This window comes from Trachurus japonicus, chromosome 3 (genome assembly GCF_045865225.1).
Source record: "Trachurus japonicus isolate A0001 chromosome 3, Traja_1.0".
Classification (NCBI taxonomy): Eukaryota; Metazoa; Chordata; class Actinopteri; order Carangiformes; family Carangidae; genus Trachurus; species Trachurus japonicus.
Genome location: NC_140909.1, coordinates 22,491,368 through 22,634,355, shown reverse-complemented (window position 1 = coordinate 22,634,355; position 142,988 = coordinate 22,491,368). Strand labels below are relative to the sequence as shown.

Sequence of the window (142,988 nt, the reverse complement as noted above, 5' to 3'; positions counted from 1 at the left end):
CGAGAAGTTTTTTTTACTTGAAGCAAGTAAAGAGTTGATATTCCTGTGTGTATGACACAAACGGTAACTCCGACTGCACCGCAACTTTGGGTCTCGCACAAGACTCCGGGAGACTTTGAATTAGATTGAGTTTTACAAACATGTAGGCTTGCCTTAAGTAGCCATCTGACGCTGTCTGTGGGAAAAAATTGCGGCTTTGAGAGATGTAAACAGCCTAAGCAGCGGAACTTGCATCCGCTCCAAGTACACAAGTACCGCAAAACAAGAGCAATTAAACTGAAAATCTTCAGATTCCTTCTTTCAGACCTAAAATGTTAGGAAAATACACCCCCGAGTTGAATTTGCCCGGAATTGTCCTTTAAGTCATTCCTAGCTGACGCTGGCATTACCATTTATTATCAGCATGCGTGGCTAGATTAGAGTATAGCACTCAGTGAATTTACTTATTTTCCTCCAGGTCCTGCTCACCAATATCCCAGTTGAAGTATTCAGGAGTTTCTTCGTTCCATCTCCAAGGACCCGACATCCTGTTCAAACCAATCCAACCTTGCAGCATGGGAAACCTGCTGTTTTCGTGTTCATTTCTGATGATGGCCAAGTCAGTGAATCGAGTTTTGCAGAATTGTTCAGCATGAGACCAGCGCTCCAACTGGTGGAAAAAATGGATAACCTTTGAAATGTTCAGGTCTGAAGCTGCCACACACGATGGAGCAAGATGGGCAAAGAAAATGAGATGGAAGAAGAGAAGACCAGGGATTCTTCTCTCCATGCTTTCTTCAGAAAGGCTTAAAGAGGAGTTATCGTAAGTACTCAAAAGGTAGTAGTGCTGCAATGGTAGGATAAGGTATAAAGTAAAGAAAGTAGTTAAGGTTTGTTATTTTATTTCAGGTAAGCAAGAGCCTTAACTGAACATGAACTTCATGAGTACCGGTATTTTATTCTTCTTATATATTATATTATATAATATATTAATATTAGCACAAGCAAAAGCAAAAGGGAAATGCTGGTAAGGTCAACAGATTAACAGAAAGATAAACAGCTATGTACCTTTATGTAACAATAAAGTCTGGTTAAGAATTTAAATCTAATGTGAATTTATTGTGAACCTGCCTTTGACTCACCGCAAGTGATGCTGCAACAACAGACCAGTATAATGGATTTTTGAAGGGCAGGGAAGCTCCTCATTCAAAGACAGGGCTGTTGGAGGGATGTACTGTGTGGTCACATTATATGGAAGCATGCTTCACCTATCAGAGCTCTGATACGCCTGATTGTGGTCTTAACCGACCAATCACAACACTCTGAATCTTTCACCTGGATGTCAACAAGACTGACATGCTAAGTCTTGAAACATGTTTATTCTCAAGTCAAATGTCTCCAGTGATGCAAAACAGAGTGAGAGCAGGATGTTCACAGTTCTCAGACTAAAATGCATTTACTTGATTTTACTTTTACATTTACTAAAGGATTTGCATTTTTTGTGTGTTTATTACAAGTGCAACAAGCAAAGAATGACATGTGTAAATTTGCTTGAGATGCTGAAAGTGGCATTTGTTTTCACAAAGGCCGCCACAGTCCTGATGATGAGTTTGCAATGCAAACGTATGCAGTCCTAATAATATTTGGGTTGGTCTGAATTTGTACAATCAAGAAATATTGCCAGATTTTGTTTTTAGGCACCACTGGGATTTGAACCCAGGATCTCCTGTTTACTAGACAGGCGCTTTGACCAACTAAGCCATGGTGCCTCCTGCTGACAGTGAATCTCTATGAAATATACAAAGAGATGGCAGTGCAGGTCGAAGCCTGTTGTAGTTGTCTCCTGTATTTACTGCTGTTTGTGATAGTAAACAATTAGCCCTTAAGAACACATGTAAAATTAAAATTAAACACATGTCAAGCTGCACTTTGAATGTGAGTAAAGGGCCCATATTATGCTGTTTTTCAACAACTTCACATAGGTCTAAGCGGTCCAACCACATTGTATCTGGAGTGTGTTGCCCCCAAATCAATATGCTGTTCTAAATCTTTGCAATCTAAAAGTAGCTCTCAAGAGCTCTGCTGAGAATGAGCCGTTTCTGTGTTTGCACCTTGAAATGCAAATAAGATGTATATGCAAACCACGTCCACTCCACACCTGTCACAGGGAGAGGGTGTTATGGCAAGCCATTTTAACATTTAAAAGCCAGACTGGATATGTGTTGCAGATATCTGTAATTCTACAAAATCTACAATCTACAATTTGATTCTGACTAGTCATAATTCCAGTTCAAGATATATTTAATTCACTTCAATTAAAGATATCTACATGTCCCTTTTCAGATCTCTTAAATTAGGTTTTGACTAGGCGGAATTATGTTGTAGATATCTGTAAATATGACTAGTCAAAATGACGTTTAAGATATCTCAAACTGGAAGTGCTACTAGTTGTACTTCAGTTACAGATATCCGTAATTCACATAGTGGATATCTGCAACTGAATTGTAGATATCTGTAATGACAAACCCCATACACATGAATGGCAAAAGTGACGTCATTTGTCCTAGGAAGAATGTAGTTGCGGATATCTGTTACATTGTCCCCCTCTGCTGGCCTGGCCGTAATCTCTCCTGTGCTCTTTTTCCATCCAGGTGTGTGATTGCTGCGGGGCGTATTTAAAGGCGGAGGTTCTGCGCGCTCTCTCTCTCCTCCCTCTCCGGTCCTGCGCTCCACCACTCGACCACGCTTCCTCTCGTGGGTCCGGGAGCGTGGTGCTCGCGGCTGGCTGGCAGACCTTTGGATTCGGTTTTTGTTTCTGTTCAGGGTTTAGGTTCCGGTTCTGTTGGGGATAGGGAAGAAGGCCGGTGCCTGGTCCGACGGCACTGTGTGGGTCCGCTGCCCCGTACGAAATCCGGCAACAAGTTTCTGCTGACAGTGATGTGTGCATCAACTCGTTTTCCCGAGGTGTTCCCTCTGCGGAAAATTACTGCTCCTGTGGTTGTGAGAGCGTTGACCAAGTTTTTTTCACTGTTTGGGTTGCCTAAAGTGGTGCAGACGGACCAGGGCTCTAACTTCATGTCTCGTCTGTTCGCGCAGGTCCTGAAGCAGCTCCAGATTAAACACTCGTGTTCCAGTGCGTACCACCCTGAGAGTCAAGGTGCTCTTGAACGCTTTCACCAGACGCTGAAAAGCATGCTGCGCACTTACTGTCTGGATTGTCAGAAAAGTGGGACGAGGGGGTGCATTTGCAGCTGTTTGCGATCAGGGAGGTGGTTCAGGAGTCCCTGGGTTTTTAGTCCGGCTGTGCTGGTGTTTGGGTCACGCGGTGCGTGGGCCGTTGAAGCGCTGTTACGAGAGAAGTGGCTGGATGAGAACACTGAGAAAAATCTGCTTGACTATGTGTGTGACTTTCGGACGAGACTGCGCCGGGCTTGTGAGATTGCCAGGGGGAACTTGGAGTCTGTCAAGCTAAAATGAAAGTGTTGTGATAAAAATGCAAAAAACAGAGTGTGTTTCGTCTGGTGACAGGGTCCTGGTGTTGTTGCCGCTTCCTGGATGTAGCCTGCAGGCTCGGTACAGTGGTCCCTACCTGATCAAAGAAAAGGTGGGTGACAGAGATTACATTGTTGCTAACTCCAGATCGGCGGCGCAAGCACCGCCTTTGTCACGTTAACATGCTGAAACTTTATTGTGAGAGAGAAGAGGTGCAGGTACCTGAGACTGACAGGTTCCGAGTCGCTGTCCGGTGCTGAAGCTGTGTCACCGCGCGTCAGAATGGTGACAGGCGCGACGGGTGGGGAGCTCTCCAGTGCTGAAACTGACAGCTCGTGTCAGTGGCGTTGACGGAGGGGAAGCTGTCAAACTCTGCGGTGCTGGCGGAGCTGCCTGCCCGATTGTCTCACCTCACAGAGACGCAGTGACGTTCTGATGTGGTTGCTTTGATAGGTTACGTATAGTGAGTTGTTCACTGATGTTCCTTCTCAGACTCACCTGATAGCTCACGACATTGACGTGGAGGGTTCCGTCCTATTAAACAGCATCAACGTACCGGGCCAGTCCTGAGAAGCGTGACGCGTCTGAAAAAGCAGGTGAGCTATATTGTTGCAGCACGTATGCTGAGCCTAATTGTAGTGCGTGGAGCTCTCCGTGTTTGCTTGTTGTTAAGGCAAATGTGATGATCGTTTCTGTACAGATTTCAGGAAAGTAAACAGTGTGACGAAGCCTGACTGTTACCCGCTTCCAACGCATGGAGGATTGCGTTGATCGTGTGGGGGGGCCAAACCGGTTCGTGACCAAGCTGGACCTTAGCATGAAGGGGTATTGGCAGGTGCGCTAACTGAGCGTGCTAACCAAAGAGATCTCTGCCTTTGTGACCCCTGATGACTTTCTCCAATACAGGGTTATGGCGTTTGGGATGCGGAAAGCGCCCTCCACGTTCCAGCGCTTGATGAACGTCACTTTGTCTGGTCTGTCGTGTTGTGAAAAGCGTATCTTGATGATCTGGTTGTGTGCTCGGAGTCGTGGGCTGAACATGTGGAACATTTGGAGAGTGTGTTTTCTCGTCTGAAAGGGGCTGGGTTGACCGTCAACCTGACGAAATGTGAGTTCGCCCGCAGGCGAAGGTCACATACTTGGGAAAAGTGGAGGGGGAGGACAGGTCCGTCCTGTCCATGCTAAGGTGGAGAGTATTTTTGAACTTTTCCGGCTCCAACTAACCGCACTGAGCTGCGCCGTTACCTGGCGATGGTGGGTATTACCGGGGGTTCTGTAAGAATTTTTAATCTGTTGCCTTTCCCCTAACTGATTTGTTGAGTCCCAAGGTCAGCTTTACGTGGAACGAGGCCTGCCAGACGGCGTTTCAAACACACTAAAAAGTCTACTTTCCAATGCTCCTGTCCTTTCACACTCGCGCTTCGACTGTCCTTTTAAGCTGGCTGTGGATGCCAATGTGACACCGGGGTGGGCGGCGTGCTCTTGCAGGAGGGTCCTGATTGGCGTGGACCATCCCGTCGTCGTTTTTTTTCGAAGAAGCTGCGGACGTCATCAAAGTGGTATTCAACCATCGAAAAAGAGACCCTGGCCCTCGTGTTGGCGCTCGAGCATTTCGAGGTCTATGTCGGTGCGACGTGCTGGCCACTTCGGTGTTCACGGATCACAATCCGCTTGTGTTTTTTTGAGTAGGATGCGCAACCAAGAATCGCCGCTTAATGTGCTGGAGTTTGCGCCTCCAAGCCTTCAATATTTTGATATCAAACATGTGCGAGGGTCGTGACAATGGTTGGCCGACGCGTTGTCACGCCAATGATGTTGATTAACTGAACCATGTAGCTAACCTTGTGTGCTTTATTATTATTGCTAATGTTGTCATCTTGGCCATGGTTCAGTGACTTATGGTGGGGGTTTACATTGTCCCCCTCTGCTGGCCTGGCCGTAAATCTCTCCTGTGCTCTTTTTCCATCCAGGTGTGTGATTGCTGCGGGGCGTATTTAAAGGCGGAGGTTCTGCGCGCTCTCTCTCTCCTCCCTCTCCGGTCCTGCGCTCCACCACTCGACCACGCTTCCTCTCGTGGGTCCGGGAGCGTGGTGCTCGCGGCTGGCTGGCAGACCTTTGGATCGGTTTCCCACACTTTTGTTTCTGTTCAGGGTTAGGTTCCGGTTCTGTTGGGGATAGGAAGAAGGCCGGTGCTGGTCCGACGGCCCTGTGTGGTTGGCTGCGGTGGCCGTCCTTTCCTTTTTCCTTTTGTTTCAGTTTGCCTGCCAGTCCAGCCGCCTCCGTTGCTCAGCTTGTTTTATCCCTCCTGCTTGTAACAATAAACCTTTTTACGTGCATTTGTGACTCCTGTCTCCACACTTATGTTGCCTCCCGTGTATGTACATAGTGGTCGTTTGGGGTCGTAACAATATCTGAATTGTTCTTTTATGACTAGGCAAAACTGAATTACAGATATCTTGAATGAAAACTCCAACTATTTAAAATGTAATTACAACTAGTCAGAAAGACATTGTTGATATCTACAATGTTAATTCCTAATAGTTAAACTTAGCTTTTAAATGTTAAATCCGCTTGCCATACTATTCGCCCGTTTGGAGAAACGATCTTGATAAGTGAAGCAATCAATTAAAGGAGTGGACAGACTTTTTTCACCTCCAGGCGTCATAGAAAGGCCACGGGAACACACATAACTGCTACAAAACCAGTATAAAGTGGACCTTGCATAATATGGGCCTCATATTGAACTGATTTTAATGGGACTTGTAACCAAAGGAGGTATGACGGATTTGAACCCAGGATCTCCTATTTACAAGACGGGTACTTTGACCAACTAAGCTACAGTGCCTACACATACAGCTGATCAAAATTGTATTTTGATGATCTTTATGGCAATCAATGTATTTGGAAACGTACATAATGGCGTACTGTAAAGTGGCGGTCACAGAAAGAAAGTAAGGAGAGACATACTGGTGAAACAGTCCTCTTTCCCATATTTAGAACAAACTGTTTTGATAGCAGAAATGAACGTGCAATTTAGTGTACACATTGTACAGTCTAACATTTGCTCACCACTGTATTTTTGAAAAGTAATTTAAATTGAAATGATTCATTACAGATTTACAGAAATTTAAAAATAACTGTAAAGAAAAAAAAAACATCTTTCTCACTATGATGATACAATAAGGAGTGAGTCACTCTGCTGACTTTCACCTGACTTTTAATGCTTTGGCAAATATACCTTTGCTATTGTCTTTGAAAGAAATGACAGATCCGTTTAATTTGAAATGTGGCTTTCACATTTATTACACAGTAATATCGCTTTATTTCAGCATCACTTTTTGAAAACACATACAAACTGATGATGGCAGACACACCCCAACAGCTACACAAAGTAGCTGCTATTCGTAGCAATTACTCAGGCATCTAATCTATTTGTTCATCACCTCCCAATATTAGTCCGGTCCATGCCAGGACACACTGATTGCCATTGTGCAACTCATCCCGCTCCACTTTCCCTCAGCTCTCTGGCGCAGGTTGCTAAATTCTTCGCTAAACCCAAATGTTCTGCTCTCCAAGTGAAGCCACAGTAGGTCTGGCCTGTGTGCACTGCAGCAGTTAGCTTGTTGTGAGTTTTTACGAGGTAATAGACACCATATTGTTTGGACTCAGGATCTCAATCCAGTAGCCATCGGGATCCTGAATGAACGCCAAGCCTTTCATCTTACCTGAGAAAAAAATGGGAGAAGGGAAGAATTGTAAATACTTTATGAAAAATACTACTATACTAATACTAATAATGCTATAAACCTATACAAACATTATTAACTTATATAAATGATATCCAGGTGTGCAGTCTGGTTGTAGTGCAGTTGTGAAATGACAACACATTACTGTTATAATGACTAAAGTTTCTCATCTTACCGTCATCTGGTTTCTTGACAAACGTGACTCCCTGCTCTTCAAACAATTTACAGGCTGCATAGACGTCAGGAACTGCGATTCCGATGTGTCCTGTCAAATGTCAGAGAGACCCAGACTGAATTCCCACACTACAGTTCCTCACCAGGAGTTTGCTCTAGTGAGCCAATAATCATAATCATAGAAGCATGCACATTCATTCTAACAGGGTGCAGTTGATCCTAAAATGAGTATTTCTTATATTGCTGCATAGCCAACATTGGTATTAATAGATGTTTGCTGACCAGTCTAGAAGGAACATTTGCCTGCCCTGCATCAAACCTCAGTCCTTCTTTACTCACTGAGAGCTGTCTAAGCAACCCCCTTGTTTTGCTTCTACTTTTGATCACTTCACTTCCACTGAAGTTAGCATGCAAAACAGCTACTGTCTCACAGTGTATTAAAACATCTTTTTTCAAACTTTTGCATGACCGTTTGAAAGAAAAAAACACACACTGTGAATGAGTACTGTGAATTCATTCTAAAAGTATCTCAGTCTGTGTACTGTGACTGTGCATTGTGCTTGCATGATAATGTGACAAAAAAAGATTTCATTTGAGAAGAAAATTACCCCGTGACACTTTTAAATTCAATTTTATTTGTGCCAACTCTCTCTACATCATTAAAAGTAAATTTACCAAAGCCGCGTGGATCAGAGTTTCCATTGTGATAAGACTGACTCTCATCAGACTCAGAGCCCCAGTTACTGAAAGACAAGGACAGGAGCAGGGATACAAGAGGTAGGAGAGTAAATTAAGAGAGAAACAGAAAAATAAATGAATATTTTTACATCATCCAGTTCTAGCATATAGACCCTTACTGTGTGAGCTCTATGGTAGCCCTTCTGGAAAAGGTCCAGGCCGTCTTCTCCTTCACATCTGCAGGAATCTCCTTCTTGTCCTCGTAGCCCAAGAAGAAGAGAGAGAAACGCATGGAGGGGAAGTCAAACTTCTGCAGGAGCCTGCAAGAATTTACACACCAGATAGAAAACCTCACTTTAGTTACCAAGTTGAGTCGATGAACAAGAAACTCAACAATACACACACACACATACGCACACTCATACTCACGTCATGCCAAGGATTCTGGTGTAGAAATCCAAGGATTTAACTGGATCTTTAACCCGCAGCATAGTCTGCTGCATCATAAAATCCTGACAAAACAGAAACAAAAGAGCAGAGCTTAACACTCTCACACAGAGTAGGGATGGGCCAACATTGTTTGTTTTTTAAAAACTGTTTGAATCTATACCAAGGAGAGATTTTGAGAATTTATTTCATCATACCTATCTCATTTATTTTATACAATATAACCTGGTTTTATCTGAACTTCAGTACACGTTCAACTTTTGACAGAAAATAAATATTTAAAGCAAAAACAACCTTCAGATATCTTAAAATATCACATATGAGTTACAGGGAACATCTAAGCTTGACAAAAATTTGATTTATATCTTGATATAGGCCTAGATCGTTATCTTCTGATATGAATGAAATGAAATGTGATAGGATTTTTTTCCCATACTGCCCAGTCCTAACTTCAAGTTAAACAACATGAATCACAAAGATCACAACATGTTATTGTTTAGAACAGCACATTATATTTTTCTTGTGTATACATTAAAAGGGCACTAAGAGAAACTAGTCTTGCCAATATGCTGCACCACAGTGTGTTAAATGAAAACTGTAGTGGTGAGTACGTAAGCATAGCTGCAGAACGGAGCCACAGCTGGTTAGCCACAGCTACAACGGGGAACTTTGAAACAAACCACAGCTTCCCATCTGCCAATAGGTCAAAATCTACACATTGTACAAGAACTATCACAACTCCCATTATGCCCCAGAAACACTGATCTCTCTCTTATGCAAATAACCTGTGACGGCATGTGCATAACTACTTTATGTGCAAAAACAGACTCTCCTATCACAATGGAAAACAGGATGTTATCACATGTTCACTGAGCGCAATTACACTGAACACTGGAGATGAAGTGATATACAGATGTTGAGCCTTTTAGTTCGATATGTCTAGACAAGTATTATTTTGCTGTGTGAGGAGGAACAACACTTGTGTTTGAAGGGCTGAAGATCACTCTTTGGCAGAGCTGACTGTTTGCTGAATTTTCCCGCAGAGGAAAAATGTGTGTGTTCTTGCACTTGCTCATGAAAAGGCTCTTCAGCCAAACCTCACTTCTGTGCAACCAAGCGTATATGATCACCGCAGTTGTTTGGGGCCACGGAGCAGCCAGTATTAGCATACCAAACAGATCAGGGCTGCAGGGATATGTTACATTTGCCTCTTGTTTCCAACGCAAAAACCTAAGTTTTACATGCCATGCCACTGATAATGATGATGGCTGGCATATCATTTGTATAGACCCATTTACTGTTTGTAAGTAATGACAGCGATTGCGAGCTGCGCGTACATTCTGGCAACTGAAGTATGGCAGAGAACAATAGCTTGTCAAGCTACGCTATAGGCTTTATCCTTCAAAGATCGAGAATGCTACCTCAATAAACTTAATTTATCAAATGGCAACTGGCTTTCAGATCCGTATACTATTTGTGAGTGGGAAGACGGCTTTAGCAAATGGTCGAACATTGTCCGGCTCGTGTATTAGCACACAAATCACTCTGTGGAGTGATCCAGTGAGGTGCTCGATCACCCACTGACCAGGCTGAGAAGCCACTGGAGGCAGGGCCGATCAGAACCGGGTACCGATTTGATTGGATCCAGGATCTCCTCTATCAATCGTCTGTAAATGAAGTGCGAGTAATATCACATTTATTTGTGCTCTGTCTGTGTTTTGAAGTTACTCTTAGGTCGCCTGGGTCGGAGGCTTTTTAATCTGAGGAAAAAAGAAACGAGGGGGAAAAAAGCTATTGACAGATATGAATCATCAGGTTATGCAAAGACCATAGACTGTAAAAAGAATGGACGTGGCGTCCGTGACGTCACCCATTGGTTTGGGGGAGTCTGTTTTGTGCCGCTACTACGAGGGTTTGAGCCGCGCCATGTTGGATTCTACTTGCCATATTTGGAGCGGTGCGGCCGTTGGCCGGCCGAGAACCCGCCCACTGGCCTCGTAGCAGCGGTCGCCGGACCTGTCACTCAACGGTTCTGCGCCCTAATTGGCCAGAACTTTAAACCTAATAACAGTAAAACGGTAGAGTTTTTAAAAAATTCACCCCCCTCAGAGTGTGTGCGGGGGTAGAAACTATCGGTTGAGACCAAAAAAATGAAATGTACCAGGCTGTAAATATGTTTTTTAAAGCTGTAAAATCGGCTATTTTAACATGGGGCTCAATTGGAGTTGCTCCCTTCTGGAGCCAGCCCCCAGCGACAGCCGAGGGGATTGCAGTTTTTTGAACGCGGAAGTGAGCTTCACTTCTCAGACCGACAACTGCCCCCTTGGCAAAGACGCAACCAGTGAGTTTAAGGTGCAACAACAACCCGACATTTTGATGCTGCTGACGGTATTCTTTAAAGCAGAAGTAAGCGATCCGGTCGTTTTGGCTAACTTCTTGTCAGCCGATGGAGTTAGCAGTCCCCGTCCTCGTCATGGATCTATTGGTCCTCGTCCCTACGTCACCACATTCACGTGCATCCCTTGGCTGCACACACAGCCCTTCATGCCGTTCTCTCTCCTCATTGGATAAAGGTTGTAGGATACAAGTAAAGTTTTCTCCTCGGCTTACAGCAGAGTGACTGATAGACCCGTGTTTCGGACCAAACACTCTATGTAAGTGATTGCCGTCGGAAGATATAACTATTTAAGACTTATATTAACACAAACATTCCGCTTACTTCTGCTTTAATGTTAAAAGCTTTTACTGCTTGCTCGCTCGTTTGAATGGCCGGGGCAAAATAGACTGTTACCAAACTGCGCGGGCAGCTTTTTGATGTCGTCGGCTGTAAACGGGTTTAACTACTTACAAGAATGTAACAGCATCACCTTTATCACATTATAGCTACACACGTTTGGAAGTTCTTCTCCCACCTCTGTGGGTCCACAGTATGGTTTGTGTTTTGATCCATGGAAAAAGATACAGATGCAGAGAAATGAAAGAATGAGAAATGATCTTGTGTGGCAAATGTTCAACTTGCATGTTGGACACCTAGAAGTTTGTAACAGGTCCCCTGGTTTTCACCCTGACCCTGACACTTTGTTGGCTGAAGTGTATGACAACCAAACTTCAAGTGTGTGTGTGTTTCGCAGCAGAGTGTTATCTCTGCAGCTAGCAACCGTTCTCCCTTCCCGTGTCCTTCCTCCAAACAGTGTCAAGTTTTTGTGGTGGGAGAAAAAAATAAGGAACGACCCACCCTTAGAAATTCATATTCTGCGGTGTGATGTATCCTTGTGCTTTTAACTGTCCCAGTTTTAACAACTTGTGTCAAAATTCATCACCACACATCCATGTGTCCATTCATGCACAGTAGAGGAACCCATTTGTGACTGCTGACTGTAGGAAACTTACTTAGCCGATGTACAGAAGAACGGCTAAAGAACTGAGAGGTTTCTATTAACAAAGTCTCACTATTCAAATGTTAGGGAAGTTGAACTTTGACCTTGCGTTTTGCCAGAATCTCCAGACCTCACACATGTGAGAGCACATTCCTCAAAGTCTTACAGGTGGACTTGAACAGACGTGAATGGCTGCCAAAGCAAATATTCAGTGCAGCTGCTACTATGCTATTCACTTTTGAACCTATTCAGTGTGCAGACGGTTTGACTGCCTCTGTAAACACAAACAGTCTATGTAATTGCATGCATCCTTGCAAGTTTTACTACTGCACATCTACAACTTAATATATCCTTGTTGTTTAAAGCATGGGGATAGACAACAGGCAGTACAGTAGGGAGGATGTTACACATAGTGTATGCTGTTATCAGTCAAGTGGACAGGTAAATTAAGCTCCAGCACCTTTCAGGCTTAAGTTACAACACAGCCCAGGCTAGCTATCTGCAGTCCCGCCTGCCTTTCACCATCCAGGGCGAGTCTGTCCTGGTCTGACCGCGCCTAAACGCCAACTTTCCTCACAGTCCGTGGCAGATCTCGCGTTACGCACAGACTTGTACACATGCTTTGATAAAAATACGTCTTGGCCTTGAACGCCCACTTTGGGAAGAGTTTCTCTCCACACGGGGGATGCAGCGGCTAAAGTTGGGCTGAGGGTAAGCTAGCTCACAGCCGCAGCTCCCGTTGATAGCCGAGATAAGCATGTCGCTCTGAACAATTACAAGCTCGTTTAACATAACCAAGTCACTTCGCACGGAGGGGCTGATGTACTTTTTTTCTTTTGGATGCGGAAACGTGTCATCGTCCGATAATGGATGCACCGCGTTTATCTGGTTAACCTGCCTGGAATTCAGTGGCCTGCCTGGTTGGCGGGGTTTGACAGCGGCCGTGAGAAGTAAAGTTCAACTCCGAGAAGCGCTAAAATCCACTTACTTTCGTTACCGGGTCTCCATCTTTACACGCTGCAGCCGCCGCCTCGTCTGACAGACCTTTGTCGCTCATTTTTGCCGACAGACCGACGTTTTGAAGCTGGACCCCGGCTCGGCTGGAGGAACTCACTGACAGACAGGGAGTGGGATTCCGCTGAGGGAGTTTTAACTAACACAACTTCCGGCCTTAACTTTCAAAATAAAAGCCGGACTGACGACGACCACGCATTGGGTTGCAGTGATTACAGGGGAGCCCAGGTGAATTTAGGTTCAACATTTGCTCTCCGTGCAATTACCGTACTTCAAATATCATATAAATAACCTAAGTGAAAAGCTAATACCAGTCACTCAATCATGGGTTACACTTTGTTAAAGTTTTATCATCCAGAGATGTAGGCCTACTGTATGTATGACAAACTGCTATACGACTTTAAGTGATTGTTAAAGGAAGGTATTCTGCCAACACCATCCACCCTTTACCCCCCCAAACAGCTCATTTGAGCATGTGTGCCCAACTCAAGCAATCATCCTATTTTGCATGCTGTTTGAATACTGGCCGGAGTTTTAAAATGCAACTGGATGACAATACCATGATCTTGAGAGACTGGCATGCAGAGTACGTCAACATTTCTGATTTTACCCCTGTCCTCCATGTAACTTGTGTAATTTGCCGAACAGGTCCAAGATTTTACACCACGTCTACACCTCAAGTTTTATTTTGAAAATATAACAGGATATTTCCGTTTTTATCTGTTGGGTATACTAGCCCAAGTATTATGTAACCACCAGGGAACCCTGCTGGTTAATGCATTACGTGGTTCACATTGCATATCTTGCTGCATACAGTTATGGTTTATTGGGTAAGTACACAATAAAATGCATGCAAATACAACAATCTTGCACTAATTCATAATTTAGTGAAAATTATAATGTTCAGTCCTATAATGCATTATTGCAGTTGATGGTAGTGTGCATAAAAGGTCTAACCTACTTTAGTCTACCACATTTTCATCGTAAGCCTTAAGTATATTTATGTATTCCACTACACAATCTTACAATACATTGGGGCAACACAGGTAATCAATGACGAGCTCCACAGGAGACATTACCTTGTGTAAAGAAAGGTTTTCTTTCTTTGTCTTTCATATTACCTTACAGGTCAAAAACACACAGAGCGCACTGACCATGGAAAGTTGTTTATTATAATAGACAATGTGTAGAGTTCTTCCAGAGGGCTACATTACTGGCTGTTAACCACTTGGTTCGTCACAGCTATACACCACTTGGCTTTGATGGATCTGAAGGATTTGCATTAAGCTGCGATGTGAACCATGAGCCACATACTGTAACCAGTCACACAAACAGGGGGACTGAAAAAGCTGAGAATAACACTCCCAACTCCAAGCCTGAGTACCTGTACAGTTCCTGAGACAGTTTGGCTACGAGAGACAGGACTGTTGGCAGACAGAGTACTTTCTCCCAGGGATTTTTCTTCTCCTCTGTACTTATTTTATTTTGCAAAAAAAAAAAAAATGCATATACCCACTCAATTCATGAATTTCAATATATATTAAATATATATAAAACAACCTAGATGTAGTAGTATAAATAATAAAGAGCTTTTCAATTACACCAATTACTTACTATTAACTAATTAGTTATACTTGGGACTCCACACATTACACACATGACACACAGGACTTGTTGACAAACTTGCCAGGTAGAAAAGATTTATTAAGTGTCTGCTCCTGTTTTGTTAGCTTCCATAGTTGTACAACCCCGTCCTGGACGGCGAGTGTTTTCTTACATTGTCTTTACAGAGTAGAAGAGTAAGGGCAATACAGTTATTTTCTTTCATAACGGAGTTCTCTGAGTAAACAACACCTCCCCCTGCTTTCTGATGTTTTATGACACAGTTAACAAATGTAAAAAAAAAAAAGAAAAGAAAAAAAAAACCCCCATCAATATTCTCGTTCAAAATCCCTCTGTCCAGTTACTTCCACATCCTACTTAACCTAGAGACCCATATGAGATCAAAATAATAGAATTTATTAGTAGGAAAGCCCTTTTCAGCTACAGTGTTCATCCCCTTTCAGATCAGAGCAGGTTTTTAGTAGCTGCGTCCAAACAGGGTGTAGTACTGTGCAGGCTCGTTACAGCTGACACACGCCTGACCGGGCTGAAGTTTCTTCAGGGGAGAGAAGGGGATGCACAGACTCTTAGCTCCCATAGATGGAGCTCCTGGCTCCAGGTCCTGGTCCCTGATGAGAGCAAGAGCACAGAATCATAAATGGCTGAAATCAATAATTATTATATGACATTCTGTATATTCTCTGAATAAGATACATCATGATAGCATTTCACATGCAACCCTGGTGGAAAATATTGATTAAAAGCATTTTAAAGTGCAGTCTCCCTGCAAATGTGCTGACAGATACACTGCATGAAAAAAGGCCTTTTGGTTTTGAGGTTTGACGTACTTGGCAGTGGTTTTCTTGATGGAATCCTCGCAATTAATTCCTCCACAGAATGGGATCTGGACAATCTATCAATCAAGACAAACATCGGTTATTGACTCTGAGCAATACGTCTGACTGTCTGTCCTTGTCAGAGTGTGGGGCGTGTTACTCACCTTGCCCTGGTCCAGCTCTTTCTGGAACTGCTCCATTGAGTCTGCTGCCACCATGTGAGTGTTCAGATCATTTGAAGCCCTGAAAAACACACGCATAACGTCAGTCCTCTTGTATGTTTATGTGCATGTAAGTGTCCTTTCATTTTGTCTGTGACATTTCATCTGTAACTAAATCTTTGTTTGTATACACAGTTTTAAACACAATGCTACCCCCAGCTGGCTGGCCACAGGATATTTACTCCCACCAAGCTACACCACCATCTGCAATACTGCATTAAGTTTAAAGCTGCATGCGTCAGGTTTTTTGTGCTTTAATGGCTGCTACATGCACAGCTCTCCTATAGAAGTGAAATGGCAGCCGACCTTCAGTGAGAGTGTGATTAACCACAGGCGACACAGCTCTAACTACATTTTTCCGTACTTAAATCTATAGGTAAAATCCTTCCAACAGCATGCTTAATTTGATAGTAGTTTGGTTTCCTGGCTGATCAATATTCATTAATAACCAAAGTCCTGTGTCAGCCAAGTATAGGTTAAGTCTGACCCTGGTGTGCAGTGCTGCATCTTACTTGTTGAACAGGCTCTTCTGGATGTCGTCCAACATGGCAACCAGCCTTGTCTCCACTTCTGCCTCTGGAACTGTCACCTTTGCGCCAGAGTCTCTCCTCACAGCGACGCATTGACGCTGCTGCATATCTTTAGGGCCTACTTCCAGACGGATAGGAACTCCCTGGATGATACACACAAACATACACAAGTGAGAGATTTAAAAGCAGCACTACTGTCTCAAGTGTTTATTGAGCAACCATTTGTACCAACAGGATCACCTCATATATTTTTTACTAGCTCTTTTTTCATGAGGCTTGAGGTTAAGCTCTGATTATCTAAACATACTTTGCATATTTTCACATACATCAAGTTCAACTCTTCTACTTTTACTCTCATGTTAGTAATGACCTTGAGCTCCCAGTGGTTGAACTTCCATCCTGGGGAGTAGTTGTCTCTGAGGTCACTCTTCACCCTGACGCCAGCCTCCTGCAGCCTCTTGAGGTATTTAGTGCACTGAGACAACAGAGCCTCCTTCTCCTCCTCTGGTAGGGAGGCAGTGATTCCACAGGGGATGATGACAATCTGGGCAAGAAGACAAGTTTTAACTACATTTACAATTGCTATATTTCCTTATGCATGAATCTGTGTACTTCGGCAGGGATTTATTTTGCATCTCCAAATTCAAATGGTATTATAAAATGAAAAAAAAGTGCACACAATAAAAATTGAGAGTCATCCATCCAGCATGTCAAGTGCGTCTCCATGTCTGAGAGTGACTTTACCTGCAGGCAGGCGACCTTGGGTGGCAGTACAAGTCCCATGTTGTCTCCGTGGACCATGGTGAGAACACCAATGGTTCTGGTTGTGATTCCCCAAGAGTTCTGGAAAGCCAGCTGCTTCTCGCCAGGCTTCTTTGGATCCTCAAACATGATCTCAAACATCCTGGAGAAGTTCTGGCCAAGATGATGGGAAGTAGCCCCCTGAGAAAGCACAAGGAAAAAGTTACAATGTCAAGATGGCTAATTGTCTTTCTTTAAATGCTATTTTTACCATGAAACATCAGCTCAGATCGTTAACTGTCTGAGGATTATATGTGAAAACAACATGAAACATTACAAATAATTATCTGTTTCACTGTTAATGATCAAAGTTGTATTCAATTCGATGTTAAATTTTTTACAAACTAAACATTTTTACTCTGCTGGCCTCAGTATTACTGGGAGGTGAACAAGGGAATGAATGCAGTAACCCTGTGTACCTGAATGGCTCGGCCGCTGGCAGAGATGAATGCCTCCACAGTGGTGGTGTAATCGCCTCCTGCAAACTTCTCCTTCTCGGTCTTCCTACCCTTCACCACAGGGATCGCCATCAGCTCTTCATAAACCCTGGAGTACAGATCCAGGATCTGAAGCACCTAAACACGCACATGAACACACAAGCCAAGCATACAGAGACCCACTGTTTAGTACAATTAAAATTAAAATCTTTACAATTACTTGAGTATGGTATGAACTTCATTTCATTTTAGAACAAATAATTAAAATCAGGGTTATGTACTGTAGGTCTGTTACCTCCTCAGCTGCTTCTTCTTTGGTGGCAAATGCTGTGTGTCCCTCCTGCCACAGGAACTCTCTTGTCCTCAGGAAGGGCTGTGGGTGTTTGAACTCCCATCTCTAAATGAAAGAGTGGGTTTGGAAGAAAAGAAAAGAGAGGTAAGACTTCAGTGCCCATTATTAAAATACAAAAGCAAGTAATGCAAGATGTGAACTTGGATGGTGTAAATGTAATTATAAAAAGACACTGACCACAACATTACACCATTGGTTGAGCTTGATTGGCAGGTCTCTGTGGGACTGGACCCATTTAGCATAGGCTGGGTACATCACTGGGATAAACAAGGACAGAGCCAAAGGTTCATACCAAACTCGACAAGGAGCAAAAACCGGATTTACTGTATCATTGAACACAACATCAATGTTTTACAACCAATCAAGAGACTGGGTATGTTCACTCTGTGTGTGTGTGTTGGTTGTTTTACAGAGTCTAAAGAGTCAACTTAAAATGAGTTCAGACCTGTCTCACTGGTGGGTCTGACAGCAATAGGTTCTGCCAGCTCTGTTTTTCCTGACCGGGTCACCCAGGCAACCTGACAAAAATGACAACATCACCATTAAAGAGGACCTACTACAGCCATTTTTATTGTTCCTAATTTTATATTTTGGTGTCAACTACAATAGATATACTGCCATCATTCAAAAGAAATTTTTTTTTCCTTCCATACACTTTTCAATTCACCCTCTGTCCAACACAACATTTTCTTTTCTTTTTTAATCTGTGGACATTTATGGAGTAAGAATTTAAAAATAATCCAGGAACAGAAAGTCTGAAGTTATGATCGAGGTATGGAGTCTCCACCGGCCTGCTGGCCAACAATGCTGGTAAATCTGACATAATTATCCTGACTTTAAAGGACTATCAAGATTATATTATTATATTATTGATTATATCATGTTCTGAATTAAATATTTTTTGTTTGAGTGAAAAGGTATTGTGTTATTAGTTTAATTGTTTTTGGTCATTTCAGTGCTGCAATAAGTTCTACAGTTTTATTTAGTTTCAAAGAGTTCCTGATTACCTCTGGAGCAAAGTCTTCAATGTGGGTCTTTTCCTTCTCGAGGGCGGCCTGAGAGACGAACATGGGGAAGTAGCAGTTCTCTACTCCCATCTTCTTAATCTCCCGGTCAAAGAACTCTTTAATGGCCTCCCAGATGGAGAAGGCCCAGGGCCGTAGCACATAGCAGCCGCTGACATCATAATACTCAATCATCTCTGATTTAGTGATGACCTGGAGGGGAACAGCAACATTACATTGTAAGGTTATTCATTCATTTATTTATTTATATCTGACAGATGCAAACAGGACTTTTATATTCAACTTCACCTGAGAGTACCAGTCAGCCAGGTTGTCCTCTTTCTTGGCCTCCAAGCCCAACCTGACAGGAAGACAACATGTTAGTGTGAAGCAAAGGTACGAAGTCATTTCCAAAACACTATTATGCAAAGTATAACTTACATAGGTTAAATTTATGTGATGTATTTGGGCATCTCATTTTTATTTTTAAGTCTGTCAGTTTTTCAGTGTTTAAGTTTTCTTAACTCAATGTGTTTTGTTATATCATTAGTGGAAGATTATTTTAAGTAAGATCCATCTGTCAAACTAAAGACGGACGTGATGAAGTGTTGCCCAGATATAATGAAAAACAGCAACAACACAAACACTGATATTTCAAGTCATGCCTGGTTGGTTAGTTTAACCTTCATGTAATGAGTGTCACTCCTGAATGCATTTAAACAACTGTCACACAACCATTCAAACGTAACCAGACATGCACAGCCAGCAAACTACTTGTAAGCTTCAAACTGACAAAACACTGGGACAGATGTGCTCTGTAAGGTCAAAATGATAATCCCTATTATTTTGATTCATAGTTTTGATCAGAGGAAAAGTCATTTTCTGTACTTTTTGCATCTTGGCTTAAAAAAACCTGATCACAAAAAAGTCCCTTCAGTAAATCTTCAAAATAAATGTTTGAAGAGCACTAATGTGCTAAACTGCACTGGATGGAACTAGCCATCCTAACAGCTCACGGTGACAAAGGTAACATGCAGGTATAATCTTTGCGTGCACATGCTGGTGGCACTAAAGGAAAAATCAAATGATCAACATAGTCATTAGTCATTTCTCCTCTGGACACCATTAATTCCTTAACAATCTATAGTATCCAACAATGCTCAAGACATTTTACTAAAAGCCAAAATGTCAGTAAACACCAGATTCAATATGAATCATCCTCCCGGGGCCAATAGTGCCTGTACAAAAGCTCAGCTCTCCCAATAGTTGCTGGGATGTGTTGGTGTGGACCAAAGTGCTGAGCCGACAGAGAGACAGCCCCGTAACTAAAGCCTTGCAGCTAGCATGGCTAGAAATCTGAATAGCAGATTTTGATTAGTCGTCACAAAGCCAACAATCACATTGTATCCTCAAGACTGACAGCAGACAACAGGCACTGGCCAAACAGATGACAACAACACCAATCATTTAGACTCACCAAATCTGATTACAAAAACCCTCTTCAGCCATTAGGCTATAGCGGGTAGCGAGTGTTGTGTTAAGAGATGATGCATCTTCAGCGTTCAAGTTACGAATCCAACTTTGTGCCTTTGTCTCCACAATGCTCCAGTATTTATTCAAAGGCCAAAATATTTGCCGCACAGCATCATAGTGTTAGAGTGAATTAAGTTTACTGGTAACAGTTCAGCACCTCTGTACAACACAATACAGCTTGCTGAAGAGGCATCTCATTAAACTATACAGTGCTCATCAGGACACCAGTCTAACAAGACAGTTGAGTATTAAGTCTTTTTATTGGCTCTGACATCCTGACAATGCTGCTCAATTTCAGCCATATCATCAGCCTGCTGGGCTTTGTGCAACACGTGGGAGAGAAACATTACCACAGTGAAGGTGTGAACACGTTTAGAAATCATTATGTAAGGTTGCATCTGCACTAACAGAAAGAGAAACAGAAAAAGTCGAAAAGCTAACTTCAGATGCAAAAAGGAGAATGCTTTTTTTCCTCACTATTTTTTACAGTGATGGTGACAGAGTTGAGTATAATAAGGATTACCATTTTACCAAAACATCTTTGAAATATGGCACTTGAGAAGTTACCACAATGAAAAAAAAACAAAAAAAAACAGATGAAACACCAGTTCACTTCACCTCTCTCCTTCCATTTCTTTCCAGTCTCTCACCGTGTTTGTTTCTTAGATCCTTGACCCTCTCCTGAGCCTCCTGCTCCTCCAGAGGACTCCTTGCCCTGACCGCCCTTGTCTCCTTTACCCTTCTTGCCACCTCCTGTTGCTCCCCCCTGCTTCTCAGACTTGTTCTCCTTCTCCTTGCGGTTTTTGTCCTCTCCTCCTGTAGCTCCAGCAGCAGCCACAGGTTTGTAGTCCTCGCCGGTGAGCGTCTTGTATTTGGTCTTCAGGTCCAGTAGACTCTTTACTGCTGCATCTACCTGATCCTGAAATGGAGGTACAGATGGTTTTCTACTTATCCACTACTATACTCTATTGCAACCTGTGATTGGTTACTTACCTTAGCGGCCTTCTCAGACTTTAACTTTCTCACCAGCTCCCCCTGTTGGGCCACCTGTGAGAACAGCTCCTTAGCCTGTGGAGAAGAGCTGGACTTGGACTGTGCAGGGGCAGCTGGAGTTTGGGCAGCTGGGGCTTGCATTCCTGGTTTGTAATCCTGCCCAGTCTTCTCTTTGTACTCTGTCTTTAGAGCCAATAGCTGCTTCACTGCAGCATCAATCTGATCCTGATAAACAGCCAGCAAGTAGACAGCCATTTACTCAAAGTGTCATCAAATAAATGGAGGACAATTCATCACAAAAGAGCCTCAAAGCAGGGGAAACACTATTTTCCTACCTTGGGGGCTTTCTCGGTCTTCAGTTTCCTGACCAACTCTCCCTGTTGAGCAACCTTCTCATAGAGGCCAGTGGCAGCACCACCAGCAGCAGCAGCAGGTGCAGGGCTGGGGCTTTTCTGGGGTGGTGCAGGGGCAGATGTCTTCTGAGCTGGGGCAGCTCCAGGCTTGTACTCCTGGCCTGTAACCTGTTTATACTCTGCTTTGAGCGCGAGCAGCTGTTTCACTGCTGCGTCAACCTGGTCCTGGAAAGACAAGGGGGACACTGTCACTCAGTTCATAGCAGTTTGTAACCACCTGGTAATTAAATATTGACAACATTAGGATACAGTAGACGGCCATGAAATGTGATTTGCAAAAATCAACATACTAATTAGGAAAATTTATTTAACCATATGACCAAGAATCTTCTCTTGTCAGGCTAAAATATATTACCTTTACAATCCAAGCAGAGAGAAACAGTACATCATTTATAATTGGGACAGTGAAACAAGATAATGTTGAAATCTAGAGGTCATCCTGATGTTATCTCACTGCACCCTTCAGCGCTATATAAATACAGACCATTTACCATTTCCCATTTGAGTGGTGGACTATTCTGTTACCAGGGTCTCACTCAAACAAGAATTGCATTGTTGACTGGTATTTTTCAGTGTAGGTAATGAGCCTCAAGTCATAAACTGCCTGACTATTACTCATGTATTCACAAATACAAATAGTACTTTAAGAAACACCGTTTTCTACTGTGTGCTATGCTTCATTTTGATACCTTGGGAGCTTTTTCAGACTTCAGTTTCCTCACGACCTCCCCCTGTTGTGCAACACTCTCATAAAGGCCAGAGGGAGAGGATGGGGAAGATTTGGTCACAGGGGAAGGACTAGGGGTCGCGGCGGTGGGCGGGGCCATCCCTGGTTTGTACTCCTGACCGGTCAGCTTTTTAAACTCAGCCTTTAGAGTGAGGAGTTGCTTCACTGCTGCATCAATCTGGTCCTGGTACCATCAACAAACCAGTTATTGATGCGGGTAGTTAAGGGTTAAGCCAGGCATGCAACTGGCATGCAGACGGTATGGGGACATGGGTGCTTTCCCAACAAACGCGTGAAGACACGAAGACTTTAACAAAAGGATGAATGACTTGGGACAGGAGCAATGACTGGACAAACGAATGCGGACACAAACGGGTGACTGTACAGATGGATGTGGACATTCAGATTGATTGGACAGATGTCTACATACCTTAGGTGCCTTCTCTGTCTTCAGTTTCCTGACCAGCTCACCCTGCTCGGCAACACGGGTGAATGGACAAGCGGTGGTGGCTGGTGCAGACGCAGGTGGTGCTACAGCAGTGGTGGGAGGTGCCATACCTGGCTTGTACTCTACACCTGTCTGTTCCTTAAACTGAGCCTGCAAAGTGAAAGTGATAACAGTATGATAAATCATTTCAATAAAAAGCAGAAAGCTTTACTTACAGAGTAATATCTTGTAGTTACAGCTGATGCACCTTTAGAGAAAGCAGCTGCTTTACTGCCTTGTCCACTTCTTCTTTAGGAGCTTTGGCAGTCTTCAGCTGGCGAACAGCTTCACCCTGAGCTACAATGCTAGAGAACACGTCACCAGCCGAGGCTGAGGCAGGTGCTGGAGCAGCTTTTGAGGCAGGTGCTGAAGCAGCCTTGGTAGGAGTGGCAGGCTAAAAAAAAGAGGGGAGGCAGATTTACAACTGCACAAGAGGCAGAAAATTGACACGTGCAAGTTATTCCCAAAGACAAGAACTACAGGTTCCTTGTAGTCAGTTGTGGTTGAAGACTCCAGCTTTACTGGTGTGTTTCAATAATGGCTCAACATTTAAGACTACAGCTTAGGTTAATAACCACTCCCATACCATAAAATGCAAAGACAAAGATCAAAGTGCACATATCTATGTAAGAGGTAGCATGAGGAAGAGGTTTCATGCAATTCCTGTAAATGGTCTGACTTGCAGATAAACCCACAGATAAAGAAGTTAACAAACATCTGAGTGGAGGTTTCTTCTAAAGCACTCACTGTGTTGCTGGCAGTCTGGCTCTTGCTTTTGTCCTTGGATCCAGCTGTGGGCATCTCCTTGGTGTGGCCGTCAGGAATGTAAAGCAGGACACAGGGGCTCTCCTTACAACTGTTTGGACTACAGATGTTCACCACAGTTAAGACACAAATTCAGAAAGAAACTGTGAAAACTGTGACAAAACTGAGTGTGTCAGGCGTATTTGATGGTTGGTTCAAACAAACGGGTCCTGCCCCTTACCTGACTGGTTCGTAGGGCTGGTCGCAGATGTAGAAGCCTCGTCTCTGAAGCTGGATGATGTCACCTTTCTTCAGGCTTTTCAGACAAGGATCTCCAAGCATCTTCTCCTCCAACTGAAAGAATGCGAGAGAAATGCATATTATAAATATATATATATATATATATATATATATATATATATATATATATATATATATATATAGCACTGAAATAGATGAGACCCACACTGAGACAAGGCTGACACTGCAGTACAGACCTTGCTGTTTTTATTGATGAACTCTTTGAAGTCGTCATCCTTGGTGATGACAGCTTTGGAGATCAGAGGCTGATAGTTGACACAGATGGTGGGCAGGAGTGGGGCGTTGTTTGTTTCGGCCAACCAGGTGATCTTCGTTGTCTTCTTGTAGTCCTTGTTGTCAAGGTTCAGACGGGCATCAATGGACACCACTTTACCATCAGCCCCTCTGAGCGATTACAGAAGGTAAGGACATGGATTAGAAGTCCTCGTCATTAATAGGACAGCACATGATCAATTTTACTAAAATGATTATACGCACTTGTTGATCTTGGAGATGATGAGGTTACCCCAGTTGATGAAAGTGACCACCTCACCCTCTGAGAAAGTCTCAGCGTCGGCTCCTTCGATCAGAACCCGAGGTCCATACCAAACCTCCTTCATCCCGACCTCTGTGTTCTGGGTGGGCACACAAGAACAACTGTGGCTGAGCTACATTATAAAAGCTTCTAAGAGCACAACAGTACATAAGCAAGTCATGTGCTTATACAGTGGGAAAGAGTTTTCAGACTTTTGTACGTCGTTGAAATGAGTAATGTCCTTTTAATACCACGAGATGCAATGACGTCATTGAGCGGCGCCTTTGTTTTGAGTTCAGTTGAGCAGCGTAAAACCATCAGGGATGGATGCAAAATGTATGTTTAGGCTCCCTTTTCTTTCTTTTTGTCCCAACTCAAGCTATGAAATAACATATAATTATGTATGGCATGTGAAGTTAATACTCGGAACTACTTTCGCTTTCTGGGATGTGGTTCTGGCTATGCATTGGCCTCAAAAACAACTCTGTCTCATAGTGATCCATTACTACACAGGAGGAATGGTTTCACCAGAGTTTTTAACTTATAAAGCATGTACATATAGGTAAAAAAAAAATTACAAATGCTAAAATAAGAAAATAAATTAACAGAAGGTGTTGGCAGAATGAAGTTATTTGGCTTAAAACAAGCAAAAAGACAAATATGGTTCTTTAAGATCAGTAAAAAGATTTTCACTAAGCACAAAAAAGCATGAAACCTCATACCTTAGGGTGTTTGGCCACCTCTTTCATTTCCTCTGAGGCCTCTGGGACAGAAACAGGAACCACATAGGAGGTGGACAGTGCTGTGTATCTTGGAGCAACTGGATCAATAACCTAACACACACGCACACACGCGCGCACACACACACAAACACACAGACACTAACAGGTCAGTAAAAAGAAGACTGATGCTTTATGACAAACACCACATACAAAATGCTGAGTGATGAAAGAACCAAGCAGAAAATGATGCAGCTTTATTGAAACACAAAAATACCCTGCCAACAAAGGAAGTCAGACTCACAATAAGAAAGACGAGTTGAGAAAGAAAAGCTAATTCCATGAGTGAATTGTGACAGGTGTGCAGGTCAAGGAAAAAAAAACTTTGTATTCAGCTGCTTATTCAGCCACTATTTTACCAGCCAGCTTGAGCATAATAGGAGCCTGAATTACAGCTGAATGATTCAGAACAGACTGAACATCATCTCAGCAGGGCAGACGTGGTTTAGATTAGACCAGAAGACCACAGAAAAAAAACAGAGGATGCTCCCAAAGGTTTTATAACATCAAATTCAAAATATCTGTGATTTTACAAATCATTATGAATTAGACCCGCCAGAGTGATCTGATCACATCAGTTCTTATCTGATCATCTGATTGAAATATATTGATTCTGAAACTGTCAGTAGGTTTTCTATGGATCTTGGGTGTGTTCACACGTTTAAGCCGACCAGTTGTGATTGTATCAACTGAAATGGATGTTCAATGACAGTTGAAGTCTAGACAGACAGGAACTGGGGAGTGGGGCAGGGATTGTGGAAAATCTTCGGCAGGGTCAGGAACCAATCACAACATTTCATCAAGGGCTCAATGTGGTTCACCGCCAGAGCACATCACGGAGAGAGATGCAAATGCCAGGTCTAACAAGGACCTTCGTCTGTTGTTATCTGTTGTACAGGAAGGTGACAGTTCTCTGTAAGGATCGGTACAGGCTGGCAATGCTGAATTTGTGTGAGCCTCTAGCTAAAGGGTCCTTGCAATGTTAGTGATTTAGGAAATAAAACATGAAGCACAACATAAATAAATGTTTAACATATCAAATCAATTTAGTCAATAACTGAAGAGTTAACTTCTCAGCCGCTCACTCAAAAAGCTGCAATGAACTCTGAAGATGAAGGGAAAAGATGGAGAGGGGAAACATTAGCAGGGGTGGATGTTTAACCAGGTACTTCTAGAGAATGTTTGACTTCATCTACGCTTCGTTTGCTACTGTTTGTTTAGAGATTTAAACCATCTTACTCACAATATTAACTCAAGCCCAAATCACACAGGGGACAATATACAATGTCACTGTAGGACCAAATCATTTTTATAAATAGTTTGGAGTTACCGTAGGCATCGGCTTCCTGTATTGTAAGCTTCCATGACATCCTGTAAGTAGCTTAATTCAAGGTTTCTGCAGTGCTAGCCAGATTAATATTAAAAGCCCTTTTTAGTATCACAATCCAACTCAGAATCTGTTGCAGTCCCAATGGTTAAATAAAGACAGAAAACAATTAACCCTTAAACAGCCAACGTGCACCAGGAGATACACCCACTTTAACATCCTGTAGGGGGTGTGCTGGGAGGTTTTCACTAATTAAGTTTGCATTTATCAAAAGTCTTGTCTGGTATTAGCATCTAGATGATATGATTTGGTTCAGGCTATCTTTCATCGTTTCGTCAGCCTGATCTGAAAACATCATGGCTGCCAGTGGTGGAGAACCTGCTTCCTTCCGTGGAACTAATCATATATTAGTCATACTTATTTTCAATAAAACAACAGTATAAATTCCTAAAATGAATTAGAACAGTTGTCTAAACATTCTCATGAAGAAAAAATGTTCCAACTGTGTTTGTGGTGTTACTTAGCAGCTTTTGAAATGTATGTATCCCATGAGATACGTTGCCAGATTAGGGGTAGAAATTTGGTCAATGTTCATTATTCAAAATGTTGTTTCAAACTGGAAGGCATGCTAATAATTACTGCAGTATCAGATATTATCATGCACAGCTTTGCCCATTACAACAGTATAACTGTATTTTACTTAAATAAATATATTTATTTTCAAGCAGGGCATCTCGGCTAGGTCATTTTATGGGAAAAGAAAGGATGTGGTCAACTGCTGTCACAGAACCAGTCACACACAACACAACAATAAATACAGACTATAAATAGCTAAAAATAAATAATAACTGGTGGTATGTATGTAGTTAGGGGTGTAACAAATAGTCAATTCACGATACTTTACGAAATACGACATAGGACTCACGATATGAAATAGTCACGGTATAATGTAAAGTGTGTGGGGGGGGGTACCCAATGAAGATCTGTGTGACAAATTTTTGTTGATGAAAAACAATTTGACTGCAAATGGACTTTATGCACAGTTCCATAAGCCAGCTCCTTTATTTCCTGTCTTACATTATTGGACCCACTAATTAATACAGGTGTGTCTGACCTCACAACAATGGTCAGACACACCTGTATTAATCAGTGGGTCCAATAATGTAAGACAGGAAATAAAGGAGCTGGCTTATTTCAGGAAGTAGTGGAACTGTGCATAAAGCCAATTGGACTGCAAAAGTTGGAGAGAGTGTTTTTATTCTTTCTTTGTGAAGCAAAACACTCCTGCACAGATTTATCAATCTCACTAGTTCGTTTTTATTATTTCCTATACATAGAAGTTTTGAAAGCTTTTGACTTGGGGCCTTTATACTTTTGGCTCAAAATGCACAACTCAAAATCATATCTCTTAGCTTATAACAATTATAACAATTCTGTTTTTAACAAGTAGATCCCTACCTTGCTGAGGCTGAAACTACAGCGAAAAAGACATTATCTAAGACACAAACATAAAACACCTGAGTCAGGCAGCCCACAAGACCCTGGTCTTTTTGTTTTTCAGTCTTTTCCTAACTATGTGCACAAAACAAGCAAGTATTTTGCCATCTTCTGCCATTCCCATGTGCAAAATGTTAGAATACAATGTTATTATGAGTTAATTTAAGATTAGTGCGAAATACAAACATAAAATTCTGTCTCTCTAAAGGTAAATGCAAAAATATAATTTTTTAATTTCTCCCTTATGCAGACTTAGAAACATACAAAAGTTTGTTGCCTGTCTTCACTATAAAACAGTGTTTCCACTAGGATTTTTTTTATGGAGTAGCAGCAGTGGCGTGTCACTTCTTTATGAGACTGCTTTCTAATGAGATTACAAAGTTGGATTGGAAAAAATTAATAAAATCAACTTTAAAAGGTCTATGTGTAATGTAAATGACCAAGGAATATAACAATGTATAACTTATCTTCATCAAAATGAGCATTAATATGTTTATCATTTGGGCTCTTTTTATACCTTAATAGGGCAACGTATCCCGGGAGATACAACTCATAAAATCCAAAATATTTAATATATATATATTTTGAATTTTGAAATATTTTTCTTAGGGCCTAAAGAGATGAGTGATAACATTAAATTATTTTTTGCAACTTATTTTCCACTCCTGCCTGTTTAAGGGTTAAAGCTGATAATTAGTTTTCAGATGTCAATTCTGACATCTATTCCTGACACAGGCTTAGGAGACCTTTAGGTTAGAGCCTCTATATGAAGTGGAGGATTTTCTTCTTTTAGAAAAAGTAAGAGGTAAAACTATCCCAGAAAGAGACAACACTATAGAAACAAAATATTCTAAAGACAGACTACCAAGTGATCACATCCTAGTTGAGCTGCCCACAACCTAACTAATATTAAAAGAAAAAACACTTCCTCAGACCATTTTGATGCCAATGAATTTCATGCCTTAACCTGTTGTGATGAAGTCAGATCCGTGTCATTATGACCTTATTAAGCAGAACTGACACTGACACCTCAGAAAGTTATTGAGGAGAATACATAGCGACGGAAGCAGAGAACTTGTTTAAATCTTTTTATGACGTTTCTCATTCTTGCGCCATGACGTAGGGAGAGCAGTTACTCAGGGACCTGATGCAAAGTTGTAGAGAATCTAATCCAAAATAACTACTTAATACTAGTGTGACAGTTAACTTAAAATAACTTAGATGCCCTGTCTCTACTATGACTGTGTTTTCTCTAATAATCTGTTTGGCTGGTAAAATAGCAGAGGCTTATTGAGTCAACCAGCCCGTTAAGAAAGCAGAGAGGGGGTGGGTGAATATGAGGAAGAAGAGGAGGACGAGGAGGTGGAGGAGTACCTTCAGACAGCTAATTGGCAGCTTGGAAACAGAAGAGTGAGATGCTGTTTAATGTCAGATATAAGGAGGGAGGAAGAGAGAGAGGATAAAGGTAGAGACACATTTACATAGAATGGACTGTTTACATAGTTTCCCCTCACCATTACACCTTCCTCTTTTTGTCTCCTACACTCCAAACTAGCCACAATCTCCTCTTTGGCCTTGTACTCCACAAAGCATACACATACATGTTTTTAAAGTTAAGTTAATCAGTGACTTCACGCTGAATCCATCAGTTAATACAGTTAATAAACTGTCATTTGGATGCAAATCAGAGCTACTATCCACAGTGAATAACTTTTAATTCTTCACATCTACAGCTACTGCTGCTGTTTAAATATCATCTAGTTGACGTAAAAGAATTTTGTGGGCATGAAACTGTCTGAAGAGGGCAGGGGGGAGCTGGTTAGTTGAACATGCATAAGAAATCCTTTGCAAAAACAGAAGCAGCTGTTAGTCCCTAAATATCAACCTCAAGCCAAACATGATCATAAGGATAATCCTAGGAATCTGTATTCAGCCTCACCTACTGAAAATTAAGTTAGACTAGTCCGTCATGATGAGTATAAAATCTTCCTTTCTAACTGAGGTCTGAATCTCACTCATCAACTTCACACCTTCTACCTGACTCGGGGATGAAGCAGCAAGTGCCAGCAGGGACAAAAACAACAACAAAAACGGAAAGCAGCGTAGAACGAGACAGGGATGAAAATGGGGGACAACAAAACATGAATACAAACAACTGTGGTGCATGACGTGAAGCAGCAGGTTTGGCTTTTGTGGGTTTCGGTGTTACTGGGGATAGTATGGACGGTAATGGTGGGGTAGCAAAGATCAGGGAAAGTGGTGGCAAATGAAAGTGTTAAACAGAATGAGAGGAGCAAAGCAGAAAGAAGCCATGCCAGCAGTGAACCCACAGGCAATTCTCTAATGCTGTCAATCACAGGCCTCCGCCTTTAGTAATTGTCATGCAACATATTGTAATCTTATCCATTTCTACTTTATGGTTGCATTTGACCTAGCTCTGTGGCGGCGAAAGTGAAACTAATAAATAAGAACACTGTAAACCATGCAAAAATAGGTCAGTAAATAATCAGTGATTAAGAGCATGGCCTGTCAAGTTGGTCCAATCACAAAGGTAGTAATATATCACATATTCTTTGTAGACCTAGTTAAATGAGCTTTGTCCTTTTGTCCCAGTACAGTTGTCCTGAAATGACAGTTTGTGTTCTTTGGCATGGGGCTGTATGAAGTACTTACCTGCATGGATAGTCAGACTCTAGATAAGATCCCCTGTCAAATAACCTGAACTTTCACTTTCACTCCCATCTTACTTAAATTTTCTATTTATTTTTGTATTTTGCAGCAGAGCCAAACAGGCTAATGAAAAACATTGTCAAATTCTGAACAAAGATCATTGGGGTCTAAAAATCGCAACTCGGTTGAAGATGACAAAGAGGAAATATTTACCTTTTTATTGAAGGCCCAGATCTTGTCCCACTCCATGTTCACCACTGACCTTGATCCTCCCTAAAAATAAGAGAGTGGATAAAAGAAAATTTGTCTTTGTCCTGGTTCGCTTAGAAAAAAATCTCCGTAACACGGCATTGTTTCAAGAAACATCTGCATACTATTACAGTTTTTCTCAGTCGCTTTGGTACATTTCTCAGATCAGAATTGACATTCTCAAAACTACTTGTTCAATCATCATTGTGTCACTTGTGCACATCAAAAAAGCAGTTTCCAATTCCTTTGAACAAGTTGCAAATGCTTTGGTTCATCCATGCAAATGGTTATGTACAATTCTCTACTGTTTCCTACATTATCAATTGCTCATGTCATGTTGATCAAAATGTATTATAATGAATCTCTGTAGTCTCACTCCCCACAACATTTAGTTCATTGCATAAGTCTATACATGCAAAATGGTTGAACAAGTTGTCATAATGTCAAGCATATTTCTATACTTTTCCTTTAGATACATTTTTTTGAAATAGCTCAAAGGTGCATCTCACGAACCATCAGATGGCAAGTACGGATACGTATATATAGTCGGAGCACAACACAATGTTCCAATGTCTGACAATGGAAGGACAAGTAATTGGACTTCAGCACTGCATGTACAGTTTTCCCTAAGGACAATGTCCTATGTTCACATTTTTACTTTTGTTTTCTTCTTTGTGCTGTCTTTTCCTTTCTGTATCACAATGACATGGTCTGTCAACAAATTACAGTACAAACAGTAAAAGCGTAAATGTGAATCTTGTCCAGTCTCTTGCAATCAATCTCCCACGTATATTTAAGTGTAACTTACAATTTACAATAGTTTTGATCAAAACCTTAGCCATAGTTTACATCAGAACATCCCTCCAGAGTACACTGTTATATTGACAACATGACTAAGCAATTTGACTGTCTTATCCGTACACAATGACAATGACATGTTCATTGACACAGATATTTACTTTTAAGAGATGAACTAAGGATTTTGAGCAAGAGACTGGTTTTTGTAGTAATCCATGGTGTTTTGCTATTTGTACGAATTGCCTTGAGAAATGCACTTACTGTTTTACAACTGTCGAAGATGATTGGAAAAATGTACCAAAGCGACTGAGAAAAACTGTAATGTCATTGAGCTGCACTTTTGCAGGTTTGGAACTTCAGGACTTGTTGTTCTGACAAAAGCACCAGGTAGAAATAAAAATCAAATGTTGCATGATTAAAAGGAAGAGTCAGTCTCTCCAATGTCTAACATTATCTCTAATATTTTATTTGGTCCATTTATCAAACTGAGCTCCCATATTTGTTTTTACAGAGGTTTCACCTACTCCTCATAAGCTATGACTGTGTACCTGAGCTGCAATGAATTGTTTCAGACCCTCCACAGTCATCCCTCTCCTCAGGACTCCTCTGACAGTGGGGAAACGAGGGTCATCCCTGGAGAATGAAGCAAGAAACAGTCAAAAGAGAACATGGGGAAAGAGAGACAGACAAAGAGAAAAGGAGGATGAGAAGGAACAGAGTTAGAATTGATCTAAACCTACCATCCATCGACGTATCCCTGATCGACAAACCATGTGAGCTTCCTCTTGGACAGCACTGTGTTATTGAGGTTGAGTCTGGCATACTCCCAGATGTAAGGTTTCCTGAGGCGCAGGGCGTTGATCACCCAGTAGAACTGCTCATCACGGTCGTGGTACTCGGTGGTTCTGAGAGCGTGGGTCACACCCTCCAAGCTATCCACAATGGGGCAGGCAAAGTCGTATGTTGGGTAGACTCTGGAAGAAAAGATGTTGACAGTTTAAATATTTAAATATCAAGCATCTTTTAAAGGTACAAATTACTAAGACAAATAAATTAAGTACCTGTAGCTGCCTCCAGTGCGGGGGTGGCTAGCGTTCTTGCAGCGATAAAATGTGGGGTCTCGCATACAGCCGTTGTTAGACTTCATGTCAATCTTGGCCCTCATGCAGCAGGTCTGACCGAACTCTGTTCCAGCTTTCATCTCTGACCACATCTTCATGTTCTCCTCCACCGCTGCAGAGAAGACAGACGTTGGGTATTTTAGATTCAGACAGTTCAGAAATTAGCATCTTGTTAGTTTGAAATACGCTGCAATAGGTTATCATGTCATGCATTGGTAGGCATACTGTTGTTTCTGCATTTTGATTCAGTGCGCTGCTCCCTCTCCTGCTTCATCTGCTCAGGAGGGGTGTTGTCGATGTAGGCCTTGCCCTCTGTAAGCAACTGTTCAGCAAATTTCATAATGGTGGGGAAATGGTCGCTGGTGTATGTGAACTGGTCTGGATGAATCTGAAGCATGGCGACATCTTCAAGGATCACCTGAGAAAAAGCAAAGAAATGGACAATGAGAACAAACTCATTTTTCCTGGTATTTTTCATCTGAACATCATATTTTTCAAATTCCAAGACTTTATGTCTCACCTTCTCAAAGTCCTCCTTTTCCTTCTCTGGGTTGGTGTCATCAAAGCGCATGATGAGCTTGCCTTTAAATGTGACCTGGTAGTGCTGGTTGAGCAGAGCAGCCTTGGCATGACCAATGTGCAGGTATCTAGGGAGACACAGAAATGTTCCTGTTAAGTAAAGGACCTTTTCCCTAATGCACGCTGAGGCATCTGATGATTGTTTGCCTTACCCACTGGCCTCAGGAGGGAACCGAACCACCACCTTGCCCATCTCGGCTCCTGGAAGTTCCACAAACTTTCCAACATCCTGCTTCTTCTCGTTAGACTGTCAAGTAGAGACGCAGTCAGTCAGGAATACAGGGAGAGTGCACTCAATCATCAGGTTTGTGTTGGTTTTATTAACGTAAACACGATCTGCATTTTATTAGGTCTACCTCAGATGGCTTCAGGGTTGATGACTTGCTAGTTTCAAACTTTCCTTCTCTCCAAATATAAAATGATTTTCTAGGGGCGTCGTTTAGCTCAGTGGGTAGAGCAGGTGCCCCATATACAGAGGCTACAGTCCTCTCTGCAGCAGGCCCTGTGTCGAATCCCGACTCGGGCAGCCGTTTGCTGCATGTCATTCCCCCTCTCTCTGCCTCCCCATTTCCTGTCTCTCTCAACTACACTATCAATTAAAGGGAAAAAAAACCCAAATAAAAAAAAAGATTAACTAAAACAACTTGTGAATGGCTAAGGTTACACTTACGTTGGATTTGGTCATTGGGGCTTTCTTGCTGGCATACTTGTTGCCCACAGCAGTGAAGGGGACCTGGGAGCTCAAGAAGGAGAACCAGCGGTTGGCGTGGGAGAAGGATTTCCCCTGGCCTGGCCAGCCCTCATGACCTGCAGAGAAACAATCACAAACTGCAGTGCTGCATTTTGCTCATGTAACTGCAGAAATTCTGCCCTGAAACAGACATTGTGAAACCGTCAGAGATCCAAGAGATCTGGTAAACGCTGGATACACACCTTTGAGGGCTGCCCAGACACAGAGATCGGCCAGGGTGACAGCATGTCCGACCAGGTAGGTTCGCAGAGAAAGAGCCAGATCCAGCTCACCCAATGCCTCCATCAAGCCTGGCTGGCCACACAGACGGCGAGCACTGAACTCCAGCCAGTGATCGACCTGCGGACACCAGACAGCATCTCAAATTAGAAATTAGAACCTCACACTATGTGTCTCAAATACACACAAACATACACACCTCGGTCTGCTCCATCATGTTGGCTCCATAGAGGCCAAGAGCAGGAGCCACGCGAGCTAAGTAGCGGCAGATGGAGTTAGCATCGTTGAACTGGATTGCACTGAGGAGGAGACAAAGAAAACAGAAGATAAAGTAAGAGTAATATATTCCACAAACTCCAACCCTACTATTTGATATGCTACATGCTGGAGCACTGGTAAAACGCTGGGTGAAATCAACTGTCTCACATACTCTGAGACATGAAGGCGGGTGTCTTTGCCTTCCGCCACTGACACCTGCACACTCTCCTTCACATGCTCTGCTGCCAGAAGCGCACCTGCAGGATAATGGAAAAAAAAGACAATGTTAGTGTGTTGTGTTTGAAGATAAACATGGATGAACGACCAAAGCCTGTTTCAGTCACCTTTGCAACAGCAACATCACATGCATTACATTTATGAAGATGATGCGCCTCATATCTAACAGGCTTTCTCAGTTCACAAAGACTATACCGTAAATTACATTTTGAGTCGAGAACCAGTTCAACCAGTTCTGGGATGATATAACATGTACTCTGCTGTGTTTCTTTTTACTGTGCCCAAACCACAATGTTTGAACCTCTTTAAACAGTACTCAGCATTTATATCTATGCCACAGTAGGTAACAAGACTATGGCTCGACAGTGGTATCAATCAGGGCTCTTTCCACACGGTCAATTATCTTTGGGTTTAAAATTTAATTCAGATTAGGGAACTAAAATTTTGACAGAAATTTTGAATGCAAAATAACTCTGTCTGACTGTCCTATGATGTAGATAGGCCAAGCAATCTAAATCAATGCTTGGCATTTTAGAGTCCAATTTCTTTAATCACTGAAGCATTTCCTGTTTCATCTCTCCTGACATCCTGTCTCTCTCTTGGCAGAGCAGAGCTACAGAGGTGGATTCTTCTCTGCGGGGAAAAGGTGTGGTGGGTTTGTGATCACCACGCCGGCTAGGGCTGTACAACATAAATCAGTACGCAAACAGACACACACACACAGAAACCGTCCCATCAAACGCCACGTTTCAAGATGCTTGCATCAGCCTGCTGAACTCACTGCCAACGCACAACGGCGCTGTTAAGTCACTGTCAAAGCTAGTCATTGCTAGTCATTATTTCAAGTCATCATGGTAGAAATACTTCTACACACTTTATGAAACATAATATAAAGACCTCTCCATATTATTAAATAATGTTCGACCAAGGGTACATTTCAGCAACACACAGCGTTGAGCATGTTTGAAGTTAACGCAGCTGAGCTAACCAAAGTAAGCTCATGTCAGCATGTCAACTACCCGGTACATTATTTATCCATTGTCGCTTCATTCATAAATACGTGCATTTTACATGCAATGACTCGACAGGGTATGTCACTTAGATGTGAAGCTTTAAGTGGACGGCCACTGTGTGAAGCAGCTGCCGCTAATAAACGAAAATTAGCACGAGCTGTTCACATGTTGTTGTTTTTCAATGTGCCACGGCGTCATGCTAGCTAGCAATAGCATGCTACACACACAGACACACACAGAATAAGCCGCGGCTACTGACATTATATAACCCACCCCTTTTTAACATATATGGACACACCACCATACCAGTTTAAATGCATATATGGGTCAAATTACAGTCGTAGCCATTTAACAATTGAAACTACTTGGCTACACCGTAAATTATGATAAAAACCCCAGTCTCTCGCCGTGAACTTTCATGAGAGCTAACTTAACATTTACATTCATTATGCATATCTTAAAAGGACCGAAACTTTTATTATTACTCGTTTGTTTTCATGTATTCCATTTTAATTAGAGCTTTAAAAGACTGCGCCATTGTCTTAACCTTAAACAGACATCTATCCAGCTCTGAAGATACGCCACATGCGCATTATATACAATAGTTATTTTTGACTTATTTGTTAGGGTGACACGTAGCAGCTACTAGCTTAGCCGGCTGACAGTGAGTGCATGCACTTGCACACTGACAGCACCGTCATCAGGGGAAAGAGGCTGCAACTCACCTAGAGGCAGGTTGCTTGTATTTATGGTGAGGTTTAACGCCATGTTGTGAAAGGTGGTGAAGCCTTCTCACTGTTAAAGCCACCCAGTTAAAGTCCACACAGGCAGGGGAAGCCTCTCAGTCCACGCCAACAGACCGCGGGTCGAAGAGACAGGGGAGAAAAATCTGATTTGGTTTTTCAATGACGGCTAAACAACAACGTGGAGGTGCAATACTGCCACCAAGTGCACGGGAGTGTAAATACACGAACGATAGGCTACAAAAACAAAAAAAACGACAGACAGACAGATAGATAGATAGACAGACAGACAGACAGACAGACAGATAGATAGATAGATAGATAGATAGATAGATAGATAGATAGATAGATAGATAGATAGATAGATAGATAGATAGATAGATAGATAGATTAAATTTTCTGAATGGTTCCAGATAAATAAGTTGACATTAAATGTAAAAAGAAATAATTTATTATATTTACGGGAAAAAAAAAAAAAAAGTAAATCCAGCGCTAATCACTATTGGGGATAATGATATAATTCAGGTTTCCTCCACCAAATTTTTAGGGGTATTAATTGATGAGAGGTTGTCATGGTCCGAACATATTAAACTTGTTACTGTAATAATAAAGTGTTGAAATCCATTGGTATCATCAGAAAAATTCGTGATTTCATATCTCAGAAAGTTTTAAAAATACTGTATTATAGCTTAATTCATCCACATCTCAGTTACGGTAATATTGTTTGGGCTAGCACTTATCCTTCTAATTTACAGAAATTATTAATCGCGCAAAAGAAATTTGTTAGATTAGCCACCTTCTCTAATTATTTGTCTCCATCTGCCCCTCTGTTTAAGAATCTTCAGATAATGTCAGTCTACGATATTAATATACTTCAATCATGTGTATTTATTTATAAATATATCCATCTTTCCCACTTGCTGCCCAAATCCTTTCATGAATTCTTTACATTTAACTCTCAGGTCCATTCTTATAACACAAGACAGACTGATAAACTTCATCCCCCTTTTTGCCGCACTACTCATACTCAGTTTTCTTTTGCTTACAGAGGCTCCATACTTTGGAATTCCCATCTTCATGTTGTTAAATTATCTTCATCCCTCAATACTTTTAAGTTAAGACTGAAAGCTTACCTGTTAAATCAAAGTTCCTAATAGTTTCTTTTCCAGTATATTTGTCATTGGATCATTATCTCTTTACACTCAGTTAAATACAATTATTTTATATTTATACATACCCATGTTTTTATTTTTCTGACTTCTTTGAGTGTGTGCTATAAAATGGCACTTGTATTGCTTCCTTTTTTGTTGTTATTTGTTGTTGATTTATCCTCTGAATGTGTATATTTCTTGGGGAGGTGCTTCTTATAAGCCCATGTAGGGTTTTTTAACCTCTCCTGCACTTACTATTCTTCTTTCATTTCTGTTTTTTGTAATTGTCGTTTTTTTATGGTGCAAATAAATACAAAAAAATAGATAGATAGATAGATAGATAGATAGATAGATAGATAGATAGATAGATAGATAGATAGATAGATAGATAGATAGATAGATAGATAGATAGATAGATAGATAGATAGATAGATAGATAGATAGAACATGTTTTTTGTCAAGAAAAGTAAAGTAGCCTAGGTAAAAAAAAGATTCTGCAGATAGCATCAGTGACTTTGCTTTGTTTTTCTTTTATTGAAGATGTTTTATAAGCATAATGGAGTCATACAGTATGGACTATTCTGTTTACCATTTTGTGTTTTAAAGGGGTGTAACCATTGGTATCATTTTTTTTAATTAGGCTACTGAAAAAAAATGATACCAATGGTCGCATTTGGCGTCAGCATCACAGTTAGCAGCCGTAGAGCATGTTGATCCTCATGATGTCCCAGTAGGACATGCCCTGCCTCTGGCCGATCTGGACGTTGGGGTCGGGGATGGGGGTGATGGAGTCATACCCGTTGACGGAGAAGGCTGTTCTCCCATAGTGCATGATGGAGGAGTAGTCGTAGGGAGTGTTGAGGTTGTTGGTGTTCTCCTTGTAGAAGTTGTAGGACATCTGTTGGTTGATGTTCTGCCAGTTGATCCTGACGTATTGGTCGCGGTCGCTCCTGGTCTGCTCGTGCTGGAAGCCCAGAGCGTGGTTGATCTCGTGCTGGATGATGCCGTGGTACAGGCAGCCCTGCCTGTTGAGAGAGAGTATCTGTCTGCCTCCCTCTTTGCCCAGAGCAGAGAAACATCCAGCTTTGCTCTCGATGCTGATGTAGTCGTACTCGTTCTGACGGGGGACGAAGCGGATGCAGGTCCTGCTGTGGTAGGACTTCATGGCAGAGTCGATCTTCTGCTTCTCCCAGCCGGTGAACTCCCTGCTGATGGTGAAGGGGATTGTCACATAGCCGTTGGAGGCCTTCCTCCACAGGCAGCTCTGGGACCAGCACACCATGGCGTTTCTGGTTCTGGGAGCTAGCAGGTCTCCTTCCAGCAGGATCTCATCGGTGCCATTGTTGGAAGTGAGGATCCTGGTGGTGATGTCGATGGTGTCATCTTCCTCTGCACTTCCTTCCTCCTGGAGAGGAAGAGCCTGAGAGAGGCCGAGCAGGAGCAGCAGCAGCAGGCTGGCAGAGGGAGTCATCTTCAGGGTCAGTCTGGCTGTGGAGCTTCTGAGGAGAGACTGTTTGAAGCTTGACGTTTGACTCAGTGCAGTCCAGGGTTTTATACTCTCCTCTGCAGGTGTGTCTGCAGGAGGATTATGGGCTGGGGTCCACACTGCTAGGCCTAAATAAACCTGTGAAGGGAGGACTCCACAGACAAACCTGCTGTTTCAACATGGTTTGGTCATAAGAGGAATCCACAGCTTAACTTTGTTGTTGAATTGTCATTATTAGCTACTTCAAGTTTTAAACAATGAAATCTGAGACGATCCATTTTCATTTTAAACTGTGGATTACATTTTTTCCCCTGATGATCTTGCCATGAAAAGATAGAAACAGATAAAACAGCCTGAACTAGACAACATCTGAAAAGTTGTTGTTTTTCCTATAGTACTGACACAAACCACAGTTCATCAAAATATCAAACCATAGTACCTATATATTTGATTAATTCTGTTGTATTAATCTCTTGCATTAGGAGTTGCATATCACTACCAGAAGTTTAGTAGTTTTGATACCTTATAGGTCATTGATAGAATAAACAATTTAGGGCCAAACACTGAACCCTGGGGTATGCGACAAGTAATGTCCAAACATGCTGAACAAACAATGATCACCCAACTTCACAAATTGTTTCATGTTGTTCAGATAAATCCTCACCCACCCAACACTTTACCCCTGATGCCATACCATTCCAGTTTATTGATTAATATGTTCTGGTTTATTGTGTCAAACACTTTTTTTTGTAGGTCTATGAATATTCCAACTGTATACTGTTTCTGGTCTACTGATTTCTTCAATGGATTCTATCAGTGCCATGATGTTTGTGTTTGTCTATTTGTTAAGTCGATTATTGAAGAGTTTTTCTAAAATTTTAGAGTAACGAGACGTCTGTAGTTTGTGAAGTGGTGTTTGTTCCCAGATTTATACAGAGGTATAACTTTTGCTATTTTCATTTTGTTTGGAAATGTACCAGTTTGAAATGATAAGTTACAGATGTATGCTAATGGTTTAACAATCCCCCCAATCACACTTTTCACAACAGACATATCAATGTCCTCACAGTCAGTACATTTCATGTTGATATATATAAACTGCTGTGAGGAACATTGAATTCAGATTTCTTTCAATTAAGTTGTTGTTCTGTTCCTCCAATGTTACTAGATCAGGGATTTTCTTTGCCAGGTCAGGTCCAACACTTACAAAGAATTCATATTCTTTGAGATATATATATATAAAAAAGTATTATATATTATATATCAAAACGTGCGGTTCGATCAGGATCGGTACTTTTCTCAACAGTTTACGTCGCGAAAAACTGCGCAAAATTTTGCATTGAAGTTAATGAGACGGGCGGGAAAAAAAAGAGCGAAAAAGAACAATCATTGGAGTTTTACAAACGTCTACTGCTCAGGCATACTTTCACTGAGAGACTTCATTTGAACTTTAAACAGTAGACACAAGTCTTGCGTATTGGTGTATTATTCCACGTTTGGATAGGTCATATAGTTTTTGATCAATCCCTGATCAATGACCATGATCATTTTTGGAGAAATTATGAGATTATAATGGGTGTGTATTGCACGGAATGTTCGTGTCAGAGTGTGTGACATCATCGGTTAGAGTGGGAGAGAGCCCAGAAAAATTCCAGAATTTTTCTCTTTCCACACTCCTCCCGGACACAATTTACACTCTACACACATGATTTTTTTCCAAATTTGTAGACAAACTTGTTCTGTGTCTGACAATGTGCTTAAAATATCTGAGAGATTTAAAGAATTTGAATTGTCCGCCTCTAAGTGCAGCCACGTCTGTCTCTGCTCCTCATTGACTCCAATACAAAGATTTTCTGAGAGTAGCAGAATGGACCCCGGTTTTAAAATCGCACGTTTCTGCAAAAATATTTACTGTAGAAGCACAAAATCGTACCAAATTCTTCAGGAAGTCCTTAACAGCGCTGATGGTTCTGGGTTTTTTCTGATAGGAGCTATCGTTTTGTCAGAGTAAGCCTAAATGTGAGACCAGTGCAGAGGCAGAAAATCGCTCCTTTTCTCGACGTTTCTGTCTGCCTCAGCCTTGGGGGCCCCTATCGTCATTGGCAATGGCCTCAAGTTGCCGTGGTAACCTCTGTGCCTCAGGCCAGAGCTGGTGCTCGTTAAATGTTTATAAACACACACAGCTAAATCAGACTGACACAGGATGCAGCTCATAACATGTGTCAAGTCAGTCACACACACACACACACACACACACACACACACACACACACACACACACACACACTATTATATTGATATAAAAATAAATAATGAGACAACATGAATGGTTTTGCTTTACGTTTATTGAAGATGTTGTAAACATGAAGGGTGTCATAATGTATTGCTTTACCATTTTTAAGAATGTGGTTAAAGAGGTTGTAACCATTGGTATCATTTTGGTAATTGCTGAATATTTTGTATTTGGCGTCAGCATCACAGTTAGCAGCCGTAGAGCATGTTGATCCTCATGATGTCCCAGTAGGACATGCCCTGCCTCTGGCCGATCTGGACGTTGGGGTCGGGGATGGGGGTGATGGAGTCATACCCGTTGACGGAGAAGGCTGTTCTCCCATAGTGCATGATGGAGGAGTAGTCGTAGGGAGTGTTGAGGTTGTTGGTGTTCTCCTTGTAGAAGTTGTAGGACATCTGTTGGTTGATGTTCTGCCAGTTGATCCTGACGTATTGGTCGCGGTCGCTCCTGGTCTGCTCGTGCTGGAAGCCCAGAGCGTGGTTGATCTCGTGCTGGATGATGCCATGGTACAGGCAGCCCTGCCTGTTGAGAGAGAGTATCTGTCTGCCTCCCTCTTTGCCCAGAGCAGAGAAACATCCAGCTTTGCTCTCGATGCTGATGTAGTCGTACTCGTTCTGGCGGGGGACGAAGCGGATGCAGGTCCTGCTGTGGTAGGACTTCATGGCAGAGTCGATCTTCTGCTTCTCCCAGCCGGTGAACTCCCTGCTGATGGTGAAGGGGATTGTCACATAGCCGTTGGAGGCCTTCCTCCACAGGCAGCTCTGGGACCAGCACACCATGGCGTTTCTGGTTCTGGGAGCTAGCAGGTCTCCTTCCAGCAGGATCTCATCGGTGCCATTGTTGGAAGTGAGGATCCTGGTGGTGATGTCGATGGTGTCATCTTCCTCTGCACTTCCTTCCTCCTGGAGAGGAAGAGCCTGAGAGAGGCCGAGCAGGAGCAGCAGCAGCAGGCTGGCAGAGGGAGTCATCTTCAGGGTCAGTCTGGCTGTGGAGCTTCTGAGGAGAGACTGTTTGAAGCTTGATGTTTGACTCAGTGCAGTCCAGGGTTTTATACTCTCCTCTGCAGGTGTGTCTGCAGGAGGATTATGGGCTGGGGTCCACACTGCTAGGCCTAAATAAACCTGTGAAGGGAGGACTCCACAGACAAACCTACTGTTTCAACATGGTTTATTATCTCTGACCATTAGATGGATTAAAAGCTGTACTTTGTTGTTGAATTGTCATTATTGATTGCCGTTAATACAAGTTTCAACCAATGAAACCTAGGCCTATAGGTTATCATATCTGCATGATCCATTTTCATTTTAAACTGTGGATTATAGGCTATCATATTTCCCCCCCTGCATTTCCATGAAAAGATAAAACAGCCTGAACAGATATAGACAACATCTGAAAATCTGCTGTTTTTCCCATAGTACTGACACAATGTAGGCTATCACAAACATCATACTTTCCCCTCATCAGTTGTACACTCAACAGCTCATAATGACAAAGGTAAAAATGAATTCTATGAATTTCTTAATATTTATCAAAAACGCAAAACTTAAACACCACATTGACATAAGTATTTAGATGCTTTGCTATCACACATTTTTTATAATTTATTTTTGATTATTCTGTGATTGTACAATATGCACCAAACAACAGAACAGACAGGTCGTCAACAGAAAAACAATAAACTTCATTTGTAGTTAACTTTCAAATATGGGTTAGCTGCCGTTATTATCCATATCACTTTTATTTTTGGTGTTTGTACTTGGCGGGTTTTATTGTTGTAACCTCCGTTGACACCGGAAGTGGCGTCACGCGCTTCCGGGTCGCGGGGGTATTTAGGGCCAGGACAATTAGTGCCAGGTGTGCTGGTCGAAGGCATACAGTTTTGACCGTGTCTTTATGTGCTTTCGTGTCCCATCCGCCAAGGAGGTATTGTGTATTTTGTTATAATAAATGTGTGTTTTAGCACAAACCCTCGCCTTGGGCACCTTTTGTTGTTAGCTGCACTAGCACGCGTCCGAACACTGGAGACCAGCAACCGTGCCCCTCTTATTCACCACTTTATTTTCCCATGATCCATTGCGTCACACCACCCCGGAAGTCGGTTGTTTACGTAGCAACAGCTAGCGGCTAACGTAGCAACCGGACATCCACAATTCACCACTTTATTTTCCCATGATCCATTGCGTCACACCACCCCGGAAGTCGGTTGTTTACGTAGCAACAGCTAGCGGCTAACGTAGCAACCGGACATCCACAATAGAGGCTGACATTTTATCGGGATTCCCGCGGGAGTCAATTTATTTTGAATCACGTGATCGGGACGTGACGGGAAAAAATGTAAACGGGAGTGAACGGGACCGGGAGTCAAAGCGCGACATTCAAAGAAGCACAAGCCAGGATGGTGCGCTCAAAACGGTCCAAAAATTTTAAGTGTGTGGACTGATGCACACTGCACACCCTCAGTGATCACTGTCCTGGCTCCGTAGAGGTGTACCTAAATCAACATACCGGTAGGGAAACGTTTTCCGCCAGTCAGACTGACTCAGAGGAGTCAGCTGATGCGGCGGCGGCGTAATCTCCACCTCGCATTAAACAGCTGATGCACACTGCACACCGCACACCCTCAGTGATCACTGTCGTGGCTACGTAGCGGTGTGTAACCTGTGTAAATCAACATACCGGTAGGCAATTAAACGTTTTCCGCCAGTCAGAGGAGTCAGCTGATGCGGCGGCGGCGTAATCTCCACCTCGCATTAAACAGGTGATGCAGACAAGCAAAAAATAAAGAAAGAAAAAGAGAGAGAGGGAGAGAGAAAGGACGAGGAGGGCGTTCATTATCACTAATTGAAATAAGTTAACAAAACAAGACGGTAGATGTGTTGACGCCACATCTACCGTCTTGTTTTGTCTGTCATTCAGCCTGCAGTGCGCTGAGGGAGAGAGAGGGGAGGGGGGGATCTATGATGACTGTGTTCATAGAAAAAATCGGGAACAGGACGGGATCGGGAGTGATTTATTCGGGATTTGAACGGGACAGGATTTTTTTTTTACTTTGTCACGGGACCGGGGCGGGATTGAAAAAACACTCCCGTGTCAGCCTCTAATCCACAACTGTTGCGATTGGCTTTATGGTCGTTACAGGCTCCATTCATAAAATCTTTAACTTTCCTTGAGTTGTTTGTGCATCCAACAACAGCACATGTCGTACCGGAGGACATTCTATGAACTTGTAATAATAATAAAAACACTTCTAAGACAGACTGCTAGGCTAGCTCCATTCTGCTTGAAGTGAGACAGAAGTGCGAAACCGACTTGTCGGTGAATTGAGTGTCATGGCGACGCCCAGCGGCGTTCTACGGAAAGTGGTGAATAGGGAAAAGAAGGGCACGTACAAAAGTCAAAACTGTCTTCACTGAAGAACAAACGCCGTTCGTGTTGCGAGGGATCAGGCCTGAGCCGCGCCACACCACCGAGCCAGGTCGCTGCCGTCACCGGAGCCATAGGGGCTGCAGGATGTCGGAGCCAGCGGAGCGAGTGGAGAGCTGGCCGTCAGCAGAGCTGCGGGAGCTGCCTGCCGTGGCCGTAGCCATAGGGGCTGCGGGTCACCGTCAACGGAGCTGCCGGAGCTGCCGGCTGCCACCGCAGCTATTGGGGCTGCGGATCTACACTCGCAGCGGGGCGGTGGAGCGGCGCGGCGGCAACAGAGCGGCTGCGGCGCGGAGCAGTGAAGCTGCGGGTCGTCCCCGCAGCCATAGGGGCTGCGGGTCGTCACCGCAGAGCAGTTGGAGCTGGAGCTGCCGGTCTGCACCGTGGCCATAGGGGCTGCTGGTCGTCGTCAGCGGAAGCTGCTGGAGCTGCCGGTCTGCCACCGGAGCCATTGGGGCTGCGGGTTGCCATCCCGCCACCACAGCTTTTGACTGAATATTATTACTGTTTGCTTGTTGTATGGCTCCTGTTATGTATGTATGTTTATAAATTGCCCTGGTTGCTCCCAGAAGCAATTTGGGGCCCGGTGTGTAGGAGCCATATTTGCGCTTTTATTTTTGGTGTTTGTACTTGGCGGGTTTTATTGTTGTAACCTCCGTTGACACCGGAAGTGGCGTCACGCGCTTCCGGGTCGCGGGGGTATTTAGGGCCAGGACAATTAGTGCCAGGTGTGCTGGTCGAAGGCATACAGTTTTGACCGTGTCTTTATGTGCTTTCGTGTCCCATCCGCCAAGGAGGTATTGTGTATTTTGTTATAATAAATGTGTGTTTTAGCACAAACCCTCGCCTTGGGCACCTTTGTTGTTAGCTGCACTAGCACGCGTCCGAACACTGGAGACCAGCAACCGTGCCCCTCTTATAGGGAAAAGAAGGGCACGTACAATATGTATCATATGCAGAGTTTACTGAAAATTTCACTTTTAAAGATTAAATTCCTACAAAAACACTGTGCTTTGCATCTACCTGTGTCTTAAAATTGTAAGATTATTTTCTCAAGAATTAGTCCTATTAGCTATGTCTTTGCACCTGGATCAGACTGGGATGGAGATATCATAATTTTGAGTTGTCTTTACATCAGTCTGTCCATCCTGCTCTCATGAGTGTGATTTCACAGTAACATCATGAGGGAATTTCTTGACATTTGGTGAAAACATTCACTTGGACTGTTGGGCAGTTTTTGTATTATTTTCTCATACTTTGTACAGTTGAACTCTCATCTTGAGAAATTATTTTTGTTGAGGATACTTTTCTCATTTTTATTTTTTCAAAGTATATTTTTGGGGCTTTTTTGCCTTTAATTGACAGTACAGTTGAGAAAGACAGGAAACTGGGAGGCAGAGAGAGGGGCAGTGACATGCAGTAAAGGGCCGCCTGATGCGGGATTTGAACTGGGGCCAACTGCAGCTAGGACTGTAGCCTCTGAATGTGGGGCGCCTGCTCCACCCACTACACCACACAATGTCCTAAACTTCCTGATTTTAACTTGTCAGTGTTACAAAAGCAAAAAGAGAGAGTGGACCATTACGAAATGTTTTTGTGTCAGTCTCTTGAAAGTGATTTTAGCAGAATTTTCTACTTCCAACATTTTGCAGATATTCATCAGTTTGCCATCCATCATATTGGTTATTATTGTGTGTGTAAACTTATATTGATAGAAAAAGAAAAGATGAGACAGCATCAGTGGTTTTTCTTTGCTTTTATTGAAGATTAGGAATGATGAGTGTCATGTGTTGCTTTACCATTTTAAGAATGTGTTTTAAAGGGGTGCAACTATTGGTATGATTTTTTTCAATTACTGAAAAAACAGTGTGAATATTTTGCATTTGGCGTCAGCATCACAGTTAGCAGCCGTAGAGCATGTTGATCCTCATGATGTCCCAGTGGGACATGCCCTGCCTCTGGCCGATCTGGATGTTGGGGTCGGGGATGGGGGTGATGGAGTCATACCCGTTGACGGAGAAGGCTGTTCTCCCATAGTGCATGATGGAGGAGTAGTCGTAGGGAGTGTTGAGGTTGTTGGTGTTCTCCTTGTAGAAGTTGTAGGACATCTGTTGGTTGATGTTCTGCCAGTTGATCCTGACGTATTGGTCGCGGTCGCTCCTGGTCTGCTCGTGCTGGAAGCCCAGAGCGTGGTTGATCTCGTGCTGGATGATGCCGTGGTACAGGCAGCCCTGCCTGTTGAGAGAGAGTATCTGTCTGCCTCCCTCTTTGCCCAGAGCAGAGAAACATCCAGCTTTGCTCTCGATGCTGATGTAGTCGTACTCGTTCTGACGGGGGACGAAGCGGATGCAGGTCCTGCTGTGGTAGGACTTCATGGCAGAGTCGATCTTCTGCTTCTCCCAGCCGGTGAACTCCCTGCTGATGGTGAAGGGGATTGTCACATAGCCGTTGGAGGCCTTCCTCCACAGGCAGCTCTGGGACCAGCACACCATGGCGTTTCTGGTTCTGGGAGCTAGCAGGTCTCCTTCCAGCAGGATCTCATCGGTGCCATTGTTGGAAGTGAGGATCCTGGTGGTGATGTCGATGGTGTCATCTTCCTCTGCACTTCCTTCCTCCTGGAGAGGAAGAGCCTGAGAGAGGCCGAGCAGGAGCAGCAGCAGCAGGCTGGCAGAGGGAGTCATCTTCAGGGTCAGTCTGGCTGTGGAGCTTCTGAGGAGAGACTGTTTGAAGCTTGACGTTTGACTCAGTGCAGTCCAGGGTTTTATACTCTCCTCTGCAGGTGTGTCTGGTGTGTCAGGTGGATTATGGGCTGGGGTCCACACTGCTAGGCCTAAATAAACCTGTGAAGGGAGGACTCCACAGACAAACCTACTGTTTCAACATGGTTTATTATCTTTTGCCATTAGATGGATTTAAAGCTGTACTTTGTTGTTGAATTGTCATTATTGATTGCCGTTAATACAAGTTTCAACCAATTAAACCTATAACTAGGTTATCATATCTGAGATGAACCATTTTCATTTTAAACTGTGGATTATAGGCTATCATTTTTCCCCTGAGATTTCCATGAAAATATAGAAACAGATAAAACAGCCTGAACAGATATAGACAACATCTGAAAATGTGGTGTTTTTCCCATAGTACTGACACAATGTATCACAAACATCATACTTTTCCCTCATTAGTCGTACACTCAACACCTCATAGCTCAAAAGTGAATGCAACTTTATCAAAAAGGCAAAACTTAAACACCACATTGACATAAGTAGATGCTTTGCTATCACACATTTGTTATACTTTATTTTTGATTATTCTGTCATTTTACAATATGCACCAAACAACAGAACAGATGGGTCGCAACAGTAAAACAATATACAGTACTTCATTTGTAGTTAACTTTCAAATAGCTGCAGTTATTATCCATATCACACTTTAGTTTTAACTTGGGTTACTCCCATTTCATTGGATCATTTTGGGGATTCTTTGAGTTTCTCCACCTTTTCTAGAGTCCACCTGCAGTGGATTTCATTGATTACATATAATATTTTTTTTTTTAAATGTGCACACTTTTTTAAGTTTTATGTATTTAGAAAAGCTGGCACTGTGTTGTATGCCTATTACCGTCCACAACAATGAATCATGATGATGGCAGCATCATGTTGTGGGGGTGTTTGTCAGTGGTAGAAACAAGGACACTGGCCAGGGTTGAGGGAAAGCTAAATACAGCAAAGTACAGACATGCCCTTTATAAAACCTAATGACCTAAAGTTCACCTACCAACAGGACAACTACCCTAAGTAAACAGCTAAGAAAAAAAATAATTGGAACAATGTAAGTACTTGGTTCTGCATAACAAGAGTGAAAAACTTGGTCTGAATATTTTCCAGTTGAATGCAGAATGTAGCTTTGCATTATTCCCAGATTTAATCATCCATTTATAGCCAGTATTCAACAAAAACATCAAACATCATGTAATACAAACATATAGGCACCCACACAGAGTAGTAGAATATATTAAAAGGTCCTGTTGATGTAGCCTTGACTTACAACATTATCAGAGGACCTTGTTCTTTCATGACTCTGAATTCGTGACAAACAACCAGGCTGGTGTGTTTTCATTTATGAGAGGTATTTTCATGTAATTTATTTACTGTGTTAATAGGTAAAAACAAAAGTTTTGTCCACAGATCTCCAGGAACTGATTCTACAGTCCAGTTCCCCTTTTGACAGTCATTTTGTTGTTGAAAACATCTCAGAGCTGGTTAGAGCGTACATACCAGTATATACAGTACATGTATCACATGCAGAGTTTACTGAAAATGTCACTTTTAAAAATTAAATGCCTACAAAAACACTGTGCTTTGCAGCTGTGTCTTAATATTTTAAGATTATTTTCTCAAGTATTAGTCCTATCTGCCTACAAGTAGCCAACTAAAGATCATGAAACAGTTTGTCTGTGGAGTGGAAAAGGTGTGAAGTTTGTGACACATTAGTACAATGGGAAAAACAGATTGGTTTGTCTGTGGAGTCCTCCCTTCACAGGTTTATTTAGGCCTAGCAGTGTGGACCCCAGCCCATAATCCTCCTGCAGACACACCTGCAGAGGAGAGTATAAAACCCTGGACTGCACTGAGTCAAACATCAAGCTTCAAACAGTCTCTCCTCAGAAGCTCCACAGCCAGACTGACCCTGAAGATGACTCCCTCTGCCAGCCTGCTGCTGCTGCTCCTGCTCGGCCTCTCTCAGGCTCTTCCTCTCCAGGAGGAAGGAAGTGCAGAGGAAGATGATACCATCGACATCACCACCAGGATCCTCACTTCCAACAATGGCACCGATGAGATCCTGCTGGAAGGAGACCTGCTAGCTCCCAGAACCAGAAACGCCATGGTGTGCTGGTCCCAGAGCTGCCTGTGGAGGAAGGCCTCCAACGGCTATGTGACAATCCCCTTCACCATCAGCAGGGAGTTCACCGGCTGGGAGAAGCAGAAGATCGACTCTGCCATGAAGTCCTACCACAGCAGGACCTGCATCCGCTTCGTCCCCCGTCAGAACGAGTACGACTACATCAGCATCGAGAGCAAAGCTGGATGTTTCTCGGCTCTGGGCAAAGAGGGAGGCAGACAGATACTCTCTCTCAACAGGCAGGGCTGCCTGTACCACGGCATCATCCAGCACGAGATCAACCACGCTCTGGGCTTCCAGCACGAGCAGACCAGGAGCGACCGCGACCAATACGTCAGGATCAACTGGCAGAACATCAACCAACAGATGTCCTACAACTTCTACAAGGAGAACACCAACAACCTCAACACTCCCTACGACTACTCCTCCATCATGCACTATGGGAGAACAGCCTTCTCCGTCAACGGGTATGACTCCATCACCCCCATCCCCGACCCCAACGTCCAGATCGGCCAGAGGCAGGGCATGTCCTACTGGGACATCATGAGGATCAACATGCTCTACGGCTGCTAACTGTGATGCTGACGCCAAATGCAAAATATTCACACTGTTTTTTCAGTAATTAAAAAAAATCATACCAATAGTTGCACCCCTTTAAAACACATTCTTAAAATGGTAAAGCAACACATGACACTCATCATTCCTAATCTTCAATAAAAGCAAAGAAAAACCACTGATGCTGTCTCATCTTTTCTTTTTCTATCAATATAAGTTAACACACACAATAATAACCAATATGATGGATGGCAAACTGATGAATATCTGCAAAATGTTGGAAGTAGAAAATTCTGCTAAAATCACTTTCAAGAGACTGACACAAAAACATTTCGTAATGGTCCACTCTCTCTTTTTGCTTTTGTAACACTGACAAGTTAAAATCAGGAAGGTTAGGACATTGTGTGGTGCAGTGGGTGGAGCAGGCGCCCCACATTCAGAGGCTACAGTCCTAGCTGCAGTTGGCCCCAGTTCAAATCCCGCATCAGGCGGCCCTTTACTGCATGTCACTGCCCCTTTCTCTGCCTCCCAGTTTCCTGTCTTTCTCAACTGTACTGTCAATTAGAGGCAAAAAAGCCCAAAAAATATACTTTGAAAAAATAAAAATGAGAAAAGTATCCTCAACAAAAATAATTTCTCAAGATGAGAGTTCAACTGTACAAAGTATGAGAAAATAATACAAAAACTGCCCAACAGTCCAAGTGAATGTTTTCACCAAATGTCAAATTCCCTCATGATGTTACTGTGATATCACACTCATGAGAACAGGATGGACAGACTGATGTAAAGACAACTCAAAATCATGATGTCTCCATCCCAGTCTGATCCAGGTGCAATATAGCCTACCTATAGGTATAAAAAAATATAATTTGTCATTTAGCCTGTTTTTTTGTTGTTGTTTTTTTTTTTCTCATCATCAAACATGACAATAACAGCATGAAGTGAAATCACTTCCTGCCCCTCGGTTTCATCTGTTGACCCCATGGTTGATCTGTGAATCGCAATAAATAACAACGAGCAAACAACATGCTATTGTAGCCTATCAAATAAAAACATCTACGAAATTGACTATGCATTTATGCATGCATTATTACTCGTTGTTCGTCAAGGTAAACCGAAAGAAATCCATTCAACATGCCCTATATCTGTCCATCCTATTTAACACAGTGAAGTCGGTAGAAACAGACACAGCATTAAAAAAACAAACAAAAAAACAATTTTACAATCTCTACATCTACACGCTTGTGTCATACCAAAGTCCTTCTCTGGTCATACACAGGATAAACTTGTAATCATATTTCTCCGATTTGGCGGAACTAATGTTTCCAGGCAGAGTTTCCACCCGGACTCACATTCTTGGTTCCCCTCCTGCACTGTGGTTGTTTGCTGCATGATCCGTGGTTGCATGTAGGTGCTGCATTGTATGAAGTTTGCACAGCGGTGGATTGATAAGAGTCTCTGCATTCAAGACTGTGGCTCATTTATCTGACGTGGTAATGCAAACACACAACAGCAACAATATCACCTTATCATTTCTCTTTGTTTCTCGTTGAATAACTCACACGAACTGTTTTATTTGATACTGGATACAGTTGTATATAAGCTAACTTGTTTTCGTTGGTGTGCATTTTTGTGGTCATACATAGTCACGGGTTTCGTATTAATATGATAGTGCGAGTCATTATGCATTTCGTCTATGACACGATACGATATATATCCCAGTTTTGAAAATGGATCTTGGACGCTATCAGAGTCACCTTTACAATAAATCACTGCAAACTACACTCTGTTCCTCCATATGATTGAGCAGCCTTAGAAAAACAGGTGGACTTTCAGTCACATCACTGTGGGCTAAATTACTTATTTTCTTACTAACCACTGGCTTGACTAGCTCACTGTTTGTGTTGATCAGCTCATGTTTACTCTGCATGTCTGGTCAGGAATGTCTCAGGACAGTAAACACGGCAAGTGGACCATCTCCAGCAGCGATGATGACGATGACGAGGATCTCCCTTTGTCCGGGACTACAACATCTAAGCCCCAGAGGCCTGTTGTATCTAACCACAGCTCATCCCAGTCCCCCTCTCCCCTCAGCCTAAAACTAGAACCAGTATCAGCCGCTGTGGAGGTGAAACCAGAACCAGCTAAAGCCCCTGTATCCTCCCTTGTCATTGGCTCTGAGGCCAGACAGTCAGCTGCAGTGAACCAGCTGAATCCAGTCAAGTACGAAACTAGTCCTTCATTGGCTGGAAAGCGGAAGAAAGAGGCGTCAGACGGTGCAGGCTGGGCACTGTCAGATAGTGATGAAGACGATGGAGATGTGAAGACCGTCCGCAACTTACCAAAAAAGGCACCTCCAAGCCCCAAAGCTAAGAAACCGAAGGTGGAGAACGAACGCCCTCCCAGTCCCCACGGGCGGTTCTACTACATCGACGAGCCGGAGGACTTCTATGAGTCCAGTGTTCCCTGTCTGAATGACACCTACAGGTTTTACCTCAACAAAGTCACAGGCCTGGACAAGAAATACAACACTGGAGCACTGCACATTAAAGGTGAGTGGAGTTCTGCTAGATTAAAGGGATAGTTCAACATTTTGGCAAATTGGCCCATTGCCATAATCGCTAAAGTCATAGTAGTAGGTTCGTTACCTTTAATTGTCGGTGTAAGCGATTTTTAGAACGGCGGAGCGAAGCAGCAGGCTGCTCAGAGCTATGCTATGGAGGCTAAGGGAATTTCTTGGTTTCCCTCATCAAACTCATCAAATACACAACCCAACAACTCCAAAACGCTGTCGTGGACAAGTTGTGAGCTGCACAATCACCACGCTATGAGATAATAACACAACGTTACGAGATGGAGCCATTTAAGAGGTAAATTCATGCAAAACCGCGGATGCGCGTTGCGTTCAGGGACAGTTTTTCAGCAAGCAGTCTCTGTATTTACCCTGTATTTACCTCGAAAACGGCTCCGTTGCGTAACGTTCCATTATTATCTCATAGCGTGGTGAATGTGCAGGTCACAACTTGTCCATGACAGCGTTTTGGAGTTGTTGGGTTGTGTATTTGATGAGTTTGATGAGGGAAACCAAGAAATTCCTTTAGCCTCCATAGCGTAGCTCTGAGCAGCCTGCTGCTTCGCTCCACCGTTCTAAAAATAGCTTACACCGACAAATAAAGGTAACGAACCTACTGCTATGACTATAGCGATTATGGCAATGGGCCAATTTGCCAAAATGTTGAACTATCCCTTTAAGTGTAGTAGTGCAATGGGGTTTTGACATTTCAAGGTATAAACAAAACATTTAGAAGCGCTGGTGAAGAAGATGGTTACCTGTTTGAGTTAAGGGATGAACATGGCACCTGCTTGTATTTGCTAATTCCTGTGAGGAATCTCCCTGCTGTAGATTTCCCACATTTGAAACCAGTGGAGCATCATTCTTTTTATTGATTACCCCCATCAAATAATCTTAGTTTTTTTTTCTTTCATCTAGACATCCTCTCCCCATTATTTGGGACATTGAAAGAATCTGTTCAGGTGAGTAAACTACTTTATTGTACTGTAATGTCTTGACAAATATTGGTACAATGGCAATTATACATTTGTGATGCCCAAAGGCTCAATCCTTGTGACTGAAGGTGGCCTTTTATCTGGTTCTAATGAATTACATGTTGAGTGGTAATGTGCAAGTATTAGCATAGTTAATATTTTAGCAAGCAAACATCAGCATGTTCTCATTGTCATTGACATTTAAGCATGCTCCCAGCACAGAGCTGTTAGCATGGCGTACAACCTTTTGCCATGTCTTGATGGAATTTAATCCATTAATATTCTCTCTTTCATCACAGTTCAACTACTGCTTCGATATTGCCTGGATGGTTGAACAGTACCCACCAGAGTTTAGGTAAGCTGATAACACTAAATTGATGACAAGCTCTCCTGTTACAAAATAATGAATGGAGTGTGCACTAAAGTTTGTAGTTTTGTTTAGCAGTACAGCTGTGTATTGGCAAGAATCTGGTGATACGATACATTTTGTTGTTTTTGTTGTTTTATTTAGCTGCCATAGCAGTCCGCTAGTCTTCCAATATATAAAATCACACATGCCTATCACCATTCAAGGAGAAATATAGAATCTAATAGCCATAAATTAATACACCAAACATAAAAATTAACAAAAGAAAAGAAAAACAAAGAAAAACAATTTACCTAACAGAATCACAATGCAGTAACCAAATAACAGTTTCAGATTAAGTTTGAGTTTCTTTTTAAAAAATTGATTATCTTGAAGGTGCACTACAATATAAGCAACTTGACTTATTGTGATTTCTTTTTTTCTACTTTGTAGTATTAAGAACACACAATTTTCCTATGACATCCTTCATCATAGTACTACTTTTTGTGCAATCTGAACAGAGGAGTTACTGCTGGTTGGAGGCCCACATACAGCACAAAACACTGTCATGTCAACTACTGATAAAGCGCTTCGAGAACTGATTCAGTATCACATCATAAAATATTGTGATATTTTAGTCTGTTGATATTTTTGTGGTTTGTGTTTTCAGGGATCGTCCAGTTCTGATTGTCCATGGAGACAAGAGGGAGGCCAAGGCCCGGCTGCTCCAGCAGGCTCAGCCCTTTCCACATGTTCGATTCTGTCAGGTACAGTCCTCCTCACTGCCACAGAAAACACAGAGAAATACAATTTTGCTGAAGTATGGTTGTTGACCCTGTTGTTTTTCCCTTTAAATAGGATTAATGTCTGTGATTCTTTTGTGACAGGCAAAGCTGGATATCGCATTTGGAACTCACCACACGTAAGAATTTCCTCCCTGGTGTCTGCTTTAAAATAGATATCTCATTGTTTATTGAAGATGCTGTATCATGTTATATCCACATTCTGCATGAAATAATTAATACTGTGTGTGTCATTGTGCAGCAAGATGATGTTGCTGTGGTATGAGGAAGGCTTCAGAGTCATTATTCTCACCTCCAACCTCATCAGAGCCGACTGGTACCAGAAAACACAAGGGTGGGTCCGTCTGTGCTTGTGTTTTGAGAAGCCCACATGAAGAGAACAGACCGATTATAAGCTTTGGTTATGGATTTATTATCTCCATACCAGGATGTGGATGAGCCCTCTGTTTCCACGGTTACCAAAGGGCAGCAGTGCAAGCACAGGTGAGTCGCCCACCTTCTTTAAGAGGGACCTACTGGAGTACCTGACGTCGTACCGCGCGACCGAACTCGAGGAGTGGATCCAACGAATCAAAGAGCACGACCTGTCGGAGACCAGGTAAAGACCTGCAGATACACATGTGCATACATACAGATGTGATGCAGACTATGTTAATATTTCTTGAATATGCCAGTTTGTTAATAAAGGATGAGTGGAGTTCATAGCAGCTGTAAAATTTCCACTTTCCTGACAGGGTGTATTTAGTTGGCTCAACCCCTGGCAGGTATGTTGGCTCAGACATGGAGCGCTGGGGCCACCTGAGGCTGAGGAAGGTAAACATTTTTTTTTTTTTACTTATATTCTTCTCATCCTACTTTTCTCAACTAACTCATCACTAAGATACAGTTATTCAAGACAGAAAAGTCTACAGCTGTTTCATTATGTCCTTACAGTAGTACTGTAGGTTTTACATACATATTTTCATTAAAAGGAGAGATGGGGAGGCTTGATTGTGTTTTCAGCACAGTGTTATGAGTTTAATGTCCCACTTCCCGTGAGTTACATAAATAAGTTAATGGGGTTTTGCTTCTACAACTGTCTGCAGAGACACTGAATTTTGAGATGAAACAGTCGTCACTCGCTAAGTCCGTCTTTTTTTCCAAAGTTGATTGTAGTTGTACGGCAACACTGTGAAAATCGGTTTATAAATTTCTTCTGTGCTGATGCCATTACATTTCTTGTAAGATGTTGAAATGTGAATTTTTTTTGCTGAAATGTTTACACACACAAAGATGAATTTGGAAAATAAAACCAAAATCAGTTAGTCAATTAGTATCACTGTTCATGTACTGTAACTTAAAGCCATGACCAAAGACACAGAAATGATTGCTTATGTGTGCTACAGTCGGAAGAGGCATAAGTTAAATGTATTACCCCAGTTGAAGCTCTCTGTATAATGTGACTAGAGGTATTTTCACAGGACTATGAAAGCTCTTGATAGTGTGAAATTGAAGCCATAGTTTCTAACTGTAATGTGTGCTTAATGTCTTTACTCTCTTCTTATTTTTCTAGCTGTTGCATGACCACACAGAGCCGATTCCCGGCGACGAAAGGTGGCCTGCGATTGGCCAGTTCTCCAGCATTGGCTCTATGGGACTTGACAAGACCAAATGGTTAGCGGGGGAGTTTCAGCGCACCTTGACCACGCTGGGGAAATCCTCTCTTCGTTCAGCCCCCCCTGTGCACTTGGTATGTCCTTTCAGCACAAGCTTGATCTGCCGTTTTCCTTGTGTGATGCAGCATTCAAATGCTGTTAGAGTAAGAGCAAAACAATACAACACATGAAGGTTTGTTTTTGCTACCACGACTGCTTTTGAGTACCTAATAAACATAACATAACTCTGATAAACATTTGTCTCTGAAAAATAATAAATTATCGTAGAATAAAGAATTGTGATTGCAGATAATTAATATAAAATGTTGGCATTGCACTTGTACACCTCTTAATGGTCCCTGCAGGACACTGAATGACCTAAGATCAAAATAATATGACTCAATAAACTGATGTTTTTCAGTTCTGTATGATCTTGGAGATACCCTGTGGTTTTTCTCATTACCAGATGGGAAATTGAATTCCTTTCTGTTCCACTGGCACTGAACAGAGCCATAAACCAATTTCAAAAATTGAGCATAGAGGGAATTCTAAAGACAGTAGCTAATATCTTGACATTTTGCAGGTGTATCCATCAGTAGAAGACGTGAGGACAAGTTTAGAAGGTTATCCAGGTGAGTACTTTCTTTATGACTACACTCCTGAAACGGCCAGAGATAGAGAAATTTCATTTTTATTTTACCATTGTCCATTCCTCTCTTCTGAAATTGCGTGGTCAAAGTTAAAAGTTGTGATGACCTCAAAGGAACATGTTTTTGGCCAACTCCTCATGAGAGTCCTTTCAGTGATTTACTGTATGTTGGACCCAAAATTAACTGGTGAGACATCAGTGGTCAAAAGTCAAATGTCAAAGACAAAAAACACAAAATTTCCCAATTATTTGCTCCAAATTCAAATGTGTTTTTGGTTACAAAGGCCATGACATTGTATACTAGAAGTAAACTCATTACATTTGTGTGATTTACTCATTTGTCTATATTATATATTGTAGTCTTTTGACTGACCAGTGACATACATCTCTTTTGTTGTCCAGCGGGAGGTTCTCTTCCCTACAGCATCCAAACAGCTCAGAAACAGCTCTGGCTCCACTCCTACTTTCAGTAAGTTTCCTACCACTACTCATTCATAATATCATAACATTCAGCACTGCTGTAGAATCTCAATGATAGTTATATGTTCATGTTTGTAGGTCCACCAGGAGGGAAGTTGTCTAACAAGTTGATTGTGAATAGAAACATTTGTTTGTCTGAGAAGATTTAGATAAATTGATTTGAATGAGCAGTTTGTTTAGCTTGAGCGAACCACATAATTTAATTGACAAGCAATTTTTGGATGGTGGCTAATGAGTCTATTTAATACCACTGTCAGAAAGCTTCTTGCCAGGCATTGGACCTCCAACAATTTTTTTCCCACTGACTGTATACCAAACACTGTAGCAATTGTGTGCGTGTGCTCCTGTAGCCACTGGAAGGCGAATGCAACAGGAAGAAGTCATGCCATGCCACACATCAAAACATACATGAGAGCGTCACCAGACTTCACTCAGCTTGCCTGGTTCCTCGTCACAAGGTGAGCGTGCTAACTCCACATTTTGTTCATTTTCATTATGTTACGGTTTGGGTTAGTTCATGTGTCTTCTTTTGTACATATGATTTATATCATTCTTTTATTTCAGAGACAGACAAGCAAGCTGCTAAATATTAGTGTGGCAGAAAAACTTTAAACCCCTCACTCAATGCAAATGATCTGAAATGATCATTTCTGTCTTTATAAACATTAAACTTTTGTCATATGTTTGTTTCAGTTCCAACCTCTCCAAAGCAGCGTGGGGTGCTCTGGAGAAGAGCAACACTCAAGTGATGGTTCGTTCATACGAGCTGGGAGTCCTCTACGTGCCCTCTGCCTTTGTAAGAGCAACACACACGTGGACAAAACAGCATAATTATGTAGAAGAGACAATACCTGCAGTGAATGTGAACTTACAGTAATTATGTGGTAATTGGCTTACAGAAAATAAATTAGTTGTACATACATTATTATGATTATTACATATTAAAACCTATAATTCAGACAAAATACAAGACAAAAGTTACTATTTGCTAGATGATGTTATTATTATTATTTAGTGCAGTGATTCTCTCCTTACAGGGTATGAAGACCTTCCCTGTTCACAAAAATCCATTTCCTGTCTCTTCATCTTCCTCTGGTTTCCCTGTCCCCTTTGACCTGCCCCCTACGAGCTACTCTCCTAAAGGTACAGGAATGTGATGCATGATGCATTAAATGCATTGAATGTACTTTTTATATTTATCTACAGACTATTGTGTCAAGTGTGTCTCTTGCTCTCTCTCTCACCCTTGACCTGTTTATATTAATGCCGTTTGTGCTAATGTGTCTTGGTAATGATGACGATTCAGTAGAAACACTGTGGTCAGTTAAACCTTTTGTGCAGCAGGTTGAGCTTACATTACAGGTACAGTGCCATCTAGTGTCAGTTTGGGTGAACATAAAGTACATAGTAAAGTACATGTATAGACTGAGTTTATACTGAAAACATAGGTTTGCTCAAATCTATAGCTATCTATAGCTCTTTCCATGTCTGATGAGACATTCTGTGGGAGGCAAATGACTGTCACTGTGTGTGCAGAGTTTTGTTTCTGACTACAGTAAAGAAACAGATTTGAGGTTTGAGTGTCACTGTAATATCTAAGCAGAATAAAAGTTAAATATTCCTAACGTATGATTGGTTAAATTCAAAGCATTTCACATTTTACATCACTTCATCTCAGTTTCTTTCAGCAAACTAGAGCATTTGAAAGGGCATAATTTAAAATCCATAAACACCCTTAATTTTAAGGCATAGAAACTACACAGACTCCGCTCTTCCACTCAGCAGTGAATGAAGACGCTGCACAAGTACTGCCATGCCAGCGTCGTAGTTGACTTTAAAACATTCTTCTGATATCACTGACCCCTTTTTCTCTCTGTGTGTTTTCAGATCAGCCTTGGATCTGGAACATTCCTTACAACCAGGCTCCCGACACACACGGCAACATCTGGGTTCCCTCCTGAACACACAAATACACACATGCACACACACACGCCTTACTTTGAAGCGGTTGTCTTTGTAACTGTCAGAACTGTTTTCATGTTAGTTGTCATTTACATTTATTTTTATATTTTATACTGTACTGTAGACCCACATTTTGTAACAATGATTAAAATAACATTTGTATCGTCCAAATGTTCGTTGTGCTATTTATGAATGTTGCAACAGGATTCAATTGTGAAAGGACAAACTGTACCTCATTAGTTTGGGTTATACATCATATTAATTTAATTATATTACCATATTATTACTGTCTGCAGTAACACATCACAACAGAGATTATTGGGAGAGAAAAAACACATCCTGAGATCAGATGCCTGGGTTCATACTTTGGCTTTATGTTGTAGATTCAGCATCTTAATGATTTTACCTGACATCTAGCAGAAGCTAACAGGAGGTAAACAGGACCTGGAGAAAACAAGTTTCACCATGGATTATATTACAACATATTTAACCATACTTTATCCTCCATGCAGCAATGGTTCTCAGATTAAAGTAGCTAGGACTCAGGCCAGCTGGGCTCAGTGTAATGTCAACAACACCAGTGATCCATAAGAACCGTTGTGTTTCTACTATTCCTGACACATCAGCAGATAACAGTAAAATCCTGCTGTAATCTTAAAACAAACGCCACTACACTTTTTCTTCTGGGTGCTTTTTATTCTTTTGAAGCCAGTAGTTTACCATCATAATAACATATACCTGTGGCCTAATGAGTCAATTGGCAACACTGAAGCAGCTCCTCAGCAGTGATCCAGTAGTATGCTCAAATGCTGCGGGCTTAGCTCCAGTTAGCCCCAGGCGTTAGGTAAAACCATAGACTGGGTCAAACAAGACCATGAACATGACTCATGAACTGGCAGGTTATGCTTAGGTAATGTAGATTTAACATCTGGCCATTTGATTCTGTGTACACACTACTGATTGATAGTGTAAGAAAAAAAAGACCAGGTGGCTCAAATGTCACAGGATTAATACTGTGCACTGCTGTCCAGGCAACGGTTGAGCAGAAAAAATGTGGCATGAAGGAGAGATTTTAAGTAATATTGTATTGTAATATTAGACTTAAATATGGCAGGATTCATTTTAGATTTAAATATTCGTTAGACATGCCTTAGTGATTATGGAAGGAATAGAAACAACTTTGGTTCTGAAGCTGCATAAGAGCCTAAAAATGCTGCAGGGTGAACTAAATATAAACATACAGAAAAATATTGTCAATAAAGTTGATCAACACTCGTCTGACACTATGAACAAACGCTGAACTTCCCGCATCATAAATGTCGTTGCCTGATACTGCAATGATTTTTGTACTAAAATCCCTGAACTGTGGCCAGATGTTGCAAATTGAGTGGCACCTCTCCGTACACTTACAACTTCTGTAAACTGCGACTCCCGTCGTCCCTTGCGTCATTGTGTCAACATGGCGCCTGTCTGCCGGACAAAAGGCGAATCTGTCTGACGGTGGGTTGAAACCCAATTAGAAACAGAGGAGACATTTTGGGAAAAACTGTCAGTGTCCGTGTCTCCCAGCGGCCCGAGGAGAAACATATATGGTGGAGTAGTCGTCTCTGGAGGCTCTGAGACTGGGATATTAAGGTAGGTGAAGTCGAGCAGCTCCCACCGCCGCTGTCTTCAGACGGCTCTGCTGCTGCTGGCCCGACACATTTCCTCTGCTCCCTCCGAGAGCTGCTCACTGAAAACTCCTCAAAATCTGCCCAGAGCTGCTGCTGCTGCTGCGGCATTTTACTTACTCGGTTAATGTTCACACCATCCGACCGGGTTGCAAGGCTGTTATCTGAGTTACTGAAAAGTACATGTCTAATTTCGCCGTGCACGTAGTTGACCAGAAAAAAAAAACATTTAATCAAGCATAATGTCAACTTTTCCAGTTGGTCCGCAAAGCACGCTGTGGTGATACGATGTGTATTTATTATAGATTTATTTGGTCATGTGTGGTAATGACGGTGAACGGTGGAGCTGGCGTTCAGATGAACTATTTGTGTTGTGATAGGACTGGGTGAGTTGAAGACAGGCGATACGCCGTATTGAGGAGTTGTTCTTCACCACCAATGAACGACTTCAGACACCCTCTGTCGGCTGTGCCCATTTTCCTGGAAGAAGGGCGACATCAAAAATCAGTTTTTAAAACGACTTTCGACGTTATATTTTCACGTGAACCATCAGCACCGGGGACTAACCACAGTGTGGTGTCCGGCCACATTCAGCCAGATGTTGTGTTTTGTTAAATTTGGGGGCAGTAAAGCCACTTAAAAAGTTTCCTACTGTGTTTAAATGACTTTTGTCTCTGCTCAGCTGGTACGCCTACAACCGGGACGCACTTCATGCCACGTCTGGTTAGGATCTCAGGCAGGTCACAGAGTTCATCAGTAGTAATAGATTAAATAGGTTAAAGTAGTAATCTGTGACACTTTCCCCCTGACACAAGCACAGCCAAGATGATATTGCGTTGCTCTGAGGCGTTGGTGACTCAAAGCCTCGACCTGGTTGGAGCTTTTCCTGATCTATTACATTGTGATCCTCCGGGGAGTCTTCTGGGACGCTCTGTGCTCCACAGGGAGGTCAGAGGTCAAGTTCACTGCAGAGCAGTGAGGCTGGGGCAGATAGGGCTTCGGTGTCTTGCACACGGACACTTGAGGGTTGTGTGAGATCGGAGGATAAGTTACAGTGACTTCAGCATTGGTGTGTGTGTTTGTATTTTCACGTGTGGCCATGCTCCTGTGTTTTCCCTTTGTGCTGCAGCGACTTAGCAGAGATCTCTGAAGGAGTTCAGCAGTGCAAGTCAGCACTATTTGATTACTGGTCCCTCTGTCCCTACCTTCACACACACTGTACCAGCCTCATGTAGTTACACATACTCCTGGTGTGCCGTCAGTCCAAGTGTCTTCAGCTAAAGCCATTTTCCACTTCCAAAGCTGATGACGTCCATTAAACACAGCTCTGTAATATCTATATATTTTCTTGAAAGTTTCAACATTTTTCTGTCAATTTTTAATCTTTACCTCAGTAAAGATGTTATTGTTTTACCAAAGTGAGCGTAGCCGCTAGAAAGTTATTGTTAATGTATTATAACCATGGTCATAAACTGTAGTTATCCCCAACTTAAGTGTCCTTGTCGTAATTCAAGATAGTTGTGAGCAATGAATGAAAATAAACTTCTGACAGCAGCTCTGGTGGATTCAGTTATGAATGAGGAGAAGCATATTTTTTTGGGATGCACTCTTGTATTTTAGGCAGAGGCAAATAGTTTGCTTGATTCTGTGCTCAGGACATGCAGAAGAAAGTTTGGCTTGCCTCTTGTCACATGCTGTCTTTGTGCATCCAAAGGCCACTGTGTCTTTTCACAATAGTCACACCTTTTGAAAGGGAGGTTGGTTTCCTGCCAGTGTGGCTCACAGAGACTAATCTTGCAGATAAATAAAGTCAAATGTCATTGTTTTTTCCTTGTGACGAGTTGCACTGAAATTTCGCACCCTCCCTCTTTTTACTTTTTTCTTCTTCTTTTTTTTTTTTTTTTTTTAAAGCTGTAGGATGTGCTCGTATGTTTCTGCATACCACAGCAAGTAAGAAAAAACAATTGAATCAGTGAGCTGATTTGCCAGTTAGCCTCGTGAACTTGTGATTGTGACTGGACTTTCTGAAGTCTCACTCTTACAGTCAACCTTTTTTTCCCCGGCTCAAGTTTTGTCCGCTTGTGTAGATAGACTGGACCTTGGCTGCTTAACGTTGGTGACGTGTTTACAGCTGTCTGCAGCTGTCTACTGTAAAGAGCAGCTTATCTATAGGCTACTAATCAACTCTAAAAGGCTGAAAGCACTAGGAGAAATCCAGCCTCATGGGTGGGTCGACAGAAAATCTGTTAACTTTTTATACTCTTCCTATTTCTGTCTCTTTACTGGCCTTTCCCCTTAACTCTCACCATGATGACCCCATGACTTTGTTTGACATGGCATGAAAACAGTGGAGCAACAGGATATACGGTTATTTATTTGTCACAAAGTACCATTAGAATATTATGTGAAGCACATTAAACATTATTTAATAAAGGAATGATCCCATCACATAGCACCACAGGACCCCCTTGCAAAAGAGATTCTGAATCTCAATGGGATTATTCCTGGTTAAATAAAGGTTAAATAAAAAAATAAAAGGCATGGAAACACGTGATTTCATATACTTAAATATACACACATGTAGGCTATATCATATAGTTTCCTGTACTTTAACTTCCTCATGTCTGAGTATAAAAGATGCAGTCATGCTTTAATGATTGCCTTTGTGTTGCAGCTGTGCTAAAACAACTAGTGATCATGATGTGATACTGTAAAGCAGACTGCAAGCAAGACCTCAGAAATACCTGGCTACAATATGTGATAATAAACAAATATAAGGAGGCATCATTTTTACGAGTGCCATAATTTTGTGGTCCTGTATCGATCCTATGTATCAGTCTCACAGACTACAGCATGACTCACCCTCTGCAGCAGAGAGAGAAAGTATGGAGCTTGGCTGCCTGAGATGTAAATTTTTCTTGGCATTTTTCCCAAGACATGCGCACATACGCACACGCACACACTGACACACACTCGACCTCACCCTCCCTCTCTGTTTAAGTGTTGACATGTCTGCTGACTTTGATTCTCTGCTGTGGCCTGTTTTTCTTCTCAGTGTCAGAAAGGAAAGCATCAAAACAGATGTGCGATCTCATTCTATTCATCTTCCTCTCTGGCGCTGCTCCTTTCTTAGTTCAGTTCAATGACCATAATTTTGGAAATTTTTAGAAGTGACACCACATTTGTGCACATTTTTTTAGAGCACATGATCTAATCATACACAACTATAGCCTATATGTAAGATTTAACAGATGATAAACTAGAGCAACACTGGTGTAAGCGTGTGTTTGGTCTGAAACATGCTATAGAATAATAAACAAAAACTGGATCCATAACAGTATTTGGTTAACATGATTATTGGGGTTGAAAAGATCCACTGTAATAAGTCGAATTTAATCTGGAGGAATGCACTTCAGATCTGGGGAGCAGCTGGTGAGCTCTGTTGTCTTCTGTGTGTGTGTGTGTGTGTGTGTGTGTGTGTGTGTGTGTGTGTGTCTGTGTGTGTGTATGTGTTTGTTATAAATCTGCAGGAAGCTAACAGACGTGACTGTACTGTTATTTTGCTCTGTGGTTCTCTCCTTGGTGGCAAGGTCACTCGTCAAAAGTTGCAAATGTGATTTCCTTTATGAACACCCAGTTTTTGATGTAATGTGTACGGCCAGAGTTTTCTCTCTAATTGTAATTCAGTCAGTGTTTGTATTCTTTAATTTCCTCTGCTATTTATGGTGGTTTTTATTGTGGCTGGTTCAAATTGTGCACTCACACGTAAGCTATTTTCAAAAAACAATGCATATAATACTGAACGTGATGTGGAAGATTAAAGCGAACACATACCTGCATCTTCCACCATGCGAAGGTGGTTTACTTTTACTCTTGAGTTTAGTAGCACTGTGCTAGGCACACACGACTGAACACCCCCTTTGTCTAACAGCTGTGGAACTAGTATTAATAAAACACACTTACCATTTTCAACAATAACCCCACATAATATCGCAATTTGCCACATCAAATAAATAGGATATTTACATTTTGCACTCCTCACCAAAAGATGCCTGTGCATGTTTTAGCTCTAAGAAATACTCTAAATCCATTACCCTTTGATGACAATAAAAAATGAAACCTTTTCTCGCTTGCAATCTTCTTCTTCTCTGTCCTTGCTGGAGAGTTGCAGCCTTTATGTGTCACTGCCACATACGGTCAGGATGTGAATCATGCCGCCTGTGTGCACACTGCAGACTGCAGAGGGACGTTGCCACTGGGGCAGCGATACCATTGAATCATTCTTGCTCTTTGTTTACTTTTACAACAGTTATTTTTATGTGGGAAAAGTACTGTTGGATATTATGTAGTGCTTTGCATCTACAGTTTCCCATATCCCTCCAAATAGTAGTAGAGGTCTAGCAAAGCAAAGTGTTGTAATCTTGACACCACAACTTGAAATCTAAACAATTGTACCAAACTAAAACTGAATGTTCCTTGTTGGTAATCATCTGGTTGTTTGATGTCCTCCAGGATGTTCCAGCAGTGTGAGGAGCCTCGTTTCACCATTGAACAGATCGACCTCCTCCAGAGGCTGAGGAGGACGGGGATCACCCAGGCCGAGGTCCTCCACGCCCTGGACACCCTGGAGCACCTCGACCGGCAGCATGGACACAAGTTGACCCACAAACCTTCCTACATGCCTCCGTCTTCTTCCAACACCGTCACCGCCTCTTCCTCCATGACCTCCACTGCCACTCAGACCAGTTTCCCGGACAACCAACTCACACTGTCGCCCAACAACAACTTCGACAGCACTTCCCTGCCTCTACCTGTTCCAGTAACCTCACCTGTTGTCATAGCAGCTGTAGCACAGAACGGCCTAGTAGCTGTCAGCAACGGGAAGTTGTCACCACCACCGCGCTTTCCTCTCGGAGCCGTTAGCGGCAATGTGACGGCGCCAGCCTACGGGTTCGAGGCCAGTGAAGAGGACATAGATGTTGATGAGAAGGTGGAGGACTTGATGAGGTAAGGCCAGACCAGACTTGTCTTACCTCGGATCTGGCTGAGCTTGAATTGACTTGATGCTGTTTCAGATGCTTCCCATAGAAAAGCTTAGGGAAAATTATATATGAATACACTTTTTTTTCTGGGTGTGCCAAGTAGAAATGCCAAATAGTAATGGGTTCATTATTGCCCTCTGGGTATGGAGGCCAAATAACTCCCACTGCAACTACAATCGCAGAAAACTGCAGTTGTTACAGGTGTGGTTTATTTTTTCTCTCTCAAAAGACACAAGCCACCAAAGATGAGGTTTATAGTTCACTAGACGTACTGTATAGTGTTATGTTTTTGTCAACAAGAGGAAAAGCAAAAGGTTAGAAAGGGTTCAATGAGTGTTACAACCTCTTGGTTACTGGTAATAAGTTTATTATCAACAAGAAGGAAAGGGCAACAAGAAGAAACCTAACCCTGTTGATGACAGTACACTAGTTTCTGGTTTGCCATAACCACGAGGGTATGTAGGTAATAAGTTCTCATAATTATGAATATTCTTATGACAAGGTTTTTGATGCGGTTTTTGAACACCATGGCGACATGGCAGATCAGTACACCACAGAGCAGGTGTTATCACAAAAGGTGTCATGGTTGCTCCTCCTATAGCTAGAGTATGATACGAGGATTACTGCTGTGCTGAGTACAGTACACATTCACATGTACTATATACACACATGTACACACACACCCTGCAATGCCTCTCATCTGTAGTCTGCAGCCAGATCGCAGCAATCAGAGTAGTATTGATCTAAGCGGGTGTGAAGATGAGATCAAACCATAAGAACTGAGAATATTACAGCAGAACTGAAGCTCCAGTGCCTTCACATATTCCACTGCAACAACCACTGCCATTCATATACTGTACAGGTGAATTGTGGACTTGGAGCTGGTTGGAGTAAAGTGAATATTGTGTGACGTGTTAGTAATGTCTGACTGTTGGACATCTAGATATTTATCATGCTTCAACAGTGTAATCTCTCTCCTTGCAGAAGGGACAGTGCTTTGATCAAAGAGGAGATCAAGTCCTTCCTGGCAAACAGGCGGATTTCCCAAGCTGTTGTCGCTCAGGTAACGGGTGAGTGTCAGCTTCATCTGTGCTTTAACCAGGACAACTACATCACTACTAGTTGGCATGTTAGTGACCGTGAAACCAGCTGAAGTCTCGGGTCTCGCTCTTTCCTGCAGGGATCAGTCAGAGTCGGATCTCCCACTGGCTCCTACAACAGGGATCAGACCTCAGTGAGCAGAAGAAACGGGCCTTCTTCCGTTGGTACCAGCTGGAAAAGTCCAACCCAGGTAACGGCGCCATCCCTCTCCTAGTTAATAGTTAGGGAAAACCTTTTTAGGGGGAAAAGGTATTTTAATAACCATAGTCATTTGCAACTAATGTGTGACTTCCACAACAGTTACTTAATGCTGAGTGGGCACCCTCGCTTCCAGAGGACAATCATCTCAAAAGAGATGGATGAACTGTGAAATTATGGTTTATAATGGACAATGTATGCATCCTGGAGCAGGATCAGCTCAAATTCATCAGTGCAGAAAGGTCAGTCTGTACCTCAGCTCATCTGTATTCAAACAGTATGAACTAAAGGGTCAATATTGTTTAGCAATAATTTAGCAGCAGAGGACAGATGTTGGAAGAGTGGCGGATGTAACATAAAGTTGTATAAAAGAATGTTTTTAAAGAAAAGAAAGCCATGGCGTATGTTTGCATTTTTTATGAGCGTCTTGAGATGTTCCTCATTACACTCGGACTGGGAAGGCTGTAAACTGTTTCCTGTGATTGAACAATGACTACATTGTGTCACGTTGAGCCCAACTTAGAGGAATGTACAGAATGAAAAAATGAATAGTTCAAGTCATCTGTGTCGTTTCTTGGAAAAAAACATCACTGGAATGATACTTTAATCAGAATCTCTTGAGTTAAATTTAGTTTGTTGGTTTGAAGCCTGATAGTGAAAGGGGTTTCTCATGGCTTCACTTTTGATGATGACCAGATCACAAGAATGTCTTTGCATTATATACATATTGTTACGGAACTGAATGAACACATTTATATAATGAATTATCCTGGGAAGTGTCACTGTTAGAAATACTGAAATGAATGTAAGCCTAATTATTAATGCGGTATGGTGTTTGTGCCCTTCAGGTGCCACTCTGGCCATGCGAGCTGCCCCGCTGGCTCTGGAGGACATGATGGACTGGCAACAGGCTCCGCCCCCCTTTGGGGCTACCCCTGGGGGTTTCCGTCTGCGGCGAGGGAGCAGATTCACCTGGAGGAAGGAGTGTCTGGCTGTAATGGAGAGGTGAGGAGGAGGAAGAGCAGTGTTACGTATGCCGTGTCAGGACCCAGTATAAACCAGACTGTGAAAACATCATGAAAATCAAATGATGATTTTCATTCAAGGCTTATTCGTGGTCAATAATGGTCATTCAAGTGGTGCTTTGACAGTGAAGTTGTCGCAGTGTGCAGGTGTAAAAAAGGTATATCCCTGTTTCAACAACTTCCTGTTTCGTGGAAAAACATCAAAATTCTCATCAGGACCAAGATGTTGTTTCTTTAAAACTGACAATTAAGCATCATGAAGGTGTTTAGCATTTTCTGACCAAGTTTGGGGCAGAGGCGAAAATATAAAATAGCAACCTAACAACTTGCTGTTACAAAATTCACCATGCCCTTCAATGGAAATTCAAGTAGGAGTGACCAACTTTGTAGGAGGAGTTCATGAAATTGTAAAACACACTCATTTCTGGTCGCCATAAAACCCCCACAAAATGGCCGACTTACTGTTAGGTTAAACTGCAGGTGCAAGAGGCTTTTTTTTTTTGTAAGATTTAGGTCATTAATGGATATTAATATGCCACTTTGCCACACCTGTGTACAAGACACATAAGATCTGTTAATTTTCACTAATCCTGAGGGAGGACGTCCAGTGGGGTCCTTGGACATTTGGTGCTTGGTCCTAAAAATGACCACTCCAACTGTGAAATCATGACTATACTACTACGACTACTTTATATTACAATATTTGCCAACAATAATCACAGTAGTACACTTTTAATTGATAGGACAGTTGGAGAGAGACAGGAAATGGGGAGAAAGAGAGGGGGAATGACATACAGCAAAGGGCTGCTAGGGGAATTGAACTGGTGCTGCTGCAGCGAGGACTATAGCCTGTAAATGTCAGATCCAGTAGAAGTGTTTTTGCATATCGATCAGCCTAACACTTGTGTGTGTGACTACTCAGCTACTTCAGTGATAACCAGTACCCTGATGAAGCGAAGAGAGAGGAGATCGCCACTGCCTGTAATGCTGTCATCCAGAAACCAGGTAGGTCAAAGAGATGACAGATGTTAAGTTATCAAAACACAAAAATCTAATTTCCTGTAAACTACTTTTGACTACCGTGGTGAGTGTGACTGGTGTTACCTATGTCACACATGGAGATTGAGTCAGTCTTATTTGATGTTAACAACTCTTTTTCTTTTTTTCATATTTCATTTACTTAACTTTTGTGAACCAAAAAGATATAGTTCGACTTTTACAAGAGAGACCTGGCCAAACAAGAGGGATAAAACTTCCAGACACAGTTTGTCTTGTAAATTTCCAAAATAACCTCAGGGACAGACTGGAGGAGTAAAAGACAGAAGCAGCAGCCATGTAGCACTGATCTACTGCAGATGTCTGATCTGTGTGTGTGTGTTACAGGAAAGAAGCTGTCCGATTTGGAGAGGGTCACATCTCTGAAGGTCTACAACTGGTTTGCCAACCGTCGCAAAGACATCAAGAGGCGTGCGAACATTGGTAATGTCTACTTCTTTCTGTGTGTTACATTAGTATGTGTGATTAAAGCAGTTTGAAGCAGATGTTAAATGAACATTATCAGACCAGTAATCACACATAAAAGAGGGTTTACTCTTACAATGCCATCTTTCTCATCACACACAGAGCTGAGCAGCAGGGAGAGAAACATGTTCTCATTTTGACACCTCCAAACTCTTCCTTTTTACACTTGTATGATTTCTTACCAACAGCATTAGCAGGATCTTCTTTGCTCTCGATATGCTATGATCAATTTTGTGTTTTTGAAGAAGCAGCCATCTTGGAGAGTCATGGTATCGAGGTTCAGAGTCCAGGGGGTCAGTCCAACAGTGACGAGGTAGATGGCAACGACTTCCCGGACCAGGTAAACCAGATCAACATTTGGCCACTTTCCAATAGTCAGTAAAGTTAAAATTAGATGACAACTCAACTTATGTAATACATTTGGTTGTACTTTAACTATCCCAAACAAAATACAAATAATATCCCAAATCCACCTCATCCCCTGCACTGTTTGTCTTGGAGAGGGGGAGACCTGTGTAGTGAATTCATGTCCTGGAAAAAAGAAAAGAAGACACTTTCAGAGTGATTGATCTCCACTACTGAACAACCTCACCACACTTTTGTTTTAATTTGAAAATCCCAGCAACAGAAAATGCCATTATGTGTAGTCTACTTTGTTTTTGTTTCCCTACACCCTGAAAATTTACATTTAGTTACATATTAAACTGCTGTGGGTTTGTGAAAGTTTGGGAAGCACACATTTCAAAATCTCCAACATAATAAATAACTAGTTGTAAAGTCAAAGGTCAGACACCACAGCATTAAGACAAAAGTCGTTTGTCAGTGGAACAAGGTGGTGTTTACTGTATAGTCTTTATGCTCCTCTCTTAACAGGGCTGTGAGGTGTCTTTATTTGACAAGAGAGCTTCAGCCAGGCAGTTTGGTTTCAGTCGAGCTGACCTCTCCTCTCCGACCCAGGTACAGTACAGCCTCACCACACACACTGCCTGCACGCTGCAACAGCATCTATCAAGTAGTTTTGGTCTCAGATTAAGCGATGAGGCCGGATTTCCAGATCCACACGTTCACTTATCATTCCCCACACTTCTTTTCTCCTCACTCAGGTCCCCACACTGCTCCCCAGCTGGTTTTCTGCCCTGGGTAGAGGAGGCCTGTCTGGACAGAGGGGCTCGTCTCTGATCGGCCGCTCCCTCGTGACGGGGACGGGTCCTCAGGCAGAAGGTTCTAGATTGACAGGCGTGTCCTGGTCTCCGCCCTCCCCTTCCCTCCAGGATGAACCCACCATTCACAGCGTGCTGTCTGAGCCCCAGGACCCGATCGTGCTGGAGAAGGAGGCTGCCAGTGACGGCAGCCAAGCGCTAGTCGATCAGGCAGACGGAGCAGCGTGCAGTATGGGGAATGACATCAAAACGGAAACGCTGGAGGACGACTGAAGAGGGCAGTGGATACCAGAGTTGTCAGAGTCATGAATAGAACAGGTGTGTTAATATGCAAGCAGATTTTATTGGAATGTAATAAGTGAAAAAAAAAAAAGACCAAAAGTCGTGTAAACGCCAACCCTGAGATACCTCCCAACCCTACCTCCAACCACCAACCTGCTCTGCTACGCTCTTATAGGCATTACTAGTATATTATAACAATGAAATTATGATAAACTTTTATTTGTTTTAAGTCCTCCCCAGCAGACTGTGGAATATTTAAAATGCCTACATAAAAACAAATGTAGACATGAAAGGAGATGCATATAGCTATTGTGTACTGATTCTTTTTTTTTAATTTTTTTTTTTTTACATCATTTCTTTGTTGCTTTGTTTTTACTAAGGCATTTTAAATCTCCCATAGCAGACTGAGTGTCAGGACTTCATACATTGTGCAGATTTTCTTTGAGAAACTGCATTTCACAGCAGGACAACACTGCATTTGACACAGGATTCAAATAATTTCAGGGTCTTGCACTGTGATCACAACACAACTTAACAGCCTCAAAAACTAAATACATGAATCTCAAAGTTCATTTTAACTGATTGTTTTTAGTAAAATTATGCAGCGCATGTCATGACAGCTGATTACACTATAAATGTTCGCTGTTGATTCCTTCCAGTGATAAGAACAGCAGAATCAGATTAGTTGACTTGAAAAAAAGAAGAAGTCAGGGTCACATCATATTGGTAATATAACTGTGACCCAATCCTCTGTCCCTTGCCTTTATACAATAAGCTCAACATATAGAAGCAAAGGAGGACGTAACAATTTGAATCACAAAGATTTGTAATTGGGAAATTTAAACATCAACAGATGTTTCAAATGTCTTTTATTACCTGTTTTTCAGGACTAGTCTGTCCCTAAGTTTAAATGCATGTCGTCCACCTCTCTCTTCAAATGTCCCCGGCACTGGGGCTGGAATGAAGGTAAAAATGCCACAAAAACAACTTCAAAAGAAAAATATTGACCATTCGACAGTTTAAAATAACATTCAAACCTTTGCGCCCTCTCTTTGCTTCCATATCAACAGTAAGTCATTTTAAACAAAGTTACTCATCACATAAATGTCGATGGAAGCCAGAAGTGTCGACAGATGTGTGTGAAAGGAGACATCTGGATGTCCAGCTGATCGGGTGTCCTTGATTCCTTTTAGCCCAGTTACAGATCAGTCAGCTGGGAGGGATTCAACAGTGTGATAACACTGTTTAGATAATACAAACGTGTAAAGTGAATACATACATACATAGACTACATGTGTATGTGTGCATACATATACACACATACAGTACTTATATACAGTATATTATATAAACTGTGAGGGTATGTGTACATGTACCCTAATCCATTTCTATTTACACTATATAGACATATTAGCTTCAAATGAGAGAAACTATCAGTATGAGTCTTTCTTGTTGGTAAAAGGTGAGTGAAGCATTAGCCAAAGTATTAAGTTTAAATTTTATGTATTTTCCGAGTGTGTGTGTGTGATAGTCATGGATGGAACTATATATCAGAGATATGCTAATCAAAGACGCATCAGATGTGTCAAATTATTGCAAGTTAAATGCATAATTATCCTTTTTTAAGGTGTATCTGTGTTTATGCTTGATATGCCATGTGTTCTAAACACACACAGTCATGTTTAAATTCAATTTTCATTTTAAATGACACTTTATCAGATCAATATCATGGTGCTTGGAGTCCCTGTTGTTTGAAACATTTCATCGATGAGTGTGTATGATGGGTGACACAGGAAATAGGAAGAGAAAAGTTGATGTTTTCCTCAGAAAGCTAATAGTTCACATTCAGTGAGCGAGTTGGATTCTCGCCAAACAACCACAACCAGAGAAATATTCATCAGTGTACAGTCTATGTAGAAGTCTGAAATTATTAAAAGTCAGGTTTGACCTTTTAAATCCAGTGGACAGGAGATATTGACACTATAGTCTCTCTTCCAGAACACTTTTATTTGGGATGTGCAGATGTGTCAACCTTTTTAAGCGTTATTATTGTTATTTTGTTTTTGCCAACTAAGTAGCAAAGCTGTAAACACAGCACCGACATTTTGTCACCAAGTTGTAATGATTTAAGTGTTGATCTGTGATGAACCCAACAGACACAGACACAGATAGAAAGTGAGCATTCATTTGGAGTCGTGTCTCTAAACATTAAACCATTTTAAGAGCAGCATTCACTCCATTTTTAGCTGTTTTTAAAAAATCTGGTTACTCAGCTGCTAAATGCCCATCCCCCCTTTTCACTAGCAATTGCTAAGTGTACATGAGATTAATTGTAGCTTTTGCACTTAGACATGAGCTGGAAATAACTTGATGAGAGTAGAGTTAAAGGGGAACTATGCAAGTCCTGTGGCTTTTCCGCTGTTTTGCTAATGCTCCTCTCGTCCATGTGCATTTGTTTACAACGAAGCCGGCGAAAAATCAATACATGGAGCGGCGGATAACGTTACATAATCTATACGATGTTACAACGTGTATATTTGCTTTAACCGTCATAAACAAAAGATTGCCGGTTACGGAGCGTGTTTGTGTCACGGTGCCACAGAGACGAGAGCTGGGACACCGGGGCGGCGACCGAGTAACTACACTGATGTTGAAAGGTTGGGTTTTCAGCCGTGAGATGCCAGGTGGAAGGCAGAGAGCCTCCATTCTCACTTGTAACAAGTCATGTAGTTAAGGATCGAAATTAGACCGGAGCTTTTTAATTAAGGTAAAAATGTAGCATAGCCACGGGAGAAATCCTGCGTAGTTCCTCTTTAATTGGTCAGAAATCCAAAACAATGAGCTAAACATGCTAAAAAGCTGATGCTAACTTAAGAGTTAGGTAGTTGTTTGCAATGGGTGGGCTACAACGAGCGACCCCTAGCACATTGTCCACACACATCAGTTACTTTTTCATCATTGAAATATTGATTAGTGCAGCTTTAATCTCTAAGGTTTTAGTTGTGATTCTGAAAGGACACTAACTTTGATCTGACTGCATAAATATTTCCGTAAAATTAAATTTTTAGTACTGTATGATTTTAAGTTGAAGTGCCTTAGTTTTTACAGTTCACTGACGTAGGATCAGTGCAGGACTTCTACAAAGACTGTACACACATCATCAATGCAAGAAAGCTGAACACATGATGTTCTGTAAAAGCCAACACTAAAGGTGGCTTCAGTTAAACTGGTTCATCAGTGTTCATCACCAGGTGCTTTACAGGCTAAGCTACTAGTTCAGAGTTACAAACTCGACACAAATACCTCACTTTACCCCCTTAGCTACAGTATAAGCTACACCCCTGCAGGTTCCTCCACAGCTGCTTCAATGTGAATCAAAGTTTAGGCGAATGGGAGTGAAATATGAGTGTAGATCTGATCTGTTCAGAGGAGGCTGACGACAAACTGTGACGAGGCTGTAAAGATGGTTCATGGTGGCCGACAACAGAAACGTCAGCATCCTTTAAAAGGGAAGTTCCCTCCCAAACTTGAGCCAATAAATATTAAGTTGGAAAGTTAAGGGAAATTCCACTCTAAAAAAGGATTTATTAGTTCATCAGCTCCTGCTTCAACTTCAGTTCATGGAATAATTGTAAAATAGCTTCTCCCCTTCATCCTGGTGCAGTACTGACACATCCTCAGTGTTGGTGTCGGACTAAACGTCTGAGAAAATGTAAGTTTTGTGGTGGAATGTCTCTTTAAATGTACGACAGCAGAGCTGTCCCAGGTGTCTTTGCTTTAAGCGTTTTTAAAACTCTGAGGCATCGTTAGTTAAGTCGTTTTCTGTCCTTTGTTTGAATTATTTACACCAAAATATCGAAAATATTAAAAATGTTTTTTCTTTTCTTTTGAATCTGCCAAGCAGGAGAATTTCTGAAGTGGATCTATGGATTCATTTAAGTGCTGTTCTCAGATTATTTCATTATAAATCATTTAAGCTGCTGCCTTCATGGTCTTGTCATGAAGTTGTACTGTGTTGTTCTGGAGCAGCAAATTGAAAGTGTTTGTTAGTGTCATGTTCTGTCATGGTAGAGCCAAAAAAAATCTGAAAGCAAAAAGAAATGAATCAAATCATGAAACAAACATAAAAAATGTGACCAAAAACCACACATGTACACAAGAGAGACCAAGAACAGTGAACAGAAACAAAATTGTAAATGGATCGCTGTTTTAGTTTTATGTGAAATAGTTGTTGCTCTCATTTTCCTCCAACCATGTGTCTAGCACATTGTCTGAAGGTCGACACATTTATGTACATATTCAGAAAATTGTGCATAAGATATTGGAAAATCACAATTAGTTTTTTGACTTTTGGGTTGAGGTGGAGGATCTTGTACCGTCCTTCAAATTAATACGTGAAACAAATGTAACAATAGTGCTTACATCTATATTTTTTATACCCTCTGCTGCTGCAGTGATACACTTGACACCACCACCTCCCATAACTGTGGCAAGGCAAGGCAATTTTATTTGTATAGCCCGTTTTTACAAACAGTTTGTCTCAAAGGGCTTTACATAGCATCATAACAACATCCTCTGCCCTTAGACCCTCACATCGACTGAGGAAAAACTCCATAGAAACCCCTTTTAACAGGGAAAAATCGGAGAAACCTCAGGGTGAGCAACAGAAGAGGGATCGCTCACCCAGGACGGGCAGACGTGCAATACTAGATGTTGTATACAGACAAGAAAACAGTTTATAATTGTGGTGGATGAAAACCTGGCTAGACCCTTTTAAGACACTGATCCCACTTGTCATTATGAATTATTGTCAAAATATCCTAATCAAGTGGATTACCTGATTGGACGTGTGGGACAAAAACCGATCAACAATACGAGAAAGAAATCAACTATTTCACATGATAAAATCAAAGCGGCTGGTTTGGCGGCTGCAGCATGGTGGTCTACTCTGCTGTTTGTCACAGACTCACTTTCCTGGTCTTGTTTGTCAACTATTTCATTTTGCTTTCAGTTTTTCACACCAAACCGGCTCCATCAGTTTTGTGCCAGAAAATGTGTACTTCTATTGTAATCATCTTTAAAATCACTCAAAAGTTGTCATGACACAGAGACAAGAATACCATGGTACCATGGTTTCACACAAAAGGACACAGAAAGCCTTTGCTCTTCCAGCTCTGTTCATCACTGGGTCAGGCTGGTCGTGCACTTTGTGTCAGACATTGCCGACCTCCTGCATGTTGTGTCTTTTTCTTGGTTGAAAAGCAGTTGTATTATCTGCCTTCAGTCCTCTGTTGCCTTGTTGTACTGCTTTGTTTGAGCTTCCTTCACTAGTTTATTACAGGAACAAAGCAGCTAATGATTCAGATCAGACCTTATTTCACAACCGAACACCTGTTACATGCACCCCGGGCTCTGACTATTTCCTGATTGCGTAGTCTCAAAACGAAACATACACCGTAGAGTGATGCTGTGATGGTTTCTTTGGTACAGAGTTGGGGTGCATGCTTTTATCTGATCAGAGATCTGCTGTCTGAACAAAGTGAGCGCAGGGGATCATTGTGTCGGTTCATGCCTCAGGACCAAATGTTGCTGTTGTCCTTCTCCTACATTACTCAGTACCATCTACACGAGACACAGTAGGACATTTGAAGAGTTATATTCCAAAATGCTGTATTTATTTAGGTGAAAAAAGGACATTAATCATCCATGCATCCAGTCTAAAATGTAGATGTTTCAGTCTTAATGTTCTCATTTAATAGGCCAATGACTTGAAATACTACTTAAAAACATGGTTCAGTCATGTATAAAAGTTGTTTTTTTTCCTGACATGGTTTCCATTTCATTCTGGCAATAAACTCTTCAATCATCTCTGTTGGATGAAAAATATCAAACCTCAGCAGGATGTTTGTTTGTAGCAGTTTGAATTGATATTTTTTTTAATCCCCTGTTATTCTCTATTTCAAGATTTAGTGCCTTTTTTGGACGGTAGACTGTTCTGTAATCGCTATGTAGGAGCTCTACATATGCCTTTTGTTACTTTTTCATCTGTTGGATAAACCTTATTTGTTATTTTTAAGGTGTGTTTTTATTGATATTCTATTTACAAGGGAATAAAAACTGAGTCCACGCTGTGTGTCTCGCTTTGTGCTATTGTCTTATGTCACTGTGCATAGTCAGACACTAATGCTGCCACAATACAAGCTCAACAATTGATTTGAAATGGAAAACCCCAACAAAAATCACGTCATCCCTATTTTTATATTCTTTTCAGTAAAAATCCCAGCAGGAATCAAGTCCCATCACACAGTAATCTTTTGGCACATAATCCAGCCCTACTGTCAAAGTTGTGTTTCTCTTCCATCTGTGAACACAAGTGAGAGTGAAGTGAACTTAGACCTGCTGACGAAACTGATGTTTTTGAGGCAGAGGTCAAGTACAGCGCATGTAGAGAGTATTTGGAGTTGGCTGCAGCTGCACACAGATGATCATTACATGCTCCATTCACTAAATTGAAAAGTGTAGCCAGCCATTAAAAAAATTCCATCACAAATGGCCTGAGGATTGAAAGCAGTCTGACTTTCAGCAGCATCCCGAAGTGTCTCAAAGCATAAAGTAATCTGCCTAAGCAGAACTAAATGAGGTTTCATGAGATTTGGTCGACAATAATCACATGACACAAACTCATCAGATAATGATGCAGGTGTGACATCACCACTTGGCTTACTTAGCCCCACCCTCACAGGCCAGTCATACATGCAGGGACACAAACAGAAACATATGCAGATCATTTTTAAGTCAAGTACAAAGTTGTTTCAGAGAATAAGTTATAGGCCTTTAAAAGTGTCCCAGCCTGTAAAACTCCATATTCAGCAGCCAAACTGACTAATTCACTTGCACTGTTTTGTTATGTGAAAAGAGAAGACACAGAAAAAAAAGATCGATTTACTCAAGGCCCCCTTATTACTAGGTTTGTCTGAGCTATGTCTGTTGATCACATCAGAAGACAGAGTTTACAAGAAAACAGCTGGATACACAGTGAGCTACTGACAGCGTGGCACTCTTCATTCACTGATGATCCCACGTTACATGATTGAAAACTCTGGAAAAAGAAAGTAAGTGGACTCTTGAGTTGGAACAGTTTTATTACAAGAAAACAGAAGAATTTTTTTGAGATAGTTTCATCTCTCTTATAAAATAAAAATACTGTTTTTATATTTTACATATCTATAACAACAGACACCAAATGACAGCTAGTTTTAGTTCTGACTTACCTTCGGTGTGGCAACAACTTCTGTACTGATCAGCTCAGAACATTTCTTTAGAGATTTAAACAGTTAGGTACAAAACAAAAAAAACAACAAATACTCCTGTTATTGTTCTTTTTTTTATTTTCTCTTGCCAGATTACTGTTCAGATGATAAAAAATGAAAATTATAAATGTATTATAGTACATGTTTATTCTTTGGATTGCAGCATAGAATTACATAAAACAATTAAATTAATCAAAACCCAAACTTGTGCTCAGATTTTTCTTTTTATAAGTCTTAATATGCGCATATATACACACATACATACATACGTACATACATACATAGGGCAACCACTCCGATGGTGCACTCACACATACTAATGACACATCAAGACAAACCCGGTCCACAGAATCAACAGTAGCAATGATTGATAATGATTCGTTAGTATGATCGAGATCTAGTAATACTGTTGACCAGGCCCAGGCCACATTAAACTCATGTCTGATGATTTGAATTTTTCTTCAGGTAAACGAGTGAAAGGTTTCAGGGACTGAAGGGGCTTTTTGTTTATTTGTTTGTTTGTTTTGCAGGAATAACTCCCTGACGTAGCAAAGCACCAAACCCCCTCGTTTAGCTTCTGTAAGCCTTCCATTATAACACAGCTCAGGTTATTATGGCTGCAGGTACCTATAAGGAGGAGTACTGATACCAACTGCCTTTAAAATGCACCATAAGGAGCTGCTGTAGATGGATTTTCCTGGAAAGCAGATCAAGCTGTCATTGCCAAAAAGAAAAACAACAAAAAAAAAGGCTGTGCTGCATTAAGCCAACAGCCATGTATTGCTTGTTTCCTGTGGTTTATTCTACTATGCGAGAACACACAGAGAGTAAACTGGGTTTAGTTAGTCCAGCAGTGAAGCAGGTTCAACTTTTTGTCAGCTACAAAGGCCTCAGGGAAGAAGTTGGTAGAACACTCTGGACGACCATGACGTCGTAGAGGTAGCAACACGGTCAAATCTCACTTCCGAGGCAGGAACAGGAGTTTTTCATCCGATGCATATCCTAAACCTGCTGCTAAAAAGATGTAATCTGAAGCTGAAGCTGTCAGGCTTGATGCTGTGGGCCGGTGGGTGGCTGCTTTTCCACTGACTTTGATGATTTTCTGGTTGTGTATAAAATTCCCTGTGTGGAATGATTGAGTTTCGAGAGCAGCCACCAGGGGGCACCACAAACAGCTCTCCTTCAAGTTGTAAGGAGTAATAATAAAACCTGACAGCTCCACTGACAAAAATGACTCAAATTAGCTAATAAATAATTTAAAAAACTTTTTTTTCACTGTGAAGCAGAATGGGTCTGTGTAGTTGTGGTGTGACCCTCTTAAACAGCACAGCATGCCGAGGGTTTAGAGTACAGCACGTTTTAGCTGAGTTAGAGAGCTGGGATTATTCCTGCTAAAACCAGTCTGGCTCCAGGTTGAAGGCCACGTTAAGGCGGTGGGAGTCGGGAGGTGTTGGGGGACAAGACATGTTGGTCCAGACCAGTGGTCCCGTAGTTAGCTCACAGCTGCAGGAAACGCAACAGGGAGGCAAATGTAACAAAGATATGGGACCAATTCTGAGCAAACAGAAGCACTTCAGACAAGAAACAATTTTAAAAAAGAAAAGAAAAAAAAAAAAAACGCAGAAAAAAAAGAGACACTCGGGGCTGAAGACTGAATATGCTCGGACACAAGTCACATCGATAAACGTTGGAAGTAAATGTGGTTTAGGTGGTTGATACACTCACATACATAACACTGCTCATGGCTTTGCTTTAATCTAAAAAGTCGTTTCAGAACAGTTATATATCACTGATGCTACTTTTCTCTGTTTACCTTATTGCAATGGCGGCTGTTGCTCATGTGCATCTAATGTCGGCGTCACACTTAACCTGAAAAACTAATGTGTTGCAAACTGTGTGGAGAGTAAAGAAGGAGGAAGAAAAAGACAAATGTCTACATTGTTGTATCTTAACCACTACATGAACTTAGCTCTGCTGTCATGTAAAATACTATTTCACAACATGAGCAATTTTCAAACCTTTCTTTTTTATCTTTTCTTTTTCACTTAAAAGGCAGTTGAGCAGGGAGCAGAGGAACATGGCTCCAAAAAGCCAAACTCATTAAATGTTTAGTTCAGAGAGTAAAGAACAGCAGGTAAGTTGAGAACGCCGAGTCATAGAAAAATCTGGCTGTATTTTCTTCTTACATGTTACAAGTGTTCCAGAAATGAACTCCTCGATTCCCTCTGGAGACGTTTGTGCAAATGAATTGAAGCGTCTTCGATATGGAAACAAGTGTGTGGAAGATACATGGTCACATGGTTTCTGAGGCACAATAACATAAAGGAAACATCCAGAAGCCTGAAGTGATCTCAAACCCATAAAATTAAAATAAAAAAAACAGTGTCTGAGCTCAGAGCAGGACGGAAGGGACCAGCAGCCACAGAGCGGATCCACGTCTGCTGCTGCTGGGGTCACGTCCCATCCGGCTGAGGACTCACTGACACAACTGAATCAAAGCAAAGTCTCATCCCCACATTCTCTCTCTCTCTCACACTCACACACACACGATACGTGAGAAAACTTTACTCCCTTCCTTTATTACCACATAACTATTATGAACCACAATTTCGTAAAAATAACTGAACCAACCAACGTACCACTTCACAATCTGTCGGCCAATAACATACCAGACAGCCACCTGTGGTTACCAACCAACCAACCAGAGAACTCCACGGTCCTGGGCTTTAAGGCCAGTAATAAATAACTAAATTATGGTGATATTACTTGTCTCATACTTCAGCTTTAATGCACCATCAACATTTATTTCTGTATTCTTCTTCAAAAATCACTGCAGACGTGACTTTTCACCCAGAAAATTTTCTAACCGTCTCTTTTTCAAGGCTCACGTTTACAAAGTGCCTCGTTTTCAAAATTTTACTGCTTCATTAAAAATATTTTGGCCACTGAACCACAGTACTGACATTAACTCCTCCATTTGGGATTTTAAAAAAAATTACTAAATTCCAATCTAGTATACAGTAAGAGATGGAGAGCGTTAGATAAATCAACTGATCCATTTACAGTATAATTTACAATGCTAATAGCAGCAATTTTCATGGAATCATTTGTGCAACATTTATTAAAATAAAAGGCTTTATCAATTTTCATGCGATAAAGGCATGTGTACAAGCATTTAAATATAAATAGTAAAATCACGCTTCTTAAATTAAGAAACGCATGATATAGATATATATTTAGGAATGGGGGAAAAATATATAGTATCCATACAGATGATAGTGTTTGGACATACTGAGTGCATTTACATGCACATAGAGTATTCCATATAATGTTTTTATATGAATTGTTATATCATCTGAAATTGTTACAGTTTCTTTTTTTGCATACAATGATTAACTGTTACCATAGAAACAGCCTTTGACGACACAACCTGATTCGTAGACATCAATAATAATGTCAACATACAGATTCAGGTTTGTGACCATTAGGATATGAACCGTATCCCACCATATGTCGAAATATCGGATCTGTCACCATTAAATCAATAACTGCCACACGCTCACTTGGTGAGACTCCGGACTGATCAAACCAAACACTTCACGCTGACCAGAGTCTCCAGAGATTTACTTCAGCGATTCCACAACGTTTGGAAACTTGAGAAAGATGAGATTAACAAAAGAACGGTCAGCAGAAGCCGAGATATCCTGGATCCCACGTCTCCTACGAGGCAGCTCTCTGATCAGATCCTCTGGATATGTGTCAGTCGTGTGTGTGACGCAGTGCTGCGCTGTACTGCTAATGCTTCACCATAAATCAATACACAAGAATGAAGTCAGTGTACAATCCAGGTTCCTCTGAAATGTTCAACATAAAGAACTAATAAACAGAAATCTCAACAAAGTCCCATCATTTACTTCAGATACAACAGATGCGTCAGGAATGTTCAGTCAGTCCAAACCGTTTCTTTCCCAGAACGTACTCGTAGCTCATCCTCCCAGTTGTGTCACTTGTTGTGAAATAAAAACATAAAAACCTAAAATGTATTTAAAACAGATCGAATGCATTAAGCAAACTGATTCTCCCCTTAAGTGTAATTCTCCCAGCAGGATTTCTGCCAGCCTGTCCATCTCATCTACTCTTTTCCTCATCACATACTCGAGCCCCATCTCCGCTGATGCAACACTAAGCTACTGCCCTGTGGACAGCGCCACCTGGTGTCAGAGGACGACCAGGACACCCGCTGTCGGACACAGTCCAGTCAGTGTCACGCCATCATTGACACACGACATTACACCACCCTCTGCTCACGTACAGAAGCTTCTTATCCAACGTCTCCAGTGCAAAAATTTAGACTTTAAAAGTCTCCCAGTACAAACATCTTGCTTCCATAGTGGCTCCGTCCAATGAGCACGCACTTCTCCTGCTCTACACATCTAATCTTTAACACCAACACGACTACTACAACAACAACAACAACAACAACATCTTGTGCACACAGGTTAACACTGTACAACATTTACAAACACAAACACACACACACACACACACACACACATCCATCCTTTGCCTTTCCCCGCTACAGTCCCTGAGATCACCTCACACTTAGCACAAGTTAGCACAAGGCATTCTCATCAACACAAACACAGCTAATAGTAATTAAATACACAGAAAAACAAATGCAAACCAAGCCGTGGTGAAGGCACATTCTGGGAGAATCTATCCTCAAGAGAAAAGAAAAGGAGTCCAGGATGGAGAGAGCGAGAGAGAGAGAGAGTCTCCAGAGAGTGTCTCAAACGATGAGTCAAAGAGTCAGTCTGCAGATGAGACCACGAGAGGTCGGGGGGGGGGGGGGGGGGGGGGGGGTGGCAGCCGGAGCATCACCAGGGAGACGCATCATATCCAAGGATGCAAACACATCACAGGTGGGAATGCAGCAATAAGTCTGCTGTTATGATCTGAATGCCCCCCAGCGTGATCATTTCATCACATTGCAGATGTGAGCTGGGATCAATAACGTGACTGGTTTGCATCCCTGGATACCGTCCCATCATCCTGTCTCCAGTGTCCGACCCACACCCACAGAGAGCTCTGATGCTCCCAATATGATAAGGTCTGCCTCCATTCATTCTCAGCAGTCTTCCCATTGACCACCACCACCATTCATTTAGCATCATCTCAAATGATAAATAGTCCTTCCGTGGACTTTTATATTCTCTGCATAGTCTCTCGTTGCATTCATTCTCTTCACTGTCTTTATTCTGTTGCCGTCCGTTAACTGTGAACGGATGCTGCTGCGGGTGTGGTTTGGTGGGTGGGGTGAGTGGGTGGGTGGGGCAGTAAGTCAGTTCTGATGTGTGAGCCTGTTGCATAGCTGGGAGGAGAAGGGAGGAGGGGTTAAGGGGGGAGGGGAGGGGGGGTTAAGTGAGCTGTGTGGAGTTCATCTCTCCCGTCCAGCTCCTAGTTTCCCTGTCTCAACTGCTCCAGGATTTGCGGTTCTCTCGACTCCGGGCGACGATGGCTTCTCCTCGCAGGATGGGGACGTGAGCCGGGGGAGCGAACTCTCCCGTCGTTCGCCGGCTGGTCCGGTCGCGACAGGACAGCCGGTCTGGGCGAACCAGCACCCCGTAACCCGGTTTACAGTGGAAATAGCGATGGCCTCCGACCGAGCCGTCGTTCTTACCTGTGGGAAGAGAAACAGCGAGGGTGAGCGGCGGCTCCGGAAATGTTCTGTGCGATATGACTGAAGCGAGCGTTGTACTGGTGTACCCACCTACAGGCGTGTCCAGCTCCACCCCCGCCCACACCCCCTCAGCAAACTGCGTCACTCCCAGGTAGCGCACCGTCCCCGCCTTATTGCCTCCCACTGTCACATACGCCCCTTCTCTGAGCCAGTCGGGCAGATTGTCGTCATGGTTACGCTCGTCGTCGTCCACAAAGATCTCTAGCCGTTCAAACCCTTCACCTCCTCCTCCTCCTGAGTTGACCAGCGTCTGTTTAGAGAAGGACGTTTCTCCGGTGACATTGTTGTGATTGGCTGAGCTGTTTGACAAAGGCGGGCCGACCACGGGAGCCACTTTGACACCACACTGAGAAGGAGAGGTCACAACATCGTTCCCGTCAGCACGCTGCTGCTGCTGCTGCTGCTGCTGCGGCTGCTGCGGCTGCTGGGGGTTTGTGGGTAACGTAGTCTCAGCAGCCAGGAGGGAGGAGGACGAGGAGGAGGGTTGGAGAACATCGGACAGGGTAACCGTAGAGACACTAGTGGAGAAGTAGCCGCTTGACGACTGGCTGAGGGGGCTGAGGGGGGTGGTGTCATGCGGGTCATGCACAGGAAGAGGTGGGACTTCTGGGAACTCTGCCCGCCTGTCTTTGGTCGGGGGCTGCAGCACAGCGGTCTACAGGAAACCCACAGTTGCCGCAGGAACGGAGGGACGGACGAGAGCATGCAAACAAGGCAAAATAAAACAACAATCAGCACTAATCATCAACTTCCCCAAAAACACAACAATCGTCTTTTAGGCCGACAGGAAGAAATGCAACAAGGTCAATGGTCTGTTTTGTACGGGACCATTTCCATCATCTGCTAATGTGTTTTTTTATTTACTCATTGAACCAGGCCAGGAACTAAATCTGGACAAATGGATCTATTGTTATCAATAGTGCTTTCAACATGAGTATGTGCATACTTTGTATAAGACAGAGACTTGAGAGCAAATGTGAAAGATATGAAACAAACATGAAAGATTCCTGTGCTGCTTTGGCAGGAACCTAAACCCTTAGTGAAGTACGAGTTCTGGATCAAATCTTAGTTAAAGGCCACTGATCATCCACCAGAGTCTAGAAAACTGAGGTCAACATATAAGAGCAGGGAGGACGGGGCGCAGTCTCACCGTCTCATTCTTGACTCGGCTGTCGTCCCCTCCTGTTGATGTCATGATGCGTGGTACATGCTGCCGAGTAACATCAAACAAGGTTAGGACAGGAGTCAAAAGACATAAAACGTAGAAGCGTGCATACTCACTCGAAAACTAACGTGTCTGACAGTCCGGAGTAATTTGATGCTGATTATATATTTGACATTTGTTAACTGGATCCTACTATTGCTCATTTAAAGTGCCTTGTTTGAGTGCACCTCAACTGTAACTGTTAAAGGGGAATTGCCGTTTTTTAAAATCTGGACCTTATTTCTAGCATAAAATACAACCATTTACTCACCCAGATAACTTTGGTGTCATTACAAGTCGTTCTGACGAAATTAGATCCAGCTGAGAGCCGCGTATATCCATATAATGCGAGTCTACAGGGCAGCGCAATGTAACCTCTCTAAATAACACATTATCCGCCGTGAAACACCAATATCTTGTTATGATAGGCTAGTGCTATTCCCCTCTGAGTCCAGGGTGACCTGTTATGAACATCTGGGGTCTGTAGGTTGACCTACTAACCTCTGACCTGGATATCATCTCATTCTGATAATAATTTTTTAGCGCGACTAGCCAGAGCTTTAGTGAGTCCAGGCTGCGGAGAGGAAGCCTGAGGAAGCAGAACTTCGTCCAGCTGCTCATTTTGTTCTGACAAGTCAGAAACATGCAGAAACGAACCATTAGCGGTAGCAACAAGCCGCGCCGCACAGCGCTCAGAGATGACATCATCCAGGTCAGAGGTTAGTAGGTCAACCTACAGACCCCGGATGTTGATAACAGGTCACCCTGGACTCAGAGGGGAATAGCACTAGCATATCATAACAAAATATTGGTGAAATGAACGAGTTTCGCAGAAGATAATGTGTTAATTAGAGGCTGCATTCCGTTGCCTTATAGATGCGCATTATACGGATATACGCGGCTCTCGGCTGGATCTCGGCTGGATCTAATTCCTAAATAAGGTCCAGATTGTAAAAAAAGAAAACGGCAATTCCCCTTTAAGGGTTTGTGCTCCATGTCAGTGAGCTCTACTGCAGCGTCTCTGCTGACCTGCTGGCTGTGCGGCGAAGGTCTCAGCTCCTTCTTCTCATCTCGCACTGGAAACAGAGACTTGAGCAGTTTGGGCATCTGAGGAACCAGCGCCTTAACTGAAAGATAAGAGGCAGCAAGTCCTGAACGACCTGGGGGGCGGGGCGGGGAGGTGAGAGAAAGGAGGAAGAGGAGGCAGGAGAGAGGTAGGAAGCAAGGACACAAGAGGAGGTGCGGGAGGTAGAGGAGATGTGAAAGATTAAGACAGGAAGTTGAGAGCGAGTCCAGGAAATGGCAACAACCCAAAAGCAGTGATAGACTGACAGGAGAAAACATCGGCTGGCACTGATGGTTGATTTAGCTATTACAGCGGAGATAACATTCTAATCACTGAAGCGTGAAATTAATCAAAATCAATTAATTCTGTTCATTTTTTTAAAAACAGAATTAATCTAAGAGCATGCCACAGTAAAATGGATTCTGACTGACATGAAAGAGACATTGCTATGAATCAGATAGCTGGAAGAAATAATCAGATTGATCAGATCAGACACTGAAAGAATTAGTGATGAATATTAGGAGAGAGGAGGGAGAAGTTAACATTGAATTAGAAACAGCAAGAATCAGTAGACGAGACACCAAAAGAGGAAGGTAAGAAGGGAGATGTTAGACATGGGGTATTGGCTGGGCAAAATGGGAACAGAGTGGTGTGACCCAGCACTTTCTAATGTAAACAGTGACACGAGATGGTGAAGTAAAATACGGCGTTATGGCAACATCAGACAGAGGAAGAAGAGCAGGTAAAACCAGGAGAACACGGTATCAAATACTGAGGTGTGTGTGTGTGTGTGAGAGATGGGAATGAGTAAACAAAACAGTTGTGAATGGAAAGAAAAAAGCAAGAGAGCAGAGTGGAGGAGTCACGGGGGAGAGGAGAGGTGGTGGAGGTTTACCTGGCTCTGGTTCCTGGTTCTGTGGGGGGGACATGGCGAAGGGAGTAGGGGACGAGGAAGGGGAGGTGGAGTAGGTGGAGGGGGAGGAGGCGGGGCGGGGGAGGGTGCGGTGAAACTGAGAGGGCATGAAGATATCCTGCTGGCTCTCCCATCGACCCTGAGAGGAAGACACACAGAAAGAAACGTGGCATCAGAGCTGAAAACGCCTACTGGGAACGACAACATGTTTGTACTAGTTTTGTTCTGATTTGTATGTGTCACCTTATCATCCAGCAGGGAGGTTGTGGACAAGTCCTGTCTACTTCCAGACAGCTGAGGACGGACAGACAGAGAGTATATTTAGAGGATATTATCATCACCTCAGAGATGATGACATTGCTATTAGTTGCGGTCGTATTTGTGTTTTACCCTGTGGACAGAAGGAGAACTGAGGCTCCGTCTGTTGCTCCTTCCTCGGCCAGCCAGTTGCTCCTTCACTGCCACCTCCTACAACACACACACACACACACACACACAATTTCAAGACATGGCGATTGACAAAATTGAAAATATGACAAATACAGCCCTTTTTACATTGAACACTAATAGCCACCAACATCTGATCTGTCAGTGTGAAAGGGTACAATATATATAATATAATATAATAATATGCATATGTAAATGCTGTAAAAATATATGTCTACATGTCTACCTGTCTGAGTCTGTCCAGAGTCAGGATGTTCTCCAGGCTCAGGACACTTCGGAGGTATTTCTCAATGGCAGCCTCGTCATCACCTGACTGGCTGCTGTGTGCGCTGGCAGCGAGCCGGGCCAACATCTCCCTGTCTTCTGATCCAGGAGCGTCCTGATTGGGCAAAATATTAGAAAGATTTTTGTGTTCAATAATTCTTTTTTACCGCACTCAACACAGAATTTCAGACGCCCTTTCATTTCCTTTACCCCGGGGATGTTGGAGACCACCTCGAATGTGACCCCGCAGCCTGGTATTGTGCTGCGGGTGGACATCCTTCTCAGAAAGTTGTGAGCGAAGCCCTGGCGGCCGGGGTTAACGTTGACGCAGATTCTCTTCCTCAGGACCAGCTGCATGTCGGCAGGATGGCTGAGCTGAACCACCACTCGCACCGTCAGGTACACTCGCTGCTCGGGCCACGCTCCCCCACGACTGAGCTGAGGGCATTCGTGGACGGTCGAGTCCCACGATGCCTCGGCTTTCACCTGCGGGGGGGTTTCGACGATCGCACTCACTATTAATAAAACTATTCTTCATATAGACTCTGAGAATTCCTCAGGAAATTATTCCATTCATCCTCACCTCTCCGTCATAGTGTTTGACAATCTGGAGATCAAAGAAGTCGTCCTCGTCTTCTCCACTCAGGGTGGCATCCCAGCCTCCGGCCTCAGGGACCTCAAACTGGTCTTGAGAGCTGAGGTCATCAGCTGGAGGGACAACAGCAAAATCATTGTAAATCACAGAAGAACAGTGAAGTCACATTATTGTGCCTACAATCAGCTTAAAGGGATAGTTCAACATTTTTGGCAAATTGGCCCATTGCAATAATCATAATCATAGCAGTAGGTTCATTACCTTTAATTGTCGGTGCAAGCTGTTTTTAGAACTGCCGAGTGGAGCGGTGAGCTTCCCAGAGCTACAGTATGCTACAGAGGCTCATGGGATCTCTTGGTTTCCCTCATCAAACTCATCAAATACACAATCCAACAACACAACTTGTCCACAAAAAAGTTTTGGAGTTTTTGGATTGTGTATTTGATGAGTTTGATGAGGGAAACCAAGAAATTCGATGATCCTCCGTAGCGTAGGTCTGAGCAGCTTGTGGCTCGGCTTTGCTGTTCTAAAAATAGCTAACGAACCTAACAAACCTACTGCTATGACTATAGGGATTATGGCAATGGGACAATTTACCAAAATGTTGAACTATCCCTTTAAGGATCAGAATAAACTAACATACGTTTGAGGTTGAGGAAGAGGACAGGAATATGAGTCTCCATGCCTGGCAGAGGAACCCTGTGAAAGACACAAAACACACAGGGATGTTAATGCGTCTGTTTGTACCTTGGTGCCTCAGAGTGAAACATTTTGACCAACTGTGTAGAAACGCGACATAAACCAAACCAGAGACACGGTCGGACACATCCTGCCTTTGTGTCCTTACCATTCAGCAGGAGCTCCGGGGATGCCGCTGCCAGCAGAGGGCACCATGACGGCGTTCCTCTCCTCTGTCAGAGTCAAGCGCCACTCCAGCAGCTGAGCCTCCCTCTCCATGTCATCCTCTGTCTTTTCTGTGCACACAATAACGCTCAAACATTAGACACCTCCTACGCTGCCACCCGACAGAACAGCCTGCAGGGTGTAGAGGGTTGTGTAACACGTTTTTTTTTTTTTTTTTAAAGTGTAAGTGCAGTTTTATGTACATTTGGGTGTGGTCAGAGTTTTCCCAGCGTACTGTGAGTGTGTGTTGATGTGTCTTGGACCGTTACCTGCTTTGCTGACCAGGCTCTGGAGGTGTTGGTCGAGGTATTCCTGTCTCTTAGTGAGAGCGGCTAGCCACTGCCGCCGCAAACGCTCCAGATCTCTTTCCTGTGCAACAAACAAGCCAGTTAATCATCTTTGGCTTCATTTCAGCTCCAAGTCTATTTAAGACTTACTGACAGAGAGCAGGCTGTAGGCAAGAGTTGTGTTAAACTGCTCTACCTGATAACTGTCCATCTCGTCTATTTCCTGGTTTGCTGTCGTGTTTCTGATTTCCACACAGCCCACGGACACTGCAAGCACTATTTCTGATATCAGAGGCATGGTGCCCGAGTCCTGAACTGAACGTACGTCCACCTGGATTCGCCTCGACTGACCCTAGAGATGGGGAGAGAAGGAGGTAATCAGAAGCAAGACACAGTTTAAAAAAAAAAAAAGAAGGATGTTTAGAAGTTGGGTTTCAGCTCAGGTTAGCCAGTTCCCCTGTCAGAAAATCTCCCTACCTGTCGGAGCTGGAAGATTCCTCCAGTCCGTACGTCTCTGGCAGGAACCACTTCCACAGGGACAAAGTCTCCGTTTTCGTTTATCTCCAGGATTTGAATCCACAGCTCCAGACGACGCATAACCTCACTCCATCTGCCAAAACAAAGTTTGTCATCCATCTGAGTGACAGAGCGCTGTTTTTTCATCACTGGTGAGCTAGTCTTGCAAACCTACACAGGAGTTCATTTCATTTTTTTATATGTTCAAGCCAAGGCAATTTCACCAATTAACATACCAAAAGACAACGCTTTCTTATTCCCTGGTTGGAAAGGAGCAGGGAGAAGATACATCTTATATTGCCTGCCCCTCACTCAATACATAATTACTCTGAAATAATCTGTCAGTCACTGAGCAACAGTCTTACAATAGGGATAACAAAACAAACAAACACAGTTTCAATCTGACTTTTTGAGTCATTCATTACTTTTGTCATAAGTACTGATTGTTATTTCTTTTTGCATTTTCTTGAATTGGAATACATTTGTACAGGTCTTCAGACCATTACATTGAGTTAAAGGTGAACATGTGTCTACCTGTCTCGTAGTGTGCGTGTCTTGGCCTGGATGATGCTGAGGTCCCACAGGGCGGGGTTCCTGCCTGCATCTGCCTGCCTGTGCCCATAAACCTCGATGGCGACTGCCCCCTCTGTGAGGTACTCGATGAAATCCTCCGTCACTGACACAGCCAGCTCCTACACAACACATAGATATCAGTGTCAAACAAGACACATACACGATACCTACCCCCAAGGACATTATAAAAACATCACACGACAATGGTTAACCCAACAAACTCTTTATAATTCATGAGAGCTTTTAGATGTGTTGTTGTTGTTAGCCTGTTAAAAGTCCCTCCCAGTGTTCACCTTGCAGCTGTCAAACACAACCATGCAGTGCGGGTCCTTGGAGCTGGGTGATGAGGATGATGGATCCACTTCAGGAGCCACGATGACGGGTTCAGACTGGTCCCAGAATGAGTACTGACAGAAGACAAAGTTGGACAGGTACTGGGGGAGACCAGTGGCTTGCAGGATCTTAATCTGTAGAGGAGATACAGGTCAACATGATGATTAGCATTTTATTTCCATGAAAATTATCTTGTTTTTTCTAATGAATTGACCCACTTTTAAAGTCATTCATGAAGTGTGCTGACTAATGGAGTAATGTAATGCACTCGTCTCTGATAATCTGTTCGTCCTCTTACCATGCATACAAGTTTTCTATCCTGGACTTCCGAGTCTTGGTTGTTGTCTGGTTCATCTCCTCCAGCCATGTTGTCCTCCAAGCCTCCCCCAACCCTCACCACCTCCACATGGAGACGACCTGCAACCTGGCAACATGAAACAAAGGGGGGAAAACACAGACATAAGATGAAATGTGGAAGATATCAGTTAACAGACTTCACTCATATTTTTTTTTAAACTCATTTTTCCCTAGAATTTTAGTATGTAACATAAATCATTCTCGTAACAAGGTTATGGTGTTACTGTGAGTTTACACCCTGGCATCTTTCCCTCTCACTTTCCAGGAAAGTCAAATCTAGAAACTATAAAATTAAATAGATTTAGCTAATCTGATGAAAAATTTGAAGTCATTATGGATTTAGGTTTAACCCTGTTTCAGTTATGAAAGGAAACAGGTTTGAAGGAGAAGAAGCTGGCATTTGCCTTTACCGAAGATATTTAGGGCATTATGGGATTTGAGAATCAAATTTCTAATCTGCTTTACCATCAACAGTGTGTGTGTGAGACCCCCTACCTCTCCCTTTTGGTTGATGATGGGAATGGCGTATTGCAGCTTGACATCATAGAAGAGACAGGAGAGGAAAACATTGGCGACGCCGATCAGACTGTGGTTTTCCTGCTCATCAAAGAACGGGTCAGCTCGACGGAAATATGAGCGCATCACCTGGACAAGGAAAAAGAACATTTTTTTTACTACAACTACTATTTTGCACATTTCAATCACACGTTGGTGACAGTGTTTGTTATTCATGGATCCAAAACCTGCCCCGAGGGTAAATCCTCATTACATAATTACCAGAGTCATATTTTGTGTTTGTGCACTTGTGCTTACTGGTGGAGCTGTCATAGTGACCTGGCAGGGTTATTATGACACTGGACATGACAGTGTTGTCAAGCCAACTCACTGGGTTGTCATGGTGATGTTGGTTATAGTCCTGCCACTCCTGGTACAGCTCTCTCATGTCCACCAGACGATTCTCCATCTTCTCCAAGCTCCAGATCTGTTTCCCGCGACAACGCCGCCGCACCTGAATCGCTGGTTCACTGAGCACAGCATCCCTCTGCGCACACACACACACGCACACACACACACAGATCTAATTAGGTTCTGAACTACGACAGAAGACAAGCAACCCCCACGTGAGTGTGTTCATGTTTCTGTGTGTGAGACCTTGCGGTTGGCGTTGAGGTTGTCCGACGGGATCTGCAGTGTGACTCTGTACTCGGTGTGACGCTCCAGCTCCTCAGAGATGAAACAGGCTTCTTGCACCAGGAGGTTTGCCCTCACTATCTGCTCCCTCAACCTCCTCAGACTCCGAACCAACACCACCTCCCTGCAACAGGAATCAGAGCAGAGGGAGGAGAGGAAAGGAAAAGTTGAATTTGCTTTGATTTGTTCAGACCCAACAGGCAGAGGCATGAGTCCACAGTCACAGACACTCACCTGTCCTCACTCCACTGTCTCAGTCTGCTCTGAGCGCTGGATGAATGGCTCATCCCACCCATACTGAGTCTCTCCAGGCTGCGGTAGTGAGACTGCTGGCCTGGACCTTGCTGGCCTGGTGCCGCTGCTCCGGAGGAGCCTGTGGACAGACGGTCCGGGTTCAGCTTCTTCCGGAGCTGCTGCAGCTCCTGCTCATACATCTGCCTCTGACGCTCCAGAGCAGAGCGCTTCTCCTCTTCATGCTGCCTCTCCAGAGACTGAAGGACCGCCTGCATCGGATCTAGCAGGACATAACAGAAATGGGTTAGAAAAGATAAATAAACAACTGTCTGTCTGTTCTGTCAGTACAGAGGCATTTAATATACCTGACATCTCCTTACCATTATTGCCCAGGGCTTTCATCATGACCTCTGTTTGGGCAAACTCATAGGAGAAGCTGACTTCACTGGAGACTTCACTAGCCGTGTCACCATCTGCATCCAGCTGTTCGCTGCTGCTACTGTTCTTCATTACACCGCCCTCACCCTCCTCATCCTCTGCTCCTCGCGAGCGCCTCTTGGGCAGGTTGATTCTGCAGGTAGAAGGGTATCCATTCATTAACTTTGATCTTTAGTAGCATTTGGTTCATTTGCTTCGGCCAAACTGTCAATGATTTGAAATCACACCAAACACACTGAAGAGATTCAACAGAATATTGAATAATATTCTACGATATGAACATTAAAAAAAAAAAGTATTAGAATAGTTTAACTTGCAAACAACATACAAACATTTACAGTTTGCATAAAATTACCTAAAGAAGTGGTTGTTTCCCCAGAAGATGCGGTCGCCATGGTGAAGCTGCAGAGCACTGGCCACTGGAGAGCCATTAACACACGTCCTACAACACAAAAGAGCAGTGACATTAATATTGTAAGCTGATGTAATGATGACTTTGTAGATAAAATGATTCATAATCCTTGCTGTGTGAGTATGTGTCACTGACACAACAAAGCTTCACTCAGGCAGCTACTGGAGTCTGGCTCCGTCATTAGTGTAACCTACCGAGCGTTGCGGTATGGGGTGAGCATAACAGCAGCATCTGCTGTAATATCGATGACACAGTGCTCTGCCTGGATACCCATCCCACACAACTGGATGTCCTGAGAGTCTGCTGAGCCCACCTTTGTGTGTTCCTAAGACAACAATGAAGGCATTGATTTTAAATTCAGCATAACAGATTGAATTCCTGTGCTGAGGTTTCCCAACACTCTAACACTGTTTTCCACAGTTACACAGTCAGTATTAAAATTACACCTCTAATATCCAAAAAGTGGGTCTGTAAAGGTTTTCTACAGTGGAGATGAGAGAAGAAGCAGGCCCGGAGGCACTCCTGTTTGGTATTCTGTGTTAATAGGAAAATTATTAATAATTAATAATAAAAATGAAGCATGAGGAACAAAATGTTTGATGTTACCTTTAGGTAGTACACCAGCAGTTCATTGAGAGCAGGATCAGCGTTGAGGTTTACAAGAAAGCTCTTGTCATCTCCAACTTTAATCCCTGAAGACTGGAGGGAAATCCCCAGACTCTCTAACTGCTTCTGACGCTCCTATGAACACACACACACACACACACACACACACACACAGACAAACACAGCGTAAGATTCAATATCTAAACGATGCAAAAAAATGCTGAAAATCTGTTTTTGCACATTTCAAGCCTCACATGTGTCCTACCTGTGCAACCTCCTCAGTTTTGCGGAGCTTCTCCTCCCAGGTGATGGTCATCTCTTGAATCAACTTCTCAGACTCTTCCAGACGCTCCTTCAGCTCTGGAGCTTTCAAAGACTAGATTTTTAAAAAAAAAACAGCAGGTGAGAGAAAGCAGAGGTTTTCTACATACTGATTTCTGAGATTTCATAGATGTCCCACCTCCGCCTGAGTCAGCTGTACTCTTAGTTTTTCTACTTCTTCTCGGAGCTCCCTGATGATGCGAGCATTGGGGTCTTCATTAACCACGGCGTGGTTGACGATGTTCTTGGCTCGGTCGGCGTAACGCAGTGTCGACAGTGTTTCCTCATAGTTGTCTGCAGCTGGACTCACGGTTGCAACCATAGCTGTGCGACTATTGCCTCCCAGACAGTCCTGGAGATGAAAGCAGGAGAGAAGCAGGGATGATAAAAACAGTGGTATTTTTTCACGAGACAATAATGAGGATGATTTTGATTGAGCGTGTACCTTCAGCAGCCATGTCAGGACAGAGTCTCTGTAAGGAACAAACTTGTTCTTGTTTTTGGCGGTCCCTTGTTCGGCCAGCGCTGAGATAACCAGACCCAGTGTAGTCAACGACCTGACAAACACACACAAAAACACTAAGGACAAGTACTTCCCATTTTATTTCATGTACCTTGTGGGTTTGTGTCATCTGGTCCTTCAAGGGCTCAATGTGAAATTAAGTTGTCGCTGTGAAATTATGAAGTAAGTGGCAAATAAATTCTTTAAAAAATCGTAATGAACTTTATATCTTTCCTTCTAACACATTCAAATCTTTAAAGTGAAAGTGACTAATTCTGATGGGCCACTGCTCTGTGTTAAGGGAAGAAAATGATGCGAGAATAAAAAAAATAATACAGCCAGAGATAAACAATTTTCGATCCGGAGTTCTTATTCAAGTTAACAACTTGATAAACACCCTGTCGTGAGTTTGTGTGTTTGTGCTTGAATACTTTGGCGTACTTGTTGATGTTGCTTCCCTCCTTCAGTCGTTCTCCTGCTGCTCCCGTCTTTGCTGCTCTCTCACTTCCAGCCAAGTCTACCAGACTCAACCGACTCACCTTTTCCCCACTTGTCTGGAAACAGAGAGAGAAACACAAATAAAAACTGATTATTGCGTTGTTGGCTACATTGAAGAGTTAAACTGACAACTTGCATATGTTCTTTATTAAGCCCCTTTTAACATTTTCTGCAACTGCAAACCCTTGCCTTCTACGTAGGTCTTGCAGATAATAATTTGATTTTTCTGTTCTGTTACAGACTGTTAAAATCCACCATGGTGGCAAATTCTACAGTACATCAACAACAACAGACTTTGTCTCTTTTAAGACTCTCTGGATCTTTCTCAAGCAGGTGATATTGAAGACTATTTACCATTTGTCCACAAAGACTTAGACCAAGAAACGTGAACCTGACATATGGTTGACTCAAAGCAATAAAGGGAACCATAAATAACAGTGTCATCAGACAAAGTTCTGTTTGTTTTGTAGCTGACACCGTCACGCAGCTTCAGTGCTTCATGGACATATGGCCTTGCAGTGTGACAAGGTCGGGGATTTCCACTTCTGTCCCCCGTTACATGCGACCAGCTTTTCTTCTCCTTCTGACAGTTGTCAGCAGTCTGATACTGTATGTCTGATTCAGGTTAGTGCACCATCTGGCAAAGAGCACTGCAATGTCAAGGTTGGTCTGAGGACATACAAAGTCTGGAGGCTCACTGTAGGACATTTCTCCAGATCAGGATCTGCTGACATTCCTGAAAGTAGGACAGTGCATCCACATGAGGTCTGACAAATCTCTGACGGCATATTAAACACCAGAGAGGCTCCACATCAAGACAATCACCTGCTGGGTTTTCCAACAGCTCTCAAGTGCACGCATAAGAGCAACAGACAACCCTGAGATAAACAACTAGTTGTTTGGCTTTATTAGAAATGTCACCTAATCAAATAGCTGTTGAGTTGCTCTGAATTTCTTTCACACAGGAGCTTCCATGTGATTCCACAAAGCGCTGTTAGACTTGAGTTTCCCATCTTTCACTCTCTTGTTGAGAGGTTCTCTCTGTGTCTTTCTAGCAGCTGCCGAGGATATGGATATCACGTTCCCATCTGTACCAGGACAGAGTCACTCCAGGCCAAGCGTGACTGGCCAGAGGCTGACAAGGCTGAATGTAACACCTGATCTCCACCTGCAGCCAAAGCCAAACGCCAGCACACGCCGTGAGCAGGTCCACTGTTATTCTCCAAATACTTCACTGCATTGTTCTCTGGTTTCTGCTCTTCCCCGATAGTTGCAAAATCCCAAGAAGGACAACAACAAGTAACAAATAAAGCCAAACTAAATAATGGCAAAGTACAATGGTGCAAGTCCTTGTGAAACAGAAAGTATCCAGAAGAATAACAACCCTGTGATTTCTGATACTTAACCTCCTCACACTCTTTTATTTGTGGAATTATACAAGTTTGGCTTCAGAGAAAATCCTAAATCTGACAAAAATTTTCACACGCGCCTTCTCACAAGTCTAAAGCCCCCAAATGTTCCAGGACTATGAAACCAAATGAACAAAAATAGGAACCTAAAGAGCTTTTTGTTTCATTTCCACTGCTTTTTCTTTTTAAAATGTGAATTGAATTGAATTTTAAGTATGAGACAAATTATATAAATAATAACATTTTAAAAATTAAAACATTTGGCAGCCCACATTGTTATTTATTCATGTTTTATTAAACAAATCAGAAAATTAAGTTGTAATTTTCTCTCTCTTCTGCAGCTTTCCTCCCTTTTTTAGCTCTCTCAACCATCCTCACTCTCTCATTTTCATTGTTTCCTCTTGTTATCAGCTCATTTCTTTCTCTTTCTCTCTGTCCTCTATCAAAACGAGTCAGGAAGACAACGACAGGGTCTTTTATCATCAATACACAACCACAAATGCTTGATTCTCAGTCTACAGTACATTAAAAAACAAGGTACTATTATTAGAGAAAGTGTTTTATGTAAAGTGTTAAATGCGTTATAGTAACAGCATCGTCTGTGTTTGACCAATCAGCAATGGACAGGCCAGCAAATCTTGCTCCTAAATCTTTAGAAAGTACTCCAACAGAATATTTTTAGCACCTGAAACTAAATTTAGCCTCTAGTTCCTCTGCTCAAAACCAGGTTAAAAGTTCCTGAGTTCCTCAAAAGCCTCTTGGTCCCCTGTGAGAATTTCCGCAGTAAAACACACTCAAACTGTTGCATATAGAAACTCTTTTTTTTTTTGTTCAGTGAACTCTTGCAAGAGGAATGTTTTAGGATGAAAGGAGAATAGTGTAAAATGAGTATGTGTGCCTATGGACACATGGGGGTTTCAGCGTGCTGTGAAAAAACAGAAACCTCATCTTGAGAAATTAATCATTTTAATCTTAACCATTTGAATAGACATCTCAAAGAAAATGGTTTCATCTATAACATTAGGAATATAAATAAAGCAAATGCAATAGACCTGAATTCTGAAAAGACCCAGTCATAAGATAAGTGACGGAGATGAACCTCAGGGAGCGCTGATAAGCATCAGTCTCAGTAATCTCCTGGAGTAAAGCAAATTATTAAACAAACAAGAGATGTGTATCTGTAACACTGAGCAAACAGGATCCCAAAATAGGGCAAACCTTACTTATTTATTTATTTAGGCTTTAAACTATGACTATAAGATCAAGAGACAAAGAGAGGGGGGGGGAGTAAAGGTGGTGTACATATAGTGACTCAGTCAGACTCAGTAGAACTACGGATGTTCAACGACGGGCTCATCATGTACAGTGAAATGTCCCTTTACTTGGTCGTGTCACTTGACACTTGGAGAGAAATAGTTGGAAAACAACTCTACTTTCATTTTCTATGCCTGCAGTGTACGCCAGTACTCTTTGGTCCTATTCCTGTTAAGTGGCAATTATACAGTAGCTGTGTGTGAAATAGTGAAGAGGATGAAATGCCAGCTCCTGTGGCATCTTCTTGTTTTATAGGGGGTTCAGTGACCAGGTGAGTTGATATTTGAGTCATGAGTAACCAGATCAGTAGGAAGGACATGCAGCTTATCAGTAGCCTTGGCAGCTTGAAGGGACCAGCACAGACCAAGTGTCATGGCATCAGCGTTCAACCTCAATGGTAAACGGTCTGGTGGATGTTGCGGTCGAAAAACCTTTCGTGGAATCATTCCTACTGTAGAATTCTTTTTAAACTGCGTCCTACACGCGACAGTTCTTTCTCTGGAGTTAGCAAAGCAGGGATCAAAAACAACAAACAGTGAGGATTTGGAAGTAAATGGGGCAAAGTGCAAACTGACTGAATTTACAGTGAGCTGTCTGAGCGGTGCATGCTACTGAAAGGAAATCCTGTGATGAGCCATTGAATCTCAGAATGACTCAACACGACACTGACTGAGTTTTACCACCTATAATAGACGTTGCTTTATCACAGGTTCTCACCCGCCAACGCTAGCAGAGTCGCCAAGAGTGAAAAGAGCCATGTTGAAAGTGCATGTTAAATATTGTATAGTCATACTACAGTCAGACATGCTAAGTACTACTCTCAGTCATTTGAGATGATTAAATGCACACTCATTCCAAGGCTGCAAATAATGATTATAAGTGATTATTTTTATGTATCATTTAATAAACATTGTCATTTCTAACAATTCATAAGATTGAGAAAACAAGCTTCCAGAGTTAACAATGACACCAAGTGCAAAATCAAACTTTATATTCTTTACTTTAAAGAGGGTGGTACGGAGCCTAACATGATTTGTCCCAGTGACCAGTCTGATAAAACATGATGAAAATAATAACATTACAACATTACATCCCTGTTTGTTCAGTCAGAAAACAATATAAACCATTTTGTCGTCACAATTTCTGTGTGAAGTCTGAGGTCACCATGACCTTGACCTTTGTCTTGACCTCTGATCACTAAAATGTAATCAGTTTGCCCTTGAGTCATTCATCTTTTTGATAATTTGCTTAGGTTACATTTTTACTGATTAAGAAATCTGAAACAATAAAATGAAGACAGCTCTTTAGTTGTTTACATACGCAAGTATTTTGCAAATACTGTAACTACCGTTTCTCGGTGCCCTGAGGACATTGTTTCATTGTTCAGCAAGTCCACTTATCAACTATTGTTGCAAAGGTAATTTGCATAGTGAGTGCGGCACTTGTTATTTTCCTCTGGCTTCCTCTGCGCTTTGAAAACAGGTCCAACACCCCTCACAACGGCTAAGTACCACCAAGCAACAAGAAGTGGAACATAAAAACAGGCAATCATACTAAACACTAAACAACCAGCACAGCACATAGGATGGTTATAGGCTCCAAAAACATCATTAAAATCATACTGAAATGTAGTTTATTCTGATAAGAAACAAGTTCCCTTTGGGAATCCAAACTAATAAATAGTCAATAAATAAGCACTGGTCAATAAATAACCAGTGCTTTTCATTGTTTGACTTCAACAAAAACATCAACAAAGAAAAATAAAGAATTGACTAATGCAGTTACAGGACGTGCCAGCGAAGTGATTCACTCAGTGACTACACAGTCTGTGTCTTGGCTGTTTGCTTGATGAACCTACTTGCTGACTGACCAACTCAGTGACTGACCTGGGGTGTGTCTTGAAAACAGAGCAGCCTGTATCAGCTGACAAACTCACAATCAAGCCTGTGAATTATTAACTGGCTTTGCTAGCAGCGAGTTCGTCTGGAAATAAGAGCAAGGAGCAGCAGAAGCTAAGTGGGTCAGTGGAGTTGGACAATTAGTCATATAGGTCTTTTCTTAGCAGGCCTGGTCAGACAGCTGAGCTGACATCACCCACTGGCATGCAGCAGCAGCTGATCAAAAAATTTACCAGTCACTGTTTGTCCAGTCAAATTGCACAAAGTGACACATCCAGTTGGATTCTGGGACAACAGAAGGTGGGATGGGGTGTAATACTTACTGTAACAATGCACATACAGTGATAAACTTATGTTGCAGAAATAGGGAGGGAGAAAAGCTATGACTTGCGCATGACACCTCAATACAAAGCACTTAGAGAGTAAAACACTTTGAAACTCAAGGAATTTAACCACCTACATGATCCACATTATACTTGCAAAGATCATATACTGTACTGTCATATACTGCAGAGGCGGCCATTGTTTAGCTTCTACACTTCAATCTGTGTTGACTGACCAACCAGAACAGACAGCGGCATCACATCTATGTTAGATCCCACCAACAGCACACAGGTGCGCTGTTTCCTGTTGCTGCAGAAGAAGTGCACAGTCCCTCTGAAGTATCATCATCACAACACTCAGGAATAATACAGATTACTGAGTGGACCTTTCCAAATTGACATAACACGATAACTAACAGCTAAATTCAATTCCTGCACAACCCTGAGCTTGTTCAAACAGCTTCCCCTCTAATGCTGCTTTCAACAACAATCAGAACTGGTTTTAAGTCAACTATCTTACCCCAGACTTCAAGTCCTTGAGTGTGTGTGTGAGGATGATGTTGAAGACAGCATGTGATCGACTGCTCTCCTCATTCATGTTGGTAGCAGCAACAGTGCGAGATTTATTCCCCTCCGACATTAAAGACTCAATGTCCTGTCAAAACAGAAATCAAACAATTGATACATGATCAATAACAATATCTTCTTGTTTTGTTGTTATGTGCAGAACTGCCTATTGACAATGCTTCTGCGTTACAACATACAGATATTTTACTTATTCCAACTCAACTATATATTTGGTTGACATTTTAATTTAAAACAAACATCTTTAAATCTTGTAGAAAGCATTACCTACAAAATATTAATTCTAATACTTTTTAAACTTCTGTCCAGTGTGATTGGGAGTATTAAACTGACTGCAGCCATCATGTGAGATACACTGCTACTAATCCTCAAAGTTTAAAGATCAAAGTGAAAGGGAAATAGGATACTAAGCTCACATATACATATGTTTACCTTATAGCTGGCCACAGCTAGTCGAGACAGGCCATCCACGTAGGGGCCCAAAACTTTATGCTCACGCACCCTCAGAGTTTGTCTGCCCCTGGACAGAAAATAAAGACAGGTTTAAAAAAAACAACAATGTTGCCAAAACATTATTTGTCCTTGCACAGATGGAAATGTAGTTCTGGGGGCCACTACAACTTTCCCCAGTTCATACAGATTTTATTAGCACTTGGGTGTCTGACTCCAGGCCAGCCAACTTCATCATTCTCTGCTCCACGGTGAAGCCCATATGGCTGTCAGATGGTCTTCCCCTCTCTGGCCCTTTTTACTGAGGTTAAAGGTCACGTAGTGAGTGAAGGTCAGAGGTTATGCTGTCTAGGGCAGCAGACACAGGCCTGTGCCCCTGATTTACTGCTGACCCGCTGGACATGAACTGGCCTCCACCAGTGACTACAGGGCAGAATGATAATCCTTTTATCCACTGACCACAGCAGCTGGTGAGGTCAGAATGAACCTCTGACTTTCTCTCTACTGCCAACTAACTGGAGCTGGAGAACTTAAAATGATCCCTGATAACAAGCAGTCTACCAACATATAGGAACAGGAAAGATTAATCCCTAATTCTGGGTGATGAATCTACATTCAAACGTGAGCCATCAGCAGCAACAAGTTGAATTTGCATTAAAAGGATACTAACATTACAGACAAAATCTGCACTAAATGGCTAAATTGGCTCGTCCAAAGGAAAAGGGTTAAGTGGTTATTTCTTAAGCTTTAGGACCTAAAGGAGCCATTATAGCCAACAGTAGGGAAAATCCATGTGTGACAGTAGTAGAAGATCAGTTTGAGTTCATACCCTTTGGGATCGAGCAGATCCCGGACCTTCTCGTTGTAGATCTCCATGTATGAAACCTCAACAGTGAAGCTCTCCTGCTCTCGCTGCTCCTCCTGGGTTCGTACAAACAAAGCACTGCACAGGCGGGGAATCAGACCGGGCTGGTCCACCGAACCCATCATTGTGTACGACTTTCCTGAACCTGAATACGACACAAACACAAACATGCACATGAGTAATGATGATACTTGAGATTTCCTGTTAATTCAGGTTTAGTTAACAGGTGCGAAAATCTAGATTATGAGAGATTTTAATTATGCCACACCCTCCGAGTCAGTTCTGAAAGACCTATCCTGACTTTTGTGTGTTGACACTTATCTTCACTTAGCGACCTCAAATTAACCAATACATATTTTTACATGGTTTGAGGTGAATGTGGGTTTCAGTAACATTGAGCACACACACACTTATCAGGTCTTTTCAGTTCTGCTTTTGGATGAAAACAGTATCTGAGCTTTGGTAGTTTTTCATGCTAGAGAGAGCAGATTCTTTCCAAGCTTCCTGCCACAACACATCCACGCTGACACTCCTCTTAATCACTACACAAAATGCTCAAGGGCACTGTGCAATTAAAAGTTCAAAGAAATTGTTAATTTATTGTGTCCAACTCCTAGAGTCATGCAGCTGGCCCAGTTTTAAAAGACAAATGTTAAAGGTCATAACACGTATCACATAAACACAAACACATACTGTATCAATACGAGGCCACACACTGCTGAATCTCAAATGATCATATAGCTGAATCAAAACCTCTCTAAGTGTCAACATGAAAGCAGAATTTATAGCAGAGCAATTGTTCATTTCTGCAACATTTTCTGTACATGTCACTTAACCGGAAACTTGTAGTAGTAATGAGGTGCATCATGGGGTTTTTACCAGTTTGTCCATAGGCAAAGATACAGGCATTATAGCCCTGGAAGGCATTGTAGAGAAGACTTTCCCCAAGGCACTGGAACACCACTTCCTGACCTGCAGACAAACACGAACACAAACAAACAGAGCATATCATTCTGTGCAACTGTGTAAATTCCCAATTTAACTCATTCTGACACATTTCAGTGATAAAATGTTAAAAATGTAAACTAAAATAACCCAACCTGCAAATTTCTCCTTATCTGTCTCGTCCATGGACCAGAAACAGTAATCATAGGCAAAGACCTGGAGAGCACATAGACACAAGCAAAACAACAGCATGAGTAATGGACTTTATTTCTAAATGATGCTTTACCATGAAACAAAAATCTAGATATTCATATTTAATTTACTTAATGTTGGACTTTATTCCATTTCAGTCGAGAAATAACCTTAACCTTTTCTCAGTCTTCTCAGTCAACATACTTAGCATTGTGTCATGTGTTTTGTGTTCATAGCTGACAAAAGACTCTTTTGGCAAAGTAAATAAAAAAAAGAATAACAGAAAATAAACAAACAGCCACCCAGCAACAAATATTCCTTGAGGATTTATCACCAATAAATTAAATAAAGACTCTTCCGGCAAAAATTGTTTTACAAATCATTACTTTGTATCACAGCCTGTGCGGCTGCTTGTGCAGTTCACAAACTGAGTCAAGGAAATACAGTGGCTGCTTTGTTGAACACAGAGATGATTCACAAGCATGGAATTAGCTCCAGTGTCTGTGTGTATGTGTGTATATGTGTGTATCTATGTGTGCTGTTACCTTGGACTGGTTCCTGATGATAGTGGGCGGGTGAAGGTAGCATGCGGAGAGAGAAATAAATGACATTTAGCACACATGTTGGACAGGATGCAAGAGTCAACATACATAAATGATTTTCATTTTTAATATGGAACAACATGATCCAACCTTCAGTGTTTCTTAACTCCTGAGCGGAGACAAACTGAACAGACACAGACACAGCCAGTGCTGGAGCTGATGGCCGCCCTACAGCCTTTCCTTGTTTCCCCTCGTACACATTTGATTGAATATCAACGTTGTGCGTGTGTGCAGCTTGTTTGCATCTAGTTTGTCACAAACAACCAACTTCTCAAAGAATGCCGCGAATGTCAGGGAAGCCACTCATCCTTGACGGCCACTGGAGAAAGAAAAATCACTGAGACTCGGTTGAATTGTTGTGGGAATGTAATGTGGGCATGGGTGTGTGGGGGTGGCTGAGTGGTGAAAGGGGGTGTTCGTACTGAAATTGTCAGGGGTGGGGGTGGGGGGGGGGGGTGAGATAGTGAGCGGTGGAATCAGAGGGGTTACTGGGTCGAGGTCACACACACAAAAATTAACAGACATGTGGGAAAATGCCTTTGAATGTGTGACATTTAGGAAGAACTCGCCCTCAATATCGGCATGATATTCGTGGAAAACTCTGAAAACACATGTGCAAGCAATCACACACTACACATATGAACCCACAAGGCAAACGCGTCCATATTATGAGCATTTAGCCAAAAGCCATGTCCTTTAAAAATGATCTCTTCGGCGCTCAGTCAGTCACTCCATCTGGCTTTCTCCGCATACCGGGAAATGTCAGAGCGGATCAGAATAGACTCATCTCCATCTAATAATAGCAGCATGAAATAAGAAGCTATTTCAACAATAACAAAAAAAAAAAACATAAATCCCTGCCATGCATTTTAATAGTCATTCCTACTGTAAATCTAAAATGTAGAGTATTTGTCTTTGAGTGAAAGAATATGCAAGCAAGCAGTTTTCCAGCAGTTTGCCTGCGGGGATTTCAACCCACTGTGATCTCAAGACATTTGATTCTTATCTGTATTCAAAAGATGGAGCATGTTGAGCAGGCACCCCATATGCAGAGGCTGTAGTCCTCGCTGCAGTCGGCCCTGGCTTGAATCCCGCATCGGGCGGCCCTTTACTGCATGTCATTCCCCCTCTCTCTGCCTCCCCATTTCCTGTCTCTTTCAACTATGTTATCAAATAAAGGCAAAAAAAAGCCCAAAAATTATACTTAGAAAAAGAAAAAAAAAACAGAGCCTCATATTACATCACGTGGATCAAATCAAAAACATTTAGATTATTGTGTGGTGCCAATGGACCCGGGCACAGACATTAATTACCATCAATTAATTTCAACAACAAACACTCTGCTGCCTTTAAACACAGCATTTATTGTTTTAACCTTCTGGACAGTAAAAAAATTAAATAAAAGCAGACAATAGTAAATAAGAAGTCAAATGATCACAGCACCAACACTGATACGTTTAAATTGTGTCTGGGAAAATGTATCACACCAAGGTCCTGTGTTGTAAATCCATCCATCACTATTTTGACATTTGGCATTTAAGTTATCATTATTTATATAATAATTATTTACATAATGACTCATTAACTATTCTGTATCTAGGTTTAATAAAAAGCTGTCTATCACTCAAATCATTAAAAAATTGCTTCAAGCAAACTATACAGCATATACATATACCATATACGTATGTTGCGATCACACTTCTACTCATGTCGTCTGATTTGCCAGTAAAAAGAGAATAAAACTCACTGATGTGTTTTCTCATGAGTTTGAATGGCAACTGTAATTATTATTACCATTTGGTCATCATTTTAATCAAAGAGGCTTATTGCAGCATGACACTGTTGGGATTTATAGTTCCTGAGGGAACACAATCCTTAAAGAGATCATGGTGTACTGCTAATATGAAGACTCCACAGAATGGCGAGGTGGTTTTGTACCTCCTGTAGGGCTCTAATGAATTTTACTATAACTTATGAATTGAAATATAAACCGTTGCCTCTGAGATTTTCTATTAACAAAATTTTCTCCAAGAAGCTAAAAAAGTTATGGCCTTTTCTTTTCTCTCATCTTCTTGACCACTAAAATCCTTGTCATCTTACTCCACCATCTATGGACCGCTCTCACCGCCCACGGAGTGAGGGCGGCTGTCAGTCACAGAGATGCGTTAAGTCAGATGATGAAGCCCCACAGACAAGAGCCACACACAACCTCTACACTCACGAGGACCCTCAAATTCATTCATTCCATTTCTTTAGTAATGCCGACTATCAGCGCCAAATATCTGACTTGACACCACATCAAACTTGACCCTGAGCTGCAGGCTAGATAGAGTGAAAAAAATGTCCTCAACACATAAGTATAAAAACCACAGACGCGCACACAGACATTCACACACCTGTTTCCTTTTACCCATGCACATTCTTTATAAACCGCCAGAGCTGCAGCTCTTGTGCAAACCAGCCAGCATCCAGTCAAATCTGTAACACTTCATATTTCACTGATGTTCCACTGCTGACGTGCTGCTGCGCTCCGCAGAGCAAATACATGCAGAGTAATCCTCATCTGTAGCCTAACTGATTCCAGTAGCTCTTCAAACCAGGATACAATTAGGGACCACCTCCACACACAGCACTGACGTAGCCCTGCTGGAGTCCACAAGACCTCCATCAGTCACCGAGGATGTTCTTAGCATCTCATTCTCTAAATATAGAAAGAAAAGCCCATCATCTTTTCTAGAATCTCATCAAACTTGAATCCACTGACGCAACATGTATCAGTTTACAGGCCCTCCTCTCTGACACTAAATTGTTTGCAAATCCCTGATTCCTATATATATTGGTTCCTCTCGAGGGGGCTTCAGAACATTCTTCATGCCTACGATCCCCCCCAGTCATATCTCCACACACTTTCAGGATAAAATCGGCATGGCAGGTTTTGACGTACATGGTGATGACAGCTGTCATGGTCGCTTCAAAGGCTGCAGGCGAGAAGGGTCACCCATGTCTTCTAGTAAAACGCCCATTAATGAAGCTATGGGGCCTCGTGACCAATGGGGAGGGAGAGTGAGGCGGTCAGGAGAGCTGTGAGCCCGCCTCCCTCGGCCCTCGCACACTTCTATTTGTCCCTCCTCCTCCCTTCGGCCTGCTCCTCTGCTCTGATCACCGTCATTTAAAAAATAACTTAATGCATGGCTGCTTCTCCCCTCCTCTGTCTTTCTCTACTGTTCTTGCATTCTTTTTTCCTCTCTCTCTCTCTCTCTGGGACTGTACCATTTCGCGGCTGTGTGTAGGGAGGAATGAGGAATGGAGGATAGAAAGGAGGCTGAAGGTAGCCAGGGGGGTTAGGGAGGAAAGAGGCTGGGCCTGAGACTGGAATGTTAAGCTGAAACATACTGATGGCACAGGACAACAGGACATGTAACAGGCCGATGCTCGGATTCACCGCATATTGACAAACATGGGATGTGACGATATGGCATCACGGAGTAGACCTATGCATATCCTCCCCTACAGATACAAACTGTAGACAAGTGAAATGCATAATACTATCACTTTGCGAGCGCTGTCATTTTACAAATATACTGAAAACCAAGGACCAGTATGAGAAAGATACTCTCTGATGTTGAGATGAATACAATTCAAACGCTATGTATGCCATGTATAAAAAAACAGGAATACTTCCCAGTCTGAGGGTGGGTTTATTCTTGTAGCAGAAATTTGTTCTGGCAGGAGGTTATTTCTTACTTGCATGAGCAGAAATTGCCAGAGAACCATTCGTCTGATAAAGTGCTGAAATTAAAAGCTCTCTTATCATGCATACCTGCACACTTTTGGTTTGCCACAGTAGAAAACAAAGAAGACGGTATGAAAAGAGCTGAATTCTTGCTTAATCTTCAAAGGTCTTCTTAAAAGGCTAGGACAGAATTACTGGTTAAATTATTATCTATTTAAATGGAGAACAGTTGTCATTGTGCTATATGGTGTGCACTGCACTGAGCATGGATCAGAAAAGAGTTGTCTGAGGAGATAAGACTGAAAAAACAGCCAAGATAAAAGGCAAAACGACCGAGCTGCAAAAGAAAAATGGACCCAAAAGAAGACAGGAAGGTTTGGAAAAATGCCAGAGCACAGTGTCTCTTGAATTTGTAGTCAAGTAAGAAGTAAAAAGTAAGTAAAAATCTGAAAATGTTCATTCTAGAGTCAAACATGCTGCTCAGACAAATGTGTCTGTGGTTCTTCAAACAGGTTAATGACCCAGAACATGCATTGACAACCAGCCCAGTATGGATGAGAAAACAATAATTCACCAGTCTAAAGTCAGCGGCCTTCTCTGAATAGTTAAATACAGAACATTTAAAACTGTACATTACATCAAAAACCAGTAACAATGGCTTTGTTCTATTTAATATGGAAGAGAAAACAATGGATGCCAATTATCTTAGTCATTACTGCATTGTTCTTTTTAAATTTTCCATTTTCAAATGAAGGGGTAACAATTACTTTGTTATTTTTTGTATACAAATGTTTCAGTGTTAACAAACTGTTGAGCAATACTGTAACACGTTCAAAGTCAGGCTAATCTTTATACATGAAGACAGGGCAAAGTGCAAAAAATCTGATACAACAGGATACAATGTAATTCAGTGATACAGTGTGCACTTTCACTTCCACTTTTACTTCTACCCATGGTGATGTGAATGAGAAATCCATTAAGCATACAATCTATCCAGCCACATTTTTGAGATAACTTCAAGACTAAAAGGCCCTTTTATGTGTTTGAAATCCTGCTTGACAATGAAATCTGAAAATTATTGAGCTCAGATCATTCTGAAAACACCAGTAAAACATACAGTACATAGTATAGTATGACTTGTCCCTTTACTAATAGATTTTGCTCAAGCTGATCTGATGGTAAATGGAGCACGCAGGCAGCATTTACATTTCTCCTCAACATTTCCTCTGGAAAAGTTGAAGCTCCATTGCACAGTCCAGGTTTTCAGTCCATGTGATGCACATTAACATGACCTCTGGATATCCCTAGTGCTCCCTCCCAAGCTCTTCACAGAAATTTAGCACAAAACTTGACAGAGAAAATATATAAAAGTTTGCATGTTTAATGTTTAGCCATTACATATGAACCAGTTCACCAGCAGTGACCCAGTTCATAAGCAAGACATGTTCTGGCATGCTTCAAGTTAAATGTTAGACATCTCTATCAGTGGCAGGTTAGAGCACAGTGAGTGAGATAGCATTCTCTAATCATTTCCTGTGTTTTTAAGATGGGCACTAAATTAATTTACAATGAGCTATAGGCTAATTTAAGTTTTTATCAGGTTCAGCCCATAATGAGCTGCAGAATTAGGGCTGACTGATTAATCTTATTTTCATCCTCATTGCGATATCAACATGCACGGTAAACACATCGCCGAAGGTTACCTGAAATGTGATGAGCAAATTTTATTTACAGGCGCCGGGCCTCCACACTAACACAACTCATACCTGTAACCTGAGCTACACAGCTAGACCTAAGGCAACGTTACAACAACACGGCGGACTTCCATCGGGTCCCTCCGATACCGCGCCTGAAATGCGTCCACGCAGCGTTGAACGGCATATTTGTTCTACGGTTCTGGGACGACTTCTCCTGTTTAGGCGACTTCTAATGTTTGGAGTTTAGTTGCAGCGCTCAAGCTTTCCACTCTTCAAAAAAATGGCTGAAATATAATATTCCCACTGCAATAATTCTGAAGGTTGCCCAGGCCAAGTTAAAGCACTTGACTTCACTTCAAATTCAAAGACTACTTTTGATCCGTTTGAACACGTTGATATAACACACCGAAAAAAAGTCCAACATCAATCCAAGATACGGGGGCCACATGGTCTCTTTTGTCTATCGTCTTGGAAACCGAGCCGCTTGTGTTTGCCTGACTAACATCTGACAGGAGACAGATCGTTGTCAGAGTGTGTCAACATCCAGCTTCACCCGGCCAATGCAAACAGCCTCCGGCCATCATGCAAACTGTAGTGTCGGACCACACGGCTGCGGGGATGTTGGCCGTCTGCTTATCAGATGGAGCACAGTGGCCTGGGCCCTACAGTTCAAACTCTGGAGGTTAGGAAATCCCTGGGGGGGGTTGCAGTGATTCAGATGATTCAGGCAGCCAAGTGTAAAATGAGAATGGACATCAAAATAAATGTATGTGAGATGTCAGTTTTCCAGTAACAGACTGCAAAGAAAACAATAATCATGGCCGTCAGAAGGCACAAAAAGCTTGCACATCATACCACTAATGTTTCCTTGGTGGTCCCACATGAACAGCGCTTGACGACATCAAAATATTCAGACGTTATAAAACAAGATTAATGTCGCCACTTCAGTGAATCACTGAGGGTGGCAGTTTGAGGAACTTAAATCTGGTCTCTGCCCAGTGAGGGCCGCTGGTGGAAAAACTGAATCAGACCCACAAGCAGAACACACAACCGACAACTGAAGAATGAAAAAAATGGAAAAGGAAATAACCTTGAAGTGAGGTACTTTCAAATTATCCATGTCATGAATCCAAGTACAAAAATGGTCTGCGGGTGTTTTGTTCAGGTAAAAACAGAGAAACTGAGTAACAGAGACTGTCATTTCAGTCCTAAGCTGAGATGTTACATCACTTCAACACTGATGTATGTATGTAGTTTGTAGAAAAGTAAAACTTGTTCTGTTTGAAACACTTTGTTATAGCTTTTTTGTCTCATGGAAGGAAGTTCTTAATAGATCCTATGTAAACAATAGAATCATTAAAATCTAATTAACAAGTGCATTCTTGTCTTGCAGTTCAGGCCTGTGTTAGAAAGTCAGTGATTAGGTCAACACACTCCATGGAGAGCGGCACTATTGTGTGTGAGGCTCAGTATTTAACCAATCCTATACATGGCCTTGTGTACTTTCAGTGATACATGACCTTTCCTCGCCAAAGCCTGGGTGCACAAGAAGGTCATCTATATGTAATAAGAGAAAGTGATGGCAAAATCCTAAGAGAACCACAACAGACCTACATTATAGTCCATTCAGATATTGAGTTATACCTTTAAACATGACTTTAATCCACCAAGGAAACTTTAGTATGATATTAAGCTACATTTGTAAAATTAGTCTTCAAGAGGCAATTAACCATCATTTCTCCTGAATAATTCCCTTTAGGTAATTTCTCTGCCTTTTCTTCCTTGTATGAATGCAAAAAAGAGGAGGATAAAAAGTGGCCCCAGCTTGTAGTTGAAATAAACAGGGACTGTACTACATGCCAAAACTTAAAAAAAAAAAAAAAAAAAAAAAGTTTGGTGCTAATGTATCACCTATGGCATTGAGCCAGAGCCATGCTCTAGGAATAACTCTTGGTTTGTCTGAGTGCACTTACTAACCATGAGTAAGCTCTACAGCAGTGACGGTCAGCGCTTACAAATGGAAGTCGTATCTCCCTGCTGCTTTGAACCATTTTGTGAGCAGATACCAGATCAAAACCAGTGGATTTTATCATTTTTCTGCATGGGAAGTTTTTTTTTGACAGCTCAAAATCCTTCGTTTACATTTAAACAGAGCTAATCCTCAGCTTCAGGAACAACCCCCACAAAAACAGCACTGCAGATGTCTTTGAAAGGCTCATATCTGACTGCAGAGATTAGGAGCCTAGGAGGCAAAGCTTCCAAAGATGAAGAAGGTTTCAACAGTATGATTAATGTATTCTGTTTTTAACTGAGAATACACATCTCTCTCTCTCTCTCTCTATATATATATATATATATACACTATATCACACACACTGCCTGTACCACCTATCCTGAAATATTTGCTTCACCTTTTAATTAGGCTCACACAACTTCTGTCAACTTGTGTCAGAATCTCAATTACACTGAAGTATTGCTGTAACAAAACAAATAATATTAATAACCTTTGAAATTACAAAGTGTTCCCATTTTATTACCAAGAGGTAAATAACAATTTACAGATGCATACTGATAATTAACAGAAACTGCAAGTTAAACAGTATAGGAGGGGGGCTAGAGGGTCGGGGAAGTCATTATATAGCTGCCTGTTAATGGTAATCCAGGAAATGAAAATTATTCGGAGATGCAGTGAAATACTTAAGACTTTAAAGTGCACATGAGACAGTAGAGAATACTGGAAAATGGAGACACATCATTATCTAAGATGTAATACTGTAAAATTGTGGACTCGTCTTAAAGGGCTCATAGTAAGTTTCCTCTGCCAATCTCTCTACTATGCACTGGGTTTGGATTTAGCCAGGTGGCTACAACAGCTTTTTAATGTGTGATCATCTGTAGATATGTCTTCCTTGTTTTAAACAAAGGGCATCCTGGTAACTCAGCTTAAGCAAACAACTTGCACCTGCAACATCCTTGTTTTATTGCATCCTTCCTCTATGCACCCACTCAAATCTCTGGTAGTAACAACAACCACGCCAAATGCTGAGTAAAAGACAACTATGTAAATGTAAACAAAATGAAAACAGCATCTGCACGTTGAGGGCAGCAGACAGTCAGTCAGTCGGCCCATCCTCCTGCTGCTTCTTCGCTCCTTTGTCACTCAGACAGAAAGCGACACTACAGCCCGGCTCTTGTTCGCTCCTCCATAAAAGTCACCGAAAAGTTTATGGTCGACAGATGCTTGAGTAAATGTGGGTTTTTTTTCCCCCTTCATCCATCGTCTCTTCACTCAAGGAAGGGGCTTCACGGTCACCGACGGCGACCCAAAGTTAACCTCCCCCCCTGTGTTGCCACGGAAACGGAAGAGCTGAGAAAAAGGGAGGAAGCCAGGCAGTGGGGAATTACAACCCAGCTGAGCGAGGGAAGAGCGCAGCGGAGTGGAGTCTGTCTTTTCATGTATAATTGTCTCTGTCTGCATGTGTCTCACTGCTGCTGTCTTTCTTAGAGGCACTGACAAACACACACACTGAAACACATGCTGCTGTTGCTCTTGTCCGCTCCTGAACCTCCGACTGAAGCCAACATTATTCACTGCCTCTGATCTGGCAGTCTGCAGTCAGTTCAGCCAGTCACAAGGAGATCTTTATTCCGACACAGCTGGCTTCCTCCAAGATGGAGGGTCAGCAGTCCAGCAGGGCCGACTGGCTGCTTCTCACTCAAACAAAACAACTTCAATTATGAGCCCTTTTTCTTTAAAGAAAGGGTTATTAATTTGTTTGCTGGCCTGGTTTTACATTTGCAGCAGTTTGCTGGGTGTGATCACTACTGAAGCATTGCTTCATTCAGACGCACACTGAGTGCATGCTCACACACATTCCTGTTCTGCCCAGTGCAACCACAGTTAACACGATCTAATGCCTCCTTCAGCGCCGGGGTTGAGAGACTCAAGACTCCAGATACAATTCAGCGTTACACATGAACAGCAGCTGATTAACAGGATGGAAACAAAGTAAGGCGCCAAGAGAAAGGGCAACAAGTGACAGGAGCTGAAATACACCTGTCTCTGACAGCTGGTTCATCAGCCTCCTGCCAAAAACTACATCATCTCAACATTCCTCACAAATCGGACACAAGCTTTTCGAGAAGCAGCAGAACACAAGGACATCTCTGAGACACTTAGGGGTCACAGTACGGATTTAAAAACACGCCACAGCTGTAAATCTAAAAGCTAACTGACTGAGGGGAATAGAGGGTAGAGACTAGAGACTAGAGCAGCAGCTCAAAGAAGCTACAGGCCCATGACTCACAGTGGTGACTGGAGTTTAGGGTTGGGTTAGATTTTTGCAGTCTAACAGTGTGCTCGCATCAAGAAATAGAGACAACTGCATTACCCAACATGCCCTGACATCATAATCCATTCACATTTTGGCAAACTGGCATTGTTTAATTTTTGCCAGATTAGCCAGTAGTGTTTATTGTTGTTGGGGCATCTGGTGAGGATGCCTCCAGGGGCACGTCCAGCTGGGAGGAGGCCACGGGGCAGACCACGGGGCAGACCGAGGACTAGGTGGAGAGACTGTATCTCCAAGCTGGCCGATGTAACCCGGGAAAGGGAAGTCTGGGGCTCGCTGATGGATCTGCTCACCCTAACCCAATCCTGGATAAGCGGTTGAAGCTGGGTGGGTGGATGGATGGTTTATTGTTGTTTAGAGTCCACCCATCAAAATACAGACAGCCTACTTGATAGATGATACTGAGGACTTTCAAACACAATGCAGGGCTCCAGACATGCTTTTTTTTTTTTTACTAGGAGCACAGTGGCCCCTCACTTAAAATTTTAGGAGTGCAAGCAGAAAATGTAGGGGCGCACACCATAAATCGACTTGAAAAGCAAATATTAACATTTCCTTTTCATTCATGATCCTCACACACATTGACCTGCCACCTGTAACGACAGATTCCAGATTCTTGAAGTTGCCCATTCCACATTCCGCCAGTGTTAACTAACAACAGCAAATTTACTGGTTAGAAGTAGATGGAAAATCTTCTTGCACTGTCTTCAGTTTTAGGGGAAAAACACCCCCATTCAGGGGCAGTCCAGAGCCCTGCAATAATACTCAAATTCTTGGTTTGCTGCATGATTTTTTCTGTGATTTAGAGAGGGATTTATGGACAGTGGAAATAATCATATTCTCCAAAGGTTCCAGCTTATCTAATCTAAAAAATATGTCCATCATGTTTGTTTAGATAGGACTTGTGTATCACTCCAAGAGGTGTGCTATAACACAAAATATATATATATTTTTTCAGAACACCTGCACTAATGCATTGCATCTGTTACTTTCACATTACACAGTGTCTTTGCCCCCCCCATCCCCTACCACTCTCCTGTACTGCACTGGGGTGGGTCACAGTTTGAAATTTTAATTTCTGATCAATTAGATTGTAAAGACTTGTTCATACTTATTCAATTAACCACATTCTTGATCAGTGTACAAAAAGGTAATAATTAAATGCTGAATACCCTAACAACTCCTTATTTAATGCGGCACAAGCTGCATATGGTCATTTACTTTACACCACGGAAAGAATAAATCACTGCTGTGGTCACGATGTGATGAAGCGACACACATACCTCGTGTCTCCTTTGCCAAGGTTAGTTCCTGCAGGATGGAGGATCGTCTGGTTCTTCACCATCTCCACAACACATTTTGTGTTCAGTTCCTTTTCTGTGGATCACAGAAGAAATGGTTAATCAACGACATCACTAAACCTCAGAAGCACAGAAATTAGTGATCTTGATTGCTCCTGCATTATAACATAATGCCACGTGTGTCTGTGTGTCATCTCCAGCCCTAGTTCATAACTAGGGCAGAATGTGTCATGTAACTACAGATATTGCAGTGCTGCACAGATATTTCCCCATTGTTGGTATAAAGCTGCCAAACTCTACACATCACTTTGATCCTTTTATCTGAAATGACTCAATAGTGCCCTTAATGACAATGAAGCTCTCACAATTATTGGCCTGATGCTTATTTAGCCTGCTCTGCATTGGGGAGAAAGCAGACGTTCAATAATACAACAGCAACAGCATTTCCTCTGGAACAATAGCCTGAGCAGCGGACTGGGAAACACGGACTCTATAAAATGACCTTTTACCTTGGGAGTGAGCCCTTAGGCAATCCGTCTTTATCACACGCACAAACAACTGAGGGTTCCTATACTGACCCTGTTCTGTTTACATCATGATGCAACACTGCAACACTACAAATGACCATCTCCAACTCTGCATTAAGCGTGGTCCTAATCCTTTGTACACGCAGGTATTAATGTCAACAGGCTGCAAGAGTCAGCATATAATGTTGCTCACTGTGGCTCCTTGCTCAAGGTTGTAGTTTTAATTCCACTGCCCCATCAGAAAATTGCATTTTTTCCTATAACTCCAAGGAACGCACCAGTTCAAAAAGACAGAGTTACTATCTGACTTCTTTCTAACAACTTTGTCCGACAGTGTTACTGTGTATCAGCTGTTGCACACTATGTTAGTTTTCATAGCCTTCTAATAGACGCCTTGGTGTGGAAGCAACCAGCACAAGCACTGGAAAATATCAACATGGACCGCACTGGAAATTCACGAGGCTGGTAAGTCTCTCCATTCATCTGTCTTGCCAGTTAGACCTAATGATGGTTGTACAGGCTTAGTGTTGCCAGCATATCCTGGGCATCCAGTATCTGACACAACTGGTCATGAATAAAACAAAAAAAGCATTTACCAACTGGTTGCTTGCAGAGCAGACTAATTCACCAGCAACAACACACTGCAAGTGTTTTACTGGTGGCTGTTGGTGAATGCTTGGGCCACAGCCACTGAAATCCTTCTTGTTTTTTTAATGGCCTATTGCGGCAATTTATCACACTGCATCATTATACATTATCACCGTGGTAACAGGCCAAAATAAAACCGTCTTGAGAAGTGTGAAGAAAAAATTTAATTGACATAACTGGGATTGTGCTGTACGTTTCTAATGAAAATGGTCTCAACCAGGTTTACTCATCAATAACAAGGGAAAAGGTCACGTCACCCACATGATTTTCTCTGTAATTAGGAAGCTGGCAACAAAATCCAGTGACAAATTCTTATCGTTTAACCGAGTTGATAAGATAAGAATGAAACTCAAGAAGAATCTTTGCCCCCTGTGTGGGATATCCTCTCCTATTCTCTTCTACTACGACCCCCTTTAGAGGGAGGTCAGAGGTCAGTGCTACAACAGCACTCCTTTAGCTGCATATCATTGTTTGCTCAAGGACACTACATCAGTGAGGAAACTTACCAACAATAAATACTGTCCTTCAGATGTAAGAACTGGCTGAGGGCTCCCATGTAAACAAGCACCAATCCTGCTTAGATTCCCCTCACAAAGACTTTTCCAAAGCTGAGCCTCTACTGCTTTGCAACCGTTTGACTCAGTATTAGCATGTAGATGACTGTCGATAATCGTTTTCTCCATTATGCTGCAGGCATGCAAGAGCATGTGTCCAGACAGGAAAATCATTCTGTGGTTTTAATTCTTGTCTTCACCAAGAACTGTCCGAGGCAACACTTCAACATGTGTAGCACACAGTGTTATCTTATAATATTTGTGCCTTCAGTTGCTTTTTCTGGCCAAGCAACAACTGCTCTCAGCAGGAATGTTGAGAAACAGCATAATCGACCTGTCACAGTGCAGCAGCCAGGTTTGATTACAGTGTATAGAAAATAAAGCAATTTGAAATAAACCTTTCCTAATTTCACCGGACGATAACTTGGTGATTTAGTGATTAAACCTGCATGCTATTGCAAGGGGTGTACTGTAATAGCATAGTATCCTAGCCAAGCAGTACCTGGCTACACCTGTCCCACTGCGTTTCCTGCCAGCGTGAGTGTTTCCAACTTCTGTGTAGGTGGCCCAGAGGGTGTTTTACATACGTAATCAGCAAGTCTTGTTTTCCTAACAAACACACATGCAAATGACCACTTTGTCTGTGCATAGGGGCTCCACAAGTTTGTTACCTGTTCTGAATGGCTAGAATAGACACGTGTGACTTACCAGCCACAGTCAAAACCCACTACTCTACCACTTGCCTGATTGTGGTTGATCAATCACTGGGACACAAAAGCGAATCGTAACCTGAGCAGTTCTATATCCCATGGCTAGAGGCTAACTGTGCCTGTCTGATTTGAGGTTAGAGTGTCTGTTTAGAGAGCCTCAACACTGTTGTTCCTGGCAGGAACATGGGGGTAGAGCCATGGAAACATGGTGTCAAAGGTCACAGGACCTGAATCACCCTCCAATTCTTGAGCTGTCAAGGAGACTACAAAGCATAAAAAAAAGCTGGGTGAAGCAGTGGAGACAAAGTGACAAATAGACAGTAGGGGGAGAAGATAAAGTTAAACAGGGGGGCCGACAAAGACATAGAGGGTTTGAGTGAGAAAACTTTCTGCTCTGCCCTCTCCTCTGCTGCTGCCTACATTACCCACATGCCCGCGGCTCTCCAGCTGTACTCCCTCCTGAACGGAAGGGAAAGTGTGATGCGATGTGGTTGAGAGGATAAATGTAACCATTGTTATCTGCCTCTTCTTGCTCCATAAGCGGCTCAACTTTCCACGGGCCTTCTCTCCGGTCCTTTCCTTGGGCTACCGGTGCTGAGGTTTTGGCACAGGGGCCCTGACATCAGCCAGGAAGCCGATTGGCCGTGGTGCTGCCGTTGCTACGCCTGGGGTTACTCTGTTCTTCGAAGGCCACAGCCATGGGAACATGGAGCATTACGCAACGTTAGCAAATATTCATTCAGACTCACTCCCTTCCTGCCTTTGTCCAGCTAAGCAGTGACACCACCTCTCCTCCTCAACCTGGGACACGCAGGGACAGTGGCCTCGAGGTTAGCGCGGCCGGCTCGTTATTTCGGTGTCACAAGTCTGAATCAGTGCACCGGCAGGGGAGATGTGAGTGAGCAAAGTGAATGAGTAGTCCTCAGCCCTCCCTCTAACCAGTGACTGGCTTCAGCAGCTCAAAGGTTTGAATGTGCAGAGGCCTGAATACCAAATTATGTGGAGCTGGAATAGAGCATTGAGAGCAATTCTTCTACCGGCTGACTAGGACTTGATCTTTGAGTGTCACCTGTTTTAAAATGACATATGATGTTTCCCTAAGCTTATATGGCTTTTGGGTGGTTATCTGGAATCATAAAAGTCTTAAATACACACTGGTAGATGTAAAGAGAGGGAAACCAGCAAGAGAGGAAATCAGAAAGGCACTACTGGAAACGTGGCACTGCTGCTTCCAAACCCATTCCCACTGCCTTCGGCAAGCCATCAATTTGCCTTCTTGTTCCTTTTTACCAAAATCATAATTGTATTTACCCTCTGAGCAATGAAAGACATGCAGGGATTTGTTTACAAAGTTCACAGAAGTCTTGAATGATAGAGATATTGCAACAGTGAAGCTGAACATTCACCGCAGGTACCAACAACTTTGTAAATTTGTAACAATAATGTAATGTAACTTTTCTTGTCTGCAGCCAGAAGGTGGAAGGACAGAAAGTTCACATAATGACTTATATTGGACCAGTTACCGACATGAATAGGCTGTTGATTCATTGCACATAACTGTAGGCAAACACTACACACCATAGTGTTTGCTCTGATTATATTTATGATGCAGTAATACGTATCACATGATTAGAAAACTATATTTTTCAACCAGTCGTGTCAGTTGGCTTCAAACCAGCTTCATCTGAAAGTTGCATTTTTGTCTAATTAAATAAAATTTTATACACAGGTTTTTGATGATGACATTTGGGTCAGTTATGTTCTAATATGAGTAGAAAACCGGTAATTCAGCATTATTTGGTTTTCTTTTTTGACAGATTTTGTTTTACAGAAGAGATGATGGTTTCAGTCAAATAAATCTGGGTGACAGATTGTCATCACCTGTAGTTATCAGGTCAGCAGGTTCACTGAGAGAGGAGAAATGTACATAGCCATGCTGGTATGTGGTCAGGTGTACAGAAATAATTATGAATGAATGATGTAGCCACTAGCCAGAGAAACATATTTACAGTAAATCCCTTAATATACTAGCCTGACAAGCCAGACTATATCACTAAAATGTCGCTAGGGTGCGTCTAGATTTCTAGGCTATTAATATAACTGACCTGAGATAGAAATTTGACAGAGCTAATTTGCAGCCTCTTTGTCATAATAATAATAAAAAAAAATACCCAGTGTCAGCTGACATGTGTTTGTTGACAGCACATGGGATTTTTTTTTTTCTGGATTTAAAACAATTGTCTAACGTAACAAAGAGTCATCACGGGAAAAAAAAAAGTCTGTTTTTCTCTACGTAAGAGTTCATGTTCAATCCATGCTTATAGGAACACAGGGGCGATCTACTGCCTTGGTCTTGTGACCGACTTCTCCAGCTCAAAGGGGTGAGAAAGAGGGACACGCGTGATTTATTCTGCCAGTTGTCGGTCAACCACTCTGCCTCAGCAGCTCTCCTTCTCCTCCTCCTCCTTTCATGGGACACATGGTCTCCCACGGCAAAAACACAACTTGGCAATCAACCAGGAAATGTCATCCATGCCTTCCTGCGTGCTGCACTGAAAATGTGCAATATAATTGACCGGAGCATTTGAGCGTGCATGCAGATTTGTCGAACACTGAGCCTTTGTTATCCTGGCCTTTTCTAAAATTAGAGATGCGGATGTAAGTGGGCATGAAGCTCCCCAGGGAAGATACTGAAAGATACTGAAAATACATGCATGTTGACCTAATGTTGGTTAAGCAGGGATGACAGTGGTAAATAAGGTTGACGAAATCGCTGTGCAACTCCTTTCCGAGCTAATGAGTTGCCTCACTGTTGCAGCAAGTGACAGATGATGTCAAGAAGCTATTGGCATGTGTATCAGCGAGTGAAGGAGACAAAGAAGCTAAACTACTTTCTAGACAGCAGATCTCACACAGCAAGTCGACTTTAAATCTTGCCGAATGGCAGGCGGCCGTGAGGGAAGCCCTACAGCAGCTCAGTACAACCATGTGCCAGCCAGACCACAGCTTTCTTTAATCTGCAGCAGCTCATTTCACTAATGGGTGGTGATTTCTGACTGGCATCCCATTCCCAGGAAATTAAACGGGGAGTGCTTAAATCAAGTCTGTGGATACTGTTACTGTGAGGTGCAGTTTGTTTATAGTTAACCTGAGGTGGTCATTTAAATCTGAGACAGTATCTCACAATAATGTTAACTTGTATTGTATTTATATGGTGATGATTAGCCATTCTGTGCTGTGTGTACAACAGCCTAGAGTATGTTGACCAGAAATGTACATTATGTAGACAGCCGGTATGTACAGGGATGCTTTTTTTGGAGACAGTACATGAATAATAATCCAGATTGGAGCAGTGTGGAGCCCTCTCACCTCTCCTGTTCATGGGCCGTAAACGAACAGCCACCTTGACATTGGAGCCGTTCATGCTGGGTTGTTCCCCCATGCCGACTCCTTACCCAGGGAGGGCAGGGAGCGCTGATCCAAAATAAATCAGCTCTTGAGCTAAACAGTCATCCAAAATCCTGGAAATGTTGCGCTAGCCGGACTGTCGGCCAGCTAGCTTCGCTCAGCTTTCCTCCATAGACAAGGCATGTCCACGGAAAAACAAAAAAAAAGCCTGTGCAAAATCCCGCAGGAAGCCAGCGGCCGCCACTTATCTTCTTCTCCTGCTCATTTTTCTGGCTAATTCAGATCCGCGGAGGCTGGAGGAGATGAAAGAAACAGGAGAAATGTAAATTATATGAGGTATCCCAGCGGCTGGCGGATGTGACTGAGCAAACACACGCTATTTGCAAGGCAAAAAAAACGGGCTAGCCAGCTAATTTGCCAGGCAAACTGAAGGGGAGCAGCGGCAGGACAGAGCCAAGTAGTTGAGCCATTTCCCACCGTTTAACTACATAACACCCCCCGAAACCAGCCAGCCTTCGAGCTACATACCTCACAGGATTCATCCCAGAAGTGTCACTGTGAACCTATAAGCACAACGGAGAGATATCTCCAGAGAGAGAGCCGCCTGACGATGATGTACAGCTTCCCAACGGGATCCACTATGTCCTCCCTGTGTGTGTCGAGGTACAAGCAACGAGCAGCATCCGCCCTTCCGCCCCACCGCTTCCTCTTCAAAATAAAAGCACGGCGTTGGTTTTTAACAACAGTCACCTGTCAAACTCAGCGTCGAGCTAAAAGATACGAGAAACGGCGATGTCCACGAATAAATAATAATAATTAAGGTGGACAATCGGTGAGGTAAGACGACAGTTTACCGTGTAGTGTAGTTTCCATCCTAAAACGGTGCCGTATTTAGTTAGTCCTGTCGCTTTTACTGTTCCACGCCGCTTTTAGTATTTATCTTAGTTTTTGGTCAAAGAAGCCAGGGACTACTGTTAAACATCGACTTCAGGTCACATACATGTCGCTGTTAAACTTTCCTGTCAAATCATTGTGAAACTGAAATCACAGAGTAGATAGCTGAAAACCCATTTGCGTCATGTAACTTCTTCCCCTTTACCGCATTAATAATACGATACAAACATCAGTTTAAAGTAGTTGCGCCCGCTTACATTACGTTAAGTTGGATTTGTTTTTTGATTTTTTACATATCAAACACGCTCGTTTTACTCTTTACCTTGTGGTTTGACGTGTAGTCCTTACTTCGCGGTTATGCGGTTACGTTAACGTGAGTGTCCACAGGGTCCATGGGGGACTCGGACTCATTACAGCAGCAGCAGCACGACACCGGGGACCGTTACACTTACATAACCGGCTCAGGCTTGGTCAGTCAGAGGGGTATTATTAACTAAACACATCTAAGATGGGTTAATGCCTAACTGACAAATAACAATGAATCAATATTTCGAATAAAACATGAGGGGGAAAAAAAGCACTTGTTACCAGATGTGTTCAGGACCGCAGTCACGCGACACTTCCGGTGTCCGCTGTCAAACTAAATACATTAAAGGTAACACTCATAGACTGTAAAAAAAAATGGACGTAGACTTCCGGTCTGAAAAGTGAAGCCAACGCGGAAGTAACTTTACTTGCAATCCCCCCGAGATCCGCTAGGGGTGTTTCCAAGAAGCCCTGGTTCCAATCCACTCCCATTCATTTTCAATCATGAAATACTCGATCAATAATTTTTTTTCACAACTGATAACGGTCTAAAAAGCTAAAGTTCCTCATCCTTAAATATGACCTGGTGGTCCATCTGAAAAAAATTATATAATTATTTAGATATTAATCCTTAAAGGTTGGTATAACTGACCAATCACCTTCCAGCACGGAATATGATTGACAGCCTGATGACTGAGACGTCACAGGTCAGACACAGTGGATCAGACACCGAGGATTAACACCGGAGGGGACCTCCCGTCGTTTGTGTATTGTGTTCAGTCAGTTTTAATTTAATTTCTGATATTTTGTCGATATGTGTGGATGATAGATAGCACGGGTACAGTGTTGGTAGTTAATTAATTTCACCCAGTTTTTCGTTTATGATTCGTCCGACGGTGCTAACAGACCGGAGGAAGCTGATATCACGATTTGGTGAGTAAGTTATTTTTTTCTTTTTCTGAATGTGTAAAAATTATATCTTAATTTGTTGTATATTCCAGAAGACCACTGATTACTTTCCCGTGTGTTCTCCGGTGTGTTCTGACCGGAGAACATGAGACTGTCACCGTCCAAGACAAGTTAATTTATAGTTAATGTGAATAACCGATTCACTTTGCTACACGGCTAACGTTAGCTCGCCGTTAGCTCCCGTGTTAGCCATGCTAACCGTTAGCTCGTCTCCGACTTTTACCGGACCGGGATAAATCCGGTTTAATATTTAACGACCACGGCGTCATGTTTAGCAGAACAGTGATCGGTAGGATCGGTCTACAAGCTGCAAAGCCCCCAGGTTTATCCATCAACTTGTTATCTTGCTCGTAACGTTATCATACTGTAACGTTACTGATAACTACAGGTGGGGATTTGTCATTTACTGCTGTAAAATCACACACAAAAAACTGAAGCAGACAGTCCTGCACCTCTCAACAATGTTTTAATCTAAGTTCTTGTGTTTTACTGTGATTCTAAGGAGCCACAGTGAGAACTGAGTGACCGGTGCCAACAGAAGGAGGACATCATGTGAAGTTATGGAGCTGTGATGATGATGAAACCAGAAAACCTCTGATGAGAGAACAGACCAACTGTTTTATTATTCTATGTCCACATTTGACCTCACACTTTTTAGGGTGAACCTAAAATTGACAGTGAAGATTTTGAAGCAGCTATTTTCATAGTCCAGTTAATACAAATGCTTTATTCAGTCGATGATTATCATTGAAAATGTAATAATAAAGAAAGTTACTGTGATTAAACTGTAGTATTTCTTTTACATATTTAACATAACCTCGTGGCCAATATAATGTGACACTTTGGTGAATTATTGTTTTCAGTATCATAGATTAGTTGACAAGAAACATCAGGAAAGCACAAGCTCTGATATTCATCTCTAGATGCTTTATTATTTCAAGGAGGGTAACATTAAACATTTGTATTTTTCTTGTGTGTAATGAAAGCATACATAGAAATAGTCCTGTAAGTTTTTCCTGAATGTATTGATTACAGCAGTGTGTCATGGCATTCATGTTACTGTACAGATCTGGCCCATTAAAAATCAGTGAAGCAATTCTTAGTAAATAAATTAATTTCAGGTTTAAGATGCACTAATTTTAGCATTTTACAGCACTGAAAACGTTTTATAAGCTGTGGATGATGTAAAGGTGAGCTATACTGTCAAAAGACAAGCTTGTATTGTATTAGCTGAATTTCCAGTACATCTACATGTTGGTAACCTGCAAAAAAGACGTGCATATATATAATAGGAATGTAAAATAAATAGCTAATAGCTGGGTGAATGCTGTAACGTGGTCGACAGGTCGGAGCTGCAGCAGCCGATCATCGGTGATGCAGGTGAGGTACATCAAGTCCAGGAGCGGTAACCCACCAGTCTCAGTCCATGACAGTTTAATGTGTTGCAGCTTTACAGTTTGAGACAGAAACTAGTCTCTGGGTTCTGTAAAACAATTTAAAACAATATCAAAATACGTTTGACAGCTTTACATTAGCTTATTAATGCTAACATCGGCTACAATAACGTGTCACATTACTCCTCATGGGATCTTATGTAGGCTAGTTCAAACATGGACATGTATTTAATAAGCTTCTGAGATTACTTTCACCATTAAATATAAAGTTTACCTCGAGTTGTAGATGCTAACGGTGTTAGCAGCGTAGCCGCTCAGCAGTTAGCCGGTGTTGCTGGGTAAATTAGCAGCCTCGCAGACACGGGTCCGACCCGCCCCTCGACCTCCTTAGCTCCGCCCCCTCGTCCAAATATGGTTTCTTCTGGCTCCAAAAATCAAAAATGGCGGCGCCCTGAAAGCCAATCTCCTGGCTTCACAAACGGCCCTTCACAAACCAATGGGTGACGTCACGGAGGGTTGCCACCTGGTAACACTTCCGTCCATCGTTTTTCAAAATATAGCCTATGAATCAGCTTCAGTCCCATTACACTAGCTCTTTTGTTAACTACATCACTTAGGTTACTTTAGTTTAATTGCAGTTCACAGAACACAGTCTTCTGTCCATCTAAAAGCTCCCATTGACACTGCATACTATGAAATAAAAAACAAAAAAACACATTTAAATTAATTAAAAATATTGAAATTATCTTGCATGTCAAAACAACCATTTTAATCTGTACTGAAATTAGGGATTTTCAAGAATTCTGCACTTTGTTGACAGGTCATTTTGCCATAATGCATAAGATAAATGTTTAGAATCAGTAATGACTTGCTCAGTGTGGAGTCAACAAATCGTTAGGCTTGGTACCATCCAGGATTGTGTCCTGTAGCCATAAGCAAAACAGGAATTTATGAGGAATTCATTTCAGATAAATCGACAAACATTTATGGCTACTGCCACGACTGACAAGCTTGTTAATTCTATTTTAAACATTTTAAAATTTCAGCAAAAAACATCCATGAAGCATTGTTTATGTAACAGATTAATTTTTTAAGGCACAAAATAGCCTACTTTTTTTAAAAAAAAAGGGGGGGGGATTAATCCTTTATTTTGAAAAACATCTACCGGAAGTATGGAGACATCCCTCAATGAAACAAAGGATTGGTGTCAATTTAGATTTTGCCTGTGCCGTGGGTCTGAGTACCTAGCCCTGAAAGGCTAGTGAAATGTTTATTTCCCCTATATATATATTTTTTTCATTTGCCAGCATATCAACACACAACAACTTCATAGCCACATTTCTGTCAGCTGTTATAGCCTACTTGTCTGTTTGCTCTGAGAACTGTTTTTTTAACTGTTTTTTTCACCATCAAAAACAATGTGGTCCAAATATTTTTTCACGTGCCTCTCAGGGGTCATTTTCAAAGATGAAAAAACAAACTGCTGAGAAAAGTCCTAATGAAGACCAGTGCTGGTCACAACGTCTTGGCTGTTTTTCAAATGATTGCCATGTAAAATAAAGGCATTTTATTTTATTTTTTTTACCAATCCTACAGTCTACCTCAGGGTGTTTTTTTGCACTTTGTGTCAAGTGGTTAAAAAAAAAAAGAAAAACAAGATTTTTCACAACACTTTGCCAATTTTTTCAGGACCAGTTGAGCTGCTCCCATGTGAGTGTGAGGAAGTGCCTAGTGTGAAGCCAGATGGATAGAGCAGCTGATACTAAATATAAAAAGGTGAACAATTAAGATGACGGAATTCATGAGCTGTGTCGACTGAAAAATACATTTGTAGGTTTTAGCCTCCTGACAATCACTGGACCACTGCAAAGAAAAAAAAGAAAAGAAAAGTTATCAACAAGATTGTGGACCACCACGAACACACACAGGAAGAGGTTAAATGCCTGGGTGTATCTCAGTATTCCTACTCATTTTCTCCTGTTTGATGATGAGACTCTTTATCCCTGCATGTAACCTAATGAAAGCTGAGAAAAAGGGAAGAAAGAGGAACTAATTCTTTCCCTCCTTTTAGAAAAACAGAACCTGCTATGTTCTCCAAATATATCTCATAATTCATTTGCACAATCATAACGTTACAATCCCTCACTGTACTGTTGTGTACAATGAGGGATTCAGATGATTAATTTTCACATTTTCCTTTCAGTTTGATGCTTGGAAATACAGGATAAAAGAAAAAAAAGAGTTTCCTCTCCTTTCTTAACACAGCGGTAATCTGCATCTTCTTCTGTCTGAGAGAGCCCCCCCCCCCACAATGGAACCTCAAGGGTCAGAGGTCAGGAGAGCATTAAGAAGCAGATGTGTTGTGTCTCTTGCACAAGAAGCACTGGCTGCTGCTGGAATATATTTATTGGAGCAGTGAGACCACTAGAGGACGCTCTGCTGCAACATGTAACAACTCCAAGGAGAAGTGTAATCTGGATCCACCATTAGGAAGCAACCGCCTGCTAAAAGAAATCACTGTATTTAGGAATTGATCACTTGAAAAAAAAAAAATCTTTCCCTATTGAAATTCTTTTTGGTAAACTTAAGTTAAAAAATTAGATCAAACTTAGAACACAAATTTATGGTTTTCACAAAACATGATTATCTTTGTTGATATTAGTGACAGTTTTCCTCATAGTATGTGAGTAGATTTCATAAATGACTCCATCCATCTTTTACCCCAACACCACTAAAACTTTGTTACTTTCCTCCCATGACCTGAAACTAGCCCAGATGATGGTGGAAAGGACAAAGCATTTCAAACTCTTGCTGTCACAGTGTCGAGAGTGTAGGAAGAGGGGAGAAAAACGCAGAGGGTCGGTACCCCGCCTCTTTTTTTTCTTTCTTCCAGGAACCACGTAAGTACCAGCATTTTACGTCATGCTTACGTCTGAAGGATTTTGGGCTGCAGGTTTTTTCTTTTTTGTGATTCCCAGAGTGAAATCTCTGTGGACGTGTATGAGTGTTAGTAAAGATAAACAACAAAAAATGCCTTTATTCCATTGTTACTGGTCCCTTGAACACTGAGAAAAAGTAAAGTATATTTGAAAATGAAATGCACTGAGTTGAGTGTATTTGTGATTCAGAGGGGGATTGTTTGCAAAACACATTGTAAACAGATGAAGCATTTATGTAAATTTACTGTTACTGAAATGATGCTTTAAGGAGTAAAACCTGGCATCACTTGGATCCAACACACTCAATGTTGAGCATATATCTGACCGCTGAACTCACTCATTAAAGTTTTATCAAGAGTATAATATGTTTAAGAGTATAAACGGAATAGCAGTCTATTTCTTTTTGGTTTTTTGATAAATTATTTTTCTGATTATTCTTATTTCAAGAAAGGGCAAGTGTACTAGTCACTGTGCCATAATAAACTGCATTTTGAGAAAGAGGCTCTTAACAAGAACAAGAACAAGAAGGATGTTTCAAATGTTTATGTTTAGGTTCAAATATTTACACCCTATAATTGTTTTTGCTTAATACTTGCAAAATTGCAACTGATAAATAAAACGCTAATAAACATTGTCATGTAACAATTGGACAGCTTGAATGTTCACAAGGATCATGGGATACTGTGCCTGCATTGGTTGTGTCCTCTGGTTTCTATCAAACCAGGGCTTCATGTGCAACCTTTAGAGGTGCCTTTGTAAGGGAAGGGGTCCTGTGTCTTCACTGTTATATACCTGACATGAAAACCTGCCTCCATCTAGCCCCTGAGATGGGGTGAGTATAGCTAATGGTCGATAGGGAGCAGGTTGACAGGCAGGTGGGATCAGGTGACTGGCGGAGTGGGGACACTTGCTGAGGGCGTTTCGTGACGGCGGTCCCCATCGGCACCTGATGTTTCATTATCTGAAAAGTCAAATGGACTTCAGTGAGAGTGACTTATTGAGGCTAAGGGAGTGAGTGAACAAAAGAGTGTACCCAAGGGGCACATGTTACAGAATGCATTGTGATTTCGTGTGATTGAAAACTGAGTGATGACTAATTAAATCATTTAATGAGGCTCTTTATAAGGGCTTATTTTTGAAAGTATCAAATTATGTAACCTTTTAAAATCATTACTCCATATTCATAATTAGGTCAGCTAAGGTCAAGTGCATTTCATTTTAACTCCCTAAACCCATCCTCTCACTCTGTATGTGGCCACCACCATGACGTACAATGCTACGTAAATACAGGTCTGTTTACTTTCCTTCACATTGCTTAGTTTAAAGCAAATGCCCCCCTCCCCACACACACACACACACAACTGAAGGAGGCCTGGAGGGCTGAGAGTGATTAAGATACCCATGGGGTTTACCTATGCAAAGGGCAGGGGCTTTGAAGAATATTAAGAGCACACCTACTGTTTATACTCTTCAATTTCAATCAACATCTTTCCCTCTTGGTAATGAGGAAATAGCCTCTCCTTATCTCCTTCACACAGATATGTACAGTAAATACAGGTTAAATGAGAGGTCAGAGGTCAACAGAGTGAGGCACCAAGAAGGGAAAGATGCTAAATATCCATGCATCCATTAGCCACCACTGAACAAATACGTGAAAATTCTGGTTTACTATCATGCAGGATTATTTTCTATTTACTTAATATTATTACAATAATAATAATAATACTTAATAGAAATATTTGTTTTATTTTCTAAACTATGAATCTGCCCAAATTAATTTTAGGTTTTTTTCCCCCAAGGCCCATGCCTCTTCCCTTCGTGCTTTTTGAATGATGCTGCTAAGAAATAGATGAACAGAAACCAAGATGAAGTCGAGTGTTCTTGGTGGAGCTAATAAGACTTGAGAAACTCAGTGAAGCTCAGTGAGGCCTGAGTTAAATGACAATGTCATTGTGTTAACATGCTCACAATGTCATGGTGATGTTTACATGCTGATGCACAGACATGTTCATTGACCTTGTCTTGTGTGTTAGACTGCAAACTGTTTCCAATGAGCACCAAACACAGTCCTACTCAGGCTGATGGGATTCATCAACCTCTGTGTAGTCATGATACTATCCCTTTAGGGTTTACCCATAGCCATGCAGGTAAGTGTCCAAGAGATCACCTATCAACAAAAGTGAGACTACTCATTCAACTTTCAGCTTGCCACAAAATGTGTTATATATATTAGGCTATTTACCAAATACAAAACAACAACAACAACAAAACACTGTGCTAATGTATAACGCAAACAATTGTGTTGTTTGTTCTTATCATCAAACTCTTTCTGTTCTGACTTTTACAGTAATTGGCATATTTGGCAGCTAATTTGCCATTAGAGCCTGTGAGAGGTCTTTGTGTGTTTCCCCCCCATTGGCCTCCATCCAAACAAGTTTAAAATGTTTTTATGTATTTATTTTTTTATGAGAATTATTTTGAACTATGGTCTTAGTAACACAAATAGGGGTGTAATGGATGTAATGCTTTTTACACCACTGTGTCCTTTTCACATAAGACATGCCACCTGCATTTTGTTGATCGCTTCATTGTCTAGGCCTATTTGTGAATGTATTTTGTCTGCATCCAAATTTAGTGTGAAAATGCTGTTGGACATTGGAGGAAATGGAGCTTTCTCCCACTCTGTATTTATTTTGTCTGTGTAGCGTGTATGTGTGTGGGTGTGGGTGTGGGTGTGGGTGTGGTGATGTGAATGATAATGGTGAAGGGATGGAGGGGAGGGAAGGTCTTACTCCTTATCTGCTGCTTCGTTAAGATGACACGATTACAGTAATTGTTCCGGCCACTAATCAGACCAAGGAAGGAGATAGTGAATGTGTGTGTGTGCATGTTTATGTGTGCGTGTTTGTGTATGTGCTGACATATTGCCAGCAGCATTATCTAAGCTGGCCAGCATGCACAACAGGTAGTTTCATCTGAGCAAACCTGATCGGTCAAACCTGTGGATTTGTAAATGTGTGTGTGTGTGTGTGTGTGTGTGTGTGTGTGTGCTTTTTAGTGTTTGTGTGTCACATCACACTTGTGGAGGTGTCAATAACCCTTTATTACAGATGCATTGTTTTGATCTGTTGCTTATCAATGAAGACCAGTTGTATATCTTATCTTGAGTTGGTTTTATTCATCAGTGTTTAGGTGCCTTGCTCAAAGGCATGCTGGGAGGTGTTTATTGAGTGTAGCTACTGCACATTGTTCATTGTTCCTATCTGGGCAGGTAGTAGTAATGTGATATATTAAATGTTCCACATACTGTGGACAGTAACCAGCTTTTCTTATTTCCTGGTGTGCCTGCAGCAGACAGTCAGCGGTTGCAACAGGTTACAGAAGCCTGCTGCTGATTGGGTTGCTGCTTGGCTGAATTCCCAAAAGGCCCAGGGAAGTCCGGGTGGGATGGAGGCATAATTGAGGGATGCTACCCTCCAGCACTGCACTGTACACACAAACACAGACTTTCAGTAATTTTCTGATAATGATGTCTGCTTCTAAAGCTGTTGTTACTTTTTAGTCACAAAATTGTACCATCTTCCTCTGTAAGGTTAAAAAACAATAGTGTGAGAGACTTTCAACTAATCATGTCAATCGCAACTGTATACTGTATATATGTATTTTTTTTAATTCAACGAACCATGTCAATCACAACTGTATAGATATATATTTTTATATTTCAATGAATCATGTCAATTGCAACTGTATAGATTATATATATTTTTTTATAATTCAACAAACCATGTCAATCACAACTGTATTATATTTTTATATTTCAATGAATCATGTCAATTGCAACTGTATAGATTATATATATTTTTTTATAATTCAACAAACCATGTCAATCACAACTGTATAGATATATATATATATATATTTTTACAATTCAAAGAATCATGTCCAACCCTCCTGTAACTATGTAAATGTACTTATTCTGTTATCTACTGGTCCTCCGTCTTTATGGACTTTTTATGTTAATTGTTGTATTGTTTTGGGGACTACAGATGTAATTTAGCACCAGTGCTAACTCCGGTGTATTTACAGTGGATAGCCTACTCTAGCACTCACTGTCCATTAATATGCACTGTCTCGACTAAATAAACAAATAAAGTAAAGTAAAGTAAAGTAAACTACAGTATTACAGTAAAGGGATACGAAGATTGTCAGCCAGGCGGACTTGTCCAGCCCTAAAAAAATATTCTCTTGTATTTTACGCGCCTGTTAAATGTCTATTTTAAAACAGAATGCCACACCTGTTGGACGCAGACAGTTCTGGCTGTCATAACCAAAATGGAGTACAAGAAATGTCCACCTGAGGACGTAGTCACGACCTGAACTATGTGATGTCTGCCTGTCCTTCCGTCCATTACAAGAAGCAAAGCAATGCATCAAACCTCCCTCATCTCCCAAACCTGAACCAAAAAGCACCAGCCAACCAAACCCTAATGGGATCTCAAATGGTTGCTTAATATAATTATCTTTATTGCCTATTGCCTCCGTGGAGGGCATTGTCGGGGTTAGGGCTGCAGTGAGTGTTGGGTGTGTGTGGGGTGGTGGGGGTTGGAGGTATGAGGCTAAAAGCAGAGCCTTGGTCAGGAGACAGTGGAGATTGCTCTTTATGGCCTCAGTGGCGGGGGTCCATGCCAAAATATGGCCGTCCATTACAGCGGGCTCTATTAGGTTAATGACTTTAGCAGCTTTATGGCCATGAGCTCATTACTTAGACAGGCCAATCTAATCAGCAGCCGCACTGGAGACCACCGACAGAACAAACTGGTTTGTGGGTAAAAACAGACCCAAGGGTTTTCCCTTGCAACCCAGGAAATACTCATGGTTTGTCTTACACTCGCCTGTCAACGTCCTAACACATAGCATAAATTGACCCTTGACCACAGTGTCATGAATTTTGATGATTGCTCCTATAGACTTTATTTCTAAATGATGTCACATGTGCAAAAGAAGCTCAAACGTACATAAACTGAAAACACATCTCTACGTCTGTGTATTTTAGTAGATGACCTCAGAGAGTCTGACAGACCGTGATGAAAAACAGCAGCAGCATCGACTCTTCCTGCATCAACTCACCAGCCTGGTGCTTCCTGGGTCTGCAGTGCTCAATGGGGAGCTGCAGAACTTTGTTTGCTTCATCTCAAACATCGGCTGCTGACAGGGTTATTTTTAAACCCAGCGTTTGATGCTACGCAGTAGTCCAGAATTTAGGGAAGTAGCTTGTGATGTCTATGGCCAAATGTAATTTCAGTTTTGTTCAGGGAAGTTCATGTTTTCTTTCTCTTGTGCCATTTTCCAATCTTATTTATGTCAATTGCTGATTTTCACAAAAGGGCATTTTTTGACGTGCATGTTGAGCCCCTGGGTAATGTACAGTATCTCATTGTGTTGTAATTAACAGTGTCTATTTTTGATCAATACAATAGTTTCTGCAGTTGAAAAATCAAAATCCTCATTGAGAAAGAAAACTAATTGTCGAACCTGACTGCCAGAAAGAATATAAATGAAGCTTAGCAGAAGTTCAGACAGAGAGATTACCTTTCTTTACTGCCCTCTGCTTTTCACCCTTACTCCTTGTAATCAGCTGACTCAAGGTGTTCTGCAACCAATCAGATCTTGGAACAATCTAAACCATCAAATTGTCCTGGTCATACTTTAAAATGTGTTCTCTTCACTCCTGCTGTGAGGTGTCATTGTCATTCAGTGAACTTGCTGTGACCTCCTCTTCTTCATCCGACCCCTGTCCAGCCAAGCATCATCTCAGTCAGATCTCCAGCTTTTCTCCTCTTCAGACCCCACCAGTGTCCAGACTTCAGCTGGGTTTTGCACTGCCCTATCCACATTTCTATTTGAAGACATCACAATGGGATCTAATTGTCCAAAACTCTCTTTTCTCCTCTTTTGCAAATGGCAGTTAAATTTTATTTGTTAAAACAGATGAGTCTTCTCACTTTTAAAAACCTAGTTTTGAGCTTTACTGCAGTGACGCAGTGATGTACTCATTATGACGCATTATGACCTCCCTGCTAAATGTGGTACCAGGTAGCTACAACAGACTTGAAAAACAGCTCATATTCTTGTTATTACATTTCTCTTGGACTTTCATTAATATTGACAGTGTATGTGCATGTATTCATGCAATATTACCATTTCAAAGTTGATGAAAGTTCAACTCTACTTTTCCAGTGCTGGTGTTTCCAGCTACATTTTATCCTTAGAATAAAACCTTTGTCAGAGGGGAAATCCTTCACCATTTCTTATATTCCCACTCCTCTTCCTTTGTCCTCCTGCCCTGCTTGTAACAGTCGATACACAGCATCAGCTCTCACTGTAACAGTGATTTTTTCCCCCCTGAATTCAGGCTCCTGCTGCTGCTTCTGGGCGTGTGTGCTTCCATCTGTGTGCATGAGCGAGGTGTGCATAATTGCAGAGCTCAGAGAGTTTGTGCGTGTGTATGTGTATGTGTGTGTGTGTGTATGTGTGTGTGTGACAGAGACATGGCGAAGCGTCCAGGGAACACTGGTAGATAACAGAGTGTTTCTGTTCTCTGCTCTGCTGAACACCAATCACTTCCACTTTCAGATAAAGCCCAAAGCAATGAAAAAAGACCAGTGAGTGTGTGTATGTGAGTGTTTTTTTTCTGTCAGGGGCGTGTGACAATGAACCATTTACAGTTTTAAAAGTCCAGTATTAAATATTTCAACAGTTCTGCTGATCCAGCTGTCCTTGAGTCTCTTTTCTCATCTTGGTTTGGACTGACCCTCTAGTGGAAGAAAACTACAAAACACTGGCTTGGGCATTTCTCAGTCCCTGATGTGTTGGCCTACTGTCCACATCCAGATTTCTTGGCTAATGGTTCTGACCTCTATTAGTGCCCCTTTCCGTCACAGACTCACCTCTTCCATCCTCCTCTATATATCTGCCTCCTCCTGTATGCTCCTAACTCCTCGTAGAGCTAAAAGGCGATGTTTCCTTTCATCTGTCCTGTCCTCCTCCAGATGTGCGAAAGATGCCGCTGACCCTCACTCTGGTAACATCAGGACCCAATCAAATCACTACGACAGCCCGGTGGGGTTAAACCACTAATGTGACACAAACAACGTGAGGTCTAGTAAACATAACCTGAAAAATGAATCAACTACAGTGGCTTAAAGTGTTGAGTCATGTATTAATGGTGACAATGAGACCTGGAAGTAAACTTCAGGCTCCACTTCTAAGTTTCTAAAGTGCACCAAAAAAAAAAGAAGAAATGATGATGAAACGGTGAAGAATTTAAAATTTTAAAAGTTTCAGCTTCCCCTTCATATGGTACTTGCATACTGACATTTTGCCACAGGGGACAGTTAAATAAGCATACTGTATCTGAAGAGTCCCATCACTATGTTTTACTGTGGATTCACACTATGTCATTTTCCCAATGGTTCCTCTATATCAGTCGCTGGGGTTATGACGTGATTAATGAGACTGAAAAGCAAACAACATTTCTGCTACAAAACATGTACTTAAACTTTATCGCAATGTTTGCCTTTTCTTGTGCTGTACCTTTTTGGCAGACTAAATGATGTTACAAATACATAACAGGCAGACATTCAAAGGGTTTGTAAGTGGAACATTGATTTGTTTAAAGGGGTTCACAAGTGTGTGTGTTGAGTGACATAAAAAAAAGTGTAAACCCGACATACAGTGTGATAGAGACAGTGTTGCCTGATTACATGCATACATTTGCATATTAATGAGAAAAAGTATTTTCAAAGAATAGTGCTTTAAAGTTGTACAACATCCTTTTTATTATGAGGCATGTAAGAACATTTTGGAGGCATTTGATCATTTTCTTTCATCATGTCTCCAAGTCATCTTTCATAGCTTTGTCTCATCCTTCACTCTTCCTCCGCCTACATGTTAACTGGCTCCTAACTTGTTAACAAATAAGTCTGAACACTTTCTATACAGCACACTTCTTTTTATTTGCTGAGTTAACATTCATTTTTTTCCACCATTCCACTAAATGGAAAACTTAGATTTTTAAAACCATCACATTTATATTACAGCAGAAATACACAGAATGAATATTGTTTTTATTAAGATCTGTTCAATAAGTTATGCGTATTATCACAATGTTTAGTTTGCTTCTCCCCTTTTTACATTATGCTCTCCCTCTACCTTTTGATGTAGAAACAATGACTACTTTTAATAAAACACTTTTCTTATCTTTCTGTTCCTTAGATACCTCCTTATTCATCTGGTGACTCCTGTCCAGACTGGGAATTGCTGCTGCTGGTCAAATTGCCCCCCTGACCGTCCACCTCAGCCTATTAATAGAGAGCCCTCAGCTCTATCACTGATCTATCTCCATCCAGATAAGGAGCAGTGTGGGCGGGGGCACACATCAGTCCATTTGATGTGGAAATCCCGGTTGTGTCTCTGTGGCCCATTAATTCTTGGAATTGAAGTGTGTTTTAAATTCCTGTTCGTTCTCTGTCCGAGGCCCCTCCCTCTTTTACTCATCTTGTTTTCTCCGTCACTATTCTATTGAACAGCTAATGGCCAGATTATTGACATTCTCACCAATGACCAGCTGATGACTCCCTGCTATGATTTACGGTTATTGCCGTTTACAGTGCCACCCTGGTTCTCGGTCATCATTAAACTCGACGGATGCAACGGGCCATCACAAGACAGTGATGGAGAAATATTTGTATTCAATCATTTGCTCATGAGTTCCCCCTGATGTGGCCATCACGTTGTGGCTTTTAGTTGCTGATAAATCAGCCCATGCGGTGGATGGGGGGATTAAAGCCTAATTGGCTTCAGCCTTGACATCTTCTGCTAAAGGAAACCAGCCACAGTGAAGAGAGCAACAAAAAACAGCAATGGTCGCCCCACTGTCGTCATAATGAGCGTCAGTCAAGGCTGTGATGCTGAGACCCAGTGCTTCCTTTCTCGTGATGCCTGCTCTGACATCAGTGACTGATATGATCAGGACCGCAGCAATAGGAGTTGTGAGAATCAGGAAATAGAAGGGGTAGGAAAACTAAAAAAATGAATATATATATAAAAAAAAGATGCTCAAGACATTCACAGTCATTGTTGAGGTAATACAATTTGTGTCCATTTGTGCACTGAGCAACTGTAACTAGTCATGACAGTGTCCCACCGTGTCAATGGAGCTGAACATTAAGAAGTGACATTAAAAAGCTCTCATTAGTGACTGAAACCTTTGACGCCACAGATGCTACTGTCAACAGTGAAGCTAACACCTTTGTCTTGCTTTCTATTGGATCTACTGTATGCTTGAACATCCCCAGACAAACCTTTGGATAGATCACATTTGCTCACTCACTGATCAGCTTTAACTTATTGTAATATTCAACATGATGTATTCATTTCATCAAAGTAATAGTTTGATCTGGCATCACCAGGCTAAAAGTTGCTGGATGAAATACAAGAGTGTCATGGTTTGTCTCATTCCCTGTTTTAGTTTCTGTTTTATTTGAAGTCAGTGTCCTGTCTTCCTGTGTTCCCCCTGCTGTGATTACCTAATGTGTCTTACCTGTGTTGATTTCCCCACCTGTGCCTTGTTTCTCCTCTTTTTTTTTATTAAAGCAGAAGTAAGCGATCCGGTCGTTTTGGCTAACTTCTTGTCAGCCGATGGAGTTAGCAGTCCCCGCCCTCGTCCCTACTGTATGTCACCACATTCACGCGCATCCCTTGGCTGCACACACAGAGAGGATACAAGGAAAGTTTTCTCCTCAGCTTACAGCAGAGCAGAGTGACTGACAGACCCGTGTTTCAGACCAAACACTCTATGTAAGTGATTGCCGTCGGAAGATATAACTATTTAAGACTTATATTAACACAAATATTCCGCTTACTCCTGCTTTAACCTCAGTGTTTCCGTAAAAGTCTCAAGTTCATTTGGGTACAAGCTCACAGAGGGGTAAAGTGGAACTTGTGCAAAACATTGCATTAACTCATGAGGCAGTTATGTTTTTTGTTTGTTTGTTTTTTGCATGTAAAAGGCTTAATCAAAATTCACATCATTAAAGAATGGGAACAATGGAGACACCTTTATTCAATAGAGAAGGAGGTGGGTACAGTGAGGGCAGCTACTGTAAAAGGAGCACTAAGGAGGAAAATATTCCAACCAGGTTGAGGGTTGAGGGCACACTAAGACACTTGTTCAGTGTAATCAATAAGCACTCAACAGGGTTATGTGAGCAGTGTAATATTGCTGAAAGTCAAGAAAGAGAAAGGTTAAAGAGGAGAATTAGCCATAAATTAGAGGTGGGGCTCAAGGTTTTGTCAGCTACAGACGTTTGAAATAGTTTAAGTATCTTAAAGAGGCGACTGATTAGGGGGTACTGTAGTTGACTCTTGGTTACACTCTAGCACAGGAGGTGGCGGTAATGCACCTGGAAAGCTGGTTCCACCCGCCATAAAATGGAAAAAAAAAAACAAGAATGTCTTGGTCAGATGTTGGTCGATGTTGTTACCTCAGTTCCTCCACTGTGTTTCTAGTAGAAACATAGGCCTATTTACTATTGCTGCCTGAGTTTCTCAGTTTTCTGCGTGAGTTTAAATAGTTTTCTTTTACCTTACCAATTTGTTTGTTTGAGTCTTCATTTTTGGGTCCAGTCCTCCACACATCCTGACAATGAGTAGGAAACCTCAGAATGTTGCACTGTGTTGCATAAGCACTGTCATGCCTCTGTTGAGTTTCCAGGTATGTTAATAGTGTACATGTTGACAGGGATATTTTGGAGCCTATGGCAAGGAAAACCTAAATGGTGACCAGGAAAGGTGTGTGATACTCCAGAAAAAAGGCTAACTCTGTTTTAGGAGACGGATTACAGTAAACAAAAAGAAAGCAATTGATGGTGAGGACAAGGGACGATTACCATTGGTGTGGCTTTTTGAAATGAGCCCGATATACAAGTCAGTCTGAGACAGCACAGGCCTGTTTGACTTGCTCAAGGAGCTAAAATCATCTGATAACTGATAGGTTGCTATCATTTATCAGCAGACAAAACTGCCAGAAACAAGAAGCTGCTTTTGTCTGGCTCTATCTGCAATCACTGACTGTTTTCGAAAAAATTACAACGAATTTCAAGTGATAAATCTGCCAACGTTGGTGGAAGGAAGAGAGTCACGCACACTGTAGATTAACTTTTGGAGGTGCTGGAGATGGAGCAGGCAATTAGGAAAAATTGAAAACACGCTGCAAACTTAGCTGCCAACATTATCATTGTAAATACGTGCTGTGTGAGAACAGAAACGTCACCAAGCATAGTAATGACTTTTTAGCAAATGGTCAAGTCCATTTCCCTCAGTCTTAAAATAAAATAACAGATAAAAAAAAAAAAAAACTAGCCCACTACAAATATCACATAACTAAAAGACAATGAAAAGATATATTTTTTGATATACTAAATTACATTACGTATTTACCGCGATGTGTGCAATATCTTCGACACACTTTGTCTTTTATACATTTAATTCAATAAAATGTGTGTCAGGTGATCTACTATCTTACCCAATATCACACAATATTAAAAAGTGGATTCACTGTTGCTGGGGATGTTGTTTTGGCAGAATGCAATAAGTGATGTACAAAGAAGCTGTAGTGTCTCAACAGTGCACATCATTATATCATCATCATCATCATCAGATGTGACGATGGTAGTGACCATTAACCTTAATAGACAGTGCCTCAATTAGACAGCGAGGAATGGCAGCAGTCTGCAGGGGAGAGGAAGGGGGCAGTCACAGTAACCTTTTTGGCATCTTGGTGGGTGGGAAAATGACAAGGTCTGATGCCTGGCGAATGAATCACATCTGTGACATTTGGTCCATAGAGAGGTTTTCACACATGGTCTGGTGGCTAGCAACACCCCCACACCAGCAACTTAACAACAACTACAAGACACTGTGTAGAAGAAAAGTTCAAGATTGTTAAAGTATGGAGGAGTTATAGACTTTCTGGTTGGCTCGAGGAGCAGTGTGAGGATTGCACCATGTGGACTCAGTTATTTTAGGAAACAACTTCATACTGTATCTAAAAACAAAAACAAAACACAACATAACTTAAACTAGGTCTACTTTAAGATGACAAGGAATTAAATGAAAGAACCCTGTGTCTCTCCATCAACATCTTTGTTTTCTCCCAAACCTACTTCTTATTGAGGTGGGTGTAAAAGTCAATGAATTCTTTTAACCGGTTGTCGATTGGATCGGACCTCTCAGCGTCTGGCTGGGAGAAGATAAGACCTGTTATCTCTTTAAAACAAATCTGCAACCTCCCTCTGTCCTACCAATGACTGGGCCACAGGAAGGGGAAAAGAGATTGAAAAAAGACTTTGCATCATGTATAAAAAGATATATTTAATGATACTCATAATTCAAAACATGACAATATAATAATAATAATAATTTAAAAAAACCAAAAAAAACCATGGGTGAACAATAAAATAAGTTAATTATTTTTCTGTTATCTTTGGCATTTATTTAATTAACAGGAGGCTGTTTCGTGCATTGGAAGCAGGTGGTGGTAACTGTTGTTTGACAGAAAGCTTTGGCCATTGTTGTGTTGATTTTGAGGCATGAGGTTGTAATATGATCCTTTGAGCAGCCCTCAGAGAGACTGGAGATAGCTGATTAGCATGTTAACATCAGGAGAAGAAAGGACATGACTGACATGGCTTTGTTTTCCATCACTGGAGACAGCTCTTGATGAGTAACTAAGGTGGTAAGTTAAAACAAACAGTGTTTCTTCTACAGTGGACACTGTGTAGGAATAGCAAAACATACTTAAATAGCTCCTCTAAGCTTTTGGCACAGAAGGAAATTAAACTGTATAGCCGTCCCTCAGCAAAGAAGACAGCTGCTGGACATGGACAACCATGAATGCTTATAGAAAGTTTTACCTTTAGTGGCTCAATATTCCATTCAAATGTACATTGAGAAGCTGGAGTTTGCTGGTGGTTGAATTTGTGTGGATCTGCCCTCTTTTGGGTCAGCAAACAACATTGCTATCGGCCCTGCCATGGAGAGAACAGGCATTATAACATAATATAGGTGATCTTTTCCTGCTTCTCTCTTTGCATGTTTGCTGTGATGCCTGTCACCCTGTCGATGACCCTCCCTGATACTAGCCTACTGTATAATGTAGTTTTAGAGGTATTCTAAATAGATGTGTTCAACAAGTGGAATAGGAGAAGTCTGAGAAGCCTAATTTAAGTCACATTACCAACAAGACACAAAGTCTACACTTGTTAGTCATCGCTTCGCTTTAAATGATAGCTATAGTTTTTTTTTTCTTTCTTCTGGTTGTTTTGAAGCAGACTAAAATTAGAATCTGTTGTGGTTCTGTCTAATTTACCATTTAGCTATCAGCCATTTCCCACAGGAAAAGTCTTAACGAGTATCTAATTAATGACATTGATTCATTTGGTGGATGTTGCTCATTGTTTCTCGGTCTCTGTTTAGCTTACTCATTCTGTTTTCTGTATATCTCTTTTATTAGTGTCTTCAGGTGGACCCATGTGGAACCTCTGTACAAAGTACATTTCTCTGTGGTGATGTTTGGTCTAATTAGCGGTCAACTAGTTGCAGCCAGCTCCACAATACAACCTAATTGCTCATTTAGTGTTTTGTGTCTTTTTTCAGAGTGCCAAAACACAAGAATGTTTAATCAGGGTTGGACACACACTTGATGAGGCGAGGAAAAAAAATAAATCAGCTCTGTAGCCCATCATTATGTGAACGATTGTGTGATGTCACCGAGGTTTATTTCTTCTGTTTAGTTTGGTCTCTGAAGATGGAGAATATGTGTAACTTAAGTTTGAACTGAAGGAGATACTCATCTGATGACTCTGTCTGTGCTTCCATTATTGCGTACTATCTGTTCTCTGTTAATTTGATTTGTGTGTGTGCTGATTCTTTATTATTTGATCTGAGCTCATTTGGGCCAAGTTAGGTCAAGTTGAATTATTGAATTCTTTCCAGCCTATTTCTGACAGCCAAGCTACCACCACTGTCCATCAGTGGTAAATGCAACAAAGTTCATCCTTTTTTTTTTTTTTTTTTTTTAGAACATCCAGGGATTTTTCTTTTTCATCATTCACTTCACTGTGATTACTTAAAAAGTAATGGATTGTACTGACAAGGCCCCTCTGAAACATTGTCCTCACAATTATATATACCACAGTACACTTTAGGCAATCATAATTCATGTGGTCATTTTGTTTGGACAGTCTGCACTTCATTGTCTCTCAGCAGAGTTGTAGGTTTTGATGTGTCTATGCTGTATGTATGTTTGTGA

The 142,988-nt window shown here is 42.0% G+C and overlaps 9 protein-coding genes and 1 non-coding gene across 14 annotated transcripts; 3 read left to right on the top strand and 7 right to left on the bottom strand.

Moving 5' to 3' along the window:
- Positions 1–1,674: 1,674 nt before the first annotated feature.
- trnat-agu (transfer RNA threonine (anticodon AGU)) lies at positions 1,675–1,748 on the bottom strand. Its single transcript has one exon. It is a non-coding gene; the product is annotated as a tRNA-Thr (tRNA).
- Positions 1,749–6,744: 4,996 nt separating this feature from the next.
- Positions 6,745–13,011, bottom strand: glo1 (glyoxalase 1). The gene is made up of 6 exons (XM_085767067.1): positions 12,882–13,011; positions 8,499–8,581; positions 8,249–8,389; positions 8,067–8,134; positions 7,393–7,482; positions 6,745–7,196 (listed from the first exon to the last, which is right to left on the bottom strand). The coding sequence occupies exons 1-6, from the start codon at positions 12,948–12,950 to the stop codon at positions 7,105–7,107; spliced, it is 543 nt and encodes a 180-aa protein (XP_085623193.1). The 5' UTR covers positions 12,951–13,011; the 3' UTR covers positions 6,745–7,104.
- A 1,587-nt stretch (positions 13,012–14,598) lies between these two features.
- On the bottom strand, positions 14,599–36,794 carry eprs1 (glutamyl-prolyl-tRNA synthetase 1). Of its 2 annotated transcripts, XM_085766962.1 has the most exons (35): positions 36,646–36,794; positions 34,843–34,927; positions 34,612–34,711; positions 34,376–34,532; positions 34,113–34,249; positions 33,595–33,689; positions 33,384–33,510; positions 33,089–33,281; positions 32,804–32,975; positions 32,483–32,716; positions 32,291–32,375; positions 30,909–30,968; positions 25,145–25,255; positions 24,386–24,522; positions 24,085–24,292; positions 23,829–23,941; positions 23,591–23,708; positions 23,052–23,237; positions 22,787–22,954; positions 22,319–22,540; positions 21,552–21,794; positions 21,217–21,441; positions 20,874–21,142; positions 19,000–19,051; positions 18,694–18,903; positions 18,132–18,204; positions 17,864–17,943; positions 17,630–17,731; positions 17,317–17,472; positions 16,841–17,038; positions 16,467–16,640; positions 16,079–16,239; positions 15,510–15,588; positions 15,358–15,422; positions 14,599–15,138 (listed from the first exon to the last, which is right to left on the bottom strand). In XM_085766962.1, exons 1-35 carry the CDS (start codon positions 36,686–36,688, stop codon positions 14,988–14,990), a joined length of 4,989 nt encoding a protein of 1,662 aa, XP_085623088.1. In that variant the 5' UTR covers positions 36,689–36,794; the 3' UTR covers positions 14,599–14,987. The 2 variants fall into 2 exon arrangements, with proteins under 2 accessions (XP_085623088.1, XP_085623096.1); XM_085766970.1 differs by lacking the exon at positions 22,319–22,540.
- Positions 36,795–38,504: 1,710 nt separating this feature from the next.
- LOC146989967 (high choriolytic enzyme 1-like) lies at positions 38,505–39,333 on the bottom strand. Its single transcript, XM_085766927.1, has one exon. The coding sequence runs from the start codon at positions 39,283–39,285 to the stop codon at positions 38,506–38,508; it is 780 nt and encodes a 259-aa protein (XP_085623053.1). The 5' UTR covers positions 39,286–39,333; the 3' UTR covers position 38,505.
- A 2,422-nt stretch (positions 39,334–41,755) lies between these two features.
- On the bottom strand, positions 41,756–42,785 carry LOC146989966 (high choriolytic enzyme 1-like). Its single transcript, XM_085767034.1, has one exon. The coding sequence runs from the start codon at positions 42,559–42,561 to the stop codon at positions 41,782–41,784; it is 780 nt and encodes a 259-aa protein (XP_085623160.1). The 5' UTR covers positions 42,562–42,785; the 3' UTR covers positions 41,756–41,781.
- Positions 42,786–46,880: 4,095 nt separating this feature from the next.
- On the bottom strand, positions 46,881–47,745 carry LOC146989965 (high choriolytic enzyme 1-like). Its single transcript, XM_085767013.1, has one exon. It carries the CDS (start codon positions 47,695–47,697, stop codon positions 46,918–46,920), a length of 780 nt encoding a protein of 259 aa, XP_085623139.1. The 5' UTR covers positions 47,698–47,745; the 3' UTR covers positions 46,881–46,917.
- A 1,804-nt stretch (positions 47,746–49,549) lies between these two features.
- Positions 49,550–50,492, top strand: LOC146989964 (high choriolytic enzyme 1-like). Its single transcript, XM_085767024.1, has one exon. The coding sequence runs from the start codon at positions 49,712–49,714 to the stop codon at positions 50,489–50,491; it is 780 nt and encodes a 259-aa protein (XP_085623150.1). The 5' UTR covers positions 49,550–49,711; the 3' UTR covers position 50,492.
- Positions 50,493–51,817: 1,325 nt separating this feature from the next.
- Positions 51,818–60,061, top strand: tdp1 (tyrosyl-DNA phosphodiesterase 1). The gene is made up of 16 exons (XM_085766913.1): positions 51,818–51,966; positions 52,414–53,025; positions 53,964–54,007; positions 54,319–54,374; positions 55,036–55,132; positions 55,253–55,287; positions 55,410–55,502; positions 55,596–55,766; positions 55,903–55,981; positions 56,721–56,897; positions 57,386–57,434; positions 57,854–57,920; positions 58,282–58,389; positions 58,625–58,727; positions 58,969–59,074; positions 59,819–60,061. The coding sequence occupies exons 2-16, from the start codon at positions 52,416–52,418 to the stop codon at positions 59,890–59,892; spliced, it is 1,869 nt and encodes a 622-aa protein (XP_085623039.1). The 5' UTR covers positions 51,818–51,966; positions 52,414–52,415; the 3' UTR covers positions 59,893–60,061.
- Positions 60,062–61,333: 1,272 nt separating this feature from the next.
- Positions 61,334–72,674, top strand: LOC146989962 (homeobox-containing protein 1-like). 3 transcript variants are annotated; one of them, XM_085767001.1, is made up of 10 exons: positions 61,334–61,528; positions 66,076–66,570; positions 67,590–67,675; positions 67,786–67,896; positions 68,753–68,909; positions 69,852–69,934; positions 70,313–70,408; positions 70,702–70,790; positions 71,324–71,407; positions 71,554–72,674. In XM_085767001.1, exons 2-10 carry the CDS (start codon positions 66,077–66,079, stop codon positions 71,881–71,883), a joined length of 1,530 nt encoding a protein of 509 aa, XP_085623127.1. In that variant the 5' UTR covers positions 61,334–61,528; position 66,076; the 3' UTR covers positions 71,884–72,674. The 3 variants fall into 3 exon arrangements, with proteins under 3 accessions (XP_085623127.1, XP_085623118.1, XP_085623110.1); XM_085766992.1 differs by having other exon boundaries at positions 70,699–70,790; XM_085766984.1 differs by having other exon boundaries at positions 70,696–70,790.
- A 9,898-nt stretch (positions 72,675–82,572) lies between these two features.
- On the bottom strand, positions 82,573–123,622 carry kif13ba (kinesin family member 13Ba). Of its 2 annotated transcripts, none has more exons than XM_085766949.1 (39): positions 122,644–123,622; positions 122,077–122,408; positions 116,251–116,344; positions 105,129–105,141; positions 104,547–104,607; positions 104,326–104,418; positions 103,411–103,591; positions 102,564–102,651; positions 102,067–102,201; positions 96,546–96,658; positions 96,048–96,159; positions 95,742–95,954; positions 95,547–95,657; positions 95,282–95,416; positions 94,870–95,000; positions 94,619–94,705; positions 94,206–94,396; positions 93,826–94,105; positions 93,553–93,715; positions 93,287–93,442; positions 92,896–93,045; positions 92,342–92,467; positions 92,004–92,177; positions 91,672–91,829; positions 91,099–91,231; positions 90,818–90,973; positions 90,604–90,703; positions 90,279–90,405; positions 90,075–90,130; positions 89,420–89,544; positions 89,047–89,322; positions 88,799–88,951; positions 88,516–88,593; positions 88,369–88,419; positions 88,108–88,264; positions 87,176–87,273; positions 86,093–86,152; positions 84,973–85,597; positions 82,573–84,882 (listed from the first exon to the last, which is right to left on the bottom strand). In XM_085766949.1, exons 2-39 carry the CDS (start codon positions 122,147–122,149, stop codon positions 84,674–84,676), a joined length of 5,442 nt encoding a protein of 1,813 aa, XP_085623075.1. In that variant the 5' UTR covers positions 122,150–122,408; positions 122,644–123,622; the 3' UTR covers positions 82,573–84,673. The 2 variants fall into 2 exon arrangements, with proteins under 2 accessions (XP_085623075.1, XP_085623066.1); XM_085766940.1 differs by having other exon boundaries at positions 84,524–84,882; positions 87,176–87,306.
- Positions 123,623–142,988: the final 19,366 nt, after the last annotated feature.

Excerpts from the sequence above, each read along its gene's own strand:
- glo1 (XM_085767067.1), bottom strand. The coding sequence starts at position 12,950 with ATGAGCGACAAAGGTCTGTCAGACGAGGCGGCGGCTGCAGCGTGTAAA. Across the intron at positions 8,390-8,498 it reads ACCAGAATCCTTGGCATGAC|GCTCCTGCAGAAGTTTGACT; the intron begins GTGAGTATGAGT and ends AAATTCTTGCAG. Across the intron at positions 8,135-8,248 it reads GCTACCATAGAGCTCACACA|TAACTGGGGCTCTGAGTCTG; the intron begins GTAAGGGTCTAT and ends CTTGTCTTTCAG.
- eprs1 (XM_085766962.1), bottom strand. The coding sequence starts at position 36,688 with ATGGCGTTAAACCTCACCATAAATACAAGCAACCTGCCTCTAG. Across the intron at positions 32,976-33,088 it reads ATCAAAATGCAGAAACAACA|CGGTGGAGGAGAACATGAAG; the intron begins GTATGCCTACCA and ends TCTTCTCTGCAG. Across the intron at positions 17,039-17,316 it reads CCAGCGGCCGAGCCATTCAG|GGGGCTACTTCCCATCATCT; the intron begins GTACACAGGGTT and ends GTGCTTTCTCAG.
- LOC146989967 (XM_085766927.1), bottom strand. The coding sequence starts at position 39,285 with ATGACTCCCTCTGCCAGCCTGCTGCTGCTGCTCCTGCTCGGCCTCTCT.
- LOC146989966 (XM_085767034.1), bottom strand. The coding sequence starts at position 42,561 with ATGACTCCCTCTGCCAGCCTGCTGCTGCTGCTCCTGCTCGGCCTCTCT.
- LOC146989965 (XM_085767013.1), bottom strand. The coding sequence starts at position 47,697 with ATGACTCCCTCTGCCAGCCTGCTGCTGCTGCTCCTGCTCGGCCTCTCT.
- LOC146989964 (XM_085767024.1), top strand. The coding sequence starts at position 49,712 with ATGACTCCCTCTGCCAGCCTGCTGCTGCTGCTCCTGCTCGGCCTCTCT.
- tdp1 (XM_085766913.1), top strand. The coding sequence starts at position 52,416 with ATGTCTCAGGACAGTAAACACGGCAAGTGGACCATCTCCAGCAGCGAT. Across the intron at positions 55,133-55,252 it reads CACATGTTCGATTCTGTCAG|GCAAAGCTGGATATCGCATT; the intron begins GTACAGTCCTCC and ends CTTTTGTGACAG. Across the intron at positions 58,728-58,968 it reads TCTACGTGCCCTCTGCCTTT|GGTATGAAGACCTTCCCTGT; the intron begins GTAAGAGCAACA and ends CTCTCCTTACAG.
- LOC146989962 (XM_085766984.1), top strand. The coding sequence starts at position 66,077 with ATGTTCCAGCAGTGTGAGGAGCCTCGTTTCACCATTGAACAGATCGAC. Across the intron at positions 70,409-70,695 it reads CAAGAGGCGTGCGAACATTG|AAGCAGCCATCTTGGAGAGT; the intron begins GTAATGTCTACT and ends GTGTTTTTGAAG. Across the intron at positions 71,408-71,553 it reads ACCTCTCCTCTCCGACCCAG|GTCCCCACACTGCTCCCCAG; the intron begins GTACAGTACAGC and ends CTCCTCACTCAG.
- kif13ba (XM_085766940.1), bottom strand. The coding sequence starts at position 122,149 with ATGGGGGAACAACCCAGCATGAACGGCTCCAATGTCAAGGTGGCTGTT. Across the intron at positions 96,160-96,545 it reads GAGGGAAGCAACATCAACAA|GTCGTTGACTACACTGGGTC; the intron begins GTACGCCAAAGT and ends TGTGTTTGTCAG. Across the intron at positions 93,716-93,825 it reads AGACAGTGGAGTGAGGACAG|GGAGGTGGTGTTGGTTCGGA; the intron begins GTGAGTGTCTGT and ends TTCCTGTTGCAG.